Source organism: Gorilla gorilla, chromosome 5, assembly GCF_029281585.2.
Source record: "Gorilla gorilla gorilla isolate KB3781 chromosome 5, NHGRI_mGorGor1-v2.1_pri, whole genome shotgun sequence".
Taxonomy (NCBI): domain Eukaryota; kingdom Metazoa; phylum Chordata; class Mammalia; order Primates; family Hominidae; genus Gorilla; species Gorilla gorilla.
Window position 1 is genome coordinate 50945045 of NC_073229.2, and position 123479 is coordinate 51068523.

The window sequence follows — 123479 nt, forward strand, 5'->3', positions numbered from 1 at the left end:
CATAGTGGCTCACATCTGTAATCCCAGCACTTTGGGAGGCTAAGGCCAATGGGTTACTTGAGGCCAGGAGTTTGAAACCAGCCTGGCCAACATGGTGAAACCTACCAAAAACACAAAAATTAGCCAGGGGTGGTGGCACACACCTATAGTCCCAGCTACTCAGGAGGCTAAGGCACAAGAATTACCTGAATCTGGGAGGCAGAGGTTGCCAAGACCATGCCACTGCACTCCAGCCTGAAGGACAGAGAGAGACTGTCTCAAAAAAAAAAAAAAAAAAAAAAAAAAAAAAAACAAACTACTCAAAATGAATTAAAGACTTAAACATAAAATCTGAAATGGTTGGGTGCGGTGGCTCACACCTATAATCCCAGCACTTTGGGAGGCCAAGGCAGGTGGATCATGAGGTCAAGAGATTGAGACCATCCTGGCCAACATGGTGAAGCCCCATCTCTACTAAAAATATAAAAATCAGCTGGGTGTGGTGGTGCACACCTGTAGTCCCAGCCACTCAGGAGGCTGAGGCAGGAGAATTGCTTTTCTCCTATATTTTCTTCTAGTATTTTTACAATTTCAGATCTTTTTTTTGAGATGGAGTCTCGCTCTGTTGCTGGGCTGGAGTGCAGTGGCGCGATCTTGGCTTCTTGACATTGGTCTGGGCAATAATTTTTTTGGACAAATGAGATTGCATCAGATGAAAGCTTCTGAACAGCAAAGGAAACAATCAACAGACAACCTACGGAAAGAGACAAAATATTTGTAAACCATACATCTGATAAGGGGTGAATATTTTTATAAGAAACTTAATAGCAAGAGTTGTTGAAAACCAAAAATCTGATTTTTTTCTTTAAGTTGGGGTCTCACCCTGTTGCTCAGGCTGGAATACAGTGCCGCAATAATAACTCACTGCAGCCTTCAACTCCCAGGCTCAAGCAATCCTCCCACCTCAGCTTCCCAAGTAGCTGGGACCACAGGCACACCCCACCGTGCCCTGCTAATTTTTAAATTTTTTTTGTAGAGACACGGTTTCCCTATGTTGCCCAGATTTATCTTGAACTCCTAGGCTCAAGTGATCCTCCTGCCTTGGCCTCCCAAAGTGCTGGGATTACAGACATAAGCCACTGCATCCAGCCAAAAATCTGATTTTACAATGGGCAAATGATCTGAAAAAACATTCCTCAAAAGAAGACACATAAATGGCCAACAGGTATATGAAAAACAAATGCTCAATATTACTAATTATCAAGGAAATGAACATTTAAACCACAGTGAGATATCACCTCATACCTGCTAAGATGGCTGTGATAAAAAAATAAAAATAAACCAAGAGATTACAAGTGGTGGCAAGGATGTGGAGAAAAAGGAACTCTCACAAACTGTTGGTAGGAATGTAATTTGTACACCTATTTTGGAAAACAGAATGGAGCTTCCTCAAAAAATTAAAACTACCATGTGATCCAGTAGTTCCATTATCAGGTATATTTCGAAAGAAATGAACTCAGTATGTTGAAGAGATATCTGTATTCGCATGTTCACTGCATCATTATTCACAATAGCCAAGACATGGAATCAACCTAAGTGTCCATCAATGAATAAATAGAGAGATTATGGAACATATACACAATGGAATACTATTCAGTCTTTAAAAAGAAGGAAATTCTGTCATCTGTGACAACATGGATAAAACTAGAGGATATTATGCTAAATGAAATAAACCAGGCACAGAAAGACAAATACCATGATTTCATTTACATGTGGAACCTAAAGAGTCAAACTCAGCCAGGCATGGTGGCACGTGCCTGTAGTCCCAACTACTCGGGAGGCTGAGGCAGGAGGATCTCTTGAATCCAAGAGTTTGAGGCTGCAGTGAGCTGTGATCAGACCTCTGGACTCCAACCCATACAACAGAGTGAGACCCTGTCTCAAAATAAATAAAAAAATAAATAAATAAAATAAAATTGCAGAAGCAGAGAATAGAATGGTGGCTGCACAGGGGCTAGGGGGCAGGGGGCGGGTGTGGGCAGGGATTGGAGAGCTTTAGTCAAAGGATACAAAATTTCAGTTAGGTAGAATAAATTCAGGAGATCTATTGTATAACATGATGACTAGAGTTAATAGCAATGTATTGTATACTTGAAAATTGCTGGCCAGCTGCAGTGGCTTATGTCTGTAATCCCAGCACTCTGGGAGGCTGAGGTGGGTGGATCGCTTGAGACCAGTTCGACACCAGCTTGGGCAACATGGTGAGACCCCATCTCTAAAAAAAATACAAAAATTAGCTGGGCGCAGTGGCTCATGCCTGTAATCCTAGCATTTCGGGATGCCGATTGCTTGATTGCTTGACCCCAAGAATTCAAGACTAGCCTAGGTAACATAGTGAGACCCTGTCTCTACAAAAAACTGAAAAAATTAGCAGGATGTGGGTGGCACGTGCCAGTAGTCCCAGCTACTTGGGAGGCTGAGAAGAGAGAATCACTTGAGCCTGGGAGGTCTAGGCTGCAGTGAGCTATAATCTTGCCACTGCACTCTAGCCTGGGCGACAGAGCAAGATCCTGTCTCGAAAAAAAATAAAAATAAAAATAATTGCTAGGAGAGTACATTTCAAATATCACATTTAAAATGATAGTATGTGAGATAACAGATACAGTAATTACTCTAGCCATTACACACACACACACACATATATATACACACATCATGTTGTTACACCATAGATACAATTTTTATTTGTCGACTATAAATAAATGCACAAGCAATAAAGGAAAATATTGACACATATGACCACATTAAAACATTTTTAAGCTTTTATAAGAAATCACGTAGGCCGGGCGCGATGGCTCAAGCCTGTAATCCCAGCACTTTGGGAGGCCGAGGCGGGTGGATCACAAGGTCAGGAGATTGAGACCATCCTGGCCAACATGGTGAAACCCCGTCTCTACCAAAAATACAAAAAAATTAGCCGGACGTGGTAGTGGGTGCCTGTAGTCCCAGCTACTCGGGAGGCTTAGGTAGGAGAATGGCGTGAACCCATGAGGCGGAGCTCGCAGTGAGCCGAGATTGCGCCACTGCACTCCAGCCTGGGCGACAGAGCAGGACTCCGTCTCAAAAAAAAAAAAAAAAAGAAATCACGTAAAGTAAAAGACAAGCCACAGACTTGGAGAATATTCACAATCTGCATAAACAACAAAGGATTATATCCAGGATTCATAAAGAAATTGCAGATCCATATGAAAAGGACAACGCAAGAGAATATGAGCAAAAGCTGTGAATAGGTGAGTCACAACAGAGAAACCTAATGGTCAATAAACATAAGAAAAGATGCTCAATTTAACCAGTAATGTAGAAATGCAAATCACAGCGTGAGTTACCATTTTACACCCACAAAATCACCAAAATTAAAATTACTCTAACACTGTTGACAAAAATGTGGGACAATAGGAATGCATATATTTTGTGTTGAAGTGTAAACAGATACAACAAATTTGAAGAGAATTTTGGCACCAGTTAATGCTGAAAATGAATATTCCCTATGACCCACCAACCTTGCTTCTAGATCTATTCCTTAGAAAAACATTTCTACACATGCACAAAAAGGCGAGGATAAAAATGGTCATTGCAGTATCAGTTAATTGTCAAGAAGAAGTGGAAATAAGCTAACTGTTGTTAAGTAAAATGGATAAATAAAGTATGGTTTGTTCTTATAATGGGATACTATACGGCAGTTAAATGAATTATAGACATATTTAGCAATGTAGTGAGTAAGAAACTTGCAAAAATGGATGTTGTATATTATTTGTGTGAGTTTTAAAATACACAAAACAGTGGTATATGTTTAGGAAAGCAAACATATTTTTTAAAAGTGCAAAGTACGCATGGGAATAATTCCCAACAACTTTAGAATGATAATTACTACAAGGAAGGAGAGAAATGGGATGGGCGTTAACCGAATTTGTAATCCATTTTTTTTATTTTTAATTTTAAAGAAAAGTGATACAAAGCAGGCGATGCAAAGGTGAGGATTTGCTTAACTGGGTTGCTGTGATCATGAAATGAGCCAATCAATGGGACAGTGCTGAATGAAAGTTGTTGCCAGTCTCTTTAGGAGGGTACAATGATGGTGGCTGTGCAGGTGGAGAGATGTGATTTCCTGACCTATTCTCTCCGCCCTGTGTTGAGTCTCACGCCTCCTATTGGACGGTATAAATTGGTATAAATCTTTTTTTTTTTTTTTTTGAGACAGAGTCTCACTCTGTCACTCAGGCTGGAGCGCAGTGGCATGATCTCAGCTCACTGCAATCTCCGCCTCCCAGATTAAAGCGATTCTCCTGCCTCAGCCTCCTGAATAGCTGGGATCACAGGCAGCCGCCACCACGTCCAGCTAATTTTTGTATTTTTAGTAGAGACGGGGTTTCACCATGTTGGTCAGGCTGGTCTCAAACTCCTGACCTCGTGATCCGCCCGCCTTGGCCTCCCAAAGTGCTGGGAACAGGCATGAGTGACCACGCCCGGCTGATATAAATCTTAACAGCTACATGCCCCAATTTCCTCACCTACAAAATGTGTATATTCAAAGTGCTACCTAATAGCATTGTCGTGAGAGTAAATAAGTTGTGTGAAGTGCTTTAGAACACTTACCTGGCTTAGAGTAACTGCTCTAGGCTACTGTTTTTGTTGTTGATGCTGTTATTATGGTTGTTGTTAGGTATCACCTCCAGCTGCATATAAACTCTTTTTTAATCTCAACTTCTAAAAATCTCATAAGAACCTTACTTGGCAACGAAAGTGCCCCAAAACTGAGAAGACCCAGACTCTTCCTTCAATGATCTAGATCAATTTGCAACTCAAATTCCTGTAAGGGCCAGGCAAGTAATGTGCCAAGTGCCAAGGGAAGGCTATAACAGGCTGGAGGGCACCCTCCCCTCCTGGATGGGCAGCAGCTCCTGGTCCAGCGTTGCCGCATAGGAATTCAGAGCTGGCACTGAGAAATTGAAAATCTCAATTTTTCTGTAAAATCACTCTTTTTATTTTTCCTTTTTTTTTTTTGGCAGGATCTCACGTTGTCACCCAGGCTGGAGTACAGTGCCATGATCCCAGTTCACTGCAGCTTTGACCTCCCAGGTCCAAGCGATCCTCCCATCTCAGCTTCCCAAATAGCTGGGACTACAGGTGTGTGCTGCCACACCTGGCTAATTTTGTATCATAGACATATATATATAAACATACACATACACATATGTATATATACATGTATACATATGGGTTCAAGCATTCTTCTGCTAATTTTTTGTACTTTTAGTAGACATGGGGTTTAACCATGTTGGCCAGGCTGGTCTCGAACTCCTGACCTTAAGTGATCCACCCGCCTTGGCCTCCCAAAGTGCTGGGATTACAGGCATGAGCCATCGCACCCAGCTAATTTTTTTAGTTTTTGTAGAGAGATGGTCTCACTATGTTGTCCAGGCTGGTCTCAAATTTCTGAGCTCGAGTGATCCTCCCACCTCAGCCTCCCAAAGTGCTGGAATCTCAGCCATGAGACACAGCATCTGGACAAAATATAAATGATAATTAATACACATCAGTATTGTAAATCAAACACATTTAGATAAAGCTGACTTTTTGCCTGCTTTTTTTTGAAATTTTGGGCTGGGCCCAGTGGCTCACACCTGAAATCCCAGTGTTTTGGGAGGTCAAGGTGGGCAGATCGCTTGAGCCCAGTGGTTTGAGACCCCCCTGGGCAACATGGTGAAATGCCATCTCTATAAAAAATAGAAAACTCAGCCGGGCATGGTGGCACACATATGTGGCCTCAGCTACTGTGGAGGCTGAGGTAGAAGGATTGCCTGAGCCTGGGAGGTTGAGGCTGTAGTGAGCCATGATTGTGCCACTGCACTCCAGCCTGGGTGACAGAGTGAGACCCTGTCTCAAAAAATATATATATATATTAATTTTTATTATGTATTGCTATGGCATAAATGTTTGTGCCCCCCCAAAATTCATAAATTGAAACCTAATCCCCAATGTGGTGATATTAAGAGATGGGGCCTTTAGAAGGTGATTAGGTCATGAGGGACCTGTCCTCATGAATGGGATTAATGCTGTTATAAAAGAAGCCCAGGCTGGGTGCGGTGGCTCATGCCTGTAATCCTAGCACTTTGGGAGGCTCAGGCGGGCTAATCATTTGAGGTCAGTAGTTCAAGACAAGCCTGATCAACATGGAGAAACCCCATCTCTACTAAAAACACAAAAATTAGCCAGTCATGGTGGCAGGCATTTGTAATCCCAGCTATTCAGGAGGCTGAGGCAAGAGAATCACTTGAACCCTGGAGGCGGAGCTTGCAGTAAACCGAGATCACGCCACTGCACTCTAGCCTAGGTGACGCAGCGAGATCCTGTCTTAAAAAAGGCCCAAAGGAGCTTGTTTGCCCCTTCCACCCATGAAGATGCAGCAAGAAGGCGCCATCTATGAAGCAAAGTGTGCCCTCACTGGCTACCAAATCTGCTGGCACCACCTGCTTGGACCTTCTAGCCTCCAGAACTGTGAGCAGTGTTTATTATTTATAAATTGCTCAGTATAAGGTATTTTGTTATAGCAGTCTGAATGGACTAAGACAGATAGTTTTATAAAAATTAAACTACAGTTGGCATTTTGTATCTGTAAGTCCACACCTATGGATTCAACCAACTGAAGAATAAAAATATTTTTAAAATATATATGGCCAGGCCGGGCATGGTGGCTCACGCCTGTAATCCCAGCACTTTGGGAGGCCAAGGCGGGTGGGTCACAAAGTCAGGAGATCAAGACCATCCTGGCTAACGCAGTGAAACCCCGTCTCTACTAAAAATGCAAAAAAATTAGCCAGGCATGGTGGCGGGCACCTGTAATCCCAGCTACTTGGAAGGCTGAGGTAGGAGAATGGCGTGAACCTGGGAGGCAGAATTCGCAGTGAGCTGAGATCCCACCATAGCACTCCAGCCTGGGTGACACAGCAAGACTGTCAGAAAGAAAGAAAGAAAGAAGGAAGGAAAGAAAGAAGGAAGGAAGGAAGGAAGGAAGGAAGGAAGGAAGGAAGGAAGGAAGGAAGGAAGGAAAGAAGAAAGAAAGGCAAGAAAGAGAAAAAATAATACAAATAAAAAATACAGTATAACATATATTTATACAGCATTTACATTGCAATAGGCACCATAGATAACCTAGAGATGATTTAAAGTATGTGGAAGAATGTGCATAGGTTATATGCAAATACTATGCCATTTTATACAAGGAGTTTGAACATCACTGGGGGTTTTGGAATCAATCCCTGGTGAATACTGAGGATGATTGTATTCATAATCTCATATTCAATGTCCACCTATTACAACATAGAGAATCAATATCATACTTCACAAGAGTTATATCTAGACCTACATGTATTCAATTTTTTTTTCAATAGGCTTTTGGGGAACAGGTGGTGTTCAGTTACACGAATAAGTTATTTAGTGGTGATTTCTGAGATTTTGGTGCCCCCATCACAGGAGGAGTGTACACTGTAAATGTGTAGTTTTTTATCCCTCACCACCCCTCCCACCGCATGCATATAAATTTAACAGTAATAAGGATTGTTTAATACAGCAACATGTTCCTCAGCTATCCTTTGCAACTGTTGTAAATGCAGCACAACATACATCCATACCTCTAAAACAAAGAGAAACAAGAAAAACTGCACTCAACACTATTGGGAAATGATACTTTGTCATGCTATTTGAGAGGTAATATTTAACGAGCTGGTTAAAGTGATTTCACTTACGTGTTTCCACTGCTTAAATCCTCCCTACACTTCAAAGCAGTACATGCTTCAGAATCCAGGCAGAGGCACAACCTCAGACTTTCACAGAATTGGCTATAGTCATCTTTTGTTTCCAGGAAACAGGGCAAGATATTACAGAAGTCACCATTCCCCAGGGCTTGAGCGGCGTTAATTACAAGAGCAGATGTGTAAGATTTCAGGTTGTGCTGTGCCAGCACTGACAGCAGATCAGTGACAGAGGTGCCCAGGTGTCATGTAATAAATATGTGTGATAGGTTGTTTGTGATAGGTGAATCCCCCTAAAGTATGTGGGCCAGGGCAGGGCCCCTGTGGTTCAGATCTGAGGATGATACTGCTTCTGTGGGAAGATCATGACTTCTGTTTCAAATATGCTAAGTTAAGCTGGGCACCGTGGCTCATGCCTGTAATCCCAGCACTTTGGGAAGCTGAGGCGGGTGGATCACCTGAGGTCAGGAGTTTGAGACCAGCCTGGCCAACATGGTGAAACCCCGTCTCTACTGAAAATACAAAAAGTTAGCCGGGTGTCGTGGTGGATGCCTGTAATCCCAGCTACTCCGGAGGCTGAGGTAGGAGAATCACTTGAACCGGAGGCGAAGGTTGCAGTGAGCCAAGTTCTTGCCACTGCACCCCAGCCTGGCCAACAAGATCGAAACTCTGTCTCCCAAAAAAAAAAAAAAAAAAAAAAAAGCTAAGTTAGTAATACCTTTGGGACATCCAAGTAGGGATGCCAGGCAGGAAAGTGGTCAAATCTGGACATTTGAGGCAAGAGATAACCATCAGAGTAACCAGCTGATGGGAACTGAAGCCACAGGACAGGTGTGATCCCCTAGAAGGAAAGGGTAGCATAAGAAGAGGAGGGTCCAGGACCGACCTCTCTTGATGAACTCCCATATGACCAGGTGATTTCAGTCAAAGGCGGAGTGAGCCGGCTGAGGGGTGGAAGAGCAGCCGATGGAGGGATGGGAGGAAGCCAGAAGAGGCCAAATCCTGGAGGCCAAAAAACGACAGTGTTTCAAGAAAGAACTGGCCAGCAACGTCAGCTACTAGTGGCAGTTCAAGTAAGAAGAAAACGAAACAATGGACTTAATGACATAAAGTTCATTGCAAAAAAACATTTGAGTAGCAGCAAGGTAGAGATAAACACCAGCCTGAAAGGGTCGAGCAGTGAGTGGAAGTGAGAGAATTTTGCCCAGTTTTTTTATTGTGAAAAATTTCACCTCTCCCTCTCCCTCTCCCTCTCCCCTTTCCACGGTCTCCCTCTCCCTCTCCCCTTTCCACGGTCTCCCTCTCCCTCTCCCCTTTCCATGGTCTCCCTCTCATGCCGAGCCAAAGCTGGACTGTACTGCTGCCATCTCGGCTCACTGCAACCTCCCTGCCTGATTCTCCTGCCTCAGCCTGCCGAGTGCCTGCGATTGCAGGCGCGCACCGCCACGCCTGACTGGTTTTCGAATTTTTTTGGTGGAGACGGGGTTTCGCTGTGTTGGCCGGGCTGGTCTCCAGCTCCTAACCGCGAGTGATCTGCCAGCCTCGGCCTCCCGAGGTGCCGGGATTGCAGACGGAGTCTCGTTAACTCAGTGCTCAATGGTGCCCAGGCTGGAGTGCAGTGGCGTGATCTCGGCTGGCTACAACCTCCACCTCTCAGCCGCCTACCTTGGCCCCCCAAAGTGCGGAGATTGCAGCCTCTGCCCGGCTGCCACCCCGTCTGGGAAGTGAGGAGCGTCTCTGCCTGGCCGCCCATCGTCTGGGATATGAGGAGCCCCTCTGCCTGGCTGCCCAGTCTGGAAAGTGAGGAGCGTCTCTGTCCGGCCGCCATCCCACCTGGGAAGTGAGGAGCACCTCTGCCCGGCCGCCATCCCATCTAGGAAGTGAGGAGCGTCTCTGCCCGGCCGCCCATCATCTGAGATGTGGGGAGCGCCTCTGCCCCGCCGCCCCGTCTGGGATGTGAGGAGTGCCTCGGCCCTGCCGCGACCCCGTCTGGGAGGTGAGGAGCGTCTCTGCCCGGCCGCCCCGTCTGAGAAGTGAGGAGACCCTCCACCTGGCAACCGCCCCGTCTGAGAAGTGAGGAGCCCCTCCGCCCGGCAGCCACCCCGTCTGGGAAGTGAGGAGCGTCTCCGCCCGGCAGCCACCCCGTCCGGGAGGGAGGTGGGGGTCAGCCCCCGCCAGGTCAGCCGCCCCTTCTGGGAGGGAGGTGGGGGGTCAGCCCCCCTCCCGGCCAGCCGCCCTGTCCGGGAGGTGAGGGGCGCCTCTGCCCGGCCGCCCCTACTGGGAAGTGAGGAGCCCCTCTGCCCGGCCAGCCGCCCCGTCCGGGAGGGAGGTGGGGGGCTCAGCCCCCCGCCCGGCCAGCTGCCCCGTCTGGGAGGGAGGTGGGGGGGTCAGCCCCCTGCCCAGCCAGCCGCCCCGTCCGGGAGGTGAGGGGCGCCTCTGCCCGGCCGCCCCCACTGGGAAGTGAGGAGCCCCTCTGCCCGGCTACCACCCCATCTAGGAGGTGTACCCAACAGCTCATTGAGAACGGGCCATGATGACAATGGCGGTTTTGTGGAATAGAAAAGGGGGCAAGGTGGGGAAAAGATTGAGAAATCGGAAGGTTGCTGTGTCTGTGTAGAAAGAAGTACACATGGGAGACTTTTCATTTTGTTCTGTACTAAGAAAAATTCTTCTGCCTTGGGATCCTGTTGATCTATGACCTTACCCCCAACCCTGTGCTCTCTGAAACATGTGCTGTGTCCAGTCAGGGTTAAATGGATTAAGGGCGGTGCAAGATGTGCTTTGTTAAACAGATGCTTGAAGGCAGCATGCTCGTTAAGAGTCATCACCACTCCCTAATCTCAAGTACCCAGGGACACAAACACTCTGCCTAGGAAAACCAGAGACCTTTGTTCACTTGTTTGTCTGCTGACCTTCCCTCCACTACTGTCCTATGACCCTGCCAAATCCCCCTCTGCGAGAAACACCCAAGAATGATCAATAAAAATAAAATAAAATTAAAAAAAGAAAAATTTCAAACATACAGAAAACTTGAAAATATAATACAATATTGTTTGTATGTCCATCATTTTACTTAGATTTAACAATTGTTATTTATACATATATAAATATTTATATATTATATATATACAAACATATATATATACACACACATATATATATATGGTTCTTTTTTTTTTTTTTCCAAGACAGGGTCTCACTTCATCGCACAGGGTGGAGTGCAGTGACCTGATCATAGCTCATCTCAGCTTCAAACTTTTGGGCTCAAGAGATCCTCCCACCTCAGCCTCTCAAGTAACTGGGGCCACAGGTGCACGGCACCATGCCTGGCTAATTTTTAAATTTTTTGTAGAGACAGGGTATCGCCTTGTTGCCCAGCTGGTCTCAAACTGGACTCAAGTGATCCTCTTGCTTTGGCCTCCCAAAGTTCTGGGATTACAGACATGAGCCACAGTGCCAAGGCCTATATACGTCTTTGTGGGCTTGTTTTTAGTTTTTTGTTTTGAGATGGAGTTTCACTTTTGTTGCCCAAGCTGGAGTGCAATGGCGCGATCTCGGCTCTACGCAACCTCCGCCTACTGGGTTCAAGCGATTCTCCTGCCTCAGACTCCCGAGTAGCTGTGATTACAGGCATGCGCCACCACGCCAAGCTAATTTTGTATTTTTACTATAGATGGGGTTTCTCCATGTTGGTCAGGCTGGTCTTGAACTTCCGACCTCAGGTGATCCGCCTGCCTCAGCCTCCCAAAGTGCTCGGATTGATTACGGGCACGAGCCACTGTGCCCAGCCCTTTTTTTTTTTTTTTTTAAACATAGAAATTGTTGAGTGTCTACTAAAACATTCTTGGACCATATGAAAATATAGGAAAGCATGTGCTTCACACCTAAGTACTTCAGCATGCATCTCCCAAAAATAAGGAGATTCCATAACCACAATACGTAATCACAGCTAAGAAAATAATGATCATGGCCAGGCACGGTGGCTCACACCTGTAATCCCAGCATTTTGGGAGGCTGAGGCAGGAGGATCACAAGGTCAACAGATTGAGACCATCCTGGCCAATATGGTGAAACCCCGTCTCTATTAAAAATACAAAAATTAGCCGGGCGTGGTGGTGCATACCTATAATCCCAGCTACTTGGGAGGCTGAGGCAGGAGAATTGCTTGAACCCAGTAGGGACAGGTTGCAGTAAGCTGAGATTGTGCCACTGACCTCTAGCCTGGTGACAGAGCAAGACTCAGTCTCAAAAAAAAAAAAAAAAAATTAGAAAATAACAATCATTCCTTCACTTCATCTGATAGCAGAATATACTCAAATATTCCCGTTAGCCTCAAAATGTCTTATATATATTATATATATCTTTCTTTTTAATTTCTTTCCTTCCTTTCTTCTCTTTTTCCTTCCTTCCTTCCTTCCTCTCTCTCTCTCTCCTCCCTTTCCTTCCTTTCCTTCTTTCTTTTTTGACTGGGTCTCACTGTCACCCAGGCTAGAGTGCAGCAATGCAATCACAGCTCACTACAACCTCCACCTCCCAGGCTCAAGTGATCCTCCCACCTCAGCCTCCTGAGTAGCTGGAACTACTATTTAGGTGTGACCTACCACACCTGACTAATTTTTGTATTTTTTTTTTGTAGAGACAGGGTTTTTCTCTGTTGCCCAGGTGGGTCTTGAACTCCTGAGCTTAAGTAATCCACCTGCCTTGAACTCCTGAGCTCAAGCAAAGTGCTGGAATTACAGGCGTGAGCCACTGCATCCAGCCTATACATATATTTCAAATCAGGATCAAATCAAGGTACATGTGCTGCATGCATTGTGTTCCTCTTGGAGGGGTGTGGATCTGGTGACAGATGGTTGAGGGAGCTCACCTCTGATGACTTTCGTTTTCTCTGTGACATAAGAGGGAGGTCATCAAGTGAGCATGAGGTGAGAGACAGAAGAGCCTCAGAGGTTCAAGGACCGGGGCGGTTTAACGTAGCCATTGACCAGAGTGATGTGGTTGGGCCACTAAACAATTCTGGGAGCCTCCTTAGAGTTCATGATCATGAGTGAGGAGTGGGAACCATTTCCTGATTGTGTGATTTCCCCCCCCACCACCAACAGTTCTTGGCTATCAGAGTAAAATCCTGAAGAAAACAGATCACTGGGCTCATCCAGGGTTGGGGTTTTGCCACTTGGGTACAAAGGATGAAAATACAGAGGGGAAGGGGAGTTGGCGATATTGTCCAGAGAGGTGTTGAAATGATTGAAGGGTCGTGGAGTTGAGCTGAATAGGGAGGGGCTCATCAGCTGGAAGAAGGAAGGCATCATTGATCCGAAGGTCCTAGAAGACTGAAAATTGGTTGCGAGGAGGGCAGACAGACTGATGGACAGACGGTTAGGAGGTGGGGGCCAAGAGCAGGCTGCTTGACTGATTCTCAAGGAGGGGCTCTTTCAGGTGATAAGGTCCAGGGTATGACAATGAGAATGTGTGGCCGAGTTGGAGAGGAGAAGATTCTTGGGGATTAAGTGGCCAGGTTATTGAGAGGTCAAGTAGGGAATGGATCCTCCAGGTGGACAATGAAGTCTCCCAGAGGGAGGACTCAATGCAAAGACAGACGGTCAGCTGGGCCAGCATTCCCCTGAGTGAGGTGGAGGGGTCTGGCAGACAGTAGCAGTGAGAAAGGAAGAGGAAAGTTTAGCCTAATTGCTGTGCCTGGAAGGCCGCGGGTTATTTTAAGCTAGAGTTGGGGGCTGGGGGAGGAGTAGTCCGGAGGCAGCAATCTGAAGCCAGGAGAGCACCCTCAGCTGTAAGAAAATCAACAGCTCTCATTTCAGAAGCCTGCAAAGGAGGTAGTGCCCTCAAGGGAGAGTTAAATTTCACTTAACGCCAGGAAGTGGAGGGAGTGCTCCAAGGAGAAGCTAAGGGTATGAGGGGGGCTGCAGTTTATTAGAGGGCACAGGCAGGTTAGGGAGGGGGAAAGTGGAGGGCTGAGTCAGAGCCAGAAAATACAGAGTGTCATGGAGACACAGTGCAATAGAGTAGGTGGGCTTGGGAGTTTATGTTTTCACTATGAAATGATAAAAACAAGGACAGGAGGCAGGCTGGATTTCACCCAGTTAGTTTCTTGGAAGCTGTAAAAAGTGGCGTTTAAGAATGTAGCCTTGGCCAGGCACGATGGCTTATGCCTGTATCCCAGCACTTTGGAAGGCCAAGGCAGGCGGATCGCTTGAGGTCAGGAGTTTGAGACCAGCATGGCCAATATGGTGAAGCCCCGTCTCTATTAAAAATAGAAAAAACAGCCAGGAGTGGCAGCAGGTGCCTGTAATCCCAGCTACTCGAGAGGCTGAGGCAGGAGAATTGCTTGAACCCGGGAGGCAGAGGTTCCAGTGAGCCAAGATCACGCCACTGCACCACTCCAGCCTGGGGGACAGAGCAAGACTCGTCTCATTAAAAAAAAAAAAAAAAAAAAGAATGTAGCTTCAGGCGGGGTGCAATAGCTCACGCCTCTAATCCCAGCACTTTGGGAGGCCAGGAGTACAAGACCGGCCTAGCCAACATGGTGAAACCCCATCTCTACTAAAAAAATACAAACATTAGCCAGGTGTGGTGGTATGCACCTGTAATCCCAGCTACTTGGGAAGCTTAGGTGGGAGGATGACTTGAGCCCAGAAGGTGGAGGTTGCAGTGAGCCAAGATGGTGCCACCGCACTCCAGCCTGAGCAACAAGGCCAGACCCTGTCTCAAAAAAAAAAAAAAAGAAAAGAAAAGAAAAGAAAGAAAAGGAAGGAAGGAAGGAAGGAGAGAGAGAGAAAGAAAGAAAAGATAAATAAAGAATGAAAGAAAGGCAGGCAAGAAAGTGGCTTCTAAAGCAGAACTGGCTGCATTCCAATTCCAGCTTTGTCATGCACTAACTGTCCTGTCTATAACCTTGGCAAGGTCTCTGGGCATCAATTTCTTCTCTGTAAAATGGGGATAACACTAGTACCCACCTCACAGGGTTGCTGTGACAATTCAAAGATGCAATGTGTTAAATGTTGATATGGTTTGGATCTGTGTCCCCACCAAATCTCATGTAATCCCAGTGTTGGAGGTGGAGCCTGGTGAGAGGTGGTTGGATTATGGGAGTGGATTCTCACGAATGGTTTAGCACCATCCTCCTGGTGCTGTTCTCATGGTAGAGAGTTCTGGCAAGCTCTGGTTGTTTAAAAGTGTGCCGCACCTCCTCCCTCTCTCTCGGCTCCTTCCATGTGAGAAGGCTCGCTCCCCCTTTGCCTTCTGCCATAATTGTAAGTTTCTGGAGACCTCCCCAGAAGGCAAGCAGATGCCAGCATCATGCTTCCTGTACAGCCCACAGAACCATGAGCCAATTAAACCTCTTTTTTTTTGAGATAGGGTCTTGCTCTGTCGCCCAGGCAGTGGCGCAATCACAGCTCACTGTAGCCTCTACCTTCTGGTCTGAAGCAATTCTCCCACCTCAGCTCCCCAAGTAGCTAGAACCACAAGCACATGCCACCATACCCAGCTAAGTTTTGAATTTTTTATAGAGACGGGTTTTTGCCATGTTGCCCAGGCTGGTCTCAAACTCTTGAGCTCAAGTGATTGACCCTCCTGCCTCAGCCTCCCAAAGTGCTGCTAGGATTACAAGCATGAGCCATTGTGCCCAGCAAACATCTTTTCTTTTTTTTTTTTTCGAGACGGAGTCTTGCTCTGTCACCCAGGCTGGAGTGCAGTGGCATGATCTTGGCTCACTGCAACCTCTGCCTCCCCGGATCAAGTGATTCTCCTGCTTCAGCCTCCCAAGTAGCTGGGATTACAGGTGCCGGCCACCATGCCCGGCTAATTTTTGTATTCTTAGTAGAGATGGGGTTTCACCATATTGGCCAGGCTGGTCTCAAACTCCTGACCTCAAGTGATCCACCTGCCTCAGCCACCCAAAGTGCTGGGACTACAGGCATGAGCCACCGCGCCCAGCAACCTCTTCTCTTTATAAGTTACCCAGTTTCAGGTATTTCTTTATAGCAGTGCGAGAAGCGACTAATGCAAATGTTTACAACAGTGTGCAAATGTTTATAACAATGCTTGGGCTGTCACCTCAGACACACTTGGTGGAGCCTTGCAGGCCCAGCAGAGTAGCCTCTTTGATTACCTGAACCCTGCCCCTGGCTAGGTAGGAAACATGAAGTGGATGATAATGATGACTTGATGAGCAGTTGTGAATGCATAAATTATATGGAGACACTAAGGACTGCAACAGACAAGAAGATCTCAGTGACAAACGGGTTATTTAGGGCAGCAGCCAACTGACTCCCACAATGAGTGGGATCTGGACAAGAAGGCGTGGTTTCCCAAGGCCACTGAAGGTTTCATTGCTACATACCCAGCCAAGTGTGGCTTTTCTAATGGTGGGACATCTAGCTCTCCTGCAAATGTACAAAATGTCAATGCTAGGAATGCAGAATTTCTGCAAAGAAAACCCCCCAAACCCACTGATCCTAAAAACAGGGGAGATAAAAGAAAAATGGAATGAGGATAATTTCATGTTGAAGAAGACAGAAATACAAATGTCTATATATCTGGTTTGCCTCTAGGAGAAATCCTCAGAAGACTTCAAAGTCAAGCTTTATGAAGATGATCAAAGAAATCTTAAAGGAGATGCGCTTTGCTGTTACTTGAAGAGGGAATCTGTGCATCTTCCATTAAAGCTTTTGGATGAAAATGAAATTAGAGGCTGTAGGCCGGGTGCAGTGGCTCACGCCTGTAATCCAAGCACTTTGGGAGGCTGAGGCGGGTAGATCACGAGGTCAGGAGTTCGAGACCAGCCTGGCCAACGTGGTAAAAACCCTGTCTCTACTAAAAATACAAAAATTAGCTGGGCATGCTGGTGGATGCCTGAAATCCCAGCTACTCGGGAGCTGAGGCAGAGAGTCGCTTGAACCCTGGAGGCAGAGGTTGCAGCGAGCCGAGATTGCACCACTGCACTCCAGCCTGGGTGACAGAGTGAGATTCCGTCTCAAAAAAAAAATTTTTTTTTTGTAGAGAAGGTGTCTCACCATGTTTCCCAGGCTGGTCTTGAACTCCTGGGCTCAAGAGATCTGCCCCTTGGCCTCCCAAGGTGTTGTAATCATAGGCATGGGTCACTGCACCCGGCCCATCCTATGGATTTTAAGGATGATGGGTTGGTGCTAAATGAGCTCAGAGAACTTTCAGTGCTCAACATTGAGACCAATGAGGAATCTTTTGTTTGATAGACTCCTGGATGGTGTGGACTCTGTGTTCTGGAGGAATGCAGAGGAAACGGATTATTATATTCAAGTCCTCCATGGAAGGTGGTTTGTTGACCCAGACATGGAATAAGATTACAGACTATTAGGTTCAGGGGACCTCAGGAAAAAGGAGGAAAATCTGAGGGGATGGGAGGCTTTCCTCAGTGCCTGTGAGGCCAACAGACACTTTCAATCTCCAATGTGTCTATGCTTCAGAAAGAGCAAGATGCTGGCTGTCCTTTCACTCTCCACCAGCTGAAATGTGGTCTCTTCCCATTACCTACCATTCTGACCACTCTTCCCAAGTCACAGACACTTCTCAGATGCCAAACCCAAAAGGCATGGCTGAATTCATTTGCATCAACTCAGGCAATGAATTTGGGAGGAGAGTTCGCTTGTCAGAACGTAAGAACGTCACATTTTGCAGTTGGTAATGTGGAGTCTAGGGACCCTTGGAATCACTTCCCTAGCTGATCGCCAGCACACCCTCTTTCATTCATTCAATCACACTTTAGCTTAGGTGCTGCTGGGAAGGGACTTTGCGGATGTAATTAAAGTCACAAATTGGTTTATCTTGAGGTAATCCAAAGGGACACTGTGCAGGAGAGGTCTGACTCAATCACATCCAAAGCCTTCAGTGGTGGCTGGAGAGGAGAAAACACATTTCTGCACTTAGGAACCTCCTTTCTCACCTCAATTCTAGCAGCTCAGATGAGGTGTCAGCTCCCTGCAGGCCCTGGATGAGTCCGTGGGGCCACAGAAAAAAGAACTGCAGAAAACTCAGGAATAAAAATGGAGACAGTGACACTTCCAAGTAAAACTACTAGAAGTCTTCAGAAAGTAAGGCGAGAAAAGGAAACTTGAGGACCAGAGAAGCTGCCAGGCCAGTTCATTAAGCCTTGGCTTGACTAGGAAATCCAGTGTTTTCTTGAAGGATGGAAAATCTGGAGATGAAGAATGGGAATCATGTACTGTCAAACGCAGTTGCCAAGGGGTTCAAGCCCAGGGGTGTGAAGAAGAGCTGAGACCTGCCTACAGATGCCAAGATTGCAGGGCTCATCCTGGACTATTAATGAGACCATCCAGAGGCCAAGGAGCTTACAGGGCTGGACACTCACCTTTGGGGATACTGGCCCAGCAGCGCTGCAGATCCCACCCTGAGTAGAGTGACATGAGAACTGGGCTGGGGGGAGTTGAGGAGAAAAGGAAGTCTCAAAGGCTCTGTGTGTGTGTGTGTGTGTGTGTGTGTGTAAACTGGAAATGGTTAAACTCCCCTGTGTGCAGTGGCATACCAAGCAGGGTGGAGTCGGGGAGGAGGCTACACTGCAAGGGGTATTTTGTCACTAACATTTTTTTATAATTGCTGGTGCGCAGTATCAGTAAAAAGTTGGCTTTAGGCTGGGCGCGGTGGCTCACACCTGTAATCCTAGCACTTTGGGAGGATGAGGTGGGCAGATCACCTGAGGTCAGGAGTTCAAGACCAGCCTGGCCAACGTGGTAAAACCCCGTCTCTACTAAAAACACAAAAATTAGCCTGGTGTGGTGGTGTGTGCCTGTAATGCCAGCTACCTGGGAGGCTGAGGCAGGAGAATCACTGGAACCTGGGAGGCAGAGGCTGCAGTGAGCCAAGATGGTGCCACTGCAGTCCAGCCTGGGTAAAAGAGTCAGACTCCATCTCAAAAAAAAAAAAAAAAAAAAAGTTGGTTTTAGAATTATTTTTAAATTCTCCACAGACAATACACCTTCTTATTACCTGCACCTGGAACAACCATCCCCACTCCCTGCCCATGGTAAGCTGCAGCCTGTGTGTCCTATGTGGGTAAACAGTCCAGCTCTACCAGATTGTAAATGGGGTTGGGGGGTTGGGGGGTCGGGGTAGAGGGCATGGCGAGTAACGATTATTTTTCGCATAATAACAGTTTTATGCAGCATGGTTTTGTACAAGAGAAGTGTTTTCTAAATATTTGGCAAATAAATGAATAATTGAATTTGAGTAATAATGAAGAAAATATGAGCAGAAATTTTACAAGCAGACCTTTAGTTTAAACAAGAAGAAAGCAAGCCAGGCATGGTGGCTCATGCCTGTAATCCCAGCACTTTGGGAGGCTGAGGTGGGTGGATCACCTGATGTCAGGAGTTCAAGACCAGCCTGGCCAACATGGTGAAACCCCATCTCTACTAAATATACAAAAAAATAGCTGGGCATGGTGGTGGATGCCTGCAATCCCACCTACTTGGGAGGCTGAGGCAGGAGAATCACTTGAACCCGGGAGGCGGAGGTTGCAGTGAGCCAAGATTGTGCCACTGTACTCCAGCCTGGGTGACACGGCAAGACTCTGTCTCAAAAAAAAAAAAAAAGAAGAAGAAGGCATTCCTAATTACCCTGGTTGTAAGATAATACAAAACAGGAAATGACAGCATCATTAGAGATTTAAGGTTTCTTAACTTTTTACGTCTAGGACAGGTTTTGGAAGTCTGGTGAAGTCTGTGGAGTGTCAGAATAATCTTCAACTGCATAAAGTAAAATAAATGGGATTACAAAGGAAAACAATCATATTGAAGTACAGTTGTCAAAATGAAACAAAATGTGTAAGAAGAAGATCTAGTGGTGAGTCTAACCACTACCACTAACTACAAAGTAACCATGAGCATACATGACATTTTGAAATTTCTGCAACTACTGGAAGATGACACAAATGTGTAAATTCTATTAACAACAGTCACATGTACTACAAATACCTGTGTAGGTTTATTGCCTACATTTATCATTGGAGAAAATGCTAAATTTCAGTTAGAGATTAGTGAAAATGAAATGTAATTTTCTCCTATCTTTGTTTGCCCTTTGGGATCCTGGATGAAGAGCCCTGCATTACACTGGGCACAGTGGCTCATGCCTGCAATCCCAGCTACTAAGGAGGCTGAGGTAGGAGGATCGCTGGAGCCTAGGAAGTTGAAGCTACAGTGAGCCATGATCGTGCCACTCACTGCACTCCAGCCTCGGCAATAGAGCGAAACCCAGAAAGAAGAAAGAAAAGAAAAGAGAGAGAGAAGGAAGGAAGAAAGGAGAAAGAAAGAGAAGAAAGAAGAAAGGAAGGAGGGAGGGAAGGAGGGAGGAAGGAAGGAAGGAAGGAAAGAAGGAAAGAAGGAAAGAAAAGAATGAAAGGCCAGGCACGGCAGCTTACTCCTGTAATCCCAGCACTTTGGGAGGCCAAGGCAGGTGGATCACCTGAGGTTGGGAGTTTGAGACGAGCCTGACCAACAAGGAGAAACCCCATCTCTACTAAAAATACAAAATTAGCTGGTCATGGTGGCGCATGCCTGTAATCCCAGCTACTCGGGAGGCTGAGGCACAAGAATTGCTTGGCCCAGGGAGGTGGCAGTTGTGGTGAGCTGAGATCATGCCATTGCACTCTAGCCTGGGCAACAAGAGTGAAACTCCGTCTCAAAAAGAAAGAAGAAAGAAAGAAAGAAAGAAAGAAAGAAAGAAAGAAAGAAAGAAAGAAAGAAAGAAAGAAAGAAAGAAGGAAGGAAGGAAGGAAGGAAGGAAGGAAGGAAGGAAGGAAGGAAGGAAGGAAGGAAGGAAGGAAGGAAGGAAAATAGCTCTGCATGAGAGCCAGTGATGTCTCAGAGTGGGAAGGAAGCCAGGTCAACATGTTGCCCCTGCCAACAAGCCCTTAGGTTGACAGGAGGTGCCTCTCCCAGCTTTACATTCAGAGCCAACCTCCCCAGGAGGCTCTTTTCCATCCTAAGCCTTGTTTCAGGGATCAGGGAATGGCAACTCTCCACATGCCTGCATGCTTCCATCTGAACCACTGTTGAAGGCTCTTCTACTATTCAAAGCCCCTAAGGATGTAACATTTGGAGAAAATATGCTAAAAAGACCTGGTACTCAGAGACAATTTTCTCCAAATGTTTGAATGGGTGCATCAAATGAGTCCCCAGCCTTGAAGGTTGGGTTGGTCTGGGGAGGAAAACTAATTGTCCTTTCAGCTCAGCTATATCATCATTCCCAAGGCAGACGTTCAGAAGATTCTTTTCTAGTTCATAGGGAAAATGACACTTAATCCTATGAGAGCCCCAAAGGTAGAGGACATGGGATGTGGTATCAGGAACCTGGAAGACATGCTTTTGCAATGGGGTACACAGCACTTAAGTGAGGGAAACCACCAGGAAGTGGTACTGGCCCTGGAATTCCCTTCATGTCACACAGGGACAGAGAGGAAACTAACATTTTCTAAGGACTTATTCCATACCAGGGGCTTCAAATTCTGTGTCTTATATCTATTACAAACTGTTTCTTCATAAGGCAGGTGGTTTGTTTTTCTTTTCTTCTTTTTTTTTTTTTTTTTTTTGAGACAGGGTCTCCCTCTGTCACCTGGGCTGGAGTCTAGTGGTGCCATCTCGGCTCACTGCAACCTCTGCCTCCCCAAGCAATCCTCCTGCCTCTCAGCCTCCGGAGTAGCTGGGATTACTGGCATGCACCACCACACCCAGCTAATTTTTGTATTTTTGGTAGAGACAGAGTTTCGCCATGTTGCTCAGGCTAGTCTCGAACTCCTGTGCTCAAGTGATCTGCCCATCTCAGCCTCCCAAAGTGCTAGGATTACAGGCGTGGACCACCATGCCTTGCCTGTTTTGTGATCTGCCCGCCTCGGCTTCCCAAAGTGCTGGGATTACAGGCATGAGCCACCATGCCTGGCTACTGCCGGTATGTGTGTATGTGTGTGTGTGTATATATATATATATATATATATATACTTTTTTTTTTTTTTTTTTTTTTTGAGACAGAGTCTTTCTCTTTTGCCCAGACTGGAGTGAAATGGTGTGATCTTGGCTCACTGCCAACTTCTACCCCCTGAGTTCAAGCAATTCTCCTGCCTCAGCCTCCCAAGTAGTTGGGATTACAGGCGCCTGCCACCATGCCTGGCTAATTTTTGTATTTTTAGTAGGCACAGGGTTTTGCCATGTTGGCCAGGCTGGTCTCAAATTCCTGACCTCAGGTGATCCACCTGCCTCAGCCTCCCAAGTAGTTGGGATTACAGGCGCCTGCCACCATGCCTGGCTAATTTTTGTATTTTTAGTAGAGACAGGGTTTTGCCATGTTGGCCAGGCTGGTCTCAAATTCCTGACCTCAGGTGATCCACCTGCCTCAGCCTCCCAAAGTGCTAGGATTACAGGCGTGAGCCACCACACCCAGCCTTTTCATATATATATATATATATATATATATATATATATATATATATATATATATATACTTTTTTTTTTTTTTTGAGACAGAGTTTCGCTCTTGTTGCCCAGGCTGGAGTGCAATGGCGCAATCTCAGCTCACCACAACCTCCTCTGGGTTAGGGCAATTCTCCTGCCTCAGCCTCTCGAGTAGCTGAGATTACAGGTATGCGCCACCATGCCTAGCTGATTTTTTATATTTTTAGTAGAGATGGGGTTTCTCCATGTTGGTCAGGCTGGTCTTGAACTCCAAAACCGCAGGTGATCCGCCCACCTCAGCCTCCCAAAGTGCTGGGATTACAGGCGTGAGCCACCGCGCAGGGCCTCTTTTCATATATTTTTAACTAAATTAATAAAACAGCTGGGGCAGTGGCTCATGCCTGTAATTCCAACACTTTGGGAGGCCGAGGTAGGAGATCAAGAGTTCAAGCTCAGGAGTTCAAGACCAGCCTGGGCAACATGGTGAAAACTCGTTTACCAAAAAACACAAAAATTAGCCAGGTGTGGTGGCACATGACTGTAGTCCCAGCTATCCCAGAGGCTGAGGTGGGAGGATTGCTTAAATCCATGAGGTCGAGGCTGCAGTAAACTGTGATCATGCCACTGCATTCCAGCCTGGGTAACTGAGCAAGACTCTGTCTCAAAAAACTAAAAACTAGGCAGGCGTGGTGGCTCATGCCTGTAATCCCAGCACTTTGGGAGGCCGAGGCAGGCAGATCACATGAGGCCAGGAGTTTGAGACCAGCCCAGCCAACAAGGCAAACATGTATTTCAGTGTCTACTGAAAATACAAAAATTAGCTGGATGTTGTGGTGCATGCCAGTAATCCCAGCTACTCAGTAGGCTAAGCCAGGGGAATCGCTTGAACCCGGGAGGCAGAGGTTGCAGTGAGCCGAGATGGTGCCTCTGCACTCCAGCCTGAGCAACAGAGCGAGACCCTGTCTCAAAAACACAAACAAATAAACAAAACTCCAAAAAACTGAAAAGTAAATAAATAAATAAAAAACAAAATGTGGAAGCAATAGCAAAGGCTTGACCTTGCTCCAAAATCACAGGTTTTTTTTTAAGCTGCGTTCTTATAAACTTCCAAATGAGATGAAGATAAACTTCTGCTGAGAGGGGCATGGTCATGACTTACAGTTTGGGCAGGACAAAGTATTTTCCATCTCACACACACACACACACACACTCACCTTCACACATACAGTGTTATTTCTACTAAGTTGTACTTTATTCTTCTCCAGTGGCTCTGTCTGGAGTTTATTTAATGTTACTAGTTTGCCAATGAATAGACTAAGACAATAAGCAATTTTGCTTTTATTTCTTTATTTTAAAAAACTGCTTGTTAGTCTTATGAGAAAACAAAGTGAAGAATAAAGGTAACTACTGCATGTACCACAGTAGCGAGAGAAAAAAGAGTGTCAATTAATCTAATTGATATTCAGAGGATTGCATGGCTATTAGTGATGGAGTCGGGATTTGGGCACGTGTACATTTGTTGGATTTTGCAGCCTGGCATCTATATCCCATTTGTCTGGTGGCAGGATCCCATTTTTGTGTTGGGGCCATTATCCTCCAACATTGGGTAGTCTATGGTACTATTCCTCAAGGGACCCTCCCCTTCCTCAGATGAGTGTGAGCACCTGACCCACCCTAAGCCTATTGGAGTTCTCTCTTTTTGATCCAAAGTAGAAGCACTGACCATTGGTGTCTGCTGCCTGGATGCTGGAACTATCCTGGCTTCTGTCCTTTCCAAAGACCGCCTGTTCAGCTTTTCCTTCAGTTCTGTAAATATTCTTTCAATAATTTACTATTACTTATTAATCTGTTGCTTCTCTACAACCGGCTGCCTCCTCAGCTCCATGACTCCCAGCCTGGAGTCATAGAACAAAAGCTGAATGTGGGCACAGAAGGTTCAGCCACTGAGTGCCTATATGGTTTTGAACTCATTATTTGAAATTCAAGCTCATTACCTGAAACAGGAAGAACACCTCCTCATAAGGCTGGTATGTGAATTCAATTAGATGAAATATGTGCTCTCTGAGATCAAGGACTTTGATTTAGTCTCTGCTGAATCCGCAGTGCCTATCACAGAACACAGAGAAGAGCTTCAATAAATGTGTTGGTTTAATGACAACTGCTTCTGAAAACACTTTGTTAACACTAGTACGTAACATGAATAGCTGTGTCCATTATGTCCAGGGTGAAGTCAGCCAATTTCGATTCTCCTCTCCTTAAAGTTTTGTCTTGCTTTCTCTTTCTTTCCTTGAATCTTCACACTAAATCTACTTTGTTTTTTAATTTTTTAAAAAGAGATAGGGTCTCACTCTGTCACCCAGGCTGGAGTGCAGTAGTGCAATCATAGCTCACTGCAATCTCTAACTCCTGTTCTCAAGCAATCCTCCTGCCTCAGCCTCACAACTAGCTGGGACCACAGGCATGGGCCACCATGCTTGGCTTTTTGCTTTATTTATTTATTTATTTTTTTGGTAGAGATGGGTCTCCCTATGTTGCCCAGGCTAGTCTCAAACTCCTGCGCTCAAGATCCTCTGGCCTCTGCCTTCCAAAAGGATTACAGGCATGAGTCACCACCCTGGGCCTCTGACTACTTTATTTTAAAGCCCAGCCAATTTATATCTTTTTATTATTATTATTATTATTATTATTATTATTATTATTATTATTTTTGTGACAGAGTCTCACTGTCACCCAGGCTGGAGTGCAGTGGCCATCTCGGCTCATTACAACCTCCGCCTCCCAGGTTCAAGCGACTCTCCTGACTCAGCCACCCTAGTAGCTGGGATTATAGGCAGGCACCACCACGCCAGGCTAATTTTTGTATTTTTAGTAGAGATGGGTTTTCGCCATGTTGGCCAGGCTGGTATAGAACTCCTGGCCTTAAGGGATCTTCCCGCCTCGGCTTCCCAAAGTTCTGGGATCCCAGGTGTCAGCCACCTCGCCAGGCTGCTTGATATCTTAAAATCAGAAAAGCCACCCATCTTAAGTGGAGGGTAGGTGGGTCCATATTTACAGGAATGGAAGAAAGGAGGATGTTCCCTCTCTTTTGTCCACGTTCAGCAGCTCTGAAATTAATGCCAAGGCGAGCAAACGCCCGCCCCCCACCCCCTGCCGCCCTCGCCTTATGCCGAGACTTTGCTGTTGAACACGAAGTAAACGTTTCCCAGAAAGCCCAGTTTAAGAAACAATTCAGGGCGAGGTGAGGGCACAAAGGTAGAGAAATAAGGGGAAATGATATTTCTTTAAAGAACAGAGATCCCTGAATAGCACCGGGGGCCGTTACAGCCCATGAGGACATCTCCGAGTCCTTCTATATGACACTAGGGACCCCCGTGCCATATACAGACACTGTTCTCAGAGATTAGAAGGGGGAAAGAGGATATTGCCACAGTTCTGTCCTTCGAAATGATTCCAGATGCTTCTGAGTCTGTGAGGCCCCTGTGTCCGTCATCAGCAAAACAAGTGAGGGAGAAGTTTGAGGAGTGATGACCCTAGCAGTTATGGGTTTAAGCCTGGGAATCTGAAGCCACAGAACAGAGGATTTGGGGGCTGAAGAAAAAGACCCTCCGCAGCTTCAGCGCGAAGAGGGCGGCGGGGGCCGGGGTGGTGGGGGTGGAACCTCGCCGCCTTCCGAAGGAGGAGTAAGCTGCAGAGGCTGCGCGGGGGTTTGAGCGGAGCGAGAACAGCTCCTTCCCTTGATCATGCTGCCCTCCGGAGGTCAGTTTAGGTATCGCCGCTCCCTTTCACGCTGTTTTCTCTTCATCGTCTGTTCTGGATCATCCTGTCCAGAGAGACCGTTGGGTCAGAGGGTTCCTGTGGACCCCTGGGGCGAACTTAATGCCCCCGAAAACTGCGTGCTCCAGTATCATTTGAATGCCCACCGGGTTCCGGAATCACGAGTCTCCAGAGCTGTCCCTTCGCCCCACGGCTCACATTCCAGGTCTGCCCCTCAGTGACTTCTGCAACAACACGCGCTTCTCGATCAGCTCTGAGGATTTGGGTTCTGCGACGGACAGGGGAAGGAAAGAAGGAAGGCTGTGAAGAACCGTGGTGCCTGCCTGCACAGCCCTCCTCGCGTGCGAGCATTAGTTGGCTAAAGTCGCCTGTCTCGACAGTCTCCCCTGCGGGGTATCTGGGGACCCTTTCTTTGGGAATCCACGCTCTTTGTCAGAGTAGCCAATGCCTCTCCTGTCCAAAATCTCATACCCTTGGCCCTTCTCCCGTCCTCGCGCTGAGGCTGGAGTCAGGTCAAATGTCAGAACATCTGGATGTCCCAAGAGTGACACCTGGGAGTGGGTGGGCAAGAAACCAGTAGCGGGAAGGGAAAGTGGAGGAGCAGAGGATTCCCGGGGCCGGCGTCTGGGGTGAGCTCGCGGCCCCTCAGAGCCTGGCACATCGCCGCCTGGCATCCGGCAGGCGTGAGGGAACGCATAGCGCAGCGAGTCAGGCGGGGTAAACCCGGAGCAACGCGGAGGCGGTGAGCTGGGCAAGGGCGAGGTCAGTTAAGGACGCAGTTCTGGCCCCGCCCTCAAGGCACGCCTGGCCAATCAGGAATCGCTGATTCACCAAGCCTCTCCCCCTGCGCTCGCCCTCTTCTACACTACGGTCTCAGGCGCAAACACGTTCAAAGTCGCTAGGCCAAAGCGCTGAGATACGGTTTCCCAAGCCAATTAGAGAGCGGCTCTCGGATATGGGGCGGAACCCTGAAAAGGCGAGAGCTGAGATGCCGCTCCGTTCTGCCTTACCACGCCGCCCCCCAGCGTCCGCCAATTAGGAGAGCCCGGAGCCGGATCCACTCTCAGCCTCAGGAAGCAGCAGCCTCCGCTCCGCGGCGGGTGTGCTCGGCAGTCACAGACCCACTCAGGACACCTCCCGTTGCCGGCGGGCTAGACCTGCATCCGAAGGGCCTAAGCGGGGAGTAACCGCTTTCTTTTCACCACTCTCCAGGGACCTGGGGAGGGAATGTTTAGGCCGTGGGGGTGGAGGACACAGGAAACATCCCCAAATTACCATTTTTCCTTAACTGCGCCTCTCTTCTTAGGCCTTAAAGGGGTCCCCGTGTCTCTCCAGTCTAGAGCCTAAGTTCAAACGAGGCGTATAGGCGAGGACAGCGGGAAGGCTCCAAGTCAAACAAATGGTACGAATTTCGCCTGGTCTAGCCCTGCCCCAACGGTATGGGTGTGGCTTGGGTGCTGCAGCCCCCGAGCAAGGGGCTGTCACAGCCACAACCAGAGGAGCTATGGAGCTGCTACGGAGGAGGGATTCCAGAGTCAGCTTGGGCTTGTCCCAAGGGAGCCCTCGGGACAGTGTCTGGGGCTGCGCGGCCTGCTTCTCAGCCCTTGCAGCATCTGCTATTTTAGCCAGGGGCCACCTTCCTCCAATGGCCTGGGAGTAGCTAGAGGTTAGAGGTTACACCCACCAGAAGGGATGTAAGCCCAGGAAGTAGTCAGAAAGGAAAGGTCATTCTAGAGATGGGGCCACCTGAAAAACCTTCAGGAGGAAGGAGAAAGGAAATGGGATAAGTGTCATGTCATATTAAATATTTATTTTCTGCAGACTGACTTCGGAGTAATTCTTGAGCCAGGAGGGGAGAGGTTAGTGTTCAAATTGCTGAGATCTTAGGTCAAAAAGCTACAGAAAAGAAATCACTTTGAAAAACACAATGACTCAGAGGCAGTCACCCCTTGCCAGCAATTCCAAGAGCTGAGGAGGCTTCATGCCTCAGGACATGGTGACTAGTTGAGTGAACCAGAGATTGAGGCAGTGGTTTTTACAGGGGAAGAAACAAGCCTTGGGTGTATGGGAGAAGGAAAGGAGGGTGACAGACTGGAGAAATGATAAAGGCCATTTTGGAAGCCCACAGGGAAGTGATCTTGGGAAACCTGAAGACACTGGGATATTCAGAAGGCCAAGGGGATCCAACTTATCCTGTTGGGCAAGGTGCTGGGAGTGAAGGCAGGTAAGCCATGTCAAGGGCCTGGGAAGCAAGGGGAAAACTGGAAGGGGGACCCCAGGTGAAGAAGGGTATGGAATGGGGTGCAGAAGTCCATGGAGATGACCGGCAGATCTCAGGGAGGTTTCTGGCACATCAGAAGTTGGGCTTATGCTTCTTGAGCTCCACCATAAGGTGGTGAATGTTGATGAGCTCAGCCCGGGCAGGGAGGGCTCGGAGCTGCGGCTGGGACAGCACCCGGTGGAAGCGATGATAGAGCTGGATCAGCTGGGTCAGCGCTCCCTGGTCAAAGAAAGTCATTGAGGGATCAAACCGTAAAATGGTGCTAATAGTGATGATTAAGAATCAGGTTAGGCGGCCAGGTGCAGTGGCTCACACTTGTAATCCCAGCACTGTGGGAGGCCATGGCGGGCAGATCACGAGGTCAGGAATTCGAGACCAGCCTGGCCAACACAGTGAAACCCCATCTCTACTACAAATACGAAAATTAGCTGGTTGTGGTGGCAGGCGCCTGTAATCCCAGCTACTTGGGAGGCTGAGGCAGGAAAATCACTTGAACCTGGGAGGCAGAGGTTGCAGTGAGCCGAGATTGTGCCACTGCACTCCAGCCTGGACAACAGAGCTAGACTCTGTCTCAAAAACAAAACAAAACAAAAAAAAGAATCAGGTTAGGGCTCATACAGAACTTTGGGCACAGCTAGTAACTGAAGACCAAGGGTCACTTAGATGATGCTGAGCCCAGCAAAAAGATGGGGAAAATAATTAATAATGGGGGACCTGAGTGGGGCCTGGGACTTGCAGGTCACCTGAATGATACTGGTGCCATTTCTGAAGTTGGTGAAACTCCGCATTACATCCTGACTCAGAGATTCCACTGATGATTTCCAGGAACTACCAAAGCCACGGATCAGCTGAGTTACCCGGGCTAATAGCAGGAGGAAACAGTGTCAGAGAGGGATCTGGCTGATCTTCAACTCCACTAAGTTCTCCCCAAGGTATAGCCATCCTTATCATCAAACCCTCTTTTCTGGTATTCTCTCAATCCAGTCTTTCATACTCTATTCCCCCACCATGTAATCTGCATCCTTTCATTTTTCTTTTCCACTTCCCTTACCACTGATCCCATCATTACCATATTTTCCTCATACCTTCTTCCCCTCGAAGTCGCTCAGCCTGTCCACGCTCAATCAAAGCCTCAGCCTCCTTCACAAATGCCACTAAACCCCCAAAAGGGGGAGACAGCAACTCTTCAATGAATTCCTGGAAAGACACAAACACATATACACAGGTGTCCTGGTGTCAGCAGATTTGCCCAATTCTGGCATCATGACTAATGTAGATCCATCTGAATGGCATCTTTCAGCTGCTGCAAAAGTTAAGGAAAATCCTCTATGGAGAAAAATATCCTCAATCCTAATTTTGGCCCATACAGTTCCCCTGGTTAAGATCAAACAATGAACTCAAAGATCACCAGACACAAAAGAAGGGCAGCTACCAAGAGAGTCAGCAGACACAATAAGCAATAGCTGCTGACCTTAAGAACTATCCGATACGGATAGCAGTTGTACTGTGTGCAATGTCTAAAGTTAAGGATAGGCCGGGCACAGTGACTCAGCCTGTAATCCCAGCACTTTGGGAGGCTGAGGTGGGCAGATCACCTGAGGTCAGGAGTTCAAGACCAGCCTGGCCAACATGATGAAACCCCGTCTCTACTAAAAATACAAAAATTAGCTGGGCATGATGGTGGATGCCTATAATCCCAGCTACTCGGGAGACTGAGGCAAGAGAATCACTTGAACTTGGGAGGCGGAGGTTGCAGTGAGCAGAGATCGTGCCACTGCACTCCAGCCTGGATGACAGAGCAAGACTCTGTCTCAAAAAAAAAAAAAAAAAAAAAGGATGTAAAAATGACCAATTAGTAAGAACTATTAGGAATGAACAGACTTGAAAAAAGGAAATTTTTTTAGATATGAAAAGCCAGTTTTAGAAAGTCAACAGATTAACAAGAATTATACAATGAATTAGAATTTATAACTGAAGAAAGGACTCAGAATGTAGCACAGACAGAAGATGGAAAATTTTGAGATAATAGGAGATACAGAAATCTAATGTATCTAGGCACTGAAATTGATGGCTACTAACATCACAAAGAGAGCCAAGAAGACATTATGCGCTTCCTGATGGAAATACATACCACTACCTCTCAAATATCCCTGTAGAAAAAAAAAAACTAATTTAAATCTGATCAAGCCTTTCCATCTAATTACACACTTATGAGAAATACACCAGACGGAGGAAGTTTGGCCACACCATGGAATGCAGTCAGCAAAATCTAAACTGTACATCATTCTAGATGACAAATGACTCAATAACTCAGTTTCTTCCAAAAATAAATTGCAGAGGAGATGGAAGGGAAACTATAGACTAAAAAAAGACACATATATGGACTTTATATGGATCCTGATTTGAACCATAAAAATCATTTATGAAGGCCAGGCACAGTGGCTCATGCCTGTAATCCCAGCATTTTGGGAGGCTGAGGCGGGTAGATCACCTGAGGTCAGGAGTTTGAGACCAGCCTGGCCAACATGGTGAAATCCTGTCTCTACTAAAAATACAAAAATTAGCTGGGCATGGTGGTGGGTGTCTATAATCCCAGCTACTCAGGAGACTGAGGCAGGAGAATTGCTTGAACCCGGGAGGCAGATGTTGGAGTGTGCCAAGATCGGGCCATTGCACTCCAGCCTGGAGGCAACAAGAGTGAAACTCTGTCTCAAAAAAAAAAAAAAAAAAATCACTTATGAAATAACTGGGGGAATCTGAATAGTTATTTTAAATAAGATAATTTTTTTAAGTGTGATAATGTATTGTAGTTTTTAAAACCATCTGTTACCAGGTGTGGTGGCACACACCTGTAGTCCCAGTTACTTAGGAGGCTGAGGTGGGAGGATCACTTGAGCCCAGGAGTTCGAGGCTGCAGGGAGTTATATCATGCTACTGCACTCCAGCCTGGGCACTACAGCAAGGCCCTATCTCAAAAATAATTTTCTTAATAAAAATAACATTCTGATACAGATGAAGTGATAATATTCATCTGTATATGTATAAGATTTAATTCAAAGTAACTGGGGGACACAGAAGGAGGATAAGCAATAGGTGTTGGTATAGATGAAACAAAACTGTCCGTGAACTGCTATACACTGAATATCACTGATGATGCCTGGGGGTTCACTATGCTTTTCTAATAGCATATTGAAATTTCCCATAATAAAATGTTAATTTTTGTTTAATGTAAAAGGGAGATTCAAACAAAAAAACTCATAAAAGCAAACAACCCAGACAGAAAGATCTGGTAAGAAGAAAGTGAAATTATTATTCCATTTAAAAATAAATTATTAATACTAAAATTAGCCAGGTGTGGTGGTGCATGCCTGTAATCCCAGCTACTCAGGGAGACTGAGGCAGAAGAATCACTTGAACCGGGAGGCAGAGGTTGTAGTGAGCCAAGATCATGTCACTGCACTCCAGCCTGGGCGACAGAGCAGCAACTTGTCTCAATAAATAAATAGATAAATAAATAAATAAATATATAATAATTGTATCTTTTCTATTCTTCCCTCAAAATATTCACTTATATCCACTGAGGGTGTCAAATAACTAATATGCTGCAAGGAAGGATCTTTCTATAATCAAGGCATCTTTGTGATGTGATTTTGGACAGAGATTAAATAACCAAATTCAACCTATTACAGTTGCCTAAATGCAGTCTCACACACACATATACAAACAATAATGTAGCAGTGTACGGTGGGGCACAGGGAGTAGACTTGCCAAAGAAAAGTTGAACTAACAGTGATGACCCCTGCTAGGCAGGAGCCATAAATTATATAATGTGTTGTAAGCATGATATATACACCTGATTTTGAAGACTTCATCTTAGAATAAATTTTAAATATATCTTTTTTTTCTTTTTTTTTTTTCAGAAACAGGGTCTTGCTCCGTCACCCACGCTGGAGTGCAGTGGCACAATCACAGCTCACTACAACCTCAACTTTCCTGGCTCAGTGATTATCCCACCTCAGCCTCCTGAGTAGCTGGGACTAACAGGCATGTGCCAACATGCCCCACTCATTTTTTTTTTATGTTTTGTAGAGATGGGGTTTCACCATGTTGTCCAGGCTGGTCTCAAACTCTTGGGATCAAGCGATCCTCCCTGCCTTGGCCTGTGCTGGGATTACAGGTGTGAGCCACCATGCTGGCCTCAGTACTATTTTTTATTGATTATATGTTGAAATAATAATATTTTGGATGTAGTGGTTTAAAAAATTATTTCATCTGTTTCTCCTTGCTTTTTAATGTAGCTTCTAGAAAATTTAAAATTATTTAAGTGGCTCACATTTGTTTCTCCTTTTTAATGTAGCTTCTAGAAAATTTAAAATTATTTAAGTGGCTCACATTTGTTTCTCCTTACTTTTTAATGTAGCTTCTAGAAAATTTAAAATTATTTAAGTGGCTCACATTTGTGGCATGCATTATATTCCTATAGGAGTACTGGTCTGGACTTCGATGAACTTTAAGCTTTCTATAACACAAAAGAGAACACCTTGATAGCAGAGGAGTGACCAGAGGAAACAGTGCACTGGGCTTTAACAATCTTTCCTACGTAGTATGAAGCAGCAGCTGACCAAAAAGGACCAGAAGCATTGATGGCAGCTGGCGAGTCTCTATACCTGGCAAATCCAGTGACAAATCCCAGCTGCTCTCAGCAGAAACAACTGGTTTAAGTGCATCTTTGTGGGTGCCTTAATCTCCCGCAATGATCCCGCCTCAGCCTCCCAAGCAGCTAGAACTACAGGTGCATGCCACTACGCCTGGCTTTTTTTTTTTTTTTTTTTTTTTTTTAAAGAAATGGGGTCTTAGCCGGGCATGGTGGCTCACACCTGTAATCCCAGCACTTTGGGAGGCCAAGGCGGGCAGATCACGAGGTCAGATCAAGACCATCCCAGCTAACATGGTGAAACCCCCCGTCTCTACTAAAAATACAAAAAATTAGCCGGGCATGGTGCTGGGCACCTGTAGTCTCAGCTACTCGGGAGGCTGAGGCAGGAAGAATGGCGTGAACCCGGGAGGCGGAGCTTGCAGTGAGCTGAGATCGCACCACTGCACCACTCCAGCCTGGGAGACAGAGGGAGACTCTGTCTAAAAAAAAAAAAAAAAGAAAAGAAATGGAGTCTCACTATGTTGCCCAGGCTGATCCCCTCAAACTCCTGGGCTCAAGAGATTCTCCCATCTCAGCATCCCAAAGTGCTGGGATTACAGGCATGAGCCACAGCGCCAGCAACAATTCTTTCAAAATCAGGAATATGAAAAGGGTTCTCACTATCACCTTTCTGTTCAACTTCTAAACATCATCCTGGGAGTGTCAGCCAGTAGAATAAGAAATCAAAAACATAAGATGTTAAAGACAAAAGACTAGAAAAGATTTATTTATTCCTAGTAGAACTAAACATACGTATTATACCCACCTAAAAATATGGCAAACGACTTACAGTGTCTTTGTGCTGAAAATTTAAAAAGGTTATCAAAAGACATTAAAAGACTATCTTAAAAATTGGAGGAGGAGGCCAGGTGGAGTGGCTCACATCTGTAATCCCAGTTTAGTGAGACACTACAAAAAATTAAATTTTTAAATTTTGTATTCTCTACAGAAAAAAAAAAAAGCCAAGTGTGGTGCTGTGTGCCTCTAGTCCTAGCTACTTGGGAGGCTGAGACAAGAGAAGCACTTGAACCCAGGAATTCAAGGCTGCAGTGAGCTATGATTGTGCCACTGCACTCCAACCTGAGTGACAGAGCAAAACCTGTCTCAAAAAAAAAAAAAAAAAAAAAAAAAGGATAGGGAGCCCATGATCATGATCATGGATAGGAAGTTTCAATATCATAAAGTATCAATTCTTCCAAATTAATCTATAGACAATGTAATTCTAATCAAAATCCTTAAAGACTTTTTAAAATGTGAAAACTTTTCGAGACCAGCCTAGCCAACATGGTGAAACCCCATCTCTACTAAAAATACAAAAATTAGCTGGGTGTGGTGGCACATGCCTGTAATCCTAGCTACTCAGGAGGCTGAGGCAGGAGAATCACTTGAACCCAGGAGGCAGAGGTTGCAGTGCGCTGAGATTGTGGCCCTGCACTCCAGCCTGGGTGACAAGAGTGAGACTCTGTCTAAAAAAAAAAAAGAAAAGAAAAAGATTTTCTATAAATGGTTCTGGGCCAACCATCCACATAAAAAAATGAAATAGATCCCTACCTCACATCACACACAAAAATTAATTCCAAGTAAATTTGAGACTTAAAGGTAACAAAAAAATTCTCTCTATATATTTGTTTATTCTTTAATTTTATTATTATTTTTTGAGACAGGGTCTCACTCTGTTGCCCAGGCTGGAGTGCAGCAGCACAAACAGGGCTCACTGCAGCCTCGACCTCCCAGGCTCAAGTGATCCTCCCACCTCAGCTACCTGAGTAGCAGAGACTACAGGTGTGTGCCACTATGCTTGGCTAATATATTTTTTTAATTTTTTGTAGAGATGAGGTCTCACTATACTGCCTAGGCTGGTCTCGAACTCCTGGCTTCAAGCAATCTTCCTGCCTTGGCCTCCCAAAGTGCTGGGATTACAGGCTTTAGCCACTGCACCTGGCCAAAATTCTACAATATTAAGAAGAAAATGTAGCATAATATTTTTCTGGCCTTGGAGTAATACGGAATTTCATTTTTTTTTTTTTTTTAAACGGAGTCTCACTCTATCACCAGTCTGGAGTGCAGTGGCATGATCTTGGCTCACTGCATCCTCCACCTCCCTGGTTCAAGTGATTCTCCTGCCTCAGCCTCATGAGTAGCTGGGACTACAGGTACGCATCACCACGCCCAGCTAATTTTTTTGTATTTTTAGTAGAGACGAGGTTTCACCATGTTGGCCAGGATGGTCTTGATCCCGTGACCTCGTAATCCACCCGCCTCGGCCTCCCAAAGTACTGGGATTACAGGCGTGAGCCACCACACCCAGCCCAGGAATTTCTTAAACAGGACAAAAATAGTCAGGCGTGGTAGATGGTGGCTGTAAGCCCAGCACTTTGGGAGGCTGATGCGGGAGGATCACTTGAGGCCAGGAGTTTGAGACCAGCCTGGGCAACATAGTGAGACTCTGTCTCTACAAAACAACAACAACAACAACAATTAGCTGGGCATATCGCACACACCTGTAGTCCCAGTTACTTGGGAGGCTGAGGGAGGAGGGTTGCCTGAGCCCAGGAGGTTGAGGCTACAGTGAGCCATGATCACACTACTGCATTCCAGCTTGGGTGACAGAGCAAGACTGTTATTAAAAACAAAGACATAAAAATGAAGGACAGATAAATTCAATCATATTAAAATTACAAATTTCTTTCATCAAAAAGCAACATTAAAAAAACAAAGGCTGGACGCGGTGGCTCATGCCTGTAATCCCAGCATTTTGGGAGGCTGAGGCGGATGGATCACCTGAGGTCAGGCGTTCAAGACTGGCCTGGCCAACATGGCAAAACCCATCTCTACTAAATATACAAAAATTAGCCGGGCGTGGTAGCACGCGCCTGTAATCCCAGCTACTCAGGAGGCTGAGAAAGGATAAGTGCTTGAACCCGGGAGGCAGAGGTGCAGTGAGCTGAGATCACGCCATTGCACTCCAGCCTCGGCAACATGAGTGAAACTCCGTCTCAAAAAAAAAAAAAAGGTGCAAGGATCTCTTGAGCCCAGGAGCCTGGGCAACACAGAAAGACCCTCATCTCACCAAAAAAAAAAAAAAAAAAAAAAGTAAAAAGATACATACTAAAAGATAATCTGTAACCTATGTATAATCAACAAGATTAGTATGTAGATGATGCAAAGAACTCTTATAAATAAAAAATACTAGCAGACTTATTTTTTTCTTTATTTTTTGAGAGAGTCATGCTCTGTAACTGAGGCTGGAGTGCAGTGGCATAATCTTGGCTCACTGCAACCTCCACCTCCCAGGTTCAGCGCCCCTGAGGAGCTGGGACTACAGGCATGCGCCACTATGCCTGGTTAATTTTTGTAATTCTAGTAGAGACAGGGTTCTGCCATGCTGGCCAGGCTGGTCTTGAATTACTGGCCTCAACTGATCCATCCGCCTCAGCCTCCCAAAGTGCTGGGATTACAGGTGTACACCCTGCCCAGCCACAAGCCGATTTTTAAAAGGTCAAATGCTATGACAGCCATTTTACAGGAAAAAAAAAAAAACTGTATAGTTGTGGTGACGCTCCTCACACAGAGCACCAGCTTCAGGGAGTCTGTCCCTTGCAGACCCCTGACCCGGCAACGGATGAATGAGGTACACTGACACACAGATACTCTGCTTTGCCAGTCCAGCTGAGTGTGTCCAGGCTGTTTACAGACTCCCTGAAGAGTACTGTAAACAGTTGCAATGGCGGCCCTGACCAGCTAGTGAGACTCGTATTTATTCAGTAAAGATTAATTGACAAAGACTTGAGTCAACACCACTACGGGGTAACTGACATTGTGGACTTCCTGAGTAGAAAGCAGTTAAGCACCTGCGGTACATCAAAGGTTAGTCTTAAGACCATATGAGTAAACAAGCTACCTAGATAACTTCCCCACATTCCTTTGTTATTACTCTAATTTATTTAACTAAAGGTAAAGATCAGGTCGCCTTCAACCGTATCTATTACCGAAGTTATGAAAACTCTTAGGCCTTCCAAGAGGGTTTGTGGCTATCGTAACTAATATTTTTCCCACCAGCCTGACTGAACCCCTACATATAGTTACTAAACATTTGAAATGATGCTCAATGTTATTAGTAATCAGGAAATTACAAATAAAGACCCACTGAAATACAGGTTGAGTATCCCTAATCCAATAATCTGAAATCCAAAATGCTCCAAAATCCGGAAGTTTTTGAGTATCAACATGATGCTCAAAGGTAATGCTCTTTGGAGCATTTCAGATTTCAGATTTTCAGACTACAGATGCTAACCAGTAAAAATAATGCAAGGAATCCAAAATCCGAAAAAAATCAAAATCTGAAACATTTCTGATCCCGAGCATCTTTAGCAGCATCCTTGGTCTCTAAAAAAAAAAAGAAAAAAAATGGCAAAGACCTGATAATACCACATGTTGGAGAAAATGTGGCTCAGTAGGAATTCTTACATATTGCTGGTGAGAAGGAACTACTTAGGAAAACAATTTATCATTGTCTCATAAAGACTGATACTGCATATCTTATAAGCAGCAAGACTACTGTCCTAGGTTTATACCCAAGAGAAACTTTTGATGAAGATAATCAATATCTATGTGTGCTAAAAGACATGATTATTCATAAAACAATGCTCACAGAAGCAAGAAACTGGAAACAATCCATTTATAGAATATGTTTAATCACACAAGTCATATATGGCAGTGAAAAGGAATGAGCTATAGCCATATGCAATAACATGACAATATTAGAAAAATTATGCATGAAAAAAATCCTGTGATTCTGGGGTTTTTTGTTTTGTTTTGCTGTTTGAGACAGGGTCTTGCTCTGTTGCCAAGGGTAGACTACAATGGCATGATCATGGCTCGCTGTAACCTCGAACTCCTGGATTTCAAAGTGGTCCTCTCGCCTTTGTCTCCCAGATAGCTAGAACTACAGGTGCATACCACCATGCCTGGCTTTTTTTTTTTCTTTTTTGCCTTGCTGTTTTCTTGCCTTGTCTCATCAGTGTTTATATCATTAAAAAATAAAACAACCCAGTGCAGTGGCTGTTTTGTTTTTTAATGATATAAACACTCACAAACACACCACACAATCCAAGAAGTAGCAGCTTGGCAAAAGTCACCATCAAACTATGAAATCCTACTGAAACCATCCCTGTGCTTCTCGTGCACAGGTACTCGTTGATCTAAATGTTGCATTTATTGTGTTCTTGCTTTTTTCCCCCTTTTTTTGTGTGTGTTCTTGCTTTTAAAAGTAAAGCTATATATATATATGCCAAAACAAAAATTCGTTGTTTTCCAGTGTCATTAAAAACAGAATCTAGGCCGGGTGCAGTGGCTCATGCCTGTAATCCCAGCACTTTGGGAGGCTGAGGCGGGTGAATCACCTGAGGTCAGGAGTTTTAAGACCAGCCGGGCTAACATGGTGAAACCCCATCTCTACTAAAAATACAAAAATTAGCTGGACATGGTGGCACGTGCCTGCAGTCCCAGCTACTCAGAGGCTGAGGCAGGAGAATCACTTAACCTGGGAGGCGGACGTTGCAGTGAACTGAGATCGTATCGCTGCACTCCAGTGTGGGAGTCAGAGTGAGACTCCGTCTTTAAAAAAAAAAAGAATCATAAGATTTTTCACTTGAGGGCAGTAATTCAAGACCAGCCCAGGCAACAGTTGTCTTTTGTAAAGACAACTGTCTTTACAAAATTAAAAAATTAGCTGGCACACACCTACAGTAAACTCATTTTTGATAAAAGTGCCAAGAACATACACTGGGGAAAAGATAGTCTCTTGGTCAGGCACGGTAGCTCACGCCTGTAATCCCAGCACTTGGGAGGCCAAGGTGGGAGGATCACTTGAAGTCAGGAGTTCAAGACAAGCCTGGCTAACATGGTGAAATCCCGTCTCTACTAAAAACACAAAAACTAGCCCGGCGTGGTGGCAGGCATCAGTAATCCCAACTATTCAGGAGGCTGAGGCAGGAGAATCACTTGAACCAAGGAGGCAGAGGTTGCAGTGAGCCAATACTGCACCACTGCACTCCAGCCTAGGTGACAGAGCAAGACTCCGTCTGAAAAAAAAAAGAGATAGTCTCTTCAATAAATGGTGCTGGGAAAACTGGCTATCCATTACACAGAAGAATGAAACTATACCCCTATCTCTCGCCACATATGAAAACCAAATCAAATGGATTAAAGACTTACATCTAAGACCAAATTATGAAACTACTACAAGAAAACACTGGGGAAAATCTCCAAGACACGGGTCTGGGCAAAAATTTCTTGAGCCATACCCCACAAGCACAGGCAACCAAAGCAAAAATGGCCAAATGGGATCACGTCAAGTTACAAAGCTTCTGCACAGCTGGGCACGGTGGCTCACGCCTGTAATCCCAGCACTTTGGGAGACAGAGCTGGGCAGATCACCTGAGGTCAGGAGTTTGAGACCAGCCTGACCAACATGGTGAAACCCCATCTCTACTAAAAATACAAAATTAGCCAGGCATGGTGGCACATGCCTGTAATCACAGCTACTCAGGAGGCTGAGGCAGGAAAATTGCTTGAACCTGGGAGGCGGAGGTTGCGGTGAGCTGAGATCGCACCATCGCACTCCAGCCTGGACAACAAGAACAAAACTCCATCTCAAAAAAAAAAAAAAAAAAAAAGCTTCTGCACAGCTAAAGAAACAATAAAGTGAAGAGACAAAGAATATTTGCAAATCCCATCTGCCAAGGGATTAATAACCAGAATATATAAGGGGCTCAAACAACCCTACATGACAAAGTCTAATAATCCTATTAAAAAATGGGCAAAAGATTTGAATAGACATTTTTCAAAAGAATACAAATGGCAAACAGACATATATGAAAAGGGGCTCACCATCACTATTATCAGAGAAATACAAATCAAAACTACAATGAGATCTCATCTCACTCCAGTCAGAATGGCTTTTATCCAAAAGACAGGCAATAACAATGCTGGCAAGGATGTGGAGAAAAGGGAACCCTTATACACTGTTGGTGGGAATGTAAATTAGTACAAACACTTTGGAGAACAGTTTGAAGGTTGCTCAAAAAACTAAAAGTAGAGCTACCATATGATTCAGCAATCCCACTGCTGGGTATATACCCAAAAGAAAGGAAATCAGTACATTGAAGAGATATCTACACTCCCATGTTTGTTGCAGTATTGTTCACAATAGCTAAGATTTGGAAGCAACCAAGCAACCTAAGTGTCCATCAACAGATGAATGGGTAAAGAAAATGTGGGATATATACACAATGGAGTACTACTCAGCCATAAAAAAGAATGAGACTCAGTCATTTGCAACAACATGCATAGAATTGGAAATCATTATATTAAGTGAAATAAGCCAGGCACAGAAAGACAAACGTCATGTGTTCTCACTGATTTGTGGGATCTAAAAATCAAAACAATTGAACTCATGTACGAAGAGAGTAGAAGGATGGCTACCAGAGGCTGGGAAGGCTAGTGGAAGGCTGGGGAGAAGGTGGGGATGATTAATGGGTACAAACAAAAATAGGAAGAATAAATAAGACCTACTATTTGACAGCACAACAGGGTGACTATAGTCAATTATAAGTTAATTGTACATTTTAAAATAACTTAGAGTGTAATCGGATTGTTTATAACACAAAGGATAAATGCTTGAGAGGATAAAGAAAAAAATAAAATTCATTCTAAAAATAAAAAATTAGCTAGGCGTGGTGGCTCGCACCTGTGGTCCCAGCTACCCAGGGGGCTAAGGTGGAAGGATCACTTAAGCCCAGGCTGTTGAGGCTGCAGTGAGCCATGTTCATGCCACTGCACTCCAGCCTGGGTGACAGAGTGACACTTTGCCTCAAAAAAAAAAAAAAAAAACCAAAGACAAAATAAAATAAAATAGACCAATAATGACAGTATGTTGTGAATCAAGAGTTACAGTAATTCCGCATACCTGAGGTCCATTATGCCACTCCCTACACACACACACACACACACACACACACACACACACACACAGAGAGAGAGAGAGAGAGAGAGAGGTGAAAACAGCACACAAGGCTGTCTCTTCCCTTTTCCCCACACCCCTACCTGTGTCCGAGCATTGAGCAGCTGCTGGAAGCTCTCAACCTCTTTGCTGTCATCTGCAGCCCGCTCCTAAGGGAAGACAAAGGGGAATGTCTAGTTTGGGGAAAGCAGTCCTTCACTTCAGGATGTCCCCTTCATTCCACACTTATTGTACTAAGCTGGACACTGTGCCAGACTCCAAGAGTAAAACACTGAACAAGACAGGCATCATCTCTGCCCTCACAGAGCTAACAGCAGTGGGGGAAACCGAATTTTCTGGGTAGGAAGGCAAGGAGAAGGAGCACCTATTACCATCAGCACACCCAGCATCATGTCATAGTTGTTGATCAGAAACACAAGCTGCTCCTTCCTTGAGGAGAACTCAGCTGCCACTCGGAGGACAAAATTCTCCACCTCCACCTGAAAAGGCAGAGAGGAAGAGGTGACACCAGAAAGCAAGGTCATCTGGGCCCCATCTGGCTCCTCCTCAGACTCCACCCACTGGCAGCAGCCCTGCTGCTGGGAAGTGTCTCCTGTCTGACCCTCACCTGCAGCTGTCCCAGCAATTGCATGGTCCGTTCATTAGGAATTGTCTGGTTGATGCTGACAAGAGCGGAGGAGAACTCTGCATAGCGGCGTGTGATCTAGGAGAGAGTGCGAAGGAAAATCACACCCACCTCCTGGCCCAACCAACACAACCTCCCAACTTCCTTAGCCAACCCACCTCCATGTGATGTGACTCTACCTTCAGTCCCTCCTACCCACAGTGCACCACTCACCATGAGTTTTACCACCCTCCCAGAACACCTGCTCATAGCGTGGCCCATGACACAACTGTGACCTTGGCCAACCCCCACAATGATGCTTAGAGCCCTGCCTTTCAAGAACCCTTTGTTACCCTTGCCCTCCCTCACATAGTGGGGCCGAGTATCCAAGCCCCCTAGGCGCTGGGGGTCAGTGCTTCGGACGCTCTGGACATTCATCTCCAGGATCAGTTCAAACCGTGGCCATAGCAAGGCAAGCACCTGTTCCCAGTACCTGTGGGCTTAATCAGAATCAGAGGTCAGCCAGCAAGGAATGTTGGAGGGGGATGGGAGGGAGTGGGGCATCATTCAGTTTAATGGTCAATAGCTAGTTGTGGGGGTTGGGGGGCAGTGGTTGGAGAAAGGTGAGTCAAAAAGCAGCAGTACTGCCTCCGGAGCAAATGAATGGGAATAAAGGTTGATGATACCAGGTCAGTAGGAGTCTAAGGTCAGGGCAGAGTCATGCAGACCAAGAGAGTTCGTGGCCTATTGGGCATCAAGGACCAGAATTCAGTGACCTGTCCAGGGCAGGAACATCCCTCTTTGCTGCAATGTTACGGAACCGGAGAACAATGTGGATACAGAGAAAAACAGCAATGGCATCGTAGCAGTCAGCTAGATAGGAATCCAGGTGTTTCTGTGTGATTGGGGAACAAACAGAGGATTAAAAGAGAATGTCAGTTTGTTGTCCTCAGTGACTATGAACAAACGCATTTGTTTCTTTGGGGATGATGCACTGGACAGGACAGAAGGGAGAGACATAAAATGGAACTGCCCCCTGCTTTCCTGTCCACTGCCACCCGGGTGGTCTTACTGCCTTACCCACCAGGATCTATGTTTTTGGCTTTTTTCTTGTTTTTTGAGATAGAGTTTCACTCTTGCCACCCAAGCTGGAATGCAGTGGCACAATCTCGGCTCACTGCAACCTCCGCCTGCCTCCCAGGTTCAAGCAATTCTCCTGCCTCAGCCTCCTGAGTAGCTGGAATTATAGGCGCCTGCCACCACGCCCGACTAATTTTTGTATTTTAGTAGAGATGGGGTTTCATCATGTTGGTCAAGCTGGTCTCGAACTCCTGACCTCAGGCGATCTGCCCACCTCAGCCTCCTAAAGTGCTGGGATTACAGGTGTGAGCCACTGCACCCGGTGTTTTCGGCTTTAGAGACAGGTTCTTGTTTTGTCACCTAGGCTGGATTGTAATGGTACAATCATAGTTCACTGCAGCCTCAAACATCTGGGCTCAAGTGATGTTCCCACCTCAGCCTGCCAAGCAACTGGGACCATGGGTGTGTACCACCATGCCTGGTTAAGTTTATTTTTAAATTTTTTGTAGAGACAAGGTCTTGCCGCATTGCCCAGGCTGGTCTCGAACTCCCGGCCTCAAGCAATCTTCCTGCCTTGGTCTCCCAAAGTACTGGGATTGCAGGCGTAAGCCACTGCACCTGGCCGCACCAGGATCTATGATCACAAGCCTATCACGGCAGAGTTCAGGGCTGAGCTTGGGTCAGGGGTTTGAGCACCAAGATTTGGGGGACCCTCAGTTTTCACGTGCTATTGCCTGATTGTGGGTCAGCAGTAGGGGTAGTCTCAGGGACCCTATGCACTGAGGATTTCATGGGGGAGTAACACTGTGACAAGTCTAAGTAACAAGTTTTTTTCTTGAGATGGAGTCTTGCTCTGTCACCCAGGCTGGAGTGCAATGGCGCAATCTTGGCTCACAGCAATCTCCTCCTCCCAGGTTCAAGCAATCCTCCTGCCTCAGCCTCCCGAGTAGCTGGGATTACAGGCCGCGCACACCTGGCTAATTTTTGTATTGTTAGTAGAGACAGGGTTTCATCATGTTGGTCAGGCTGGTCTCGAACTCCTGACCTTGTGATCCTCCCGCCTCAGCCTTCCAAAGTGCTGGGATTACAGGCGTAAGCCACTGCACCTGGCTATTTTTTTTTTTTTTTTGAGACAGGTCTCACTCTGGAGTGCATGGCTCACTGCAGCCTTGACCTCCTGGGCTCAAGCAATCCTTCCACCTCAGCATCTCTAGTAGCTGCGACCACAGGCACACATCAACACACACCCGGCTAATTTTTCATTTTTTGTAGAGATGAGGTTGTTGCCCAGGCTGGTCTCAAACTCCTGAGCTCAGGCAATCCTACTGCCTTGGACTCCCAAAGTGCTGGGATTATGGGTGTGCACTACCACGCCCAGCCAAGGCTTAAACATTTTAGAATGAGGCTATCCTGATTTCAGTTCTACCTGAGTCATGACCCCACTATGCTGCTGATGAAGACTGGGGACAAAGGTGTTGAACAGTACAGGAAACAGGAGTCTTACCAGGGTCATGCTGAGTGTACGGCCCATGACAGCATGGAACAGGTCGTGTGCAGCTGGGCCAGACACAACAAAAAATTCACAGATGAAAAGGTATTCGCGGCAGGAATTGTCTAGGAGGGCGTAGTGCTGGCTGCGGAAGAGGGCCTCAAATGGATACTGGGAGAGGAGTAGTAAAGAAGAAAAACAGAAGGGATGGACCCCAACACTGACTTCCCATGGATATGGCTGGAAAATCAGTAAACCTGAGTAATAAGAGCTAGGCAGACCCTTCGCATCTATCTAGGTCCAGGCTGTCTAAGAGCAAGCTGAATGGGCACTGAAAAGGTGGGGGAACATAGGGGTACAAAAAGGGCCTACACCCACCTGCTGTTGCTACTCCTGCATCCACCTCAACACCTGCCTCTGACTGTCATTCCCCTCATCCAGTCTCTCCCCTCTGCATGCCCTTAAGTCAATGGTTCCCAGCTCTTTTCACATCACGGCAGGCTGGAGTGATTGGAGAAGGCCACTCCCAAGTCTAAGGGGATTAAGACAGGGCCTGCAGGTTGGGAAGCTCTGCCCTGAGGTCTGGCCTTCCCTCCCCACCGTGCTCAGAGCCTCTTTCGTGACTGAAGCTTGTTCCTCCTCATACCCTCTGCTCTCCGCGCTGCGCTGTGTGAGGCACCAGGATGGGGGCCTCAAGTTCAGTGGGGGAGATGACAGAGCCGCGGGTTCCTAGGGTGAAAATGGTGTTCCTGCTGCGGAGCGATGGCTTTGAGAAGAATCGTAAGATGGGTCAGAGTCAGGGAAAACAATGAGACCATAACTGGGCCCAAAGACTCACTATCTGTGGGGACCCCAGACAGGCAGACGTGGCCTAGCCAGCCCTCTTTCCCAGTACTAGGGCCCCACGTGCTGACATCTGTGAATGGGCTTCAGGGTGTCTCTCCCTCCCCTGCAATCATATGCAAAACTATGTGTCAAAATAATGTGTGCATCTTTCTGGGGAGGGAGGCTATAGCTTTCATCACATTCTAAAAGGTTTCAGTCCCATAGGAAAAGGTAAGGAGCAGTGCATTGGTGGCTGGAGTCGAAAGTCCTCCCACTCTCAAGGCCTGGCATGAGGGTTCCCCAGTATTAGGATATCTTTCTTTGCTGTATCTTCCACACCCATTAGATCATCTTTCTCAGCGACTTCCTCATACTAAGGAAAGAGAAAAGAGAACTGATAACCGTCCCTTCCCACAACACAATAAAATATTCCTTGCCCAGGGATGTCCCCTCCTCCCAGTCCATGTGCCCAGGAATGCCTCTCCCTCCTGACCTTACCTGCACCTTCATGAGCCGCCCCAGGTAAGAGCGGTAGTAAGACAGGTAAATCTTGCTCAGCGTCTCCACGTATTCATCCCTGATCTCCTTTGCTGTTGCTCGTTCATTGCCCAGCAGAAACTGATAGAAGAACCTAGGGGGTCAGGAACATGTCAGTCTACCTGTCTCCCAAGAAACCAGATGCCCACACTAGGCTGCTCAAAAGCTCAAAGGCCATCCCATGCACTTCCTTGGGGTTGTGACCTGTACTTCAGCAAGGCTGTCTGGGGGATCTGATAGTTGGTCATGGGTTTCCTGAAGGAATAAATCTTCTGGAGGATAAACTCTCGGATCTTCGTCACTGCCTAGATGTGGGGAACCAAACACAGGGCATGAAGCTGCAACCCTTTTGCTGTATGAGAGGAACTGGGGGAAGCAACAAATGGTAAATATAGGCAGAAGGGTGGTGAATATCTCTTTGGTATTTCTCAAGATTTTCAGGGAAACCCAGAGAGGCAAGAATGGGGCTGCCCAGAAAAGGCAGGGTGAAGTTCTTGGAGACAGGCTACAGTGAGCTCTGCCAAGGAAATCCATAGTGAAGATCTTGGGAAGGCTGCTTCCAGTAGCCTCCAGGGTATCCATCCCTACTTCCCACCTTGACCCGGAGCCGATCGAGCACGCCTCTGACATCTGCGCAGGCTGCTGTGCCTCTAGCTTCCTGCTCTCTGACTGCGGCTGCCTTGGCATCCAGCTCCTGTAGCTGCTCCAAGAACCTGGGCTCTGTCACTGGAGCCTCCAGAATTGCCCTGGTTAGCAGGGAGGGGTGGGATGAGTTACAAGGGAGACCCAGACATCCCTAAACCAGACCCAGACCACACTCCTTACCTCCAGCCCCTGTCATCTCTACCACCTTGCATTGTACCATATAGTCAGGACACATGTACAAAGTTTTCTATTCCTGGACCTCCCCACTATACACCTGATCTTACATCATTCTTAATCTTAATCTTAATCTTTGATGCCTAATGCATACCTAAAGAAATGGTGGTTAACCTGGCTACTAATTTCTAAAAAGCACTTAACCTGGAGCCAGGAGACCCATATGGTAAATAGGGTGGGTCACCCCAGCCCATCCACCTGCTATGGACATTATAACCCTTCAAACTGGTAACTCACGTGACCAGAGCAGAAGGCACCACCAGACCATCAACAAGCTCCCCAAGTTTCCCCCGAACTGCCTGGCGATTTCGAAGTCGAATGTTCATGGCTCCTGACTGTTCCTGCAGTGTCCGGATCTCAGAGCTGATGGAGCTGAGGTCACTCTGAAAAGCTCCCAACATCTGCTCCATTCGCTGTAGGGAGGGTAGATATTGCTGGAGTGCTATAGGGTTTGTAGGGGATAAGTGGGCCACCAAAGACTCTTTGTGAAGTCTTCAGTATTTATCAGTCCTTGAGGGTGGCAGATGATGAGACACCCCAGATTATCAGGAAATAACATTAAATATGGCAGTAATAACAAAAAAGGCTCCTGAAGTCATCTTGAAAATGACCCTAACCTGTCCCCATCTTGAGGCTGATGACCTAAAAATGGCACCAGAGTCCATGGTCTGGTTCAGAGTAGCTATTAGGGGTCACAGGTCATGATTACTAACCTCCAGGACAGCATCACAGGCTGTGATCTGGTTGTGTAGAGATGCTATATTCTCACTCTCTTGAATATCTGATCCACAAAAAGTCAAGGGGCCTCATGGTGAAGATGGGAGATCCTCAGGTTTGTAGTACCTCTCCAATTTCTCTTTGAAGTGATAGAAACCTCAGAGATGTTGACCCCAGCTGGGACATCTGTACCACACGCCACAAAATCCCCATGTCAATAGCATCACCCCTTCCCTGTGCTGGAGGATACAATCCCGAATGGATTTCTGTTCAATCTGCTGTAGCTCCAGCTCAACTTGCTTTGAATAGTGACGGAGATCTACACCCTGGGAGAACATAAAGATCACAGGTCAGAAGGAAGTCTCAGTAAAGGGACACTGTAACAGAATCAGTGAAAGACTAAAGGGTCAGATACCAGGCTGATACAACAAAATCAAGAGACTGTTGTTTTTCCTTTTGGGGCAGAATAGATAGAAGGGCAGATTAGTACAGGGGAAAGCCTCACCGTTTTAAGAGCTTCCTTTACTAACTCATCCTCCAGATTTGCCTGAATGTGAACTGGAAATAGAAGTTTATCATAAGGGTCCAGCTCCACAGCTCCCTCTCCCCACATTGAGTATCTGCACACCAATCCCTACCTTATTCCTTCCAGCCCCCATGCCTCTCAAATTACAGGTACTGCACCCACCCCATGCCATCGCTTACCATCCACTTCATCCAGGATGAATTCATCAGAAGTGATATCCAACTCCCCAAGTTGCAGTGGTTCCTGGAGCCCAGGACCACCCGCCTGGAAAGGGATAAGTTAATGGGCGTAGGGTACGGTGAAAGACAGAAAGAAAAAATATAATTGGATATCCCCAGTCCTTAAAGTGAGAAGGAGCTGCTTTTACTGGGAGCCACAGGTACTGCTTTGAAAAATTCTAAGAGTCTCACGTTGTACCCACTCTCCTATTTTGTGCTGATGGGTAAGGAATACGACAAGGAGTGAGACGATCCAGTGAGACAGTGGAGGTAGCCCACGCTCCTTGTAGTCCCAACTACTTAGAAGCTGAGACGGGAAGATTGTTTGAGGAGATCAGGAGTTCAAGGTCAACCTGGGTAACACAAGGAAACCCGTCTCAAGAAAAAAAAAAAGTAAAAGACAAGACAGTGCAGTGGAGGCCGGGCGCAGTGGCTCACGCCTGTAATCCCAGCGCTTTGGGAGGCCGAGGCGGGAAGATCACGAGGTCAGGAGATCGAGACCATCCTGGCTAACACAGTGAAACCCCGTCTCTAATACAAAAAATTAGCCGGGCGTGGTGGCAGGCGCCTGTAGTCCCAGCTACTTGGGAGGTTGAGGCAGGAGAATGGCGTGAACCCGGAAGGTGGAGCTTGCAGTGAGCCAAGATCGCGCCACTGCACTCCAGCCTGGGCGACAGAGCAAGACTCCGTCTCAAAAAAAAAAAAAAAAAAAAAAAAATGCAGTGGAGATGACCGAATGAGGAAAGCTAGGAATTGCAGAGGATAGAGCAGAACTTGCACTTAAATTTAAGACCCTCAGACTCCTGCCATCTTGGGTGTTCTATCACACCTCTGGGGAACCCCAGGCTTTCTAGAAACGTCAAAACACATAGTGTTTACCTGCATGCCAGGTGCAATCTTACACATACTCATTCATCTAATCCTAACGACGATGTATACAGTAGGTTCTATCTTCCTCACCTTATAGGTGTGAGAAATGATGGCAAAGAGAAGCTGGTTAACTTGCCCAAGGGCACACAGCGTGTAAGTGGCAGAGATAGAACCCAGGCAGTCTGGCTCCAGAGGCCATGTTCTTAACCTTTACACTATATTACTTCTTGACTCTACCCCAAAATGTGGAGTGAAGTTGAAATTGTGCCCCAGAACATGAGTTTCAGCCACTAGGGTCCCGCTCAGGGTCGGGTCTGATCACAGGGAAGGGTACGGGGAGCCAAACAGGTAATATCACGGGTAGCAGCCAAGTTCCCACCCTTGTGCCTAAACCCAGCTCAGGTCTTTCTGAAGCTAGGAGCACCGGAACTACGGAGGAGAAACAGCTCCGCGCTCTCACCAGCGGGCCCTCTTCCTCCTCCATATCTGAGGTCCCAGCCCGCAACATCAGTTCCCGGGCGGCAGCCGCCATGGTCGCAGCGGCGGCCATTCCCCGCAGCCTCACTTCCGGCAACTGTCAGTCCCGGCGAGTCCGTTCCCCGGAGTGGAGTAAAAGTCCCAAAGGGTCTTCCTCAGCGCGAAATCGTTCCCAGATATTTGAGTTAAGTTGTTTGACTCCAGCTGTCCCCTTTCAGCTCTAACCACTTCACCCAACTGCAAATGGAAATATGGAAGTCTGAAACACAAACTAGCTCCGGAACCTTCGCTGTTCTCGTACCTATGAACCTTACGAACTGTAAAGAAAGACGCACCGGAAGTTGTGGTACCCAAGCCATACACTCATAAATCCAGCCAGGTCGCGCTGAAACAGTTTCCGGAAGCACTTCTCCTAGATCGCACCGCCTCTTCCTCCTGGAAGCTATATAATGATATCGCGTCACTTCCGCTCTCTCTTCCACAGGAGGCCTACACGCCGCCGCTTGTGCTGCAGCCATGGTAAGACTGGAATCCGTGCCGTGATCCAGCGACATCGCAGCTCGGGCAAGGAAAGCCGGCTGTCAGGGTTCTGGAAACGTCCTGTCCTGAGGGCCTGCGACTTTCTGTATGGAGCCTTGGATCGCGTCCCTGGAAAGGGACACTAAAGATTTCCAATTCCGGAGAGCGGGCCCGAGGAAGGGTCACTGCTCGGGCGCACGGAAGCTGCCTAAGGCTTGGGCGTATATGGGGAACTCTGGCTTTCGCCACGCACTTTTGGGAATGGGCAGGAGACCTGCTTCCTCTCTCCAGAGGTTGCATTTTCCCAAGCTTGAACGCTTCATGTGCCTACTCTGCAGGACTGAGCAGTTTGCTCTGTGGTGTGAAAACCTAAGGGATGGGGGGCGGGTGTCTTGCCACTTGTGTGACAGGCTTAACCTTTTTGTATGAAGTTTGCCTTATCAGCCTTACTGTTTGATAGTTTACTGTGTCTGATTTCTTCCCCCGTACTTTTTCAACTAGTCTCTAGTGATCCCTGAAAAGTTCCAGCATATTTTGCGAGTACTCAACACCAACATCGATGGGCGGCGGAAAATAGCCTTTGCCATCACTGCCATTAAGGTAAGTGAAGTAGGGTAAGGAATAGGGAATGTAAATGAGAATTGGGTTGTGAAGACATAAGCAAAAATGAAGCAAGGTTGGGGAGACTTGAGTCTCATCCAGATCACCTTGACTGCTGGATTAAGAAAACAAAGTGGTTTAGGGAGAGACTGACCCCTTTAGCATTTACCACAGAAAATAAGTGATTAAAGCCAAGAGAGTGGTCTAAGGTCAAGCCAAAACATTTCACCTGGGGAAGTGGGGAGGAGGTATGGTTGCTCACCCGAATTCGCTAAGATTTTCCTGAACCATGAGCTTGTGAAATTTCTTCTAGATTCGGTTTCTTTACCCATCCCACCATCATAACAGCAACCCTTCCTGCGAAATTTATATTCCCTGAGAATTGGAGGATTATTGGGCATCTTGAGGGATAAGTAGAAATACCAACAGATAAAAAGTGTGAAGAAGCCTGTAGATGGAGGGTGGAAGAAGTCTGAGTGGGACATTTACTCAGATGCCATAATTGACACTCCTTTCCTGTCGAAGTGTGAAGGAGTACATCCATCTTTCTTTGGCTTTTAAGAATCGAATCAATGAATGCAAGAATATTATTTCACTTGAGTATTTCTCTCCACAAACCTAATGAATTCCTGGCTTTCTAGATACATAACGTTCTTTTTTTTCCTTAAGTCAGAATGTGTAGTTAGTTGTGGAAATAGCCTACCAGTATGTGTCCATGGGTGCAGGGCTAGGCCTGTCTTCTTGGCTTCTGTTGCATGGTAGGTACTTAGGTGACGTTAGGGAATGGATAGTAGTAGGGATACTGTTGGCTCTGTTGAGGAATTTGTAGAGGGAAATTCCTTCTGTTGGGAACTCTGAAACTAATAAGGCAGTGTGAAATACTGTACTTATTTCAGAGACCAGCTGTGAGGCTTAAGTAGAGGTGCAGCATTCATAAGTGTAATAGAGAATAACCTTCATGGATGTATCTAACTAAAAATTAGAAATCTTATTTCATTTATATCTCTTCCCACACCCATTTTGAAGTAAATCTTTTCACTTGTAAACATATAATTAAATTTGAGGCTTAGTGCAGTGGCTCACTCGGAGGCTGAAGTGGGCGGATCCCCTGAGGTCAGGAGTTCGAGACCAGCCTGGTCAACATGGTGAAACCTCGTCATTTAATTAATAAATAAATTTGAAAGACCCTGCTCTCTTCTGAATCAACCTAATAATTTGACCCTTGGTCATGTTTATTTATTTATTCCGAGACAGAGTCTCACCCCATCACCCAGGCCGGAGTGCAATGGTGCAATCTTATCTCACTGCAACCTCAGACTCCCAAGTAGCTGAGATTACAGGCACACGCCCAGCTAATTTTTGTATTTTTAGAAGAGATGGGGTTTCACCATGTTGGTCAGACTGGTCTTAAACTTCTGACCTCAGGTGATCCACCCACCTCAGCCTCCCAAAGTGCTGGGATTATAGGCGTGAGCCACTGCACCCAGCCACATTTATTTTTTGAGACTGTCGCCCAGGCTGGAGTGGCGGAATCACTGTTCACTGCAGCCTCAACCTCCAGGGCTCAAGTCAATCCTACCTCAACTTTCCAAGTAGTTGGGGCTACAGGTGTGCACCACCACATCTGGCTAATCTGGATCTTGCTGTGTTGTCCAGGCTGGTCTTGAACTCCTGGGCTCAGTGATCCTCCAGCCTCAGCCTCCTAAAGTGCTGGGATTACAGGCATACAGGCATGAGCCACGGTGAAGCCAACCCTTGATGTCTTTCTTGCAGATAGGAACTGCCATTTGTTTTAGTTTCCTGGAGCCTGCTGTAACAAGTTCATATAAACTAAGCAGAAAATTACTCTTGGCGCTGGAGGCACTTAAGAATCCTACCTTGCCTCTTCCTGTCTTCTGGTGGTTGTCAGTAATCCTTAGTGTTCCTTGGCTTGTAGCTGCATTACTCCAATCTGTTGCTGTCATCTCATGGTCCTCTTCGTGTCTCTCTCATGATTTGTCATTGGATCTAGAGCCCACCCTAATCAAATATAACATCATTTTACCTAATTATTTCCGTAAAGACCTTATTTCCAAATAGGGCCACATTCTGAGGTTCTAGTTGGACAAAATGAGGGGCAGGGCTCACTATTCAGTTCCTCCTTCACTCTCCAAATCACTTTGGTTCATGAGTTCAGATGGCATGGGTGCTAGTGCTGGTGTTGATGTGATGCTACCAATGTAAGCATTAGTTTCTTTTTATAATAACTTGGGCAGCCAGTTCTGGGCACTGACAAAATTGAGTTTGTGATCTTGGAATACTTTGATTATGGGGATACAGTGATTTGCCTAAATAATTGTGACCCTTAGAGATTCTGAGGAACTGACAGCCCAGTACCGTAATCAAAGCCTGTAACTCATAAGACCCTGGTTTACTGCATCAGCTTGGAGTGGCAGGCCCCTTGTTCTCCTAAATGCAAGAATCAGAAGGCACTTAGTGACAACTACATATGCTGAGCAATGGGGGAAAAAAAAAGATACTGCCTGCTTTCAAAGGGTTGTCTGTAATACTAAATTCTGTGTTCATGATTCAGTCATACCCCTGAACAAAGTTACTTTTTTCTTTTTTTGAGACGGGGTCTCACTGTCACCCAGGTTAGAGTGTGGTTGCGTGATCTTGGCTTGCTGCAACCTCCACCTCCCAGGTTCAAGCTATTCTGCTGCAGCCTCCCAAGTAGCTGGGATTACAGGCACCTGCCACCATGCTCAGCTACTTTTCTTGTATTTTTAGTAGAGACAGGGTTTCACCATGTTGGCCAGGCTGGTTTTGAACTCCTGCCCTCAATGTCATCTGCCCACTTGGGCCTCCCAAAGTGCTGGGATTACAGGCGTGAGCCACTGCGACCGGCCCAAAGTTAACCTTCTGTCGAACGGTTTATATCTGGAAAGGTGGGTGAGGAAAGGGTGACCTAGGGGATTGCAAAATAGATTATTGCAGATCCTACCTTTGTGAGCTTTTTGAATGAGGCTATAAAGGAATTTAAAAATCAGATTCAACGCTAATTCCGAAACCCCTCAATTCATTCAGGGTGTGGGCCGAAGATATGCTCATGTGGTGTTGAGGAAAGCAGACATTGACCTCACCAAGAGGGCGGGAGAACTCACTGAGGATGAGGTGAGGACAAGGAAGGGGGCTGGGGGTGGGGTCAGCCTCAGAAAGGGGGCCATCTAGATCTGACCTTGGTCTGCCTGCCAGGTGGAACGTGTGATCACCATTATGCAGAATCCACGCCAGTACAAGATCCCAGACTGGTTCTTGAACAGACAGAAGGATGTAAAGGATGGAAAATACAGCCAGGTGTGTACTGAGGGCAGGATTAGAGGTAGGGTGGAGGATCCTAACAGAATTGGGCATAGGAGGTCAGGGGATAAAACATCCCTTGCCCCCTCCTCTGAATCCAGGTCCTAGCCAATGGTCTGGACAACAAGCTCCGTGAAGACCTGGAGCGACTGAAGAAGATTCGGGCCCATAGAGGGCTGCGTCACTTCTGGGGGTGAGTGGGGGGGGGTCTCATCTCCCTGCCTACCTCGACTCAGCATTCCTCCTACTCGCTCTTCCTTTTCCTCAACCTTTTGTTTCTGCTGTGCATGACCTGTGACCCTTCTCTTTTTACCTGCAGCCTTCGTGTCCGAGGCCAGCACACTAAGACCACTGGCCGCCGTGGCCGCACCGTGGGTGTGTCCAAGAAGAAATAAGTCTGTAGGCCTTGTCTGTTAATAAATAGTTTATATACCTATGGCTTCCTGTCCTTTCTGTCCATTCTAATAGGGAATGTTAAAGTGCTGGGTCCTTTTTCCATTTAGAGCTGCCCTACTCAGTTGCCCACACAGTGCTATTAGTTTTAGCAGTGGTGATGCTGCAGACCCCAGTCTCCCTATATGTAGCTAGTGATGTCCCTCTCTGTAAAGAGAAATCTGAGGGGAAAACAGTTCAGCCTTGAGGGGCTGACCCAGACCAGTTTAGAGACCAACACCCTGGGGTTGGTGTGCAGCATGATTGTGGAGTGGGTTAGCTGAGCCTAGCCAGTTGCAGTTAAGGTGAGTTTGCAGGTCTTGGTCACTCTGGGGTTTTTTTTTGTTTTTTTTTTTTAAGGGGTCATCTAGTCATAAGAGAAAATCCTTCGGGCTGTGACCGAAGCAACAAAGGCAAAAACGCGGACGTTGGTTATGAAGGGTGTGGTCTCCCTGGTGGAGTACGTGGGTGGGTTGGGATGGGGAGCGGGTGGATAGACAGGTCTCCGTTTGGTGCCACTCCACCCGCCCGGGTTTCCGCGCCCTGCCGCGCTGCTCCGACGCCGCTTCCGGCGGGGATGGGAGCGCGCAACGCGGAAGCGGGCGGTAGACCGGCCGCCGAGGCGAGGCGGGGGAGGGGCCGTGAGTGCCGCAGTCGGCCAGCCATGGAGCGGAGCTTGCTGGCGGCGAGGCCGCGGCGACAAGGTAGCCACCCCCGCAGCATGCCTCGACCGCGGTCCGCAGCTGCACCGCCTCTCCCCGCCCCCCAGGGTGCGCTGGTCCCGGTCGCGCGCTCAGTCGTCCGCATCCCGGGCGTGGTCGGTTAAGTCCCCGGCCGTGACCCAGGCCCGGGGAGCTAGTCTCCGCCCTTCGCTCTTACGGATCCCCTCGGAGTACGCCGCACCATGCAGCTCAGGCTCTTCCGGCGCCTCCTTCTCGCCGCTTTGCTGCTGGTGATCGTCTGGACCCTCTTCGGGCCTTCGGGGTTGGGGGAGGAGCTGCTGAGCCTCTCACTAGCCTCCCTGCTCCCAGCCCCCGCCTCACCGGGGCCGCCCCTGGCCCTGCCCCGCCTCTTGATCCCCAACCAGGAAGCTTGCAGTGGTCCCGGGGCCCCTCCCTTCCTGCTCATCCTGGTGTGCACGGCTCCGGAGAACCTGAACCAGAGAAACGCCATTCGGGCTTCGTGGGGCGGGCTGCGCGAGGCCCGGGGGCTCAGGGTACAGACGCTATTCCTGCTAGGAGAGCCGAACGCACAGCACCCCGTGTGGGGTTCCCAGGGTAGTGACCTGGCCTCGGAGTCAGCAGCCCAGGGGGATATCTTGCAGGCCGCCTTCCAGGACTCCTACCGCAACCTCACCCTAAAGACCCTCAGCGGGCTGAACTGGGCTGAGAAACACTGCCCCATGGCCCGATATGTCCTCAAGACGGACGATGATGTGTATGTCAACGTCCCTGAACTGGTATCAGAGCTGGTCTTGCGAGGGGGCCGTTGGGAGCAATGGGAGAGAAGCACGGAACCCCAGAGAGAGGCTGAGCAGGAAGGAGGCCAGGTTTTGCACAGCGAGGAAGTGCCTCTTCTGTACCTGGGCCGGGTGCACTGGCGCGTGAACCCCTCTCGGACACCGGGGGGCAGGCACCGCGTATCAGAGGAGCAGTGGCCTCACACCTGGGGCCCCTTTCCACCCTATGCCTCAGGCACGGGGTATGTGCTGTCAGCGTCTGCTGTGCAGCTCATTCTCAAGGTGGCCAGCCGGGCACCCCCTCTCCCATTAGAGGATGTCTTTGTGGGGGTAAGTGCCCGACGAGGAGGCCTCGCCCCAACACAGTGTGTCAAGCTGGCTGGTGCCACCCACTACCCGCTAGACCGGTGCTGCTATGGGAAATTCCTGCTGACGTCCCACAGGCTGGACCCCTGGAAGATGCAGGAAGCCTGGAAGCTGGTGGGTGGCTCTGACGGGGAAAGGACTGCGCCCTTTTGCTCCTGGTTCCAGGGAGTCCTGGGCATTCTGCGGTGTCGAGCAATAGCCTGGCTTCAGAGCTGAGAGTGCCTGGGGCCACAGGAAAGGCAGGAACAGGACCTTCTCTCTCCCAGGCCCAACGCAGGGGCCCTCACTGGCTGCAGCTGATCTGTTTCCTTATACCAGATCCTCAGTCTCACTAAAGACAGCGATATGGGAGACACCCAGGGGCCTGGCCTGCCAGCCCAAAAGATGGTCATCGGGAAGAGAAAAAGAAAAAAATGCTGCAGTTGTTCTCTCAAGCTAGGGCAGAAGAGGGGTGTCAAGCTCCTCAATAAACTTGTCTCCACTTCTTCGAGTGCAGTGTGGTCTTCACCAGGACCCCCAGAACACCACAAACCTGGAGAGCCCAGAGGCTGCCAGACCCTGCTGCATGGGAAGGACATCTCCAGGGACATGGGAGAGAGGACAGCCTCTCTGAGGAGGAAGGCCCCTAAAAGGCAAAGCTAAGGCCACAGCAGCCACAAGGTATGGGGTGGGGGTAGAGGCAGGACACTGACCCCTCCGATCCTAGAATGGCCTCATGCTTGGCAAGGGGGAGGGGAACAGGTCCACAAGATGATCCAGACACATTATCCAAAAAATCGCTTTCCTCTTTAATACCAACCCACCCCAGGAGACAGCTGTCCACCCCCAGTTGGGGAAGGGGCCACACTGCCCCCACCTCCTTGTTCCAGGGAACACTCATTTCCCTACAGGTGATCATGGGGAGAGACTGTTCCCAGGCAACCCTGGAGTCTGGCTCAGCGCACAAATCTGTCCAGGGCAGATGGCCGGGCCCCCGTGGGCTTGGCCTTCGCCTCCTTATGATGCTGCTGCTGAAGGCTCTGCCGGACCTTGTCCTGGGGACCGGAGAGGGGGAGGACACAGGCACAGAGTAAGGAGTGGCAGGCTGACAAGGGCAGAGGCACAAGCAGGAGGGTGCAGCCTGTGGAAGGCCCGGCCCATCCCAATGCTCATTTACCCTGTGTTCCTCATCCATGACCTTCCTCTTCCTCTTCACCAGGCTTGCCGTGGAGCTGCGGCCCTTCTGCTTTGGCTTTGGCTGGAAGGGAGCCTTAGCCTGCGGGTCATAGCCCTGAGGGAGGGGACAGGAGTGAAATCTGTTACAGCCTCGGAGTCAGGGAACTGGCAGCACCCACCTGCTGGCCGCACTTCTGGGGACAAGCCATGGTGGGGAGAGGATGTGGGGGAGAAGACGGGCCTGGGCATTCAGGGGCCTGCTCCATACCAGCCTCTCTATCTGCTCCTTCTTTCCCTGCTCCAGGGAGATGACATCCACCTCGGCCAGGGCTCGTGGGTCCAGACAAATAAGCTCTGCAGGTACCTGGGGGTGTCACAGAGGGACAGGACTCAGCAAGGAGCCACAGGAGGGCAGCACCAAAAAGAGAAGCCAGGGAGGCTGCTGAACCCCTCTACCCAAGACCCCCAGCATGAGACATCAGGAGAGCTTTCTCTACCTCCAACCCCAAGCCACACCTTCCCCAGCAGCAGGGGCCTCACTCTCTGCAGCAGGGGAACCTCACCTCCAACAGGGGCAATCTCACCCTCTCCAGCAGGGGGGAACCTGACCCTCTCCAGGAGAGGGAATCTCACCCTCTCCAGCAGAGGGAAACCTGACCCTCTCCAGCAGGGGGAATCTCACCCTCTCCAGCAGAGGGAAACCTGACCCCGTCCAGGAGAGGGGAATCTCACCCTCTCCAGGAAGAGGAAACCTTACCTTCTCCAGCAGGGGGGAACCTGACCTTCTCCAGGAAGGAGGAACCTCACCCTCTCCAGGAGTGGGGAACCTGACCCTCTCCAGCAGTGGGGGGAATCTCACCCTCTCCAGCAGGGGAGCCTCACCTTCTCTAGCAGGGCCTTCACCTCCCACTCCTGGCGCTGCTTCCGGCTTCTGTATGGATTACTCTCCAGGCCATCGAAGTTGGGCTCACCGGCCCCTGAAGGGAGGGAGGGAGAAGCATGGAGCCATAAGGAACAACCTCAGTCCAACAGCTCCAGCCCAACTAAGCCCCCAGTTCCTGGATGTCTCTGGCCCAAACTTCCACCCAGAGTTCATTCACTTCAAGCCCCATCCCCTGGCCCACTCACCAGGGACCAGCATGCTGGTGATGCCCCCAGTGTGCCCCACCCCCAGCACATCTTCAAAGGGGCAGAACTGAAGGCCATGCACAGGGCCTGAGAGCCGGTGGGTGAGGTAGGGCTGTTCAAGGGAGGGTGGGCTGGCCTTGCCCTGCCCTGCCCAGATGTTGACAATGTCACCCATTCCCGCCACCAGCAGTCCCCTCTGGGAGAAGGCCAGGTGCCCTGCTCCATGGGGCAGGGTCCGAGTGCTCAGAGGCTGGTACGTCCCTCGCAAGTCAAAGATCTTCAGCTGGTGGTCTAGGCCAGAGGTGGCCATGTACCTGGTGAGAGAAGAGGGATCAATTAATATGTCAGTAAATGGGTTTACCAAGCAAGCTGTGGCCAAGTCCAGGCATCAAGTCTGGCTGGGGAGAAAAAGATTAATAGTAATAACCACTGCCATCACCCTGAACACTCTGCAGGCATCCTCTCAGTTAAGCTGCACACAACTCTTACTGTTTTTATTTCCCTTTAAGAGGTGAGGAAACTGAAGCTCAGGGAAAGGAAAGCTAGGTCAGTGAATGGTCAGGCCTGTCTCTTTAGCATCTGCCTCTAACCTGCTAACACCACACAGCCCTCTCAAGACACAGGTGTCAAAAGGAACACCCACACGACAGACTGCACCTAAATGTGATGTCCCCCTGTACACACATGCAGCACACAGCCCAGCAAGGGGAAGGAGCATGTGCAGTGGTCAGAAAGGCTTCATGGGAAAGGTGGGATTTGAGCCATTCTAGATAATTCTCAAAAAATTACAGGAAGTAGATACACAGCAGGTTCAAATGCATTAACACCAGAGTGTTGAGACTGAGAGGGAAGCAGAGGTTTGTTAGCAGGATTGGTGGGAAACATGGTCAGGAAAATCAGGAGCAGACAATTTGTGAGGTTTCTTTAAAGTCAGACTGAGGACCCACAGCTCATGATCCCAACATTGCTCTCTGGCAGTGACAAATCACAAAGTGAAGGCTCCAAGGACTTAAGAAGACCTACTCAGGGAAGTGGTGAAGTAATGCACTGGAGGCCCTTGCCCTGCCCCTCTGTGTGCTTTCCCTGGAAGGAAGGAGGGAAGGTTGGTGACCAAATCCTCTCCAGGAATCACGTACTGCATAAGTTGTTTACTTTCAGAAGTTGGAGTTCCTTTTCTTTTTCTGAGACAGGGTCTCACTCTGTTGCCCAAGCTGGAGTGCAGTGGCATGACCCTGGCTCACTGCAGCCTCTGCCTCCCTGGTTCAAGTGATTCTCGTGCCTCAGCCTCCCAAGTAGCTGGGATTACAGGCATGCGCCACCACCACTAATTTTTAGTAGAGCCAGGGTTTCGCCATGTTGACCACGCTGGTCTTGAACTCCTGGCCTCAAATGACCTGCCCACCTTGGCCTCCCAGAGTGCTGGGATTACAGGTGAGGTTGGAGTTTCTATGTTCAAGTTGTTCCTTAGGGAAGCTGAAGGGGGACCAGCCAGGTAGGGGATGTATGTTTGCCAAGAGGCCAAGGACTCTCTTTTTGCCTTGGCTGTGAACCCAGGAGAAGGGAACTGAAGAGTTCTTATGAGCAGAGACTTGCACAGTGATGCAGCACAAGAGAGGACCAGCTGGATACTTCCGACAAGATAATCAGTGCCCTGACTTTACCAAAGAGAAAGGCCATCAGTGCAAACCAGGAATTACCGAGCGCTCCTGGAACACAGGGTCACATCCTTTGGTGAACTAACAACTCAAGGATGCATGCTGGCTCTTCTCCCCTCCACACACCCATCTATGGGACCCCTGGGTAAAGACCAGCCCAGTGCCAAATGGGAGTCTACTGTACTACTAAACTTGCAAGCAGCAGTTTGGCTTTGAGAAGTCAACGCAATCCAATCATAATACAAGCTACCAGAACACCTCTTAAGAAAGATGGTCAGCCTCATCACTGGAGCCCCCGTGGCCTGACAAGCTCCTGAGGAGGACCAGAGAAAAGCAGGGATGGGCTGAAGATCACAAGGACCAGAGCTGTTCAGCATCAAGGTGTTGATTAAACTTCAGGCCTCAGTGAACTAGTGATTAAGCCCTCAGCACAGGAGTGGCTGACCCAGGTAGCCCACGGAGGGCAAGCTACAGCTTTGGCCCAGTGGCCCAGAGAGGGCAGAAACCCTTGGGCAGGCCTTCTGACTCTCCTAGAGCCAGGCTGGTATAGATATGGAGTAAAAAGGGCAGAACCAAATCACTCGTTCACAAAGATACAATTACAAAGGCCAGACACGGCGGCTCACGCCTATAATCCCAGCACTTTGGGAGGACAGGCGGGTGGATCACAAGGTCAGGAGTTCAAGACCAGCCTGGCCAACATGGTGAAATTCCATCTCTACTAAAAATACAAAAATTAGCCGGGTGTGGTGGCACACACCTGTAGTCCCAGCTTCTCAGGAAGCTGAGGCAGGAGAATCCCTTGAACCCAGGAGGTGGAGGTTGCAGTGAGCCGAGACCACACCATTGCACTCCAGCCTGGGTGACAGAGTGAGACTCCATCTCAAAAAAAAAAAAGATACAATTATGCAAAAACAGGGAGCGGGTGGTGGGGGGGTGGTCCCAGCATCCTGGAGACTTTGAATAAGCTGGTGGCCAAGCTGGATGTGGTGGCTCACAGTAATTACTCTGTAATCCCAGTACTTTGGGAGGTTGAGGTAGGAGGACCGCTTGAGCCCAGGAGTTCAAGACAGAGACCAGCCTGGGCTACATGGTGAAACCCCATCTCTACAAAAAATAGAAAAATTATCAAGGTGTGGTGTTGTGTACCTGAGTCAAATTCTGGGTGACAGGAAAATTCTGGGAGATGAGAGCAGGTCAAGAGAAACTTTAGGAGGCGGTGACCTATCCAGTGATGGACACATTGAGTCTGGGATGACAGAGGATAACTGTGTAGAAACTAATGGCATCACCTGAGCTAGGCGTGGTGGCTCAAGCCTGTAATCCCAGCACTTTGGGAGGCCGAGGTGGGCGGATCACCTGAGGTCAGGAGTTTGAGACCAGCCAAGCCAACATGGCAAAACCCCATCTCTACTAAAAATACAAAAATTAGCTGCATGCAGTGGCATGCACTTGTACTCCCAGCTACTCGGAGGCTGAGGCAGAACAATCACTTGAGCCTAGGAGGCGGAGGTTGTAATGAACCGAGATCGCGCCACTGCACTCCAGCCTGGGTGACAGATCAAGACTCCGTCTCGAAAAATAGTAATAAAATAAATAAATGCATCACCTGGCCAGTCATTCTCAAAAACCATAGCCATGGCCGGGTGCAGTGGCTCACGCCTGTAATCCCAACACTTGCACTTTGGGAGGCCGAAGCAGGTGGATCACGATGTCAGGAGTTCAAGACCAGCCTGGCCAAGATGGTGAAACCCTATCTCTACTAAACATTAAAAAATTAACTGGGCGTGGTTCGTGGGCGCCTGTAATCCCAGCTACTCAGGAGGCTGAGGCAGGAGAATCGCTTGAACCCCGGGGGGCAGAGGTTGTGGTGAGCTGAGATTGTCCCACTGCACTCCAGCCTGGGTGACAGATCAAGACTCTGTCTCAAAAAAAAAAAAAAAAATAGCCACAAGTTTTTATACCTAAAGGATAACTGGAGCACTACACCAGGGCAGGCTCAACGATTCATCCTTTTATCTCCAGAACCTCAGCGCAGAGCCCTGCCCACAGCAGGTGCCCAGTGAATACCTGATGACAAAAGGAATCAGAGGAAAATACAAATCAGACAGAAAAGCTGTGGAAAATGCAGATACTCCCTCAGGAACAGCAGAAATTCAAAGCAGACACCACCTCCACCCCTCACATCAGCCAGACCTGGAGAGAACGATCATCTTGAATGACAATGATGAACACAGCGCTCCCTATTTTGCTAAGCGCTGTGCTAAACTACATGCCTTAACTCATCTTAATGTCTACAACAGCTTATATGAGGGCTTTAAACCAAGGCTTGGTAAACTACTGCCCATGGGCCAAACCTGGCCCATCATCTAGTTCTGTATAGCCCACAAGCCAAGAATGGTTTTTACATTTTTAAGTGGTTGAAAAAAAATCAAAAGAATATTTTGAGACTGTGAAAACTGTATGAAATTCAAATTCCAATATCCACAAATAAAGTTTTATTGGAACGGGGCCACACTATTTACTTACACTGTGGCTGCTTTTGCTCTACAACACACAGCCGAGTGGTCATGACAGCGACTACAGCATCCTGATTTGCACTGCTGCTTTGTACACTACAAGTCACAGTGACATAGTCGTAAGTGCTTCACAGCATTTCAAGCACCTCACATATCACCTATCATTACCTAACTGTGTGAAAAGATGTTTTCAAAGATGAAATACTTGCAATCTCTACAGATCAGCATGAACATGAATATCTACAGTCAAATTTGACCATTTGGAACACTAACTTTGTAAATCAATTAGGCAAAATGTTAACCTCAAAAAGAGAAATTCAGTTCTTCCCATTAGTAGATCTGTATTACACAAATATCATATTTGATTATTATTATTTTTTTTTTTCTGAGACCGGGTCTCACTCTGTTGCCCATGCTAGAGTGCAGTGGCATGATCACAGCTCACTGCAGCCTTAACCTCCTGGGCTGAGGTGGGAGGATCACCTCAGCCTCCTGAGTAGCTGGGACTACAGGCATGCACCACCACACCCCGCTAATTTTTCTATCTTTTGTAGAGACAGAGTTTTGCCATGTCACCCAGGCTTGTTTCGAACTTCTGGGCTCAAGTGATCTGCCCACCTCAGCCTACCAAACTGTTAAGATTACAGGCATGAGCCACTGTGTCCAGTCTCATATTATGTTTTGTTTGTTTGTTTGTTTTTGAGATGGAGTTTTGCTCTTGTTGCCCAGATTGGAGTGCAACGGCGCAATCTTGGCTCACTGCAACCTCTGCCTCCCAGGTTCAAGCAATTCTCCTGCCTCAGCCTCCCAAGTTGCCAGGATTACAGGCCCCCGCCACAACACCCGGCTAATTTTGTGGATTTTTAGTAGAGACAGAGTTTCGCCATGTTGGCCAGGCTAGTCTCAAACTCCTGACCTCAGGCGATCCACCCGCCTTGGCCTCCAAAGTGCTGGGATTACAGGCGTGAGCCACCGCACCTGGCCATATTACGTTTAATTTTATAACTTAAAAATGTGTGGGCCAGGCGCAGTGGCTCACGCCTGTAATCCCAACACTTTGGGAGGCCGAGGCGGGCAGATCACCTGAGGTCAGGAGTTCAAGACCAGCCTGGCCAACATAGTAAAACCCCGTCTCTACAAAAAATACAAAATTAGCTGGGCATGATGGCAGGTGCCTGTAATCCCAGCTACTTGGGAGACTGAGGCAGGAGAATCGCTTGAATCTGGGAGGCGGAGGTTGCAGTGAGCCAAGATCACGCCACTGCACTCCAACCTGGGAGACAGAGCAAGACTACGTCTCTCTCAAAAGATTAAAAAAAAAAAAGGTCAGGCGCAGTGGCTCACGCCTATAATCCCAGCACTTTGGGAGGCTGAGGCGGGCAGATCACTTGAGGTCAGGAATTCGAGACCAGCCTGAACAACATGCTGAAACCCTGTCTCTACTAAAAATACAAAAATTAGCCAGGCATTGTCGTAGGCGCCTGTAGTCCCAGATACTCGGGAGGCCAAGGCAGGAGAATCACTTGAACCTGAGAGGTGGAGGTTGCAGTGAGCTGAGATTGTGCCACTGCACTCCAGCCTGGGTGTCAGAGCGAGACTCCATCTCAAAAAAAAAAGTTGTGATAATTTGTTTTCTCTTGGTATTTAAATGCCTACATGGTACCCTTTGATTTTACCTCTTATCAGCAAATCATAAAATATTTACTATCTGACTCTTTACAGAAAAAGTTTGTGGACCCTTGAAATGGACACTCATATTTCCATTTTCGGGGTCAGGAAATTGTGGCACACAGAGGTTATGAAATATCCCTGTACTTGCAAGGCCCATCAGTGGTAACACTGCGATTTAAACCTGGGCATCCTGGCTTTAGACTCTGTGCTCCTAAAGCACACTGCCTTCCACACCTTTCTGCCCACCTATGACTCCTAACACCTCACCCCACCAGTGACTTACGTGCCTGTAGAATCTACTGCCACAGCCCGGACCCCACCACGATGACAGAGAATCTTTGCCAGTGGCTCCTTCATAGCTGGACTCCATAAAGACACAGTACCTGGAAGAGAAGAAGTACCAAAGTTGCTAATACACACCTAAGCCTGAGGTTACTAAACATGGGAAAGATGGGAACTCAAGACCAAGAGACAACAAAAAAGGGAAATAAAAGGGTAACTTTAAGGGACTCATGAAGTACAAATATAGAAGAAAAGCAAGTCAGGATGGTCAGAGTCAAAACTAAGCCAGGTACTGACCATTGCTGTGTCCGAGATGGATGACGGCATTGTAAGGGTTCTGACTCATAACATCGAGCCGCCCAGCTCGAGCATTCAGAGCTGCCACAATCTTCCCCACTGACACATCCAGGTAGGTTAGAAACCCTGTTTCTGACTGAGAGAGAAAGACAGAGAGAATGACCCAGTCCTGATTGCCCTCTGTATTCCCTCTGCTGGGGTCCTAAAGGAGAGGTGGTCATCCCAAGGGCTTCCACCCAGTTCCTGAGCTCCATGGCCACTCACAGCCGTAGCCAGGAGGAAGTGGAAGGGCAGGAACTCAAGCCGTGTTACTCGGTCACAGCGGCGGATACAGTGGAGCTCAATGCCCTGATTGTCATAGATGTGGAGCCAGCGGTTCTGAGCAACAGCAAGCAATGCCTCAGAATGGAGAAACCTGGGGGAGAGGAAGAGTGGTTCAATTGGGAAATGAGGTCACAGGCTATCATTCAATCAGGAATGGACTATCTCACCCCAACTGACCGCTGACAGTGAGGCCACTGACCGGATGTCCCGCACCGCCTCCATGACGTTGATCTCGCACATAAGCTTCTTTGTTACCCAATCAAGGGCAGCCACATGACCTCGGCGCCCTCCAAAAGCCAGGTGTCTGTTGGAGGTGAGGGGCAGGCAGGGTGTTAAGGCAGGGGACCACCGACTCAGACAACTTGAGGTCTGCCCCATGCCAGCCCCATCTCTCCAGGTGGGCAGACACATGCTGCTGTAGGTGCTTACCCTCACACCCAAGCAAATCGAAGGACCCTCCCCTCATCAGCAACCCAAACATACACTGGGAATGGCTGAAGTGGTTAAGGAAACACATCTTAGTTCAAGAGTCACTAGAATTCAACCTTACCTTCCAGTTCGAGAGTAGTTTAGTCTGTAGGGTCCAAACTGCCGCAGATTCAAGTCAAAGTGCTGGGAAAGAGAAGAGTGAAAAAAAAGAGTGCCCTGCAGTAACGCCTTCTTCTAGCCCCCATTCCTCTGTTGTCCTGCACCACCAATCAATCCCTTGGCTCCTTTACCTCCTCAGGCTCACCTTGGCTGCACTTGCAATGTCCACAGCCTCCACAATGTCAGCCTGGCATATCTTTGCTGTGTCTTCCCCATCCTCCCCTTCCAGAAACCTGAAAGCAAGGGTTAGGATGGCAGTAAAGCTTCCCAATATGAAGCAAGTATACCAACATAAAAACGAGAAAAGACAGTCTCATAAGGCAGGGAATGGGAGTCCAGATTAGGGCCCACTCACCCAGGTTCTTCAGCAAGCAGCAGCTCAGAACGAGCAGCTTTGATACTTGTTTCCTCTTCCTCAGCTTCAGCCACCTCAAGTCGGCTTCGAGTTTTGGCTTTAGAATGTGGTAGCTATAACATTGTTGGTGGGGAGGAGTGGCAGAAGAACCACAGGATAAGTGGGGTCACAGGAGAGCTACCTGTCCCAGCCTCCATCCAACTCACCCAGACACTCCCTGCCTCCAGCACTTCCCAACTCTCCGGCTGGACCTCACCTTTCGGGATTTGTCAATGCGACAGAACTTCTGGACCACTTCCACAGGGACGGGGGCGGGGCCTGGGAATGGATCTTGGGCCTAGGGGAAAGGAGGACGCAATTAGCAGACAGCCTTGGATTGACCCCAACCCTCTCACTCTCAAGGCACGAGGCGGCCTGCCTCGCCACCCATCAGGTCCCACGCTCACCCCGGACAAGCCGCGCTGGGACTCCGGGTTCTTCCACTCTCGGGGTTTCTTCGGGACCTGAGGCTTCTTAGAGATCCGAGACTTCTTTAAGATGTGAGCATTTTTTGGTCTCTGAGGACGGAGCTCCCGATTCTTCTTGTTACGAGGAGGCCCTGGAGAGGCTCCGGCTGTGGTCGGAACGGTCTCTTCCTCCCAGTATCGCCGCGGTTTCTACAGGCACATCAGGAACTCCGCACTCACGCCCCGCCCCCCGGCCCCACAGCTAAAAACTTCCTTTCCCACCCAGGGAGGCCTCTACCTTTCTCTTGGTCTGAAGTTTGTCTTTCTTGGGCGGGACATCCTTGCCCGGCTTGGGGGCTGTCTCCATCTCGCCCACCCGAACGGCGATCCACGTGCAAAACTCTTCTCAGCTGCCACACAGTCGGCTTGAAAACTCCCGGAAGCCCTCTGTCCTTCATCCAATCAGCAGCGTACCAGGTATGAAGCTCTCTAGGTGCCATCTTGAGTGAGGGCACGCTCTCCTTAGAGGGGTGGAACAGTTTTTGGCACCTTATCGCGAGCGGCAGCTTATGCAAGAGTGACTTAAAAAAGAAAGGCAGGTCCGGGGCCAGGGGCTAAGTAGCGGTGCGGTTTCTTTTTCTGGATTAGATTCCCCATCTTGCCTAAAAATGTCCTAGTCTAGTCTTTTTAGCAGAACTCCACTCCCTAAACATGTCAGAACTACACTTCCCATCAAGGGTCAGAAAGAAACTTCCGGCACAGTCTTTTCCCAGCATTCCTTGTTTACTTCCGGGTTTATTACTACTGAAGGAAGAACGTGAGTAGGTTAGGATTTCGGTTGAGAGGCTTGGGGTCTTGCGTTTCGCCCACCATCTCCTGGGGACAGGGTGGAGTCGATATCCGGGACGGGGGGGGGAGGTTGCGGTGCCCCTCAGGGCTACCTCTCAAGAGTGCTATCATTTCCGCAGGCCAAATCAGAAAAGGGAGATCAGGTACCTTCCAGAGAGTGAGACCCAGCGCCCTTGTCTCGCACCCAGTAGGCTTTCATCCCCGCCATGGCGGAGCTGATCCAGAAGAAGCTACAGGGAGAAGTGGAGAAATATCAACAGCTACAGAAGGGTAAGGGAACAGGGTCGGTATGGCCTCGCCCAGTGCACTTACAACCCAAAGCCATTACCGAGATAAGGTTTGTTGCCCCATCTGGGCCCTCGCGTGCAGAGACTTTCCCGCCTCAGTCTCAGTACTCTTCCCTATTCACTCACCCGCTGCCCCCATCCTTTTCTGCTTCCTCAGATCCATATCCACCTGACTAGGATTGTGGGGATAGGTGGCACATTTGATATTTCTAAATTGCCTTTCCTCTCATCCCCAGACTTAAGTAAATCCATGTCGGGGAGGCAGAAACTTGAAGCACAACTAACAGAAAATAATATCGTGAAAGAGGTGAGGGACTGGGATTTGTGGGGCGAGGAGGGACCTGTACTAGCCATGGTTCTGATCACATATGTCCCATCCCTCCATCAGGAACTGGCCCTGCTGGATGGGTCCAACGTGGTCTTTAAACTTCTGGGTCCGGTGCTAGTCAAACAGGAGCTGGGGGAGGCTCGGGCCACAGTAGGGAAGAGGCTGGACTATATCACAGCTGAAATGTGAGTTTTTAATTCCACCACCGTGTGCTGCACCCTGTGATGCAAGTGAACCATTGGAGTAGAGGTGCTGAACCATTGCAGAACAGCTCTCCATAGTGGCCCCTAGTCCTCCAGTTCCTCCAACCCTTTCCTTCCCTTTTAACCCCCCTTCTTCTCCCTCCCCTGGATCTCAAGTTTTCCACCTATCTCTTTCTTGCGTTTAGCACTCTCCATAGTAAGTCCTACTAATTTCTCCCTTTCTGCTTGTCTCCCTTGTCTCTCCTTAGTAAGCGATACGAATCCCAGCTCCGGGATCTTGAGCGGCAGTCAGAGCAACAGAGGGAGACCCTTGCTCAGCTGCAGCAGGAGTTCCAGCGGGCCCAGGCAGCAAAGGCAGGGGCTCCTGGCAAGGCCTGACCCCATGGTGGGGGGAGGGGAGGGGAGGGAATGAGGCAGCTCTAGGATCTATACTGTAGCTAATAAAATGTAAAAACACCTGGCTCTGTTTCCTGACCAGGCACTTCTGTCATATCCCCACAGCCCCTTCCACCTTAACACACACCACCTGTATTACCCCCTCAGGTTCAAACTCTTGCACTTGGAATCTCTTTGTGGCAGTGTTCTTTCTTGAAAGTGAAATCCTAAATGTCTTCAAACCTACTTCTTGCCTGTATATACAACCCTTAACTCTCCCTCATCTTCGTTGGCATGATTCTTTTGGAAGGGCATTTGCAACATACCATATTGCTAGGAATGTCGGTTTAATTGAAAAAGAATACACAGTTCTCTAACCTGAGGCCCCAGGATGAAATGTGGTTACCCTCCTTGCCAGCAGCCCTGGCATCTCTGTTAGTACTTTTCAGCCTCTGTCTTCCTAGAATTTGCTTGAATGTAGCTTAAACTGACTTAAAATCCCAGCACGTAATGCTTTATGGTATTATAAGTCCTCCCAAGTTTATATGTTGTCCATAAAGTTGTTCTGCCATTTCCTTGTCCTAAAATTGTTTTATACACATTTGCAGCAAGGGACCAGTGGTAGAGAGGTTACTGGAGAGAAATTGTTCTGAGGAAACTTTTTTCACCAATACCTCACTTTTTGCTCTGTTCATGGGGACAGAAAACATTGTGCCCCTTCCTGTTCCATGGCATCTACCTTCAGCCAATTCCCCACCCCCACTCATGGCAGCCAGTTCATATGTACGCAAGGACAGGGGAGTAGAATTCAGGTAGTGTTTTGGTTTATTATCTTAGTGTTGTCACAGTGATAGAAACCCCCAGAGTGGGAAGAAGAGCTCCTGCGAGGACCTACTTTTTGCCATTCCCCTCTGCCCTGGGGCTCAGAGCCTTGAAGCCTTTGCTTGGCCCTTGCATGTTAGGATATGGCCAAGAATCAGAAACTGATGCGTTTTTCCAGCACTACCTGTGTGCTGCACTCATGGAAGGTGGGAAGCTACACACAGGTATCCAACTTGGTTATAAGACACCAGTTCCCACAGGGCTGGATTTCTCAGCTGTCTGGTAAACCAGTGGCACTTCACTGCCCCAGGGTGGCTGGCTACCTTTCTGAATTTCTGTCTCAATGTGATATAACTGCCACCATTCAGGATGGCTACCCACATCTGGTATGAACACCATGACTTCTGTAAGCCAACGGGGCTTCCTCCTCAGAACAGTGCCCGTGCAATCTTCCTCCCTGTGGCCTTGATCCTGGGAAAGGAGCCCCCTCCTCCCTCACTTGGAGGAGTTCCTGAGGCAGACGGGCCACTGGTGACGCCAGGTGTAGCAGTAGAGGACCTTCGCCGCTGCCGCAGGAGGAAATCGTGTGAAGCTCCATCCATGGCGTAGAATACATTAGCCGAGGCTGGGATAGTCAGCTCTGAAGGTTCAGGGGGTGGATGTAAAGCACACACACAGTTGTTCCCCCCACAGCCGCCCAGATGTGGAAGTACTCCACTCTCCTCCCGAGTCTGCCTTTCCCTCATGGCCTCTGACCTCGCTCCCCTGGTAGCAGCTGTACCAGCTCATACTCTGAAGCCACTGCAGAGTCACGATTGTTTTTCTTAAGGACACGACTGATGACACTTGGAGCCTTGTCCTGGCTTGTCACCTGGCAGAACAGGAGACCAAAAGAGCAATCAATCAGCCATGATTTCCCATCCTTCCACCCTCAGCCACTGAACCCAACCACAAAATGTTACTTGTGTCCAAGGCTTTAAAATGAACAGGAAAACCCAATATGGTGGCTTCCTATACTCCATAAGCCAGCCCACATGGTGCCCAGTGAAACAGAGCTGCTTCCCTGTGGGGAAACTGCTGTTGATTCTGAAATTTTAACACGGCCACCAAAAGTTTAAGGTGTAGCAACTAATGCAAAATAGCCATCAAAATAAAACAAATTTCAGCTTCTATTGAAGACTAGAGTTTAGAAGATAAAATTAAAAATAAAACATAACTGCCAAAACCAAAGGTCAAAATTAAAACTACATTCAATTCCATTTGGCTGCCCAAACCTCAGACAACATTTATAGTCCAACAAGACACCATCCTTCACCCCAACTCCATCCCAAGGCTCCCTCACCAAAATGCTCTTATAGACACTGCCATCTTCCCCCAACTCCATCTGGACTCGGATGATACGGCAATCAGAGGCCCCTGGCCCAGATCCCCCTCCCCCATATCCAGTCCCCCCGGAGGCCTCTTCTGCACCCCCACTCAGCGGGGAGCCACAGGAGGCTGAGCGGCGGTGACCTCGAGAAGGCCTAGGGGAGGAGGCTGGTGGGGAGAGGTGGCTGGGGTCAGCTGGACTGTGCAGGGATGGACTGCTTTCCAAGGCAGAGTCTAGTGACGAGACAGATGGCCACTTCATGTGCTAGGAACAAACAACATGGGACTGGCATGAAGGCAGGGAGGTTAAGGAAGAAACATTTACAGAGTGAGGGTCAGCGTCAAGGTCAGAGTCAGAAGCAGAGCTCACCTGGGCCAGCCGAGTCAGCAGAGGAGCAGGAGTTGTAGGCGCCTCATCTCCCCCCATACTGGGCCGGTCACAGGACACAAGCGGGGTAGGGACCCCAACAGAGCCCAAAACCCTGCAGTGGCAGGAGATTGGGAGGATCAGAGAAAAGTGGAAGTCCCAAGAAACCACCCCCCAGCCAGTGAATCTCTCACTCTGTCCACTGCGAGATGACCAATGTTGGCCGAAGCACCCGTGGGGCAGGAGGGTCACTGGAACCAGGTGGCTCCACCTCACAGGATACACGATGGCTGGGTTAGGGGGGCAAGAGGCAGAGCTCAGGACATGACACCAATCCCCCACACCTGGCCAGAACCCTGGAGTCCCAACCTCACCCGCCAGTCACCTCTGAGCCTCTGTCAGTGGCCGGAGCCCCTGTAGCCACCTCTGGATATCATGGTCAGGTTGGAGGTTATAGCCACGACATTCATTCTGGAGCCGTCGCAACTCAGAAAGGACTGCAAACTCCTGGGAAGGAGCCCTCAAACTGCAGGAGCCAAAACTCAGGGACCCCTGACTTTCCCCCCTCCCCTTCCTGGAACATGGATAGGGAAGTCCAGCATCCAGCCCAGACACTCCGCTCACCTTCCTCCGCTTGTCAAAATTGATGTATCCATTCTGCGAGGAAAATGGGGATGGGGTGAAAGTTCCAACCCTACCTTCCAGGCCACAGAGAGAGAATATCCCCTCTCTTAAACACACACAGCCACATCCAACTCACAACCACTTCCCTCCAGCCTCTCTGACTCTTCGATCCCTCCCTGCCTTCCTCCTCAATCTATCATGGCCTAAGCATTCCACTTGACCCTTTAAATTGAATTTCTCAGGTAGACAACGAGTCTGCTTTGCAGATGAGAGGACTGGATAGTATCCAATTCGACAGGATTCCTTATCCAGAGAGGATGAGGAACTTGTCCAAGGTCTCAGTATTTGTTTATTTAACAAACTCTAGCAATAGAGCAGGAGCCCATCACAAAACCTAGATGTGCTTACGTTTCAGGCACGTTCTAAGCACTTGACAAATACAAATTCATTTAACCCTTATAACAGATCAATGTAGATGCTATTTCTAGTTTCCCATTTACAGATCACTGAGGCGACTTGGCACAGAAACAGATCTGGCTCTGTCCCACACTCAGCTATTTGTGCCTTACAGCCCCTTGCAAGGGGTGGGGGGGTCTGTCCGACCCTGCAGCCCACTTGTTACATCATTACAATGACACACACACACACTACTGACCTCCAACTCATCCTTGGAGGCTGCATCCAGCATCACAAGGTCCTTCAGGAAGGTGCCAAGGTATGGGACCACACCCTGAAGTCAGGGGTCAGGGTCAGAAGTGCCTGCCATTGACGTGAGGGCCCTCCATCCCTCCGCACTTGCCCTCCTCATTGCCTCAGAGAACAGATTTCATTCTCCTCACCCCTCTGTGCCTCCCTTACCCATCCTTCAGGCTGCTCCCCCAAAACATACTCCTCACCCCTTCATAATCACCACCCCCAAGCCCACCACCCCGCTGGTCACTCACCCCACCCCGGGAGCCAGACCTCGGGGCCTTCTTGGAGTGTGGCTCCAGAGGAGACTGCAGCTTCACCTCCTGGTGGTGACAAAATAAAAGAGACATGGGGGAGCAGTAGGGAGCAAGGAGAGGTGGGAATGCCACAAACCAGGCTCTCACCTGCACAAGCAGCTCCCGACTCTGGGAATAATTATCCTCCTCGGAGAAAATCTGGCAGAGGCTGGAAAAGACTCTGAGGCTGTCCCTGGGGAAGGGAGAAAAGTGGCCCTGAGGACAGGCCTGGCTCTGTCACCCCCTCTTCCCCGCCTTTTGAGGAACCCCCACCCCAGTCCAATGCCTCAGCCTCCCCACCTGGTTGCTTCCCCCCAGGCTGCCCGAAGCCTGTGGATGGGGCTGGACTGCAGGGCTGACACCACGGCATAAACTGAAGAGAAGTTTCGGAGCAGCCGGCACTCCTGTGGGGGTCAAAGAGGAGAGCTAAGGCTATGGGAAGCCTCTCCATTCCATGGCCGCCAACCGTAGGGCAATCTTCTCTCTCACCTCTGCCACGCGGATCCACTTCTCCAGGAGCCGGGCCCTCTGTGGGGGACGGAGTGGCCGTATGGTCACCTCCCCAGGTCCCTCTCCAGTGGAAGTAGCCCCCAGGACAGAACTAACCACTGCCCCTGCCACCTTGTTGAACTGTGTGACAGTAGCTCGGACAGATGGGCAGAGGTGAGAATGTCCTGGCCGGTCTCTGTGACCCCACAGGCCTCCCAGGCACTGAGAAGGGATCAAATTGAGAAAAAGCTCCTGCAGGGTAGAGGTCAGAGGTTAAAGTTCATAGTCAAGTGAGGTCAGCCTTCCAATATCAGGGATCTGAGGATCTCAGGTGGCCAAGGAACCAGAGGGGCACAGGGTTTGAAGGGTAATGACCAAAGGGAAAAGGGGAGACTCAAAATGGTAGGTGGAGGAGGCTAGGAGCTGGATCAGGAAGGGGTGGAAGCAAGGAAAGGATCTGGAGTCAAGGAGAGGTTAGTAAGGGGTCAGGGGGCATAGGGGCCAGAGGTCAGGGTCTCACCGCATCTAGCAGGGTCAGCTGTTCGGCCAAGTGGTCAGCGAGGAACACCAGGACATCCGTGGGGTCAGCAGGGGGATCGCCGGGGAGGGCCAGGGGCTTAGGAAGGTCGGGGGCCTGGGGGTCCACCCGGGACCGGAGGTTGCGGATGAGGTCAGCGCTGCCCCCCCCAACACCCTTCCCTGCTGCATACCCTGTCTGAAGTAAGAAGCTCTCAAGCCGGTCAAGCTGACCCTTGGCCTCAGAGCCAAAATCCTCAGGGTGAGAGGCCAGCCAGGTTGACAGTACAGAGATGGCTACCCTGGGAGAAGGGAATCAGCCAAGGGTGAGAGGTAAAGCTGCAGCCTGGGCAGAGGGGACTGTGAGATTAAGAACCAGGGGTCACTCACTCTGTTGTCCTCTCTAATTCGTCGGTAGGGTGAGATTCAAGGGCTTCCAGCCTGAGGGGTAGAAGAGGATCTATCTGTCCATTTTTCCCAGACCCTCAGTGGCTTTGACTATTTTGGTGGGATGTTGTGGCTTTAGGAAATCCAGGCAGATACTCCACCACCCTGCGTCCCTTATGACTCTGACCTGTCAGCCATAAGCCCTAGCAAGGCAGGCGTGGAGGTGAAGGCCCGGTGGGTAGCCAGGAAGGCTGACATGAAGGTCACATCAGTCCCTGATGTCCGGGTATCCAGTAGGTGTCTGACCAGGGCCTCCAGAGTGCCAGCTCGGAGCCGTCGGGAGGAACGTGGGGGAGGCATAGGGACCTGGAGAACACAGAGAGATGATCGCCAACCCTTTCTCCCACTCTGCCCCTAGATTTCTGAGGACAATCCCAGACCCAGGAGATGTTCCAGACTCATTTTTCTGATATTCAGAGAGGGCAAAAGTCTTGGCCTATGTCACACAGCAGAGTCCAGGACTCCAGAACTCCAACCTAGCACTCTGGCCAGAAAGTCAGCCAGAGGAAGGAAAACTGGGAATGAAGAGTCAGAGGTGAGAAGCTAAAGTCATGATCTCACCAAGGGATCAAGAGGTCGATATTGGCGGCTTGTGACGGTAAACACGGCACCATCCTCCTCCTCATCCCAGACGGACACAGGGGCCTGGAGGAGAAAGGAAGGGGAAGTCAGACAGTTCCACACCACCCCCCATTGCCCTCAGCCTTCACCCCAGGCCCTGCTCCTCCCTCTGTACCCCTCACCTGTGGTGGCAGGGCATAGTACCAGCGAGTGCGAGGAAGGGTTGGGGGAGCTGGTGACCCCAGGTCTCCCCCACTGGGGCCCAGACAGCCCCGACCCAGCCGCCTCAGGGCCCCGGTGGAGTCGAAGGGGCTGCAGTGGAGGCGTGGATGGAGTACAGGAATTCTGATCCTGGAGACCCCCAAAGCCCCTTCTCCCCAGAGCTGAACCCACACACGACAGAGAAGCAGGGTACAAAGGGCAGGAGACGGAAGAGAGAGGCAGCAAGCCAGAGGCAGCGACTAGGGGTAGCTGAAACCTCAGTCCAGGCACTGCCGCATGCCCCGCCCCTCCCGGCCAAGGACTATACCAGTCCAGAGAATTAGTCTTTTTCAGGACCCCTTTCACCCTGGTCCCTCGGGTAGCGCCTCCACTATCTCAGCCCTAAGGGACCCCCGAAGGTAGCAGCTCCAATCCCAGTACAGGAAGGAAAAGGGGAAGTGGGATGATGGGGGGTTGGGGGCAGTAGACTCAGAGAGTCACGTGGCCCCAGCCCCTCCCCCGACCGATCCCGAAAAACCAGCCCTGCCAGTCCACCTGCCCTCACCTAGGATCTGGACCTAGGAGTTTAGGGCCTCGGGGCCCCAAATCCAAATTCTGGCCCCTCCTGAGGCCCGAAATCCTGCTCCTGGCCACCACCATTAATCCCTAATGAAAATAGATGACCACTCTCTACCCACCCTAGGATCTTTCCTCCAGGTCCCAGAACCGTGGCTTCCCGGCCTCTACCCAGGACAGGGGCGGGGCGGGGGGGCGGGGGGAAGGGGGAGAGAGGGAAGGAGGGGTCACGAAATCTGAGGGTTCCCTCCCCAATCCCAGAGTCAGAGGAGCTGGTTACTGTGGAAACAAACCCCTCCCCGCCAAACAAAAACAAGGAGGGAGACAGGGACCAAGACACGACTGCTCAGAGAAGTAGGCACACTCAGGCAGGCAGAGGTAGAGGGCCAGAGACCCGCAGGGACAGCCAGCCAGAAGTTCCAGGCAGGAACAGGGCAGGTTCCTGCGGGCAGGTCCTGAGTCACACTGACAGAGAACCACAGAGACGCCAGGACTCCCCGCAGCAGAGAAACGGGCCTACACCCAGGGAGGCGCGAGAATAACTGAGGCAAGGAGGAGATGTAGGGACCCAGAGACAAGAGAAAAGTGGAGACTTCAGAAATCCATACGCCCCCTACCTCCCACCACCCGCGTCTCACCTCTTCTTCTTCCTCCTCCTCTTCCTCCTGCCCCCCGCCCACGACCAGGCCACCTGGGCCCCCACCCTCTTCGGGGTCCCGGCTTCGGAAGCTGCTCAGTACGACTCCCCCGGGGGGGCTCGTGTCCAAAAGCAGCCGCAGGGGCCGCGGGAGCATGGCCGAGTGAAGGAATCAGCGGGGTCGGGCCATGGGGGCGCCTGGGGAGAGACGGGGTGGGGTGGGGGTGGAGAGTCAGGCAGGCGCGGGGGAACCAGGCAGAGAAGGGACGTGGGTGGGTGTCAAGAAGACCGGAAGGGAGTTCTGCAGGAAGGTTGGGGGAGGGGGCAACAGAAGGGTGGAATAGGGGGGCCCTTGGTGCAGTTGGGGAAGGAGGAGGTCACGAGTACGGGGACGCGCAGGGTGCTCAGGCTCTGACCTGCTCGGGAGGGGTGGGGGCAGCGTGGGTCCTGAGCCGCTGTTGCCGTCGGTCTCCGGCCCCGGACCGAGTCCCCTCCCCGGCTTTTCCGTACCCCCCTGAACCCCCCCGCCGGGCTCCTGGGCCCTCCCGCCCTTTCCGCTCCCCCCCGCGTCCGCCCGCTCCGAGAGCAGGAGCCAAAAGGGGAAGGAAGTGAGGACAGGAGCCAGGGCCGCGGACTAGGGGAGCGCTGGACGCTCAGGGACCAGGACCCAGGCGCCCGAGTCCCCAGCTCCACTGTCCTCCGCCTCTACACTCGGGGATTCTGGAGACCACGTGGCCCCGCACTGAACTGGAATAAAGATTCCAGTTTCCAGCCCCTGGGGGAAGGCAGGAGCAGAATTTGACATTCCCTTCCCGAACAATAACACGGCTAAAACTCCCGCGGGAAGCGTTAAAGGCGGAGAGAGAGCCGGTCACTCCATCCCCACGGGATTACCTTCCCTACCACAACCCACGAATGTAGCTGACCGAAATCCCGGCCGGGTTTTCCGAAGAGCCCTCGATTCCCGCCCCCTCGGCAGGGGGCGGGGCAGGAAGCAGCCACATCCGGTTCCAGATTCGGCTCTCAGAGGCTTCCGGCGCCGAGACCGAGATCCCCGTCGGCTCGGCGTATCCTCGCCGGTGGAGTACCCTCTGCTTGAGCGCATCTCATGCGCCAGTAGTGGCGCCCGCCCCGAACGGTGTCGACGGGGCGTTCTCTGAGCGGTTCAGGGTCACTGGAAGGGACCAGAGGTGATTGGAATGTTCATTGAGCTTGGAAAGGGGTTGGAATGAGAGAACCGTTTGGAAGCACTGGAATACAGCTTTATTCCTACACGATTAGACCCGTTACCCCGTCGGTCTGGCCGACCGTCCTGACTCGGAGATCCCTGAGCTGCGCCGCCGCTTCCTTCGTCAACATCCACCAGCTACTTGATGAGCGCCCTCCAGTGGGCCTTAGGTCGCTGTGCCGGCGCGGGGTTACAGCAGTGGACAGACAGGCCGGTCCCTGTCCTCGAGGAGCCCATGATCCGCGGGGAGACAGGCATTTAACGACGACTCACACGATCACTTAAATACAACTGTGGTGAACCGCACAAGAGGGACGCGCGGCGGTCTGCGGGGAATGACGAGGCCGACCTCGTCTGCGACCCAGGGAGGGCAAGGGTGGACCAGGCAAAGGGAACAGAGGACTGGGACCTGGAGGTGGGCGGGAGGCGTTTGGTTCATTGGAGGAAAGGAATGACCCTGTGTGTGATGAGCATTGAGAGGAGGGCTGGCGAGCACCATCTAGGGCTGGAGAACTAGGCAGTGGCTCCAGCGCGGGGCGGTGGGGGGGACAAGTGAGCCAGGGCAAGAAGAATGGATTTGGCCCTAGAGTACGGGTTCTCCAAATGTAACCTCGGCCCTACAGATCGCTGAGACTATGTCAGGGGGTTTGTGAGATTTTATAACAAAATTAAGATGTTAGTACAATATCGTGTTTCGCCGCCGGGCGCGGTGGCTCACGCCTGTAATCCCAGCACTTTGGGAGGCCGAGACGGGTAGATCACAAGGTCAGGAGATCGAGACCATCCTGGCTAACACGGTGAAACCACGTCTCTACTAAAAACACAAAAAGTTAGCCGGGCGTGGTGGCGGGCCCCTGTAGTCCCAGCTACTTGGGAGGCTGAGGCAGGAGAATCGCGTGAACCCGGCAGGCGGAGCTTGCAGTGAGCCGAGATCGCGCCACTGCACTGCAGCCTGGGGGAAAGAGTGAGACTCCGTCTCAAAAAAAAAAAAAAAAGAAAAATTCTCCCTTGTATAAGTGAAAGAAAAAAAAAAAAAAGAAAAATTCTCCCTTGTATAAGTGAAAGGAAAAAAAAAAAAAGCATTCCAGCCACTCAGTGGAGAGAGATTGGAGGGATTAGGAGCAGATGATAGGGTATTATTTTAGGGAGCTACTACAGAAGCTTGGGCCAGAGATGATGGTGGCTTCCACAGGATGGCAGTGAGTGCCCTCACTCTGCTTTCTGGAAGAGAGGAAGGTGGTGAGGAATTCAGGATATTAAAAGGCAGTTGAGGTGTACATGGTCAGTCTAGAGACATATAAACTATCATGGGCACAGATGATGGGAGAAGGATGAGGCTAATATTTTCTGCCCTCCAGACACTGTGCTGAGTGCTGTATCTCCTGCATCTTCTTAAGGAGATACACTGTCTTCCTTAATCCTCCTAAAAGTCCTCTCAGGCTCCGCTGTCCAATATGACAGCCACCACCCACATTAGGCTATTGAGCATTTGATATGTGGCTAGTCCGAATTGAGATGTGCTGACTATTTAAAATAAACACCTGTGTTTGAATACTTAAGGTGGGAAAAGGGCTGCAATTTATTTTCTTTCTTTTTTTTTTTTTTTTTTGAGACAGGGTCTCACTTTGTCACCCAGGCTGGAGTACAGTGGGACAACCTTGGCTCGTTGCAGCCTCACCCTCCCAGATTCAAGCGATCCTTCTGCCACAGCTCCCCAAGTAGCTGGGACTATAGCTGTGTGCCACCATGCCCAGCTAATTTGTTTTGTTTTGTTTTGTTTTTTGAGACAGAGCCTCACTCTGTTGCCCAGGCTGGAGTTCAGTGGTGCGATCTCAGCTCACTGCAACCTCCACCTCCCAGGTTCAAGCAATTCTCCTGCCTCAGCCTCCTAAGTAGCTGAGATTACAGGTGTGCACCACCATGCCCGGCTAGTTTTTCTGTATTTTTAGTAGAGACGGGGTTTCACCATGTTGGCCAGGCTGGTCTTGAACTCCTGACCTCAGGTGATCCTCCCTCCTCAGCCTCCCAAAGTGCTAGGATTACAGGCGTGAACCAACGCACCTGGCCAAGACTGTAATTTCTTTTTCTTTTTCTTTTTTTTTTTTTTTTGTTGAGACGAAGTTTTCCTTTTGTCACCCAGGCTGGAGTGCAATGGTGTGATCTCAGCTCACTGCAACCTCTGCCTCCCAGGTTCAAGCGATTCTCCTGCCCCAGTCTCCCGAGTAGCTGGGATTACAGGTGCCCGTCACATCTGGCTAATTTTTTGTATTTTTAGTAGAGACGGGGTTTCATCATGTTGGCCAAGCTGGTCTTGAACTCCTGACCTCAGGTGATCCTCCCACCTCAGCCTCCCGAAGTGCAGGGATTACAGGCATGAGCCATTGCACCCGGCCTGTAATTTCTTATATTGTTTACATGTTGCAATAAAATTTTGGATGTACAGGTTGAGCATCGCTGATCCAAAACTCTAAAATCTGAAATGTTCCAAAACCTGAAATTTTTTTAGTGCCAACATGATGCCACAAGTGGAAAATCCCACAGCTGCCCTCATGTGATGGGTCACATATATTATTAAAAATATTGTGGTCGGGTGCAGCGGTTCACACCTGTAATCCCAACGCTTTGGGAGGCCAAGGCAGCGGGCAGATCACCTGAGGTCGGGAGTTCGAGACCAGCCTGACCAACATGGTGAAACCCCGTCTCTACTAAAAATACAAAAATCAGCCAGGCATGGTGGTGGGCGCCTGTAATCCCAACTACTCGGGAGGCTAAGGCAGGAGAATCGATTGAACCTGGGAGGTGGAGGTTGCAGTGAGCCGAGATCGCACCATTGCACCCAGCCTGGGCGACAGAGACTCTGTCTCAAAAAAAAAAAAGAGAAGAAAAAAAATCTTCAGGCCATGTGTATAAGGTGTATAGGAAACATAAATGATTTCTGTGTTTAGATTTGGGTCTGATCCCAAAGATATTAAATATATGCAAATATTCCAAAGTCTGAAAAAATCCAACATCCAAAAACACTTCTGACCCAAGCATTTCAGATAAGGGACCAGAATTATTAGATTAAATAAGGTATATTATTAAGTTAATTTTACCTGTTTCTGCTTATTTTTTTAATGTGATTACTAGAGTATTTAAATTTACATATGTGGCTTGCATTATCTTTCTATTGGACAGCACTGCCTAAGTAACTTTTTAAAATCCCTACACCCAAGGAAACATATAGATTAAGTAGCACGCTTAAAGAGTCCTACAGTTAGGATATAGTGCCAGGTTTTAGCCCAGATCAGTGTGGATTCCAAGCCTAGGTTCTGCCTACCACACCAGCAGCCTCCCTCCATGGGTTCTGAGATAGGATGAGGAGATAAAGTGACAAGGGAAAGATACAGAGAGGTGGAGCACTGTACCTTCTTTGAATCCTTGCAGGTGGACAGGTAGACAGCTGTGGGGAAAGATTGAGAAGGGATGGGATGCTGGAGTGGTAGAGGTGGAGGGCAGAGGGATGGGTGTCAGGCTCTTGGGAGTAGGTGGGGAAAGCCCACCAACCTCAGGTCATGGTCAGGGTAGGGCTGACACTTACCAGCCCAGCCCAGTGCCTTGAAGAGCCCGAGCAGAAGAAAGGCAGACAGGAAAAGGCCTACGCTGTCCTCAAGGGAGGGCCCTGAAAGACCTGGCAGGCAGAAGGGGTGAGAGTGAGCTCCTGTCTTCCTGGGTGCTGGCTCAGGTTCCGCGGAGCTCCCGGCTCTTACCTGCTACCTCCAGGGTGACCTCAGCGCTGCGCCCCGAGGCAGGCAGGCTGGGATGGTGAATTCGACAGGCATAGCGTGCCCCATGCTGCTCAGTGGTGACTGGGGGCGGCTGCAAGTGCCCAGAGAGGCTGACAGAGCCATCGGAATGGTGGCGCAGGGCCGAGAGCCACCTCTGCCCCTCGGCCTTCTGAGAGCGGCCCCCTGGGCCACCCCGGAGTTCCCACTCCACCTCCAGGCCCCCAGAAGGGTAGAAGTGGGACACAAGGCAGAGCAATTCCGGGGGTGCCTCCCCTGGGGCGGCCCGTGCAAGGGTTGCTGGCATCAGGGACACTTTGGGGGGTTCTGGGGAAAGAGGACGAAATGAGCATAGGGAAATCAGTCCATACTGTCCTCCCTAAGAGACCCTCAGTTTGCCTGCTGGCTTCCTCAGAACTAAAGAAGGTTGGGTTTCTTCTCCTGAAATAGGGAACCCACTGTCTCTCCATTGGTGCGTCACAGAAATACCCATGTCAAAGCCCCTCAAATTTCCAGGAACCTTCTAGCCTCCCATTACCCCTCTAACTCCCAGGAACCTCTTTCTATCTCTACTTACTTGCCCAGGCACCCTCTTATCCATCATCCCTCCCCCTATTACGGTCCCCACAATCCAGTGCCCACCCTCTACCCCTGGAGACCTCTGTCCCCCAACTCACTGTACACAGCAAGCTCCAGGGTGACCTGTCCTTGCAGGTATGGCAGGTGTATGGTGGCCAGATAGGTGCCCTCCTGAAAGGGTTGAACTCTAGGCAGCCAGAAGGTCCCATTTCCGGTCCATGGGCCCCATGGCTCATCATCATCCCAAGCAGCAAATGCCACGGCCCCTTCTTGGGCTGCTGGCATCCGGCCATTCAGCCCAGGAGTTGCAGCCAGGAGCAGATGTCCCTTACCCAGGTGCTGGCGTCGCCACTCTAGCCCAAAGGGAGGGGGACCCGGAGCCAGAGATGAGGCGGCCTCGGAGGTTGGGGGCATGTAGGCAAAGCTCAAGTCCAGCAGAGCATCTTGTCCCAGTCTCACTCGAGGGGCAGGGGTGTGGGTGAGGACAGTCAGTACCACTGAGGAAGACAGGGAGATGAGGGGTTGGGAGGGGCATGAGGGAGAGAAAGAAGGAGAAAAAAATAGAGAAATGCAGTTATTGGGGAGGGCTAAGCTGCAGTTTACCCACCCCTCAGAGGACACCTTTTCTGATACTCACCATTTCCTAGCCCTCCCTGCAAACTCCTTTTGCTCTGCGACTGGGTGGCACCTAGTGTGGCTGAGGGTGAGCAGAGAGGTCTAGGGGTGGTGAGTAGGGGCAATGAGGGGGTATGGCCTTTGAAGCCTACTCTGAACACATAGCACACTCTAGCTCGGGGGACTGCAGAATCCGAGGCCACTTCTGACACAACCTGAACCACTCTATCTCCAAGCACCACCCTTGAGGAACCAGGCCTTTCTTGATTACAGGCGAAGACAACGATTGAGCCATGACTGTCAGTCTTGTGGTGCTGTACAGAATATTTACTGACTCTAGAAGGTTCCAGCTCTAGCCTAGACCTGAGCACAGACCTCTATGCTCTACTGAAGCAGTACAGTGCAGTGGCTAAGTGCCTGGAGCCTGGCTGACCGGGTTCAAATCCCCTCTGCAGCTTATTTATATGGCCTTGGGCCACTTCCTTTTTCCATGGCTCAGCTTCCTAATCTCTAAAATTAAAAGTTGATGATAATAATAGTACCTACTTCATGAGGTTGTTGTGATGGTTAAATCATTAATACCTCTTGCTACTCAAGTCTATTCAGTTCCCAATTTTAGATAACAGAGACACCTACCCATGAAGGGTGCTTACAACACTGTCTGGAACACAGTAAGTCTACACGTGTTTGCTATAGTTACACCTAACTTAGCATACCCCAAGTCAACAGCATCTCTGCAACATTCCCCACCCTGCTCCAATGCTCATCTTCCCTGTCTTTGATGAATGATCACCAAGCCCGCCAGACACTAAAAGCAAACCCTTGGAGTTACTCAGACTCATTTATTCATTCAGCAACTATTGAGCACTGAAGATGTTCAAGGTATCCTGGTAGAAGACAGAATGGTGAACAAGACAAGCAGTCCCTGCCCTCAAATTGCCTATAGTCCAATGACAGACAAGCAAATTGTCAAAAATAATGTGCTATGTGCTATCCCCACCAGGACCTAACAGATCTCACATCTGTTTCCAATTTAGGTTCTCATCAATGTACGTTTAGACAATTACAACAGCCCTCCTGTCTGGTCTCCCTATTCTCAGTCTCTCCTTCAACTCCTTCTTCACACTGTAGCCAAACAAGGTGACTACAAGTCTGATCCCATCACCTACCTGTTTAAAAATCCCAAATATGGGCTAGACGCAGTGGTTCATGCCTATAATCCCAGCACTTTGGGAGGCCGAGGTGGGTGGATCACCTGAGTTCGGGAGTTTGAAACCAGCCTGACCAACATTGTGAAACCCCGTCTCTACTAAAAATACAAAATTAGCCTGGTGTGGTGGCACATGCCTGTAATCCCAGCTACTCGGGAGGCCGAGGCAGTAGAATTGCTTGAACCCGGGAAGCAGAGGTTGCGGTGAGCCGAGATTGTGCCATTGCACTCCAGCCTGGGCAACAAGAGGGAAACCCTGTTTCAAAAAAAAAAATCCCAAATACGGCCAGGCGTGGTGGCTCACACCTGTAATCCCAACACTTTGGTAGGCTGAGGCGGGTGGATTACCTGAGGTCAGGAGTTCAAGACCAGCCTGGCCAACATGGCAAAACCCTGTCTCTACTAAAAATACAAAAATTAGCCAGGTGTGGGGGCAGGCACCTGTAGTCCTAGCTACTTGGGAGGCTGAGGCAGAAGAATCACTTGAACCTGGGAGGTAGAGGTTGCCGTAAGCCGAAATCATGCCACTACACTCCAGCCTGGGCAACAGAGTGAGACTCTGTCTCAAAAATAAATAAATAAATAAAATAAAAATCCCAAATACCTAGGAAGTCAGCTGATAAAGGCATAGGCTGAAGCTATATGGCCTGGGTTCAATTTCTAGCCCTGCTTCTTTTTTTTTTTTTTTTTTTTGAGATAGAATTTTGCTCGTCACCTAGGCCAGAGTATAGTGGTGTGATCTTGGCTCACTGCAACCTCTGCCTCCCAGGTTCAAGTGAGTCTCCTGCCTCAGCCTCCTGAGTAGCTGGGATTACAGGCGTCCACAACCGTGCCCAGCTAATTTTTGTATTTTTGGTAGAGATGGGGTTTCACCATGTTGGCCAGGCTGGTCTTGAACTCCCGACCTCAGGTGATCCGCCTGCTTTGGTCTCCCAAAGTGCTGGGATTACAGGCATAAGCCACCACGCCTGGCCTCTAGCTCTGCTTCTTACACACTGTGTGTCCTTGGGCAAATTATTTAACTGGTTTGCGTCCCATATTTATCCGTATGCAGTATAGGGATAATATTAAAACCTACAACCTATGGTTGTTGAGAGGAATAAGTGAGATTATGCATATAAAGTGCTTAGAACAGGGCCTGGCATATAGAAAATACTTGATAAATGTTAGCTGTTACTGTTTTCATTACCTTCATCACTGTCATGGACTTGCTGGATAACTTGGGAAAATCATTTAACCTGTATTTTCCTCACTAGTCCAAAGATCTGACCTTTGCCTATCTTTTAAAAGAATCAAGTAAAATAACAGGCTTTTTCCAGGCATGGTGGCTAACACATGTAATCCCAGCACTTTGGGAGGCTGAGGCGGGTGGATTACCTGAGGTCAGGAGTTCGAGAGCAGCCTGGCCAACATGGTGAAACCCCATCTCTACTAAAAATACAAAAAAAAAAAAAAAAAAAAATTAGCGGGGTGTGGTTGTGGGTGCCTGTGATCCCATCAACTTGGGAGGCTGAGGCAGGAGAATTGCTTGAACCCAGGAGGCAGAGGTTGCAGTGAGCCAAGATCACCCCATTGCACTCCAGCATGGGTGACAAGAGTGAAACTCCGTCTCAAAAAATAAATATGTACATAATAAAAACAGGCTTTTTAGAATAACACGCCCTCCAAAAGAACTTCTGATGGTTCGCTCTCACCTACAGAACAAAGCCCAGCTTTCAAGGTATTTGAACATTCAGCCCCTAACCCACCCTTCCAGGCTTCTCCTGCACCCTACAAACCAGCCACATAGAACCCCTTTCTTGTGCCTAGTAGAAGTGGTCATCATTGGTCATCTCTTTGCTTTGGTCATGAGGTCCCTTCAGTTTACATTGTCTTTCCCATTTTCTCCCAAACATCTATCAAGCTTGTCCAACCTCCAGCCCAGGGACCACATGCAGCCAAGGACAGCTTGGAATACAGCCCAACACAAATTCATAAACTTTCTTAAAACATTATGAGATTTTTTCACATTTTTTTTTTTTAGCTTATCAGCCATCGTTAGTGTTCGTATATTTTATGCGTGGCCCAAGACAATTCTTCTCCCAGTGTGGCTCAGGGAAGCCAAAAGATTGGAGACCCCTGATCTAAATACTCCATGTACATTAAGGTCACTTTCACTGCTGTTTCTTCCCAGAAATGTCTAGGTCCTTCAGGTAGAAGTAATCTTTTTCTTCTTGTAATTATTTTTATGTTCTTTTTAATCCTAGCTTCTGAGGCCTATAAGGTTAAACTGTTCTCATCTTCATGGAATTGTTCAGTAGAGTAAAAACAGTATGCAATTTCACTTAGTTTGTCAAAATCCAGAAACATACTTTTGAATTGTTAAAAAAAAAAAAAAAAGATCCACAGGCTGGGCACAGTGGCTCACGCCTGTAATCCCAGCACTTTGGGAGGCCGAGGCCGGTGGATCACCTGAGGTTGGGAGTTTGAGACCAGACTGGAGAAACCCCGTCTCTACTAAAAATACAGAATTATTCCGGCATGGTGGCACATGCCTGTAATCGCAGCTGCTTGGGAAGCTGAGGCAGGAGAATCACTTGAACCTGGGAGGCGGAGGTTGTGGTGAGCCGAGATCATGCCATTGCACTCCAGACTGGGCAACAAGAGCAAAACTCGATCTCAAAAAAAAAAAATCCATAGAATTAATAAACAAAACCTGGCTGGGCAGGGTGGCTCAGACTTGTAATCCCAGTACCTCGGGAGGCTGAGGTGGGAGGATCACTTGAACTCAGCAGTTTGAGACCAGCCTGGGCAACATAGCAAGACCCCATCTCTATTTAAAAGAAAAAATTTAAAAAAATAATAAACAAGACCTAAAGGTTTTACAGTTTAACTCTTTTTTTTTTTTTTTTTTTTGGAGACAGGGTCTCACTCTGTCACCCATCAAAGGTGCAATCCTCCCAACACAGCCTCCCGAGTAGCTGGGACCATAGGTACATGCCACGACATCCAACCTTTTTTTTTTTTTTTTTTTTGAGACAGTTTCACGCTTGTTGCCCAGGCTGGAGTGCAGTGGCATGATCTTGGCTCACTGCAACCTCCGCCTCCCAGGTTCAAGCAATTCTCTTTCCTCAGCCTTCCGAGTAGCTGGGATTACAGGCATGCACCACCATGCCTGGCTAATTTTGTATTTTCAGTACAGACGGGTTTTCTCCATGTTGGTCAGGCTGGTCTTGAACTTTCGACCTCAGGTGATCTGCCCACCTCGGCCTCCCAAAGTGCTGGGATTACAGGCATGAGCCACTGCGCCCAGCATTTTTTTAATTTTTAGTAGAGACAAGGTCTGGTTATGTTGCCCAGGCTGGTCTTGAACTCCTGAGTGCAAATGATCTCCCACCTAGACCTCCCAAAGTGCTGGAAGTACAGGCGTGAGTCACCTCACCTGACTCCATAATATTTTAAAAGAATGGTGAGAATTAAACACTATACACACAAAGTATATTAAGAAAGTATAGGCCTGGCGTGGTGGCTTACGCCTGTAATCCCAGCAATTTGGGAGGCTGAGGTGGGTGGATCACCTGAGGTCAGGAGTTCACAACCAGCCTGGCTAACATGACCAAACCCTGTCTCCACTAAAAATACAAAAATTAGCTGGGCGTGGTGGTGGGCGCCTGTAGTCTCAGCTACTTGGGAGGCTGAGACAGGAGAATTACTTGAACTCAGGAGGCAGAAGTTGAAATGAGCAGAGATCACACCATTGCACTCCAGCCTGGGCAACAGGGTGAGACTCTGTCTCAAAAAAAAAAAAAAAAAAAAAAAAAAAAAAGTGTATTTGGGGCCAGGCAGCTCACACCTGTAATCCCAGCAGTTTTGGAGGCCAAGGTGGGCAGATCAATTGAGCCCAGGAGTCCAAGACCAGCCTGGGCAACCTGACAAAAACCCATCTCCACAAAAAAAATACAAAAATTAGCTGGGCATGGTGGCACATGCCTGTGGTCTCAGCTACTCAGGAGACTGAGGCACGAGGATCACTTGAGCCACGGAGGTGGAGGTTGCAGTGAGCTGAGATCATGCCACTGCTCTCCAGCCTGCCCTGCACTCCAGCCTGGGCGACAGAGGGAGACCCTGTCTCAAATAAATAAATAAGCATATTTGTCAATAAACATTTTTAAATATTTGATAAGACAAGTATGAATGTATATTAGCAAAATCATCAATGATCTTGGACCCTGGAGAGATTTCATTTCTAATTTTACATCAGTACAACAGCTTTCATTTTCTTAAATCCCTAATCAAGCAGAAATGCTTGAAAAGAAAGAGCACAGCAGGCCGGGCGTGGTGGCTCATGCCTGTAATCCCAGCACTTTGGAAGGCCAAGGTGGGTGGATCACCTTAGGTCAGGAGTTCAAGACCATCCTGGCCAACATGGTGAAACCTGTCTCCAATAAAAATACAAAAATTAGGTGGGTGTGGTGGCACGAGCCTGTAATCCCAGCTACTGGGGAGGCTAAGGCACAAGAATCGCTTGAACATGGGAGACGGAGGTTGCAGTGAGCCAAGATCATGCCACTGCAACTGCACTCTAGCCTGGGCAATAAGAGGGAGACTCCGTCTCAAAAATAAATAAATAAATAAACAGCAGGCAGGCGCAGTGGCTCACGCTTGTAATCCCAGCACTTCGGGAGGCGAGGCGGGAGGATCACCTGAAGTTGGGAGTTCGAGACCAGCCTTACCAACATGGAGAAACCTCATCTCTACTAAAAATACAAAATTAGCTGGGTGTGGTGGCAGGCACCTGTAATCCCAGCTACTCTGGAGGCTGAGGCAGGAGAATTGCTTGAACCAGGGAGGCGGAGGTTCCGGTGAGCGTGAGATCACGCCATTGCACTCCAGCCTGGGCAACAAGAGCAAAACTCTGTCTCAAAAATAAATAAATAAATAAATAAATAAAATAAAAATAAATAAATAGCACAGCACTTTGCTTTGACCCCAGTTGTTTGTGAAATACAGACAATCTTACCACTGGGGCACTTCCAGGGCTCCCTGTCTGCACGTCCTTCACTTTCTACTTTACATTAGGATTATCCGTGGCAAATCCGCCCAGAACCTCCTGGAGAGCAGAGTCTACATCAGATCATCTTTGTGACCCTTAAGGGCACCCAGGGCCACCCCAGAGATTCTGATTTAATCGGCCAAGCTAAGCATGGGATTGAATCAGGTTTCAGTATATTTTAGAAACCTCCAACAGTGTGGACTGAGAATTGCTGAGTCTTAACTCATTCTTGGTGCTAATAAGTATTTATTGAATCAATGGATAAATTAACACAGTGCCATCTCTTGATAGTCACAACAAGAAAGGCAGCTGGGAAATAGTATCCACATTTTACAGTTGGAAAAACAAACTCAGAAAGCAAAGACCATTCTCATCATCATCTCGGTGGAGCCAGTAGCCCTAGGAAATATTCCACCCCACCAGAGAGAGCTACTGTCTACACAAGAGCAGTGTTCCTCAGCTTCTGCCAGGGTGGGGGCTTGAGACTAAGAATGGAGGTATAGGCAGAGGTGAGGGTTTCAGCGTGGGTTTCAAGTCTGTCTCCCTGGTTCTGTGGGTAATTCTCAGGAGGGTGGAGGGAAGGGAGGGTGCAGGGCTTGCTTGGGGTTGGCCTGTCCATCGGGCTGTGTCGCTGACATAAAATCCAGATAGAAAAGCTAAGAACTCTACCGGTATTCTACCCCGGAATACCCCGCCTCCGCTGCCAGGAGGGAGAGCTCCCAGATATCCAGGTCAGACTCTCCTCATTCTTGAATTATCTGCACAGTCCCTCCCACGTCCCAGCCTAGCAAAGCTTCTGACCCCTGGGCCTCAAACTGCAATGCACCTTTCAGTGCAATAGGAGCTATCCAATCTCCAGCCGCGTCCATCCGCCCACTCGAGCCCACCTGTTTGCGGACCACAGAGCGGCAGCACATCCCTACACGCGGCTGTCAGGCAAGGTCAACGCGCTAGAGTGCAAGAGTCTTTGCTTTGCGGATTGCCGCAGCGCCGGGTGTGGGCGCAGGTGGGGATAGAGTGCTGGGTTTTGAAAGAGTGACCCGCAAAGCTGAGGGTGCAGAGCAAGATACAGATCTGGGAAGAGCAGAGAAAAAACGCTCCTGCTTCTGAACCCCTCCCACCTCGCATCACCTGACAAGTCTCTCAAGGTCTGGTGTCGGGAAACCCCACCTCTTCAAAGCCCCGCCCTTCGAAACACCAGAAAGTAACCCCCCTGCCCGCCCCTGCTTTCCCCCTACCCCCTGCCAAGCTGCAGTTTTTTGTTTTTGTTTTTTTTAACTGGGTGAGGGCTAGAAGGAGCGGTAGAGATTGATTCATTCTAGCCAAACCACCTCTCTTAACAAAAAAAGGAAACTGAACCCCGATTGGCGAAATGTCTTGCTCAAGTCCATAAAGCGAGACACCGGCTGATCTGGACCCTTAGAATCTACCCACCCTTCTCCACCTCCCCTCCCCAGCTACCTGTTGCCATGGTGATGAGAACAGGCTCCTGCTGAGTCTCTGGCTGTGGTCGCAAGAGGCTGGAGAGGCTGAGGACTGGGCTGGATATGCTGACCATCAGCCAAGCCCCATCCAGGGCCCGCGGGCAGTTCTGCGCCGGGGTCAGGCCGCTGGCCCATTTCGCAGAGGCGGGGAGAGGCACGAAGCGGCTCATCTCGCAGTGTGGTGCGGGGGCGCCCCGGGGATACCGCCTGAAGGCAGCCTGGAGGGCGCCCGCGGGGTCTGAGTGTAGAGAAGGAAGTTGCAGCTGTAGAGTCACCGCCGGAAAAGGGGCTGGAAGGGCAGCGTTCGGGGAACTTCAAATGCACAGACTACCCCGTAGTGAGACTCACTTTATAGAGGGGAAGCTGAGGCCCGAGGTCACTGCCGGATCTAAAGAGGAGGGGGTTTCCGTGGAGGCGACAGAGGTAGGGGGGCGGCGAGTCCCTAGAGACTCACCGTGTACATTGAGGTAGAGCTCAGGGTCGAGGTCCGGCCGGGGCGGCGGTTCCCCCGGTCCCTGGCGCAACAGCAGTGCACCGGGTCTTTTGGCCAGGCCCTTTCCGCTCGCATCCTCCACGAACCAACACTCGATCACCGCGGGTCCTGCCGAGACGGCGGTCGCCAGGCCTGGCGTATAGGGACGCGAGTGAGGAGCGGTTTGTATGTCTGGTGACCTGCCCCACTCCCACCCTGGCATCGGCTCCAGTGGGTCCACCTCCCTCCGCTTCCCTCTAGTTCTTGGGCGATGAGTCGCGGGGTTCGCTCACCCAAAGCCACAGCGAGGAGCAGAGACAGGGACTTCATGGCGCTGCGACCTCCTCAGCCATGAAGCCTCCTCTTCCTCCTTTCACTTTCACTTTCCTCCAAAGGGCGGCATGAGGGGCAGTGGAAATCCCCGCTCTGGTTAGGTGAAGGTGCCTGGGGGACCGGTGTTTCCCCACTGGCCAGGCAGGGACCCGGGTAGATCCTCTCCAGTTCTCACCAGGACATCCCAGCCTTACCGCGCCCTCCTGGACTACCCAGCAGCCCCGAGTTCGAGCCCTCCCCAAGCCCAGGCCCTCCCCCGCCCCCCAACTCCTGTGTGTGCTCTCCAGCATCCACTTGCCCGAAAACCATTACTCCGGCTTCCCCCTATCTGTGCCGCGTCCCCAGCAAACACACGGGTTGTCGGGAAGCCAAGTAAATGACCAATAAATATTTTAATCACTGTTAAAAAAAATAAAAACCTTGTACTCCTACGACTTACTCCCTCCTTGTCTCCACCCACTCCTCCATGAGAACCGAGTTGGGAATTTCCACGGGAAGTGTGGGGTGGCGGGGAGAGACAGGGTATAAATAAAGAGCGCATCCTTGAGAGGGGTAGGTTCTAGGACAAGGGTGGGGCTCAAAGGCCTTGTCTCCACGACAACACAAACACAGACTTCAGGCACAGACTACAACCACCTGACCCCTGACCCTGTGACTGCAGGATGTTCAACACGCCCCCTCTCCCTCCCTCCATGTGTAATCTACTCTGTGTCGCAGGGGCTTCAGTGTACCCATCAGAGGGTAAGGAAGGGTTTAGTTCTGGAAATACCTTGGGGGGGAGGGGTTGAGTAGTAGAATGGGCGGGCGATGGTGAAACTGTGGTTCCCCTTCCAGAATATATACAAGTCCACAGAGATAAAGGAAGACAGTAAGTGTGGTGGGAGATCACCCCGGGGCCACAGCGCCCTTGCATCGTGCTCCTTATTCCCTTTCCCGAAAGCTACCCCACCCCAGTAGCCTGCCCCTTCAGTTTGCTCCTCCACCTCCACCGAAGCCCATCTCCACCTTGTGGACGCTGGGTGGGGACCAGACACGTCTGCTGGACGGGGGCGTGGCCGCACTCGCTTCGTCGCCGCTGCCCCCGCCCACTCCGGGAGACTCTCTCTTGGACGGCAAGGATGGCCCCGTGGGCGTCCCAGGCCCAGGTCCGGCCCCGACCCCGCCCAGGCGGTGCCGGCGCTCACAGTGTCCTCGGTGGCGCATGAAGCTGTCTCGCCACATGAACTTCTTGGCGCAGACTCCGCACTCGTAGGGCTTGAGACCTGTGTGCGTCTTCATGTGCTCAGTCAGATGGTGCTTCATCTTGAACTTTTTGTTGCACACGGGGCAGTCAAACGGCCGCAGATTGAGGTGCATGTTCACGTGCCGGTCCCGCATGCTCTTGTGGGAGAAGGCCTTCCCACAATGGCACAGAAAGATCTTATTCCCGTCCCCACTGCCAGTCCCTCCAGGAACCCCACCAACGCTACCCGGCACACCCAGGCTCCCCACCGACGTGCCCCCCACGGTCACTGCCCCGTGTTCTGCTTGGTTCCCTGGTGGTTGGCCAGGAGCCTGTGAGGATGAGGATGAAGACGACGACGGGAAGACCAGGATCTGGTTGCCCTGCATGTCCAAGGGAAGGAGCGGTCGAGGAGGGTGGGAGGGGGCATAGGAAGAGGGAGTTGGCCCCCCTGAGTCATCAAGACCTGCCACAGGACCCCCACCCTCATATGGGCCAAAGTCATTGGAGGACTCACAGAAGTTGACCTGCTCCTCCCCCTTGTCTGGGGGCTCACTCAGGGTACGGACATCACTTATGCTGAGGGTAGCCTCAGGCCCTCCCCCCACTGGAACCCTGGAGCTACCCCCTAGTTCTTCATCTTCATCATCCTCACAGGTCAACACCAGATCTTCCTCCTCCTCTTCCTCCTCCAGATCTGGGTCTTGGGGAACCAGGGGTGCTGGCGCTGGGCAATTACCACCTCGCTTCACGTATACCCAGTGTTTCTGTGGCATGATGCTAGGGGGTGTGTAGGTGGGTCTCCGGAGCCCAGCCCCAGGAACCACTGCCCCCCTCCCATCCCCACCATCATCGCACAGCTCATCTGCCTCCAGCAGCAGCTTTCCAGATGTGGCCCCTCCACTGCCAACGACAGGGGCTGGGAATACAGGGCCACCTCCTCGACGCTCCCCACTGCCCACTGCAGAAGCTGCAAACGCCTCTTGGGAGGAAGATGAGAAATCAGTGGACTCCCTGGGGCTGAAGTAGTTGCTGCTGCTGGGAGATTGATTCTCACTGGCCCGGCTGGAGGCATGGGAGCGCACAGAGCCCATGGTAGCAGGGGCCACAGTGCCCCCACTCCCGGATGGCACCCCAGCACCAGGGACAGTGACAGAGGTGGCTGCAGCAGTAGTGATGGTGGTGGTAGCTGAGGCCCGGCCTTCTCGGAGTAGTTCAGTGCACTTGTCCACAATGTGCCACATTTGGAGCACAGACCCCACTGTAAGGAAGTTGACAATGTCAGCAGCAGCCATGCTGAGGCGGCCAGTGTAAGCGGAGGCTAGGACAGTCTCAAAGGCGCCTGGGTCCATGACACTGGGCAGCGAGATGGAGGTCATGCCTTTGAGTAGGACCTGATCATGGAAGTAAGGGGAGGAGGCAGCCAGGACAGCCCGATGAGCCCGGAACTCCCGGCCCTGCACTCGGATAGACACATCGCAGAGCTGGCCCTGCAGACGCTGCTGATTGAGGGACTCCAAGAGGGCACTGGTCACCTCAGGGAAGGACACATGTACCACTGCAGCTGCTGGCAGGGGTAGTGGGGGCGGAGCCAGCGACAGCGGCAGGGGAAGTGCTGCCCCACTGGGAGACAGAGGAGATGGCTCCATGTTGTGGAGGGAGGGGATACCCCCCCAGCCACAGGAACAAAGAAAGGAGGAGGGCGGCCGGGGGGGTCTCTGGGAAGAAAAAGAGAAAAGAATAATGATAACATCTCATAACGACACAGCCCGGTACAACTCAAAAATATGTTCACACTCATTATCTGTGTAACTCCCCACAACAGTGAGGTAGGTATTCCTCTCAACCCCATTTGACAGATGAGGAAACTAAAGCTCAGAAAGATTAAGAGATTATCCAAGGTCACACAGCAAGTGGCAGCGCCAGCAAACACAGGTATCTGACAAATCCTGTGCCCTTTCCTTGGAGGTTAGAGAAATAAGGTGCTCTTAGGGGCTGGAGTGGCTTCTTTCGGAATTATACCCTATTTCCGACTTACCTGAGAGCCTGACATTCCAAAATCTACCTTTTTGGTGTTTTGCACCCACTTTTCGGGAGGGGGCAGGGCAGCTCCGCTACTGAAAACCAACGCTCGCTCCATCTCCCCTCAGGCTATGCCCCCCAAGCTCTCTCGCCGACCACGCCCCCTTTCGCCCAAGCTTCTCTGGCCCCGCCCCTTTCCAGGCCCACCCCCCCGTGCCCCGCCCACTATCGGGCCTTTCGACCCCGCCCCTTGTCTACCTCCGCCCACAACGGACCCCGCCCCCCCCTGCTCCGCCCCAAGCGCTACCTCGGCCTCTTCTCCCACCCGGAAGGCGCCCCCCAACCTCGCGCGTCCCCGCTTACCGGGCCGCGCGCCCCCGGGCCCCCCCCGCCCCTCACTCGGCGGCCAGAGCAGCAACCTGGGCCCCTCCCGCCGCCATCTTGCGCCGACTCCCTCCGCCCTCCGCCTCCGCTCCGCCTCCCGCCCCTCCGCCTTTAAAGGCACAGCCGGGCACCCCGCCCGTGCCGCTGGGCAATACTCGGCCGACTCGGCCACTTTGCCTTTAAAGAAACATCGCCACATTCCACCTTAAAAGATCAGGTCCCCTCCTCCGCTGGGAGCTCAGGACTTGGTTCGGCCGAAGCATTTATTCCCCTTTAAAGCTATAAGCCTGCCTTTTCCCATTGGCGATGGGTCCAGGTATCGTTCGCCAGGCTCCGCCTCTGAGCTGTGACCATTAGCTGGTTGGTGGGATCTAATCGCCCTCTTCCTAGCTCCTTACAGTCCCACTGAAGCCCCGCCCCCTTTCTCCGGGCCTGGATTGGCCAAATAACCTTGAGTCGGCCCCTCATTGGCTTTCTCACTCCTACTGCACGAAGTGAAAAAGTAAAGTGCGTTAAGGCGGCTGAAGCACTTAAAAAAAAAAAAAAAAAAGTACTGCCTGAACAACGTGGCGAAACCCTGTCTCTACAAAAAATACAAACAACAAAAACAAAAATTAGCCAGGCATGGTGGCACGCGCCTGTAGTCCCAGCTTCTCGGGAGGCTGAGGCATTATCGCTTGAGACTGGGAGGTCCAGGCTGCAGTGAGCTGTGATCTCACCACTGCACCCTGGCCTGGGCGACACAGCGAGACAAAAAAAAAAAAAAAAAAAAAAAAAAAAAAAAGGCCAGGCTAGAAAGGACAGAGCGGGACTACCCCGGGGATACTGGGCTAACCCTGAGCAAGGGGACAGCTAATGCCAATCTGTAACAGTAGAAGGACAAGAAAAAGACAGTGATACAGTAAGAAAAGAACTTTATTGTTTATTAATGTTTCTGTGTAAAACTTAAGCTTTTTTTTTTTTAAAGAAACACCACCAAAAGGGGATTAGCTTAGTCCATCCCTTCCTCAGTCATCTGCTTCCCACCTTCCTCCAAATGTTATCCCAGAACATTCTGGAGGCAGGGAGAAGGGGAGGCAGCTAATCAGAGTCTGAGAGCACGATGATCTCTTCTGGATCGCATTGTGTGGCCACACTTGTCTGCAGGGAAGTGAGAGACAAAGAGTCAAAGAGATCTGGAGTACAGGAGAAAAGAAACAGGAGGATTTAGAGGATAAAATGGGTGGGAAAAAGGAAGAGACAGGATGTGGCACGTGCAATATTCAGACAGAGCAGCTGAAACAGACAATGAAAGAGAACAAATTGTCAGAGGAAACACGCCCTCCCCTTCTTACCTTGCAAGTACCAGGCCGAGGAGGCTGTGAATGGGGGGTTTGGGACAGCCGGGCTGGAGAAGGGATGCAGAGGGAGCTGGTCACCAGGCCATGGCTGGGAGAGTCCACCCTCGTGGAGGAATCAGCAACTGGGGCCAAGGAAGCCAAGGGGGAAGGTGGGCTGGGCAGGGTACATATCTTTTTCCCATTCTTCTCATGCACTGACCTTTGCCTTTCCACATAGCTAGAAACAGAAACATAAATATGTGGAGGGGTACGGGAAGACTGAGGCTGGAGGGGGGCAGTCCAGTCTCTCCCAGCAGACTCAGTTCCCCAGTATTGCTCTCCGAAAGTCCCCTGCAATCCCTCCTTGGCTTCCCTCTTCCTCCTCCTCTTGTTATTACCTGTTTCCTAATGGCCCTGATCCTGTTTGCTGCTTCTCCTTCCGAGATTTTTTGCAGGGGGGACCAGAATCTCCCCAGTTGTGAGGAGAGACGCCTCCATTGAAGGAAGTAGAAGAGACCATGCCTGCTCCATTCTCTAAGACAGTGGTGAAGGGCTCCTCTGATTGCTTCCTGGAAGAGGAAATGTCCGTCTCCACAGAGGAAGGGGTATCCAGGGGCAAAGCTTCAATCTCTAGCTCAAAGAGCTGAGACACAGGGCTTTCTTCCTCCAGGGTCAGCTCCTCAGGCTGTTCTCCATTGCTTTCAGCATCTATGCTGGAGGGGGCCAGGGGTTCTTCTGACAGTAACGATGGTGACACTATGCGTCCTTTGTTTTGCTGCTCCCCTGAAGACCTGCTGATCTGTTTGCCAGGTTCCAGGTTCTTTTCATTGGGGATCTGTGGTGAGGACATGGGGCTCTTGTCTCCATCTTTAGCTGGAAAAGAAGAAAAGGGGAGAGGGTAGCCTGAGAATGAGGGGGAAAAAATACTGCTGAGAGGACACTAGGAGGAGGAAGGGAAAGGTTTCAAACAGGTGGCTCATGCCTAACAAAACAGAAATGACAGGTGAGGAGAATGTTCCCTTGACATACCTGCTGCTGCTTCTTCCTCTTCGTCCTCCTCTTCATCATCCTCCTGACCCTCCTGCATCTGTTCCAGATCCTCCTCCTCTTCAGAATCTGTGGCCTCCTCCTCCTCTTCTTCCTCCTCCTCCTCCTCCTCCTCCTCTTCCTCATCACTCTCCTCATCGTCTTCGTCATCTGTCTCAGCTCTGGAGGCAGAAGGGCACCCCTGGGATGCCATTCCACTAGGGCCCTGGGAGACAAAGAAGTTTCTCTAAGGAATCCCTTGCCCCAGAGGGTTTGGTTCTTGCTTTCCTTCTCATGCTCCCCCATCAGTCAACCTGGACTCCCTGGTGGCCAGTGCAGGGGAAGGACAATGTCTCTCTGAAGGCTGTACCCCATCCACACCTCACCAGAATCCAAGGAGGCTTCGGGGGTGTCTGCAGAGTGGGAAGAGGTGCCTTGGAGCCGAGCTCTTCTCTTTTTTCTCTCGCCCTCCTCACTTTTGTCTTGCAACATTGCATATTTGGAGATGACCTCATCCAGCCGACTCATGGCCAAACTCCGGTTTTCCCGAAGGCGCCGGGCCAACACAGGATCTGATAGTGCAGGGTCAACGCCTACGTGGGAAGACATAAAGTCAGAGCACTCAGCCCTTGAAGGGACTAGAAGAGTAAAAACCCTAGAAAGGACTAGAGAGATGCCCCATCCGCCTCATACCTGACATATAAGGGTCACTGAGAGGCATCCCACCAACTCCCTACCTGGCCTATAGTCATCTGTGAGGTGGCAGCCAAAGTTGTAGATGAGATCGAGGTGACGTCGCTCCTGTAACCTGATGCCCACATCTCGGAAGGCATCCTGAGCCATGAGCTGGAGCTGCTGTCGGGGGAGGCCAAGGCTGTGTCGGGCAGCTGCCTTCTCTACAGCCCGAAGCACATCCCCATAGTCAGGGAAGGTATCAGGCCCTGGCTTGTTGATGAGCCGCTCAATGCGCCTGTTAACCTCTGGGTAGCGGGTGCCACGGTAGGGGATGCGCTGCTCTATGACACGGCCGGTCAGTGAAGAGCAGTCTTTCAGCTCACATAGTCGCCCAAAGAGGCGGATCAGCTTACGCTTCAACCGTGCCTCCTGCAGGTATGCGGAGTCTGGGTCATCCAATTCTGAGAGATCCAACTCCTTTTCCTGAAGCCGCCGGATCTCTGCCACATAGAGCGCCAGCAGCTGCTCCAACCGCTGGATCTGCCGCCGCGAACCACGGGTCCTTGGAGCCTGAGAGGCAGTGTTTTCAGCATTTGTGGGGTCCAAGGAGAGGTGTGTGGGAGGGTTATTCCCAGAGGGCTCATTGGAGGTGGTGGCGGCAGGGGCCAAGTTCAGCTTCTTTTTGGCTGAGTGGGCCTTGAGAACAGTGCAGAGCTCATTGATGTAGACATAGAGCTTGGCTGGCCGGCTCCGGGCCCGAGATAGGACCCTAGAGAGGATGTTGCAGAACTCCGCCGAGGCCAGAAACAGAGAGTGGGCACGTTGCTGCCGGCTATAGAGGAATGGGACCACCTCAGGGTGGTCTGCTGTCTGCATCTTACAAAGTTCAAGGAACTAGAAGGTTCAGGGGAAGAAGGAAGGGGAAGAGAGACAAGGGAGGGGGTTGAGAGAAAGGGGAGGTGGGGTTAGTGGGAAAGAAAGGACAGGAGAACCAGTCAGCCATCCCCCTCCCTGGGGTACAACAATCTTCCCCGCTAAAGCTCACCTCTTCGAACAGCTTCTCATTCTCCAGCTTGTAGCATTTCTTGCCGCCCGAACTACTGCTTCCTCTGGCCCCATGAGGCTCAGAGGAGCTAGGGGCTTCTGCCCCAGGTGAGGCCGCATTGGGGAGTGGGTGGGAGGGCCCTGGCTGAGCAGCTGCTTCATCTTCGTCATCATCATCCAGCACGATGATGCTGTTAGCGGTGGCCATAGGGGATCAAATCCCCCGGAGGGAGGAAGTGGTAGGGATTTCAGAATTCCTGCTGGAAGGGGATGGGGCCTCAGAATGAGCCCCTCCAGCATAGCCCCATCCCTTCACCTCACACATTTTCTGAACTCCTTGGGTTTCAGTAACATCCAGCCCTGACCAACACTGTCTTCACCACCTGATTTCAATAACCATTAGTTCTATATGCTTTTTGGGGCCCTTCAAGTGATGTGGGGGGGGGGGCAAACCACCCCCACACCTTAAGTTGCCACCTTCTGCTCCACCCCTCACGTCGATTTCCGGTCTTTCTGTTGCATTTCCCCCCTATTTCTTAGAGTTGGCAAGTTGATTCTTCCTCCCACACTGCACCCCAAATCGTCCTGACACCCCCTTGCACAGATAACACACTCCTGTGGGCGCCACCTCATGTGTTTGCCCCCTCTGCCCTCAAACAAGTCAACCCCACACCCACCCTATCCTGAATGATCACCCCAACTCCTAGACTCTCTGAGGTGAAAGGTTCCCTCCCAACAGTCCGTTCTCTTTTCTCCTCCTTGAATTATCTCCATATTTCACCCTCCGATGAGTCTCCTCAAACTGGGGCTTTAGGTTGAAGATATTTTACCCAAGTCCCCTCCCTTTCACCCCACCCTAATTTTCCCCATTCTCTCGGTGACCCGTAACTGATCAAAAGTCCCCCCGCACCGCGCTACGCTCTCGCGATTCCTTTTAGATCCCAACCGTGGGTCCGGCCGGTCCGGTAGATGCGCTTCCCGCCAAATCCCCCTCCCCCAGTTCAGCCCCCGGCCGCTCCACTCCCTTTCAGGGACAGGAAGGTACCACAGCTTTCCCCTCAGACTCAGCGCCCAGCTCTCCCCAATACCTCTCCCTCTATATCCCCGCCCCCGCCTCTGATCCCCGCACCGTCCGGCCCCCACCTCAGAAACCGTCTCTCGAGGCGACCCTCGCCGCAGTTCTCAGAACCTCGCATGGTTCCCTCCGCCTTCCTTCCCACTCCCACCGCAGGCCCCACTACGGACCGGAAGTCACAGAGTTTCCGCCTGCATGCAACTAAGCGCCGCCATATTGTCGTACGGAACACAGGCTTCCTGTGGCCGGAAGTGGCAGTAGGCCCGCCCCGCGAACACCTCCACTGCGGCCCACATAGTCAGCGGTCTCTTCCAGGTCGGAGTTCGTCTCCCCGAACCCAGGCGTCCCAAAGCAGCTGGGGGCCGCCATTTTGCCGTACGGCACTGGCTACGCCCGGACTCCGGTGCGCAGCCAGTGGAGCTCTTTTCACCCGGTGCTTCTACGACTCCGCCAATCAGAAACTTCCTGCCTGGGGCCCAACCGCCGGCGAGTAGCGCGTGGGGAGGACCGAGCCTCGTTTCCAAGGAGGGGCAGGGGAGCCGAACAGGGTGGATTAGGAATTGGGCTTTCCAAAGCTGTGCAGAGTTTCAGGGAAGGGCAGAAGTCTCTTAAAAGGGAAGTAAAACCTTTTCCTTCAGTTGGGCTATTGGCAAGCTATCTGGCCCTGCTTTCCTGTCCCCCAGGTTCCCATTTCCACGGCTTATTCGGCTGACCCAGCCCCTTCCCCTGCAAGGCCGGCGCACTCCTTGCCGCTGTCCAGCAGCTGTTTCTACTGCCAGGTGCTGCGTCCCGCGATCGTTAAAACACATGCGTACAAATGAGCACAGCGCGCCATAAAAGTGTTATTGTTATTACTATTGTTGCTGATTTGCTTTTCAAGCTTCACCACAGAACTAATGACCAGCCAGACCGTTGGGACCTGAATGGTTCTTCTCCAGAGGGGGTCCTCGAAGGGCCGTCTGTGCTGACCAGGAGGCCGTGCTTTGTCGTGGGAGGCCTAGGGTCTGCGGATGGGCGATGATGGGGTGGGGCTTGGAGGAGAGTTTGTGCAAATTGCCGCTGCGAGGGCTGCTGTGAGGCGAAATGAGGCTCATAAAATACTTTGGGTCTCCTCCTCCTCCTCTTCGGGGAGAGGGGAAAAAAGAATGAAGGATGAAGAAACAGATTTGATACCCACCTCGTTGTGTTTAGGGAGGCTGGAGGGACTCGTGGAGGCAAGGCTGGGTCCAGAGGTGAGCTTATGAGGAAACCAGAAAGATTAACAGGGTCCCAATCGCTAAGATTCCCATTTCCACAAGTGGTGGGCATCTTGCCACTTAACTAGGGTCACAGAGCTTATTAGATCCCTAACGCTGAGTCCTAGAATCGCAAACACCCGTCCGTTGAACAATCCCACATCACTTCTCTCCAGTCGTCAAAGTCTACAGCTTTCAAAATGGGGAACATAAAAACTCTCCGCGAGGACTGGAACTTGGAAGATGTAAGGGATTTAATTTCAAGAACCTCAACTTTCCCAAAATTGTTCTTCCTAAGGAAACACCTGCAGTACAGGTTCTCATTCTTCACTTCTCCTTTTACAATAGAGTCACCCTGTTAAGAAAAAAAAAAAATAGTTCTCTTTTTTCCCCTCCCCCCTCAAAAGTATAGTTCTCAACCATGAAATCTCCTGGGGTAATCTTACCTGTTTAAAATACAGGGAAATGTACCCTGTTTCTTTCACCAAGGCACCATGAATACCACCTTTTCTTTTTTTTTTTTTTTTTCCTTTCTTTTGTCTTTTTTTTTTTTTAAAGGCAGGGTCGGCCGGGCGCGTTGGTTCACGCCTGTAATCCCAGCACTTTGGGGGTCTGAGGCGGGCGTATCATGGGGTCAAGAGATCGAGACCATCCTGGCCAACATGGTGAAACCCCGTCTCTACTAAAAATACAAAAAAATTAACTGGGCGTGGTGGCAGGCGCCTGTAGTCCCACCTACTCAGGAGGCTGAGGCAGGAGAACCGCTCGAATCCGGGAGGCGGAGGTTGCAGTGAGCCGAGATCGCGTCATTGCACTCCAGCCTGGGCGACAGAGCGAGATCATCTCAAAAAAAAAAAAAAAAAAAAAAAAAAAAAAGGGTCTTGTTCTATCACCCAGGCTGGAATGCGGTGGTACGGTCATAGCTCACTGTAACCTCAAATTCCTGGGCTCAAGCCATCCTCCCACCTCAAGTAGCTAGGACTACAGGCGCACACCACCTCACCTGGCTAATTTTTTTTAAAAAAGTTTTTTGTGGAGGCTGGGCGTGGTGGCTCATGCCTGTAATCCCAGAACTTTGGGAGGCCGAGGCGGGCGGATCACCTGAGGTCAGAAGTTTGAGACCAGCCTGGCCAACATGGTGAAACCCCGTCTCTACTAAAAACACAAAAATTAACTGGGCTTGGTGGCACGCGCCTGTAGTCCCAGCTACTCGGGAGGCTGAGGCAGGAGAATCGCTTGAACCCGGGAGGCGGAGGTCGCAGTGAGCTGAGATCAGCCACTGCACTCCAGCCTGGCGACAGAGCAAGACTCTGTCTCAAAAAAAAAAAAAAAAAAAAGGTTTTTTATAGCGACAGGGTCTTACTGTGTTGCCCAGATGGATCTTGAGCTCTTTACCTCAAGCAATCTTCCCACCTCAGCGTCTCAAAGTGCTGGGATTATGGGCGTGAACCGCCACTCCCAGACTACTATCTTATTAAATATTTCTTTTTAACAGTTATAAAAATGTTTACGATCGGCCAGGCACGGTGGCTCACGCCTGTAATCCCAGCACTTTGGGAGGCCGAGGCAGGAGGATCACGAGGGCAGGAAATCGAGACCACCCTGGCTAACACGGTGAAACCCTGTCTCTACTAAAAATACAAAAAAAAAAAAAAAAAAAAAAAAAATTAGCTGGGCGTGGTGGTGGGCGCCTTGTAGACCCAGCTACTCGGGAGGCTGAGGCAGGAGAATGGCGTGAACCCGGGAGGCGGAGCTTGCAGTGAGCCGAGATCGCGCCACTGCCCTCCAGCCTGGGCGACAGAGCGAGACTCCGTCTTAAAAAAAAAAAAAAAAGTGTACGATCACATGTTTATAAGAACATTCTGTTCTTATAATAATTGTAACAGTAACTCCTCCAGAATAATTTTTAACAACTAGAGTCTTACAATCACAAGAAAGATATTTTTCATCTCAATTAATATACATGTATATGCAGGAAGATGTAAAAGATTGGTCAATAAAGGACTTTCAAGTATAAAAGCATAAAGTTTGTGGGGAAGTGGAGTAGTAGTAGGAGCTCAAGGAAAAAAGAGGTGATGAAAGAAAAAAAGGAATGATTCCCAACTGGTAAGAACTAATTTATACTTTTTTTTTTTTTTGAGATGGAGTCTTGCTCTGTCGCCCAGGCTGGAGTTCAATGGCACAATCTCTGCTTACTGCAACCTCCCACTCCCGGGTTTAAGCGATTCTCCTGCCTCAACCTCCTGAGCAGCTGGGATTACAGGCACACAACACCATGCCCAGCTAATTTTTTGTATTTTTTGTATTTTTTTTTTTTTTAGTGGAGATGGGTTTTTGGCATGTTGGCCAGGCTGGTCTCAAACTCCTGACCTCGTGATCCACCCAACTCAGCCTCCCAAAGTGCTGGGATTACAGGCGTGAAGCACCGTGCCCGGCCATCACTATGATATTTCAATTCCACTGGACAATAAATGGTGATCTAATTGTTTTATTTTAAAATGTGGGGCCAGGCATGGTGACTTGTGCCTGTAATCCTACCACTTTGGGAGGCCGAGGCGGGCAGATCACTTGAGGTCAGGAGTTCGAGACCAGCCTGATCAACATGAGGAAACCTCGTCTCTACTAGAGATACAAAAAATAGCCAGGCGTGGTCGTGGGCGCCTGTAATCCCAGCTATTTGGGAGCTGAGGCAGGGGAATCCCTTGAATTTGGGAGGCAAAAGTTGCAGTGAGCCAAGATCACGCTACTGCACTCCAGCCTGGGTGATAGAGCAAGACTCTATTTCAAAAAATAAAAAAATAGGCCGGGCGTGGTGGCTCAAACCTGTAATCCCAGCACTTTGGGAGGCCGAGGCAGGCAGATCACCTGAGGTCAGGAGTTCGAGACCAGCCTGGCCAACATGATGAAACCCCGTCTCTAGTAAAATTACAAAAAAAATTAGCTGGGTGTAGTGGCGGGCGCCTGTAGTCCCAGCTATTTGGGAGGCTGAGGCAGGAGAATCGCTTGAACCCGGGAGGCAGAGGTTGCCGGGAGCCAAGATCGCACCGCTACACTCCAGCATGGGCAACACAGAGAGACTGTGTCTCAAAAAAAATAAATAAATAGGCCAGGTGCAGTGGCTTATGCTGTAATTCTAGCACTTTGGGAGGCCGAGGCAGGCAGATCACGAAGTCTAGGAGTTCGAGACCAGCCTGGCCAATATGGTGACACCCCGTCTCTACTAAAAATACAAAAATTAGCCGGGCGTGGTGGCTCGCGCCTTTAGTCCCAGCTACTTGGGAAGCTGAGGCAGAAGAATCGCTTGAACCCAGGAGGCGGAGATTTCAGTGAGCCGAGATGGTGCCCCTGCACTCCAGCCTGGGTGACAGAATACGACTCTGTCTCAAAAAATAAATAAATAAATAAAATAAAATGTGGCCAGCTGTGGCTCACCGCCTATAATCCTAGCACTTTGGGAAGTTGAGGTGGGTGGATTGCTTGATCTCAGGATTACAGACCAGCCTAGGCAACATAGTGAGACCTCATCTCAATAAATCAATAAATAGGCTGGGCGCAGTGGCTCATGCCTGTAATCCCAGCACTTTGGGAGGCTGAGGTGGGCGGATCATTTGAGGTCAGGAGTTCCAGACCAGCCTTGCCAACATGGTGAAACCTCGTCTCTACTAAAAATACAAAAATTAGCTGGGCATGGTGGCACACACCTGTAGTCCCAGCTATTTGGGGGCCTGAGGCAGGAGAATCGCTAGAATCTGGGAAGCGGAGGCTGCAGTGAGCAGAGATCACTGCCACTGCACTCCAGCCTGGGCAACAGAAGGAGACTCTGTCACCAAAAAAAAAAAAAAAAAAAAAGAGTTCAAGACCAGCGTGGCCAACATGGTGAAATCCCCATCTCTACTAAAAATATAAAAATTAGTCAGGTGTGCTGGCGCACACCTGTGGTCCCAGCTACTCAGGAGGCTGTGGCAGGAGAATTGCTTGAACCCCAGAGGCAGAGGTTGCAGTGAGCCAAGATTGCACCACTGCACTGCAGCCTGGGCGACAGAGCAAGACTCCGTCTCAAAAAATTAAAAAATAAATAAAATGTGAATATTTTCAATATGCCAGAATTACATCCTTGAAACAATTTTTATTTATTTATTTTTATTTATTTATTTATTTATTTATTTATTTTTGGAAGGAGTCTCGCTCTGTCACCCAGGCCGGAGTGCAATGGTGCGATCTCGGCTCACTGCAACTGCCTCCCGGGTTCAAGCAATTCTCCTGCCTCAGCCTCTGAGTAGCTGAGGCAGAGAATCAGGTGCCCACCAACTTTCCCGGCTAATTTTTGTATTTTTAGTAGACATGGGGTTTCACCATATTTGCCAGACTGGTCTTGAACTCCTGACTTTAGGTGATCCCCCTGCCTTAGCTTCCCAAAGTTCTGGGATTACAGGCATGAGCCACTGTGCCCGGCCACAATTTTAATTTATGATGAAAATTTTTAGATACCTACTTAAAGATATATGAAGGAGTATATACTTCTTCAAAATTATTTCCCTGAGTATAGGTGCAGAATTTAAGACTGCTGCCCTGGCCGGGCGCAGTGGCTCACATCTGTAATCCCAGCGCTTTGGGAGGCCAAGGCGGGCAGATACCTGAGGTCGGAGTTGGAGACCTGACTGACTAACATGGAGAAACCTTGTCTCTACTAAAAATACAAAATTAGCAGGGGGCGGTGGCGCATGCCTGTAATCCCAGCTACTCAGAAGGCTGAGGCAGGAGAATCCCTTGAACCCTGGAGGCAGAGGTTGCAGTGAGCCAAGATTGTGCCATTGCACTCCAGCCTAGGTAACAAGAGCAAAACTCCATCTCAAAAAAAAAAAAAAAAAAAAAAAAGACTGCTGCGCTAAGCTATCCAAGCATCTCCTCCATAGCCCCCAACACTCCCATTTCCCTCCTGTCTCCCCTCTCACCTCCTTGGTGGAGAAAGAAGATGTTTATAGGAAAGGTGGTCACAATTCCAGCTCCTCCTCCTTCTGAGGTGTCCCCAGGAGCCAGTCCCCTAACTTTGCCCATGGTAGTGACCACAGCAGCTTATAAGCAGCCTCCAGCATCAGCAGTGTCAGGAAGAGGGCCAGGAAGATAAAGAAAGCCTTGTCCAAGGCACGTCGCACGGGACCCCTGGGAGGGGAGGGACCCTGGGCAAATGCCAGGAACACATCTGCCTCGTCCACATCACCTTCCTCTGCCATCCTGACTCACAGTCAGACAGCTGGCTGGATCAGGGGGCTGGGATGCAAGGCCTTGCTCAGCACTGCCAGGATTAAGGAGCATGGCCGTGGCAAGTCCTGCACCTGCCAGTCCTGACCTTAATTCCCACACCTAAGAGAAAAGAGAGAGGACCCTGTGAGCCTTCAGATCAATTATTTAAACATCCAGTGTGATGTGAAAGGTCTGGACTAAATGATCCATGAACTCTATTCAGCTTTTTCATAGTATAATTCTGTGATTTGGAAACTGAAGGCCCAACATGAAGGCATAAGCTGGAACTGCCTGTCACTCTGGGTCTCAAGTCTCAAAGACTCAAGGCTCAAAATCGTGGGCCCCAACTGATAGAGAGTGAGGAAATGGACCTACCATGCATCTGTGAGCCATGGTCAGTCAAGGATCTAAAGCCCCTTCTGGCTGGATGGTAGGGGGTGAGATGGTCTATCCTAACCAAGGCGGGTAGGAACAAGCAGAGGGGACTTGAGTTCTCACAGGAGTAGTTCTCCCCACTGGGTCTGCAGGCAGCTAAGTTTGAGATGGTATAACCCAGAACACTCTCTTCCTAACTTTTGGTCTCTGCAGTACCAAGGGAGGATTATCACTGACTGCATGAGCCCAAGGGGAGGCTTATAAAAAGACAAAGACCGTGATGGATCAGCAGGGCAAGGGTATGTGATTGGGACTTGGCTGTTGGGTTGGGGTTATTTTACTTTACTTTACTTATTTATTTACAGACGGAGTCTCGCTCTGTCTCCCAGGATGGAGTGCAGTGGCACGATTTCGGCTCACTGCAACCTCTGTCTCCTGGGTTCAAGCAATTCTCCTTCCTCAACCTCCCAAGTAGCTGGGACTACAGGCATGTGCCACCACGTCCAGCTAATTTTTTTATATTTTTAGTAGAGACGGGGTTTCACCATGTTGGTCAAGCTGGTCTGGAACTCCTGACCTCAAATGATCCGCCCACCTTGGCCTCCCAAAGTGCTGATATTACAGGTGTGAGCCACTGCACCCAGCCAGGGTAATTTTAAAGAAGAGTGAAGTTTTGCCATCGATGGTCCAGGTCTCAGAGGCTACCAGTGGAGGATGTGGTTGAGGAGGTTGTAGGAGCAAGGATTGAAGACCTTTTCTTTTCTTTCTTTTTTTTTTTTTTCTGACTGATTGAAGACCTTTTCTTAGGCCAGGCGTGGTGGCTCACGCCTGTAATTCCAGCACTTTGGGAGACCGAGGCAGATGGATCAGTTGAGGTCAGGAGATCAAGACCAGCCTGGCCAACATGGTGAAACCCTGTCTCTACCTAAAATACAAAAATTATCCGGGAGTGGTGGCGCATGCCTGTAATCCCAGCTACTCGGGAAGCTGATGCAGGAGAATCTCTTGAAACTGGGAGGCGGAGGTTGCCATGAGCTAAGATCATGCCACTGCAACTGCACTCCAACCTGGGTGACAGAGTGAGACTCCGTCTCAAAAAAATAAAAATAAAAAAAGAAGATGTTTTATTGACCCTGTTCCCCAGGCATTGCCCTGAAGGTTGGGTAATGAAATTGAAGCCCATCTGGAAACAAGGGATTCCCCCAAGTGAGGCTGAGGGAGGGGAGGGGGAACGGTGGAGGAAGCAGTGTGTGTAGTAGTGAACCTTATACTGGGAACCTTTGGAGCCTCCTACCTAAACTATTTCATTTTCATTTTCACCTCAATAGGAAGATCTTGTTCCTTTTTTTTTTTTTTTAACCGGATCTTTTTTTTTTTTTTTGAGATGGAGTCTCGCCCTGTCGCCCGGGCTGGGGTGCAATGGCACGATCTCGGCTCACTGCAACCTCCGCCTCCCGGGTTCAAACCATTCTCCTGCCTCAGCCTCCCAAGTCGCTGGAATTACAGGCACGTGCCACCACGCCTGGCTAATTTTTTGTACCTTTAGTAGAGATGGGGTTTCACAGTGTAGGCCAGGCTGGTCTCGAACTCCTGACCTCGTGATCCACCCACCTCAGCCTCCCAAAGTGCTGGGATTACAGGCATGAGCCACCGCACCTGGGCTACAGGATCTTGCTCTGTCACCCAGGCTGGAGTGTAGTGGCTCAAATGTGGCCCACTGCAGCCTTGATCTCCCCAGCTCAAGCAATCCTCCCATCTTAGCCTCCTGAGTAGTTGGGACCACAGGTGTGTGTCACCACGCCTGGCTCATTTTTGAATTTTGTAGAGACAGGGTCTTGCTATGTTACCCAGGCTGGTTTTTAACTCCTGAGCTTAAACAATCCTTCCACCTCAGCCGCCCATCATTCTGGAATTACAAGCATAAGCCACCATGCCTAAGAATACCTTCTTTACTTGGGAAGTCAGGTCACCCCCCAAAAGAGCAGAAATGATGTTATAATGTTGTTTTGAGGGCTGGGCGCGGTGGCTCACGCCTGTAATCCCAGCACTTTGGGAGGCCGAGGTGGGTGGATCACAAGGTCAGGAGATTGAGGCCATCCTGGCAAACACGGTGAAACCCCGTCTCTACTAAAAATACAAAAAATTAGGCCAGGCGCGGTGGCTCACGCCTGTAATCCCAGCACTTTGGGAGGCCGAGGCAGACAGATCACGAGGTCAGGAGATCGAGACCATCCTGGCTAACACGGTGAAACCCCGTCTCTACTAAAAATACAAAAAATTAGGCCAGGCGCGGTGGCTCACGCCTGTAATCCCAGCACTTTGGGAGGCCGAGGCAGACAGATCACGAGGTCAGGAGATCGAGACCATCCTGGCTAACACGGTGAAACCCCGTCTCTACTAAAAATACAAAAAATTAGGCCAGGCGCGGTGGCTCACGCCTGTAATCCCAGCACTTTGGGAGGCCGAGGCAGACCGATCACGAGGTCAGGAGATCGAGACCATCCTGGCTAACATGGTGAAACCCCGTCTCTACTAAAAATACAAAAAATTAGCCAGGTGTGATGGCGGGTGCCTGTAGTCCCAGCCACTTGGGAGGCTGAGGCAGGAGAATCACTTGAACCCGGGAGGCAGAGTTTGCAGTGAGCCAAGATCGTGCCACTGCACTCCAGATTGGGCGATAGAGTGAGACTCCGTCTCAAAAAAAAAAAAAACAAAAAATTAGCCGGCTGTGGTGGCGGGAGCCTATAGTCCCAACTACTCGGGAGGCTGAGGCAGGAGAATGGCGTGAACCCCAGAGGCGGAGCTTGCAGTGAGCCGAGATTGCTCCACTGCACTCCAGCCTGGGCGACAGAGCGAGACTCTGTCTCAAAAAAAAAATGTTGTTTCAAGTCATGCCGCATTGTCTTTTGCTGCAGGTGCAAAGGAGTCTCGAAAAAGTGAAAAAACCCTGGACTAGAATTTAAACTGATCACTTAGTTGTGTGAAGCTGTGGACAAGTCACATGACCTTTCTTTAGTGTTTTGTTTTGTAATAAAATCAGAAAAAGCTCTTGCCTCCAAGAATTATTCTGAGAGATAAATGAAATAAAGGTTTTTTGATGTTGTGGGTTTTTTGTAAATTATAAAGCACTATGTAAATGTAACATATTAATCTGATACCCTCACTTACATCCCAGGCAAGTGTGCAATAAGGCCACACAAACACCTTTATTGTCTCTTTACATGGTAGGTTCAGCACCAACATCTTGTGTAATAAATAAACCTAGCATCTTGTTGGGATTTTTTTAATTTTGAAATAATTTTCAGCTTACAGAAAAATTTAAGAACAGTTTCAAGAACTTTGGCATGTACCTCTTTCACTCAGATTTTCCATTTGTCGACACTTGGCTGTATTTGTTCCATCTCGCTCTCAACCCCAGTATAACCATGTGTTACAGGTTGAATTGTGTCTCCTAAAAATTCATATGTTGTGCAGCCATAAAAATGAACAAGGGCTGGGCTGGGCGCAGTGTCTCATGCCTGTAATCCCAGCACTTTGGGAGACCGAGGTGGGCAGATCACAAGTTCAAGAGATCGAGACCATCCTGGTTAACACACTGAAAGCCCGTCTCTACTAAAAATACAAAAAACTAGCCGGGTGTGGTGGTGGGCGCCTGTAGTCCCAGCTACTCAGGAGGCTGAGGCAGGGGAGTGGCTTGAACCCGGGAGGCGGAGGTTGTGGAGAGCTGAGATTGCACCACTGCACTCCAGCCTGGCAACAGAGCGAGTTGTTGCCAAAAAAAAAAAGAAAAAAGAACAAGATCAGGCCAGGCGTGGTGGCTTATGCCTGTAATCCCAGAACTTTGAGAGGCCAAGGTGGGCAGATCACAAGGTCAGGAGTTTGAGACTAGCCTGGCCAACGTGGCAAAAACCCATATCTACTAAAAATACAAAAATTAGCTGGGCATGGTGGCAGGCCCCTATAATTCCAGCTAGTGACATGGGAGGCTGAGGCAGGAGAATCACTTGAACCCAGGGGGCCGAGGTTGCAGTAAGCTGTGATCTCACCATTGCACTCCAGCCCCAGTGACAGTAGGAGACTCCTCTCAAAAAAAAAAAAAAAAAAAAAAGGTGAAGAATTCATTTGTTCGCATGTTCTCACTTACAAGTGATGATGAGAATACATGGACACACGGTGGGGAACAACACAACTGGGTCCTGTCTGGGGGAGTGGGGGAAGGAAGGGCACCAGGAAGAATAGCTAATGGATGCTGGGCTTAATACCTGGGTGATGGGATGATCTGTGCAGCAAATCACCATTGCACACGTTTACCTATGTAACAAACCTACACATCCCACACATGTACCCCTGAACTTAAAATAAAAGTCGAAGGAAAAAAATAAAATTTATATGATGAAGTCCTAACTCCCAGTTCCTCAGAATGTAACCTTATTTGGAAATAAGGTTGTTGCATATGTAATTGGTTCAATGAGGTCATACTGGAGTTGAGTGGGCCTCTTACCCCCTTTATTAGAAAGGGAAGTTTGGACATAGGCTTGCAGATAGAGAGAATGACATGTGACCATGAAGGCAGAGATCAGGTTGATGTGTCAAAGATTGCCAGCAGGCCAGGTGCCATGGCTCATGCCTGTAATCCCAGCACTTTGGGAGGCCAACGCAGGTGGATCATCTGAGGTCAGGAGTTCGAGACCAGCCTGGCCAACATAGTGAAATCCCATCTCTACTAAAAATACAAAAAATTGGCTGAGCACAATGGCTCACGCCTGTAATCTCAGCACTTTGGGAGGCTGAGGCGGGCAGATCACGAGGTCAGGAGTTCAAGACCAGCCTGGTCAACATGGTGAAACCCTGCCTCTACTAAAAATACAAAAATTAGCAGGGCATGGTCATGGGCGCCTGTAATTCCAGCTATTCTGGAGGCAGGAGAATTGCTTGAACCTGGAGGCGGAGGTTGCAGTGAGCTGAGATCGTGTCACTGCACTCAAGCCTGGGCGACAGAGCGAGACTCTGTTTCAGAAAAAAAAAAAAAATACAAAAAGCCGGGTGTGGTCATGGGTGCCTGTAGTCCCAGCTACTCAATCGGGAGGCTGAGGCAGGAAAATTGCTTGAACCTGGGAGGCAGGGGTTGCACTGAGCCGAGATCTTGCCATTGCACTCCAGCCTGGGTGACAGAGCAAGACTCCGTCTCAAAACACACACACACACACACACACACACACACACACACACACAAAAGATTGCCAGCAAACCAACGGAAACTAGTAGAAAGGCCTGGAACAGATTCTCCCTTACACCCCTCAGAAAGAACCAACCCTGCCTACACCTTGATCTCGGACTTCCAGCCTCCAGAACTGTAAGGCAATAAATTTCTGCTGTTTAAGTCTCCCAGTTTGTGATACTTTGTTATGGCAGCCCTAGCAAACTAAAACACCATTCTAATCAGGAAATCAATATCACTCTTCAATTCATAGATCCCATTCAGATTTCACCAGCTGTCCCAGTAATGACTGCCTCTTCTTTTTTAAATTATCTTTTTTTTTTTTTTTTGGAGAGAGGTCTGTCACCCAGGCTGGAGTGCAGTGGTGCGATCTCGGTGCACTGCAACCTCCACCTTCCGGGTTCAAACAATTCTCCTGCCTCAGCCTCCCAAGTAGCTGGGACTATAGGCACACACTGCCACAGCCAGCTAATTTTTTGTATTTTAGCAGAGACGCGGTTTCACCATGTTGTTCAGGCTGGTCTTGAACTCCTGAGCTCAGGCAATCCACCCGCCTAGGCCTCCCAAAGTGCAATTATCTTTTCTTTTAACAGCTTTTTCTTTCTTTCTTTTTTTTTTTTTTTTTGAGATGAGGTCTCACTCTGTTGCCTATGCCAAAGTGCAGTGGTGCTATCAAGAGCTCACTGCAGCCTCAAACTCCTGGGCTCAAGTGATCCTCCCACCTGAGCCTTCCAAAGTGCTGGGACTACAGATGTGTGCCACCATACTTGGCCCATCTGTCCTTTCTAGTCCAGGATCACATACTGCATTTGACTGTCACATATCTATCTGTAGTCTCCTTCAATCTGGGAAGTTCTCAGTCTTTCCTTGTCTCTCATGAATTTGACAGTTTTGAAGAGGTCTTTCATTTCTTTCTTTTTTTTCTTTTCTTTTCTTTTTTTTTTTAAACAGGTTCTTGCTCTGTCGCCCAGGCTAGAGTGCAGTAGCAGGATCATAGCTCACTGCAGCCTCAAATTCCTCAGCTCAAGCAATCCTCCCACCTCAGCATTCTGAGTAGCTGCGGCTACAGGTGTGTGCCAGCACATCCGGGGAATTTAAACATTATTTGTAGGCTGGGCACAGTGGCTCATGCCTGTAATCCCAGCACTTTGGGATGCCGAGGCAGGCAGATCACAAGGTCAGGAGTTTGAGACCAGCCTGGCCAGCGTGGTGAAACCCCGTCTCTACTAAAAATACAAAAAATTAGCCAGGCATGGTGGCACATGCCTGTAATCCCAGCTAGCTACACAGGAGGCTGAGGCAGGAGAATTGCGTGAAACCGGGAGGCAGAGGTTACAGTGAGCCGAGATTGTGCCAATACGCTCCACCCTGGGAGTCAGAGCAAAACTCCATCACAAAAAAAAAAAAAAAAAAAAAGATAGGACTTTCTACTTGCTAGCCTCTCTATTGCTGGCTTTGATGAAGTAAGATGCCATATTGGAGAAACCCACATGGCAAGAAACTAGGTGTGGTCTCCGAACACTAACCAACAGGGAACTGAGACCCTCAGTCAAAAAACGCTTTAGAAACTGAATCCTGCAAACAGCTATGTGAGTGAGCTTAGAAGCAGAACCTTCCCCAGTTAAGCTTTATTTTTATTTTATTTTATTTTTTTTTTGAGACAGAGTCTTGCTCCGTCACCCAGGCTAGAATGCAATGTGCTATCTCGCCTCATTGCAACCTCCACCTCCCAGGTTCAATCGATTCTCCTGCCTCAGCCTCCCAAGTAGCTGGGATTACAGGTGCCCGCCACAACACCCAGCTAATTTTTGTATTTTTAGTAGAGACCAGGTTTCACCAGGTGGGCCAGGCTGGTCTGGAACTTCTGACCTCAGGTGATGCACCTGCCTCAGCCTTCCGAAGTGCTGGGATTACAGGCATGAGCCACCGAGCCCGGCCCTGAGCTTTCAGATGAGATCACAGGCAACTCATAGACTGCAGTCTTATGAGAGCCTCCGAAGCGGAGGATCCAGCTAAGCTGTTCCCAGATTTCTCCCCCACAGAAGCCATCAGATAACAGTGTGTTGTTTTGAGCCACCAGGTTTTGGGGTAATTTGTTACACAGCAATAGATAACTCATACACTGTGCTAGAATTGAGCACCAGATCTTCAGTAACAGATACACCCATATATTCCTTCCAAACTTATTCTTTTAACATTTATGATATGTGGGGCCTTCTGAAATGTGGGGCTCCACGCAGGATCTCCTCTTGCTTGGATATAAGAGCAGCACTAGAATTAGTCTATCAGTCTTCACATTTTCTTGCTTGCATGCTCCTTAAAAACATTTTGGAAAATTATGTGCCATTTTGTATATATTTTTATTTGGCATCTAATTTTTTTCCTTGTTGATTTAAATAACTGCAAAGAGTATAACAAATCGGCTTGGTGCAATGGCTCACACCTGTAATCCCAGTACTTTGGGAGGCCGAGGCAGGTGGATAACGAGGTCAGGAGTTCAAGACCAGCCTGGCTAACATAGTGAAACCCTGTCTGTACTAAAAATACAAAAATTAGCTGGGCGTGGTGGCGTATGCCTGTAATCCCAGCTACTCGGGAGGCTGAAGCACAAGAATTGCTTGAACCTGGGAGGCGGTGGTTGCAGTGAGACGATATCATACCACTGCATTCCAGCCTGGGCAACAGAGCGAGACTCCATCTCAGAAAAAAAAAAGAGTGTAACAGATCTTGTGTCTTATATAAATATTGACATTGTAAAATAAAACTGTCAACTGGGCACGGTGGTTCACGCCTGTAATCCCAGCACTTTGGGAGGCCGAGGCGGGCAGATCACGAGGTCAAGGGATCGAGACCAGCCTGGCCAACATGGTGAAACCCCATCTCTACTAAAAATACAAAAATTAGCTGGGCGTGGTGGCACGTGCCTGTAGTCCCAGCTAATGAGGAGGCTGAGGCAGGAGAATAGCTTGAACCCAGGAGGAGGAGGTTGCAGTGAGCTAAGATCACACCACTTTACACCAGCCTGGCTGACAGAGCCAAACTCCATCTCAAAAAAACAAAAACAGGCTGGGCGCGGTGGCTCACGCTTGTAATCACAGCACTATGGGAGGCCGAGACGGGCGGTCAGGAGATCGAGACAATCCTGACTAACACGGTGAAACCCCGTCTCTACTAAAAATACAAAAAAATTAGCCGGGCATAGTGGCGGGCGCCTGTAGTCCCAGCTACTCAGGAGGCTGAGGCAGAATGGCGTGAACCTGGGAGGCGGAGCTTGCAGTGAGCCAAGATCGCGCCACTGCACTCCAGCCTGGGCAACAGAGCCAGGCTCCATCTCAAAAAAACAAACAAAACAAAAACAACAACAAAAAAAAAACAAAAAACTGTCTGGCTGGGTGCAGTGGCTCACGCCTGTAATCCTAGCACTTTGGGAGGCTGAGGCGGGTGGATCACCTGAGGTCAGGAGTTCAGACCAATCTGGCCAACATAGTGAAACCTTGTCTCTACCAAAAATACAAAAATTAGCCAGGCATGGTGGCACATGCCTGTAATCCCAGCTACTCCCGGGTTCAAGCAATTCTTGTGCCTCAGCATCCCAAGTAGATGGGATTACAGGTGTGCACCACCACACACCTGGCTAACATTTTTGTATTTTTAGTAGAGATGGGGTTTCACCATGTTGGCTAGGCTAGTCTGGAACTCCTGACCTCAGGTAATCTGCTCGCCTCAGCCTCCCAAAATTCTGGGATTACAGGCATGAGCCACCACACCTGGCCACAAAATAAATAAGGAAATAAATAAATATATATATGTAAAATATATATATGTAATATATGTAAAATATATATGTTATATATGTAAAAAAATATCTATATACACATATAGTTTGTTTGTTTTTGAGATGGAGTTTTGCTCTTGTTGCCCAGGCTGGAGTGCAATGGCACGATCTTGGCTCACTGCAACCTCCATCTCCCGGGTTCAAGCAATTCTCCTGCCTCAGCCTCCTGAGTAGCTGGGAATACAGGCATGCACCACCACGCCCGGATCATTTTTTATTTTTAGTAGAGATTGGGTTTCTCCATATTGGTCAGGCTGGTCTCGAACTCCTGACCTCAGGTGATCCACACACCTCGGCCTCCCAAAGTGCTGAGATTATAGGTGTGAGCCACTGCACCCAGCCCGCTCTGTCTTAAATATGAGTGCCCAGTTAAGGAACACCAGATAGTTGAGGAAGACTTCAGACATGAGCAAAAACCCAAAATTAAAAGTAAAAACGACACAGCCTTGTGCTCTTCGCCGTCCCTCGTCGTCTGGCGCAGGGCAGCCCCACTTCTGGTGTTTGGCGCTGGAATTAAACAACCACCATGTGGAGCAAAAAGGCAAGACCAAGACCACCAAAAAGCGCCCTCAGCGCACAACATCCAACGTGTTTGCCATGTTTGACCAGTCACAGATTCAGGAATTCAAAGAGGCCTTCAACATGATTGATCAGAACAGAGATGGTTTCATCAACAAAGAAGATTTGCATGATATGCTTGTTTCCCTAGGGAAGAATCCCACCGATGCATACCTTGATGCCATAATGAATGAGGCACCAGGGCCCATCTATTTCACCATGTTCCTCACCATATTTGGTGAGAAGTTAAATGGCACAGATCCTGAAGATGTCATTGGAAATGCTTTTGCTTGCTTTGATGAAGAAGCAACAGGCATTATTCAGGAAGATTACCTGAGAGAGCTGCTGACAACCATGTGGGATTGGTTTACGGATGACGAAGTGGATGAGCTGTACAGAGAAGCGCTTATTGACAAAAAGGGGAATTTCAATTACATCGAGTTCACATGCATCCTGAAACATGGAGCAAAAGACAAAGATGACTGAAAAGAACTTTAGCTAAAACCTTCCAACTACATTGTCTTACTCTGTTTTATTTCTCAGACGCTTCCCCCATCCTCATAGAACCTGTTGCATGCAACTTAGTTTCACAACTTTGCCTCTTTTTTTTTTTGATGTATTTATTCCAGACCTTTCTGCCACACAGCACTTGTATAATCAGACTGAAAATGGGGATGAGGGTGTAAATTGTATTGAAAAAGAGATCATGGCCGGGCGCAGTGGCTCACGCCTGTAATCCCAGCAACTTGGGAGGCCGAGGCGGGTGGATAACCTGAGGTCAGGCGTTCAAGACCACCCTGACCAACATGGTGAAACCCCGTCTCTACTAAAAATACAAAAAGTTAGTTGGGCGTGGTGGCGGGCACCTGTAATCCCAGCTACTCAGGAGGCTGAGGCAGGAGAATCGCTTGAACCCAGGAGGCAGAAGTTGCAGTGAACCAAGATCACACCATTGCACCCCAGCCTGGGCAACAAGAGCAAAATTCAGTCAAAAAAAAAAAAGAAAGAAAGAAAAGAAAAGAAGGCCGGGCGCGGTGGCTCACGCCTGTAATCCCAGCACTTTGGGAGGCCGAGGCGGGTGGATCACGAGGTCAGGAGATCGAGACCATCCTGGCTAACACGGTGAAACCCCGTCTCTACTAAAAATACAAAAACATTAGCCGGGCATGGTGGCGGGCGCCTGTAGTCCCAGCTACTCGGGAGGCTGAGGCAGGAGAATGGCATGAAGCCAGGAGGCAGAGCTTGCAGTGAGCCGAGATCGCGCCACTGCACTCCGGCCTGGGTGACAGAGTGAGACTCCGTCTCAAAAAAAAAAAAAGAAAGAAAAGAAGAAAAAGAAAAAGAGATAGCAAATAAAAATCAACAAATGTGAAAAAAAAAGTAAAAACAAACATGGAGGAAAGAGACAGAAGAGGAAAACTTCATATAAACTATAATAAATTTCCACACTGATGAGAGAAAATGAGTATCAGAAGAAGAAGAGTTGTAAGATCAACAGGATATGAGAAATGAAAACTTGAGCCAGGTGCAGTGGCTCACACCTGTAATCCCAGCACTTTGGGAGGCTGAGGCAGCCAGATCACTTGAGGTCAGGAGTTCAAGACCAGCCTGGCCAACATGGTGAAACCCCGTCTCTACTAAAAACACGAAAATTAGTCGGGTGTGGTCATGGGCGCCTGTAATCCCAGCTATGCAGGAGGCTGAGGCAGGAGAATCGCTTGAGCCTGGGAGGCGGTGGTTGCAGTGAGCCGAGATTGCACCACTGCACTCTAGCCTGGGTGACAGAGTGAGACTCCATCTCAAAAAAAAAAAAGAAAAGAAAAAAGAAAAAAAAACTTGAACCCAATTATAAGATCTAGATTTTGCCCCCGCCCGGCCAGCCGCCCCATCCGGGAGGGAGGTGGGGGGGTTAGCCCACCGCCCAGCCTGCCGCCCTGTCCGGGAGGGAGGTGGGGGTTCGGCCCCCCGCCTGGCCGGCCACCCGGTCCGAGAGGTGAGGGGCGCCTCTGCCCGGCCGCCCCTACTGGGAAGTGAGGAGCCCCTCTGCCCGGCCAGCCGCTCCGTCCGGGAGGGAGGTGGGGGGGTCAGCCCCCCGCCCGGCCAGCCACCCCGTCCGGAAGGGAGGTGGGGGGGTCAGCCCCCCGCCCGGCCAGCCGCCCCGTCCGGGAGGGAGGTGGGGGGGTTAGCCCCCCGCCTGGCCAGCCGCCCCGTCCGGGAGGTGAGGGGCACCTCTGCCCGGCCGCCCCTACTGGGAAGTGAGGAGCCCCCGCGCCCGGCCAGCCGCCCCGTCCGGGAGGGAGGTGGGGGGGTCAGCCCCCCGCCCGGCCAGCCGCCCCGTCCGGGAGGGAGGTGGGGGGTTAGCCCCCCGCCTGGCCAGCCGCCCCGTCCGGGAGGTGAGGGGCGCCTCTGCCCGGCCGCCCCTACTGGGAAGTGAGGAGCCCCTCTGCCCGGCCAGCCGCTCCGTCCGGGAGGGAGGTGGGGGGGTCAGCCCCCCGCCCGGCCAGTCGCCCTGTTCGGGAGGGAGGTGGGGGGGTCAGCCCCCCGCCCGGCCAGCCGCCCCGTCCGGGAGGTGAGGGGCGCCTCTGCCCGGCCGCCCCTACTGGGAAGTGAGGAGCCCCTCAGCCCGGCCAGCCGCCCCGTCCGGGAGGGAGGTGGGGCGTCAGCCCCCCGCCTGGCCAGCCGCCCCGCCCGGGAGGTGAGGGGCGCCTCTGCCCGGCCGCCCCTACTGGGAAGTGAGGAGCCCCTCTGCCCGGCCACCACCCCGGCTTGGAGGTGTACCCAACAGCTCATTGAGAACGGGTCATGATGACAATGGCGGTTTTGTGGAATGGAAAGGGGGGAAAGGTGGGGAAAAGACTGAGAAATCGGATGGTTGCCGTGTCTGTGTAGAAAGAGGTAGACATGGGAGACTTTTCATTTTGTTGTGTACTAAGAAAAAATTCTTCTGCCTTGGGATCCTGTTGATCTGTGACCCTACCCCCAACCCTGTGCTCTCTGAAACATGTGCTGTATCCACTCAGGGTTGAATGGATTAAGGGCGGTGCAAGATGTGCTTTGTTAAACAGATGCTTGAAGGCAGCATGCTCGTTAAGAGCCATCACCACTCCCTAATCTCAAGTACCCAGGGACACAAACACTGCGGAAGGCCGCAGGGTCCTCTGCCTAGGAAAACCAGAGAACTTTGTTCACTTGCTTATCTGCTGACCTTCCCTCCACTATTGTCCTGTGACCCTACCAAATCCCCCTCTGCGAGAAACACCCAAGAATGATCAATTAAAAAAAAAAAAAAAAAAGATCTAGATTTTGGCCAGGTGTGGTAGCTCATGCCTGTAATCTCAACACTTAAGAGGCTGAGGTAGGAGGATTGCTTGAGCCCAGACATTTGAGACCAACCTGGGCAACATAGGGAGACTTGTCTCTACAAATAATTTAAAAATTAGCAGGCAGGGCGCAGTGGCTCATGCCTGTAATCCCAGCACTTTGGGAGGCCAGGGCAGGCAGATCATGTGAGGTCAGGAGTTCGAGACCAGCATGACCAAAATGGTGAAACCCCATCTCTACTAAAAATACAAAAAAAATTAGCGGGGCATGGTGGCTCGCACCTGTAATCCCAGCTACTTGGGAGGCTGAGACAGGGGAATTATTTGAACCCAGCAGGTGGAAGTTGCAGTGAGCCAAGATCGCACCATTGCATTCCAGCCTGTGTGACAGAATGAGACTCTGTCTCAAGAGGAAAAAAAAAAACATTAGCCAGGGCCGGGCGCGGTGGTTCATGCCTGTATTCCCAGCACTTTGGGATGCCAAGGTGGGCAGATCACTTGAGGTTAGGAATTCGAGACCAGCCTGACCAACATGATGAAACCCCATCCCTACTAAAAATACAAAAAAATTAGCTGGGTGTGGTGGTGCATGCCTGTAATCCCAGTTACTTGTGAGGCTAAGGCAGGAGAATTGCTTGAACTTGGGAGATTTTGCAGTGAGCCAAGATCGGGCCACTTGCACTCCAGCCTGGGTGACAAAACAAGATTTCCTCTCAAAAAAAAGAAATCCATGGCCAGGCGCAGTGGCTCACGCCTGTAATCCCAGCACTTTGGGAGGCCGAGATGGGTGGATCACGAGGTCAGGAGATCTAGACCATCCCGGCTAACATGTTGAAACCCCATTTCCACTAAAAATACAAAAAATTAGCCAGGCATGGTGGCGGGCACCTGTAGTCCCAGCTACTTGGGAGGCTGAGGCAAAAGAATGGCGTGAATCTGGGAGGCGGAGCTTGCAGTGAGCCGAGATTGTGCCACTGCACTCCAGCCTGGACAACAGGGAGAGACTCTGTCAAAAAAAAAAAAAAAAAAAAAGAAATCTCAAAAAAGAAAGAAAAATGGCCAGGCACAGTGGCTCATGCCTGTAATCCCAGCAGTTTGGGAGGCTGAGGTGGGCACATCAACTTAGGTCAGGAGTTCGAGACTAGCATGATCAACATGGTGAACCCTGTCTCTACTAAAAATACAAAATTAGCCTGATGTAGTGGCACATGCCTCTAGTCCCAGCTACTCAGGAGGCTGAGACAGGAGAATCACTTGACAGGAGGCAGAGGTTCTGGTGAGCTGAGATCACACCATTGCACTCCAACCTGGGCAACAAGAGTGAAACCCCAGTTTAAAAAAAAAAAGGAAATAAAAAGAAAAAAAAAAACCACGGTAGCGTGCACCTGTGTTTCCAGCTATTCAGGAGGCTGAGGCAGGAGGATCATCTGACCTGGAGGTCAAGGCTGCAGTGAGCCATGATCACACCACTGCACTCCAGCTTGGGCAACATAGTGAGACTCTGTCACCAAGCCTGCAGTGCAGTGACGAGATCTTGGCTCACTGCAATCTCTGCATCTCAGGTTGAAATGATTCTCTGCCTCAGCCTCCCAAGTAGCTGGGATTTACCGGCATTTGCCACCATGCCTGGCTAGTTTTTGAATTTTTTTAGTAGAGACAGTGTTTTGCCATGTTGGCCAGGCTGGTCTGTACCTAATTTTGTATTTATACTTTTGGTTTTTTTTTTTTGAGACGGAGTCTCGCTCTGTTGCCCAGGCTGGAGTGCAGTGGCGTGATCTCAGCTCACTGCAACCTCCGCCTCCCGGGTTCAAGCGATTCTCCTGCCTCAGCCTCCTGAGTAACTGGGATTATAGGCACTCACCACCGTGCCTGGCTAATTTTTATATATTTTTTAGTAGAGATGGGGTTTGGCCATGTTGGCCAGGCTGGTCTCAAACTCCTGACCTCAGGTGATCTGCCCACCTCGGCCTCCCAAAGTGCTGGGATAGTTTGGTATTCTTTCTCTTAAAACAGGTCACCAAAATTGTACACGTGTCAGCCTCCCACCAACCTACATCTGCTGCATTTGCAGAGATAGAGTCTATATATATATAAGCATGTATTAATATATATAAGTGTATATGTATAAATGTATACATACATATAAATACATGATGACTACTCTTTTCCTTGCTTTTCCTCACTTAATACCTTGAAATCAAACAGAGAGGTGCTTCCTTCTTTTTTTTTTTTTGGAGTTGGAGTCTTGTTTTGTTGCCCAGGCTGGAGTGCAGTGACCCAATCTCGGCTCACTGCAACCTTCACCTCACAGGTTTAAGTTTTTCTTCTGCCTCAGCCTCCCAAGTAACTTGGACTACAGGCGCACACCACCATGCCTGGCTAATTTTTGTATTTTTAGTAGAGATGGGGTTTCACCATATTGGCCAGGCTGGTCTCGAACTCCCGACCTCATGATCCTTCTGACTTGGCCTCCCAAAGTGCTGAGATTACAGGCATGAGCCACCACGCCCGGCCTCTTTTTTTTTTTTTTTAATTTAATTTAATGGAGATGAGGTCTCTCAATATGTTGCCCAGAGTAGTCTCAAATTCTTGGGCTCAAGTGATCCACCTACCTTGGCCTCCCAAAGTGCTGGGATTATAGGAGTGAGCCACCGCACCCGACCCCTTGTTTGTTATAGTGCTCCCTTGACTCTCAAAAATGTGCAGTGTAGGCCAGGCGTGGTGGTTCACACCTATAATCCCAGCACTTTGGGAGGCCGAGGCAGGTGGATCACTTGAGGTCAGGAGTTTAAGACTTGCCGGGCTAACATGGTAAAACCCTGTCTACAAAAAATACAAAAATTAGCTGTGCGTGGTGGTGCACACCTGTAATCCCAGCTACTCAGGAGGCTGACTGAGGCAGGAAGACTGCTTGAACCTGGGAGGCAGAGGCGGAGGTTGTAGTGAGCTGAGATTGTGCCACCGCACTCTAGAGCAAGACTCCATCTCAAAAAAAAAATGTCTAGTGTAAATGTATGTTCTTTGAAGTAGAATTGCTAGGTCAAAGAATACGTAAATACTTGATTTGGGTAGATATTTTTAAAATGCTTTCTGTAGAAGCCGCACCACTGTACCTTCCTTCCTGTCGGCAATGTGTGACAGTACCAGTTTCCTTTCCCCACCCCATCAGCTGAGTGTGTTATCAAACTTTTTTTTTTTTTTTTTTTTTTTTTGAGACAGAGTCTCTCTCCATCGCTCAGCCTGGAGTGCAGTGGCATGATCTCGGCTCAATGCAACCTCCACCTCCTAGGTTCAAGCCATTCTCATGCCTCAGCCAGTAGCTGTGATTACAGGTGCATGCCACCACCAGCTGATTTCTGTATTTTTAGTAGAGACAGGGTTTTGCCATGTTTTTTTGTTTGTTTTGAGACACGATCTTTCTCTGTTGCCCAGGCTAGAGTGCAGTGGCATGAACATGGATGGTTCACTGCAGCCTCGACCTCCTGGGTTCAAGTGATCCTTTTGTCTCAGCCTCCCGAGTAGCTGGGATTCCAGGTGGGAGCCACCATGCCCTCCTAAACTCTACCTTTTGGTGAGAGTGACTAGCCACCAAGGCACACTGTAAAGGCCTCAGATAACAGGAAGTGGTAGAGAACTGCAGCCAATCTAACACCTAGACAAATTCAAGGTGGGACCTATCAGGTACTATGCTTGTTACTTGGGTGATTAAATTACCTGTACACCAAAGCCCCATGACACACACTTTACCTATATAAGGAACCTACACATGTACCCCTGAACCTAAAGTAAAAGTTAAAAAATAAAATAATATAATTCAAAGTTTGGGCTACAGAGTATAAGTGAGAGATATTCAGCTACTGGGAGTTTATAAAAGACCCACAAACATCGCGCAAGAGTAAAAGTCAATTTGAACATCCACCACAGCCAGAGGAAACCAAAACCACTTCCAGTGTATGGCCGTCAGGTAAAGCATTTTGTCCCCCTCACCTCTTCTGCTTCTGGCTGTGAGGGAGAGGGTGGAGAGTCAGACACAGGAAGGCAAGAAAGAAATTCTTGAGGAAGCCAGCCACTCTGCCAGTTTCACACTGGCAGCTTCCCATGTCAAACCACTCAGTCGGAGCTGGCCGAGAGAAAAAACGTAATTCAGAATGATGCTTGGAGGATTTTTTTTTTGTTCCAAGGATTGAGCAGGTATGCTCTGTGGCC

General features: G+C 49.5%; 12 protein-coding genes across 31 annotated transcripts; 5 read left to right on the plus strand and 7 right to left on the minus strand.

Annotated features, from left to right (window-relative positions):
- Nucleotides 1–27804: 27804 nt before the first annotated feature.
- Nucleotides 27805–49654, minus strand: VPS52 (VPS52 subunit of GARP complex). Of its 2 annotated transcripts, XM_004043805.5 has the most exons (20): nucleotides 49220–49654; nucleotides 47851–47935; nucleotides 47651–47703; nucleotides 47396–47471; nucleotides 47142–47209; nucleotides 46666–46841; nucleotides 46145–46295; nucleotides 45754–45854; nucleotides 45511–45643; nucleotides 45328–45385; nucleotides 44834–44967; nucleotides 44203–44358; nucleotides 42395–42513; nucleotides 41988–42111; nucleotides 41622–41717; nucleotides 41386–41493; nucleotides 41098–41163; nucleotides 29381–29492; nucleotides 29039–29157; nucleotides 27805–28514 (listed from the first exon to the last, which is right to left on the minus strand). In XM_004043805.5, exons 1-20 carry the CDS (start codon nucleotides 49307–49309, stop codon nucleotides 28368–28370), a joined length of 2172 nt encoding a protein of 723 aa, XP_004043853.1. In that variant the 5' UTR covers nucleotides 49310–49654; the 3' UTR covers nucleotides 27805–28367. The 2 variants fall into 2 exon arrangements, with proteins under 2 accessions (XP_004043853.1, XP_063563582.1); XM_063707512.1 differs by lacking the exon at nucleotides 29039–29157 and having other exon boundaries at nucleotides 49220–49569.
- RPS18 (ribosomal protein S18) lies at nucleotides 49617–54130 on the plus strand. The gene is made up of 6 exons (XM_004043806.5): nucleotides 49617–49755; nucleotides 50257–50355; nucleotides 53422–53508; nucleotides 53590–53691; nucleotides 53796–53887; nucleotides 54014–54130. Exons 1-6 carry the CDS (start codon nucleotides 49753–49755, stop codon nucleotides 54087–54089), a joined length of 459 nt encoding a protein of 152 aa, XP_004043854.1. The 5' UTR covers nucleotides 49617–49752; the 3' UTR covers nucleotides 54090–54130.
- A 565-nt stretch (nucleotides 54131–54695) lies between these two features.
- Nucleotides 54696–56436, plus strand: B3GALT4 (beta-1,3-galactosyltransferase 4). The gene has a single exon (XM_019029131.4). It carries the CDS (start codon nucleotides 55031–55033, stop codon nucleotides 56165–56167), a length of 1137 nt encoding a protein of 378 aa, XP_018884676.1. The 5' UTR covers nucleotides 54696–55030; the 3' UTR covers nucleotides 56168–56436.
- A 282-nt stretch (nucleotides 56437–56718) lies between these two features.
- WDR46 (WD repeat domain 46) lies at nucleotides 56719–66825 on the minus strand. Its single transcript, XM_004043809.4, has 15 exons — nucleotides 66670–66825; nucleotides 66372–66581; nucleotides 66182–66262; nucleotides 65926–66038; nucleotides 65716–65803; nucleotides 65533–65594; nucleotides 65182–65286; nucleotides 64923–65073; nucleotides 64659–64794; nucleotides 64363–64462; nucleotides 58235–58548; nucleotides 57989–58083; nucleotides 57375–57470; nucleotides 57108–57221; nucleotides 56719–56985 (listed from the first exon to the last, which is right to left on the minus strand). Exons 1-15 carry the CDS (start codon nucleotides 66736–66738, stop codon nucleotides 56887–56889), a joined length of 1833 nt encoding a protein of 610 aa, XP_004043857.4. The 5' UTR covers nucleotides 66739–66825; the 3' UTR covers nucleotides 56719–56886.
- On the plus strand, nucleotides 66762–68498 carry PFDN6 (prefoldin subunit 6). Of its 5 annotated transcripts, none has more exons than XM_055390171.2 (5): nucleotides 66762–66848; nucleotides 67340–67490; nucleotides 67744–67814; nucleotides 67896–68020; nucleotides 68287–68498. In XM_055390171.2, the coding sequence occupies exons 2-5, from the start codon at nucleotides 67427–67429 to the stop codon at nucleotides 68414–68416; spliced, it is 390 nt and encodes a 129-aa protein (XP_055246146.1). In that variant the 5' UTR covers nucleotides 66762–66848; nucleotides 67340–67426; the 3' UTR covers nucleotides 68417–68498. The 5 variants fall into 5 exon arrangements, with proteins under 5 accessions (XP_055246146.1, XP_018884682.1, XP_018884680.1 ...); XM_019029137.4 differs by lacking the exon at nucleotides 66762–66848 and adding an exon at nucleotides 67078–67188; XM_019029135.4 differs by lacking the exon at nucleotides 66762–66848 and adding an exon at nucleotides 67116–67196.
- A 722-nt stretch (nucleotides 68499–69220) lies between these two features.
- Nucleotides 69221–77039, minus strand: RGL2 (ral guanine nucleotide dissociation stimulator like 2). Of its 7 annotated transcripts, none has more exons than XM_055390153.1 (18): nucleotides 76902–76973; nucleotides 76009–76205; nucleotides 74594–74677; nucleotides 74160–74338; nucleotides 73976–74026; nucleotides 73590–73887; nucleotides 73070–73321; nucleotides 72881–72984; nucleotides 72689–72773; nucleotides 72539–72607; nucleotides 72250–72324; nucleotides 71595–71627; nucleotides 71356–71477; nucleotides 71165–71260; nucleotides 70974–71085; nucleotides 70578–70868; nucleotides 69992–70106; nucleotides 69221–69875 (listed from the first exon to the last, which is right to left on the minus strand). In XM_055390153.1, the coding sequence occupies exons 2-18, from the start codon at nucleotides 76162–76164 to the stop codon at nucleotides 69664–69666; spliced, it is 2334 nt and encodes a 777-aa protein (XP_055246128.1). In that variant the 5' UTR covers nucleotides 76165–76205; nucleotides 76902–76973; the 3' UTR covers nucleotides 69221–69663. The 7 variants fall into 7 exon arrangements, with proteins under 7 accessions (XP_055246128.1, XP_004043855.1, XP_063563579.1 ...); XM_004043807.4 differs by having other exon boundaries at nucleotides 76424–76927; XM_063707509.1 differs by lacking the exons at nucleotides 76009–76205; nucleotides 76902–76973 and adding exons at nucleotides 74776–74905; nucleotides 75360–75977.
- A 208-nt stretch (nucleotides 77040–77247) lies between these two features.
- Nucleotides 77248–91697, minus strand: TAPBP (TAP binding protein). 4 transcript variants are annotated; one of them, XM_019029134.4, is made up of 8 exons: nucleotides 90685–91697; nucleotides 90374–90544; nucleotides 89897–90157; nucleotides 81677–82075; nucleotides 80985–81326; nucleotides 80816–80905; nucleotides 80643–80677; nucleotides 77248–78456 (listed from the first exon to the last, which is right to left on the minus strand). In XM_019029134.4, the coding sequence occupies exons 1-8, from the start codon at nucleotides 90719–90721 to the stop codon at nucleotides 78445–78447; spliced, it is 1347 nt and encodes a 448-aa protein (XP_018884679.2). In that variant the 5' UTR covers nucleotides 90722–91697; the 3' UTR covers nucleotides 77248–78444. The 4 variants fall into 4 exon arrangements, 3 of the variants coding, with proteins under 3 accessions (XP_018884679.2, XP_055246142.1, XP_055246143.1); XM_055390167.2 differs by having other exon boundaries at nucleotides 80643–80708; XR_008680600.2 differs by lacking the exon at nucleotides 77248–78456 and adding an exon at nucleotides 78464–79066 and having other exon boundaries at nucleotides 80072–80677.
- Nucleotides 91098–94754, minus strand: ZBTB22 (zinc finger and BTB domain containing 22). Of its 2 annotated transcripts, none has more exons than XM_055390166.2 (2): nucleotides 94557–94754; nucleotides 91098–93664 (listed from the first exon to the last, which is right to left on the minus strand). In XM_055390166.2, the coding sequence occupies exon 2, from the start codon at nucleotides 93593–93595 to the stop codon at nucleotides 91691–91693; it is 1905 nt and encodes a 634-aa protein (XP_055246141.1). In that variant the 5' UTR covers nucleotides 93596–93664; nucleotides 94557–94754; the 3' UTR covers nucleotides 91098–91690. The 2 variants fall into 2 exon arrangements, with proteins under 2 accessions (XP_055246141.1, XP_030868330.1); XM_031012470.3 differs by lacking the exon at nucleotides 94557–94754 and adding an exon at nucleotides 94332–94423.
- Nucleotides 94755–95249: 495 nt separating this feature from the next.
- Nucleotides 95250–99796, minus strand: DAXX (death domain associated protein). 5 transcript variants are annotated; one of them, XM_055390163.1, is made up of 8 exons: nucleotides 99662–99796; nucleotides 98418–98676; nucleotides 97435–98266; nucleotides 97079–97290; nucleotides 96701–96923; nucleotides 96070–96544; nucleotides 95687–95909; nucleotides 95250–95492 (listed from the first exon to the last, which is right to left on the minus strand). In XM_055390163.1, the coding sequence occupies exons 2-8, from the start codon at nucleotides 98622–98624 to the stop codon at nucleotides 95433–95435; spliced, it is 2232 nt and encodes a 743-aa protein (XP_055246138.1). In that variant the 5' UTR covers nucleotides 98625–98676; nucleotides 99662–99796; the 3' UTR covers nucleotides 95250–95432. The 5 variants fall into 5 exon arrangements, with proteins under 5 accessions (XP_055246138.1, XP_018884678.2, XP_004043861.3 ...); XM_019029133.4 differs by having other exon boundaries at nucleotides 98418–98673; nucleotides 99560–99732; XM_004043813.5 differs by having other exon boundaries at nucleotides 99560–99669.
- On the plus strand, nucleotides 99386–100341 carry LOC134758730 (uncharacterized). The gene is made up of 2 exons (XM_063707514.1): nucleotides 99386–99806; nucleotides 100175–100341. Exons 1-2 carry the CDS (start codon nucleotides 99386–99388, stop codon nucleotides 100201–100203), a joined length of 450 nt encoding a protein of 149 aa, XP_063563584.1. The 3' UTR covers nucleotides 100204–100341.
- A 5376-nt stretch (nucleotides 100342–105717) lies between these two features.
- On the minus strand, nucleotides 105718–105957 carry SMIM40 (small integral membrane protein 40). The gene has a single exon (XM_031012305.2). It carries the CDS (start codon nucleotides 105955–105957, stop codon nucleotides 105718–105720), a length of 240 nt encoding a protein of 79 aa, XP_030868165.1.
- A 9843-nt stretch (nucleotides 105958–115800) lies between these two features.
- Nucleotides 115801–116439, plus strand: LOC109027176 (myosin regulatory light chain 12B-like). Its single transcript, XM_055391589.1, has one exon. It carries the CDS (start codon nucleotides 115801–115803, stop codon nucleotides 116437–116439), a length of 639 nt encoding a protein of 212 aa, XP_055247564.1.
- The last annotated feature ends 7040 nt before the right edge of the window (nucleotides 116440–123479 follow it).

What these genes read in the sequence shown, in the direction of transcription:
- VPS52 (XM_004043805.5), bottom strand. Translation starts at nt 49,309, where the DNA reads ATGGCCGCCGCTGCGACCATGGCGGCTGCCGCCCGGGAACTGATGTTG. An exon ending in ACAGAAATCCATTCGGGATT is followed by an intron (nt 47,210 to 47,395) that starts GTATCCTCCAGC and finishes TTTGTGGATCAG; the next exon opens with ATATTCAAGAGAGTGAGAAT. An exon ending in ACAGCCTTGCTGAAGTACAG is followed by an intron (nt 45,644 to 45,753) that starts GTCACAACCCCA and finishes CTGACCCCCTAG; the next exon opens with GTTCTTCTATCAGTTTCTGC.
- RPS18 (XM_004043806.5), top strand. An exon ending in GAGAACTCACTGAGGATGAG is followed by an intron (nt 53,509 to 53,589) that starts GTGAGGACAAGG and finishes TCTGCCTGCCAG; the next exon opens with GTGGAACGTGTGATCACCAT. An exon ending in GGGCTGCGTCACTTCTGGGG is followed by an intron (nt 53,888 to 54,013) that starts GTGAGTGGGGGG and finishes TTTTACCTGCAG; the next exon opens with CCTTCGTGTCCGAGGCCAGC.
- B3GALT4 (XM_019029131.4), top strand. Translation starts at nt 55,031, where the DNA reads ATGCAGCTCAGGCTCTTCCGGCGCCTCCTTCTCGCCGCTTTGCTGCTG.
- WDR46 (XM_004043809.4), bottom strand. Translation starts at nt 66,738, where the DNA reads ATGGAGACAGCCCCCAAGCCGGGCAAGGATGTCCCGCCCAAGAAAGAC. An exon ending in AACTTCAGACCAAGAGAAAG is followed by an intron (nt 66,582 to 66,669) that starts GTAGAGGCCTCC and finishes ATGTGCCTGTAG; the next exon opens with AAACCGCGGCGATACTGGGA. An exon ending in CACCAGCATGCTGGTCCCTG is followed by an intron (nt 58,084 to 58,234) that starts GTGAGTGGGCCA and finishes CCCTCCCTTCAG; the next exon opens with GGGCCGGTGAGCCCAACTTC.
- PFDN6 (XM_055390171.2), top strand. Translation starts at nt 67,427, where the DNA reads ATGGCGGAGCTGATCCAGAAGAAGCTACAGGGAGAAGTGGAGAAATAT. An exon ending in AAAATAATATCGTGAAAGAG is followed by an intron (nt 67,815 to 67,895) that starts GTGAGGGACTGG and finishes TCCCTCCATCAG; the next exon opens with GAACTGGCCCTGCTGGATGG. An exon ending in GACTATATCACAGCTGAAAT is followed by an intron (nt 68,021 to 68,286) that starts GTGAGTTTTTAA and finishes GTCTCTCCTTAG; the next exon opens with TAAGCGATACGAATCCCAGC.
- RGL2 (XM_063707509.1), bottom strand. Translation starts at nt 75,454, where the DNA reads ATGGTGGTGGCCAGGAGCAGGATTTCGGGCCTCAGGAGGGGCCAGAAT. An exon ending in CCACTGACAGAGGCTCAGAG is followed by an intron (nt 71,261 to 71,355) that starts GTGACTGGCGGG and finishes CCCCTAACCCAG; the next exon opens with CCATCGTGTATCCTGTGAGG. An exon ending in TGCTGACTCGGCTGGCCCAG is followed by an intron (nt 70,869 to 70,973) that starts GTGAGCTCTGCT and finishes GTTTGTTCCTAG; the next exon opens with CACATGAAGTGGCCATCTGT.
- TAPBP (XM_055390167.2), bottom strand. Translation starts at nt 90,721, where the DNA reads ATGAAGTCCCTGTCTCTGCTCCTCGCTGTGGCTTTGG. An exon ending in TCTCATCACCATGGCAACAG is followed by an intron (nt 82,076 to 89,896) that starts GTAGCTGGGGAG and finishes TGTCTTCCTCAG; the next exon opens with TGGTACTGACTGTCCTCACC. An exon ending in CCTGGAGCTTGCTGTGTACA is followed by an intron (nt 81,327 to 81,676) that starts GTGAGTTGGGGG and finishes CTCTTTCCCCAG; the next exon opens with AACCCCCCAAAGTGTCCCTG.
- ZBTB22 (XM_055390166.2), bottom strand. Translation starts at nt 93,595, where the DNA reads ATGGAGCCATCTCCTCTGTCTCCCAGTGGGGCAGCACTTCCCCTGCCG.
- DAXX (XM_055390160.2), bottom strand. Translation starts at nt 98,624, where the DNA reads ATGGCCACCGCTAACAGCATCATCGTGCTGGATGATGATGACGAAGAT. An exon ending in ATGAGAAGCTGTTCGAAGAG is followed by an intron (nt 98,267 to 98,417) that starts GTGAGCTTTAGC and finishes TGAACCTTCTAG; the next exon opens with TTCCTTGAACTTTGTAAGAT. An exon ending in TCAGGGCCATTAGGAAACAG is followed by an intron (nt 95,910 to 96,069) that starts GTAATAACAAGA and finishes TTCTGTTTCTAG; the next exon opens with CTATGTGGAAAGGCAAAGGT.
- LOC134758730 (XM_063707514.1), top strand. Translation starts at nt 99,386, where the DNA reads ATGCGCTTCCCGCCAAATCCCCCTCCCCCAGTTCAGCCCCCGGCCGCT. An exon ending in TAGTCAGCGGTCTCTTCCAG is followed by an intron (nt 99,807 to 100,174) that starts GTCGGAGTTCGT and finishes CCTGTCCCCCAG; the next exon opens with GTTCCCATTTCCACGGCTTA.
- SMIM40 (XM_031012305.2), bottom strand. Translation starts at nt 105,957, where the DNA reads ATGGCAGAGGAAGGTGATGTGGACGAGGCAGATGTGTTCCTGGCATTT.
- LOC109027176 (XM_055391589.1), top strand. Translation starts at nt 115,801, where the DNA reads ATGAGCAAAAACCCAAAATTAAAAGTAAAAACGACACAGCCTTGTGCT.